This window comes from Callorhinchus milii, unplaced genomic scaffold, assembly GCF_018977255.1.
Source record: "Callorhinchus milii isolate IMCB2004 unplaced genomic scaffold, IMCB_Cmil_1.0 Scaffold21, whole genome shotgun sequence".
NCBI classification, from domain to species: Eukaryota; Metazoa; Chordata; class Chondrichthyes; order Chimaeriformes; family Callorhinchidae; genus Callorhinchus; species Callorhinchus milii.
Window position 1 is genome coordinate 857,008 of NW_024704762.1, and position 130,472 is coordinate 987,479.

The 130,472-nt window shown below is 44.8% G+C and overlaps 6 protein-coding genes across 8 annotated transcripts in view; 2 read left to right on the forward strand and 4 right to left on the reverse strand.

Annotated features, from left to right (window-relative positions):
* The window catches only part of LOC103188342 (heterogeneous nuclear ribonucleoprotein M), a 26,670-nt gene extending 24,857 nt beyond the window's left edge, over positions 1-1,813 (reverse strand). The window contains exons 1-2 of one of the 2 annotated variants that reach the window (XM_007908305.2): positions 1,736-1,813; positions 1-49 (exon numbers count right to left, since the gene is read on the reverse strand). The exon at positions 1-49 is cut by the window's left edge and continues 161 nt beyond it. The gene's annotated coding sequence lies outside the window, so the exon portion shown is untranslated. Of the gene's footprint in view, positions 104-1,735 lie in introns of those variants that run through there. The other variant, XM_042342614.1, reaches the window with a different exon arrangement.
* A 10,411-nt stretch (positions 1,814-12,224) lies between these two features.
* Positions 12,225-32,597, reverse strand: march2 (membrane-associated ring finger (C3HC4) 2). 2 transcript variants are annotated; one of them, XM_007908302.2, is made up of 5 exons: positions 32,536-32,597; positions 22,096-22,325; positions 20,266-20,461; positions 16,410-16,619; positions 12,225-14,327 (listed from the first exon to the last, which is right to left on the reverse strand). In XM_007908302.2, exons 2-5 carry the CDS (start codon positions 22,269-22,271, stop codon positions 14,175-14,177), a joined length of 735 nt encoding a protein of 244 aa, XP_007906493.1. In that variant the 5' UTR covers positions 22,272-22,325; positions 32,536-32,597; the 3' UTR covers positions 12,225-14,174. The 2 variants fall into 2 exon arrangements, with proteins under 2 accessions (XP_007906493.1, XP_007906494.1); XM_007908303.2 differs by lacking the exon at positions 32,536-32,597 and adding an exon at positions 32,468-32,523.
* Positions 32,598-32,873: 276 nt separating this feature from the next.
* On the forward strand, positions 32,874-42,368 carry LOC103188340 (ras-related protein Rab-11B). The gene is made up of 5 exons (XM_007908301.2): positions 32,874-33,061; positions 39,472-39,667; positions 39,827-40,020; positions 40,504-40,584; positions 40,959-42,368. The coding sequence occupies exons 1-5, from the start codon at positions 33,022-33,024 to the stop codon at positions 41,102-41,104; spliced, it is 657 nt and encodes a 218-aa protein (XP_007906492.1). The 5' UTR covers positions 32,874-33,021; the 3' UTR covers positions 41,105-42,368.
* A 10,171-nt stretch (positions 42,369-52,539) lies between these two features.
* Positions 52,540-80,616, reverse strand: lmnb2 (lamin B2). The gene is made up of 11 exons (XM_007908299.2): positions 80,098-80,616; positions 65,284-65,440; positions 64,788-64,913; positions 63,948-64,118; positions 62,577-62,702; positions 58,786-59,006; positions 57,432-57,657; positions 56,992-57,099; positions 56,147-56,263; positions 55,949-56,038; positions 52,540-54,739 (listed from the first exon to the last, which is right to left on the reverse strand). The coding sequence occupies exons 1-11, from the start codon at positions 80,445-80,447 to the stop codon at positions 54,698-54,700; spliced, it is 1,734 nt and encodes a 577-aa protein (XP_007906490.1). The 5' UTR covers positions 80,448-80,616; the 3' UTR covers positions 52,540-54,697.
* Positions 80,617-90,373: 9,757 nt separating this feature from the next.
* On the forward strand, positions 90,374-95,401 carry rpl36 (ribosomal protein L36). The gene is made up of 4 exons (XM_007908298.2): positions 90,374-90,430; positions 92,302-92,396; positions 92,594-92,728; positions 95,275-95,401. Exons 2-4 carry the CDS (start codon positions 92,304-92,306, stop codon positions 95,362-95,364), a joined length of 318 nt encoding a protein of 105 aa, XP_007906489.1. The 5' UTR covers positions 90,374-90,430; positions 92,302-92,303; the 3' UTR covers positions 95,365-95,401.
* A 2,859-nt stretch (positions 95,402-98,260) lies between these two features.
* On the reverse strand, positions 98,261-119,483 carry lonp1 (lon peptidase 1, mitochondrial). Its single transcript, XM_042342757.1, has 18 exons — positions 119,053-119,483; positions 117,763-117,851; positions 115,348-115,467; positions 114,234-114,480; positions 113,285-113,346; positions 112,807-112,936; positions 109,793-109,876; positions 108,035-108,255; positions 107,272-107,410; positions 106,071-106,249; positions 105,816-105,903; positions 105,533-105,655; positions 105,217-105,333; positions 104,550-104,690; positions 103,748-103,913; positions 102,509-102,717; positions 102,116-102,280; positions 98,261-98,665 (listed from the first exon to the last, which is right to left on the reverse strand). The coding sequence occupies exons 1-18, from the start codon at positions 119,155-119,157 to the stop codon at positions 98,516-98,518; spliced, it is 2,535 nt and encodes an 844-aa protein (XP_042198691.1). The 5' UTR covers positions 119,158-119,483; the 3' UTR covers positions 98,261-98,515.
* Positions 119,484-130,472: the final 10,989 nt, after the last annotated feature.

Here is a 130,472-nt window from a genome sequence, read left to right on the forward strand (position 1 = left end):
CTTCAGTTTGTCTACTTTGTCATGCTGAAGTGACATTCCATTTGTTTCACTAAAGAATAAAACGCAGATTTAGTGTTAATGGAACCCAACTCCCCTCCAATAATTTGCAGTTATACAGTGTCTCTGAGTGCTGCACAGACCCCCCCCCACACACACACAGACAGACACACAGACACAGACCCCCCCCCACACACACACAGACAGACACACAGACCCCCCCCACACACACACACACAGACAGTCTGACACAGACCCCCCCCCACACACACACACACAGACAGACACACAGACCCCCCCCCACACAGACAGTCTGACACAGACCCCCACACACACACAGACACACAGACCCCCCACACACACACACACACAGACAGTCTGACACAGACCCCCCCCCACACACACACACAGACAGTCTGACACAGACCCCACACACACACACAGACAGACACACAGACCCCCCACACACACACACACACACACAGACAGTCTGACACAGACCCCCCCCACCACACACACACACAGACAGTCTGACACAGACCCCCCCCACACACACACACACACAGACAGTCTGACACAGACCCCCCCCACACACACACACAGACAGTCTGACACAGACCCCCCCCACACACACACAGACAGACACACAGACCCCCTCCCACACACACACAGACAGTCTGACACCCCCCCCCCACACACACACACACACAGACAGACCGTCTGACACAGACAGACACACACACACACAGGTCTGTTCTATCAGATTTTGAGGGCAGGTACAGGAGTTTCAGAATGACCAAAAGCCCTTCAGTCCATCTAATCTCATCCCTCCAGAACAGCCCATCCCACCATAGCCCCCCCACCCCACAGCTGCATCATAATGTTCATGCAGTGCTATCCCATGTAGAACACAGTCTATATGGCACTATTTTTCCATTCCAAATGTACTACTGTACATTTTGTAATGTTAAACTACACTCATATGTCCAACAATTCACTCAGTCTATGTCTTTGGGGTTGAAAAATCTCACCAGTTCCTCTATTGTTAGGCTCAGATCTCAGGTATTGCAAACATACTAATTGATTTTACGGTTAAAATTCAGCATAGAAAGTATTTAATGCTTAAAGGAATCTCCCTTTCCAAGCTGGCCTTCATATGAATTCACAGAAATAGAGAATGATTGTGGCTGTATTCAGCTTTTTGTTTACAAAAAATACTTTTTTCAAATATGTTTCTGCTCCATAGTCCATTTAATAAGGGATTTAAATTACTAGAATTGGGGATTTCAAGTTTTCAGATTGTAGACTGCAGCTCCATGGTTTGTGCAATTAGCAAGTTTCATTCTGAAGTTATTCAGGAGATGCAGCAGCAGAAACTAGTAATAATAATAGTGATAATAATAATCCTTGTATTTGATATAGCGCTTTTCACGTCTTCTAGACGTCTCAAAGCACTTCACAGAATATACTGTACATTTGTGGGTGAAGCGCGACCCTGGTAACAACCACACACCAGTGGCAAATAACTACAATCTAACATTTTTGCATAACGTGTTCGTTAAGAATACTGTAATAATTCTCTCATTTGATACAGCGCCTGAAAAAACAACAGTTTGCACTTAAACAGCACCTTTCATGTTGGGAGGACGTCTCAAAGAAAACAGGTTGCGGAGGGATGCTTGCTGAAACAGGAGTTACTGACAGGATAACCGAAGCAGAAATCAAACAATGGCTTTACCGTAAAACAGTAAATCCTCAGTGCTCAGCGACCTCGCTGTAAAACAGGCCCATTTGACGACAGAGACCATTGGCCCAGTCGTCCCTCTGTCAGCAACGACACTATAACTTTCTAACCTCACAGAGTTTATGTTTCCTGTTTTGATAGATATTAACTGTAAACATCCTGGGGCTCGTTCAGGCCTGCAACCATCAGGTATCAGTGGGAGGAACCTGGGTTTTGCAACTTAGCCTGAAAACTCATCAAACAACCTACCTTTTTCCAGACATAAAAGGGATTCTTCACACACATAGAATTGTCTGAGTCTATACACAACCGTGACATGACAGTGAAACTTAATATAAAGAGTAATTGCAAAATCCTGTGTAGACTACTGAAGTAATCCTTTTTCTACAGACACACTGACTCACACTGGGTTACAGTTTGCACCCCCCAATTGTCCATTTTTGACAAGCGAGTCAGTGACTGTTGGCAAGTATCTGATCAAGAAGGGGAGGTCATCAGAGCTCACTCCTGGCCAAACACAGTATCCAGTCACTCCACTTTACAGTATGTCCTGGGAAGTGCTTTGGGACGTCCTCCCAATGTGAAAGGCGCAATACCAAAGGTAAGGATTATTATATCATAGTTACTACACTTCATAGAAAACTGGGGGGTGGGGTGGGGAGAGAAATCAGGATTGGGGAACCTCGGTTGTTTTGTTCCCCTTCCTAAACCAGAGGCCCTGGGATCAATTAATAATAATAATCCTGCGTTTGATACAACGGCTTATCACAATAAAACACTTCAAAGTGCTTCAGGGTTTACTATGAGGTGTAGTGACTGTGTATTTGTAGGCAAACATGGCAGCCAATTTGTATACAGCAATGTCCTACAAACAGCCATGAAGGGAATGACCAATTTTATCTGAAGGTCTGTTGGTCAGGGAAAAAAGGGATTCTTCACACACGCAGAATGGTCCAAGTCTATACAGTTCCATTCTCTTTTCAAAATCTTTCAATCAACTTGAATAGGCAGATGGGACCTTGGTTTAACGTCTCAGCCAAAGAACACCACCTCTGACAATGAGACACTCCCCCAGCGACACTAGAGTTTCAGCCAAAGTCTCAAAGTGGGGCTTGAACCCACAACTACAACTGAGCAAGCCATCACCCCCAATTGCAACTGAGGAATAACGCATGAGACATTGCGGGTGGAGAAACCGCTTGTACTAATAATCATAATAATAATGATTGAAGACAAAACACAAAATACTGCAGATGCTGGAAATCTGAAACCAAAAACAGACGTCGCTGGGAACACTCAGCAGGTCAGGCAGCATCTATGGAGAAAGGAAAGTGAGCCAATGTTTCGGGTCCACGACCCTTTGTCAGAGTCACGTCACAGCCACATTTTTTNCCTCAGTAACTGTCTTGACCCCATCCCCACTCCACTCCTTATCTCCCAGCTCCATTTTCTTGCCCCACACATCACTGACATCATAAACCTGTCCCTCTCCTCTGGCTCTGTCCCCATTCCATTAAAAACTGCCATCATCACGCCCACCCTGAAAAAACCCTCCCTTGATGCGTCGCAGCTATCAAGCTACCGGCCCATCTCCAACCTCCCCTTTCTCTCCAAGGTCTTGGAAAGAGTTGTCGCCTCCCAACTGCGCTCTTTCCTTTCCACCCATTCTCTTTTTGAACCCCTTCAGTCAGGTTTCCGTGCTGCTCATAGCACAGAAACTGCCCTGGTCAAGGTCACCAATGATATCCTGACCATCTGTGACCAGGGCTCCCTCTGTCTCCTCGTCCTCCTCGACCTATCGGCAGCATTCGATACGGTCGACCACGCTATCCTACTCCACCGCTTGTCCTCCCACCTCAACCTTCAAGGCACTGTCCTTGAATGGTTTAGCTCTTACCTTTCCCACCGTCTTCACTTCGTCTCAACGAATGGCTTCTCCTCCACCCCCCGTACTGTCTCATGTGGTGTCCCTCAGGGCTCTGTCCTCGGTCCCCTCCTCTTCACCCTCTATATGCTCCCCCTTGGTGACATCATCCGCAAACATGGGGTTAACTTCCACATGTATGCGGATGACACCCAACTCTACCTTTCCTCCTCTACTCTCAACTCCACGACCACCGATGTCCTGACAGCCTGCCTGTCCGACATCGAGTCCTGGACGAGAGACAACTTTCTTCAGCTCAACGTGCGAAAAACCGAGGCCCTCCTGATTGGCTCACGTCAGCGCCTCCGCACCTCAGGCGCTGACACCATCAGCATCCAAGGCTGCACTCTCCACCTCTCAAAGCCAGTCAGGAACCTCGGCGTTTTGTTCGACCCTGAGCTGTCCTTTCTCCCTCACATCCGCACCACAACTGGCACCGCCTTCCATCACCTCCGGAACATCGCCAGACTACGGCATTACCTCACCCCTCACGCTGCTGAAACCCTGGTTCACGCCTTTGTCACCTCAAGGCTGGACTATGGGAACTCTCTCCTCGCCGGCCTTCCCGCCACCTCCCTCCACACTGCAGGTCATTCAGAACTCTGCAGCTCGTGTACTGTCCCGCACCAGACACCGCGACCACATCACTCCCACCCTCGCTCGCCTCCACTGGCTCCCCATCCCCCAGAGGATTGATTTCAAGATCCTCATCCTCACCTACAAGGCCATTCACGGCCTTGCTCCCTCCTACCTCTCCAACCTACTATCCCCTACCTACCTGCCCGTACCCTCCGTTCCTCTGGCTCCGGTCTGCTCCACATCCCCCGCCCCAACCGCCCTACCATCGGTGGTCGGGCCTTCAGCCTCTCAGCCCCGAGGCTCTGGAACTCCATCCCCCAGTGCCTTCGCCGCTTCCTCCCTTTCCTCCTTCAAGGCCGGTCTCAAAACCTTTCTCTTTGACCGTGCCTTCAGCTCCCCTCTCGACTCTCTTCCTCCTCCTCGCTCCCTCCCTTCCCTCCCCTCACCCTGACCATTTCCCCCCTCCTCTCTCCCTCCCTTCCCTCCCCTCACCCTGACCATTTCCCCCCTGCTCGGGTCATGACCCAACTGTGCAGCGCCTTGGGACGTCCTCCTGACGTGAAAGGCGCTCTATAAATGGAATCTTGTTGTTGTTGTTGTTGTTGTCTTATAATAATTGTGGAGTCCTGCAGCTCAGCGGTTAGAGCACTTGTCTCAGAAGTGAGAGACATGGGTTTGATTCCCAACAGGACGAAATGTTGGGCAAGTTTCCTTACTCCACATGTCTCTGTTTTCCTAGCAGTAAGTAGGAACCCGGTCGTTAGTCGATTGGTGGATCACTTTTCCAGGGGTAATAATTTATTTAGAAGAAATTGATCACTTCAATCCACGACTGTTCGTGGGACGCTGCTGTGCGCAATTGGCTGCCGCATTTCACTCCCAATATATAGTCACTTTACAGTATATTATGTGAAGCGCTTTGAGATGTCTCGAAGATGTGATAAGGCACTATATCAAATGCAAGGATTATTTATTATTAATAATCATCATTCTTGCATTTGTGACATTCTTGCATATGGTGTCAACCATCTCAAAGTGCTTCACAGGATTTATTAAGTGTAGTTATTGTGTCTTTTTATAGGCGAATGCCTCACCAAAGACCCGTCAATGAGCCAGGTGTAATAATAATAATAATAATCCTTGCATTTGATATAGCGCTTTTCACGTCGAGAGGACGTCCCAAAGCGCTTCACAGAGCACACTGTAAAGTGAATTGACTGTATATTTGTGTAACCTGCTTTAGGCCCACAACCAGCACAGCGTGAATCCGTAAACTCTTGGGTATTATCACCTGAACCAAACTCCACACACCCATCCCTCCAATCCTCACCAGGCTCCACTAGCTCCCGATATCGGGGATCGACTTCAAGGTCCTCACTTCACAGATAATACAATACAAATTAAATGTAATACAAATTACATTTGTAAAGCGCCTTTCACGGCAAGAGGATGTCCCAAGGCGCTGAACAGTCAGGGATTTGGACCCGGATTGGGATCAGGGAGGATGGAGGGCAGGGAAGGTAGGAAGGTGGCCGAAGGCTCAGTCGAAGAGGAGGGTTTTGAGATGTGCTTTGAAGGAGGCAAGGAAGGGAGTGACTTGAAGGGAATGTGGGACAGAAGTCCATAGGGTGGGGGCAGAAAGGCTGAAGGCCTGACTGCCGATGGTGGAGCAGGCCAGAGTCTGCTGAGTGGCGGGAGCACACAGATTTATATGGGGTCAGCAGGTCACAGAGGAAGGGAGGGGCAAGGCTGTGGAGGGCCTTGAAGGCGAGGACAAGGATTTTAAACTCTATCCTCCAGTGGAGTCGGGCGAGGCTGATGGGGCACGGAGCCTGTGCATGAGAGGACATGAGCTGCAGAGTTCTGGATGATCTGCAGCTTGCGGAGGAGAGAGTTGGGGAAGCCAACAAACAGGGAGTTGGTGTAGCATATGATGAATGCGGGATGAGGGTTTCAGTGGCCTAAGGGTTGAGACAGTGGCAGAGCCGGGCAAAGTTGCGGAGGTGGGGGAAGGCAGAGCGGGTCATGGCACGGATGTCGGATAGAAAGGACAGTTGAGAGTCAAACAAGACCCCAAGATTCCGGACTGGCTCAGCGACGTGGATGTGCAACCATGGATGGTGATGCTGTCAGCGGCGGAGGTGAGGAGGCACTGACGGGAGCCAATCAGGAAGGCCTCGGTTTTGTTGACGTTCAACTGAAGAAAATTAGCTCTTATCCAGGACTCGATGTCCGACAGACATTTTATCAGCACAGCAGTGGTCCTGGAGTCAAGGGTGGAGGCAGAGAGATAAGAGTTGGGCGTCATCCGCATACATGTGGAAGTTGACCACATGTTGATCTCTAAGAGGAAAGAGCCCTGAGGAACACCGCATGTGATGGCGTGGGGCCTAGAGGAGAAGCCACTTGTGGAGATGAAGTGGAGACAGTGGGAGAGGTAGGATCTGAACCAGTCAAGGACAGAACCATGAAGGTTAAGGTGAGAGGAGAGGCGGTGGAGGAGGATAGAGTGGTCAACGGTATTGAATTCAGCAGAGAGGTCAAGGAGGATGAGGGGGCAGAGGGAGCCCTGGTCACAGATGGACATTATTATCTACTTCTCTCTTAAAAGTCTTAAAATCAGCTTCCACCAGCCTTTCAGGCAATGCATTCCAGATCCCAACAACTCGCTGTGTGAAAACATTTCTCCTCACCAACCCTCTGTTTCTTTTAACGACTATTTTAGATCAGTGTCCTTGGGTTACTGACCCACCCCCCAGTGGGAATAGTTTCTCCTTGTTCACCTATCGAATCCTCTCATAATTTTGAAAACTTCTAAGTCTCCTCTTAACCTTCTCTGCTCCAAGGAGAATAACCCTCACTTCTCTCGCCTCTCCTGATCACTGAAGTCCCTCATTCCTGGTACCATTCTGGTCAATCTCCTTTGCACCCTCTCCAATGCCTTGACATTCTTCCTAAAGTGTGGGGCCCAGAACTGAACACAGTCTCACAGTCTCTGAGGCCTCACCAGTGTTTTATATAAAGGTTCACCATAACTTCCTGACTTTTGTATTCTATGCCCCTATTTATAAAGCCTGGTATCCCGTTGCTTTTCTAAACAGCTTTATCTGCCTGTCCTGCCACCTTCAAAGATTTACTATATGACCCCCAGACTATATGAACTCTGTTCCTTCACCCCCTTTAAGATTATACCATCAGCTTATATTGCTTCTTCTCATTCTTCCTACCAAAATGCATTACTTCGCATTTCTCCACATTAAACTTCATCTGCCATGTGTCTGCCCATGTTACCAGTCTGTCTATGCCCTCTTGCCGTCTGCTACTCTCCTCCTCACTGTTTACCTCTTTTCCTAACTTAGTATCATCTGCAAACTTGGAAATTGTCCTCCCTATACCCCAGTCCAGGTCATTTATATAGATCATAAACAGCAGTGGCCCCAATACTGACTCCTGGGGGACACCACTGCACTTCCCTCCAGTCAGAAAAACAACCGTTCACCACCACTCTCTGCTCTCTGTCTCCCAGTTCTGTATCCGCTGCCACTGTCCCTTTAATACCGTGGGCTTCGATTTTGATTACAAGTCTCTTATGTGGCACTTTATCAAACGGCTTTTGGAAATCCATATAAACGACATCAACTGCACTGCCTTCATCCGTCACTTCATCAAAAAACTCATCAGGTTTGTTAGACACGATTTGCCTTTAACCACTCCATGTTGGCTGTCCATTATTAACCCATATTTTTCTAAGTGAAAATTTATTTTATCCTTGATTATAGTCTCTAGAAGTTTTCCCCACTAATGCCGTTAGGCTGACTGGCCTGTAGTTCCCATGTTTATCCTTCTGTCCCTTTTTGTACAGATTGTACAGATCCCCTCCATTTTGGTTTGGAGAAAGTCCAGCACCTCCTCGCAGTGACGAGAAATCCCTTCCCTGCACCTCCCATCTCCTCTTCTCATTCCCGTCTACTCAGCTCACTCAAACTTGCCTTCAGTCACTACACCTCTAATCTCCAGAACTCCCTGCCTCGATCCCTCCACTTCATCAGCTCTCAATCAGTCTTCAAAAAAACCTTAAAACAAACTTCTCTGCCCGTACCTAAGGTCACCTCCCACTTGCTCAGCATCCAACTCCACCACTTTACGGTGCACCGATCGAGGTGTTATCCTACGTAAAGGCTGCTATATCATTGTGAGAGCACCTCAGAACCAGGCTGAGACCAGCGCAGGGCCATGCTGCACTTTACTCCAAATCTTGTGAAGCATTTTGAGACCTTTTGTCGACAGATTGTTAAAATTAGAAGAACATGGACTCTGGAAGAACTAAACGCAGAAAGGATCATAAAACAAGGCGCGATATCAAATGCAGTGTGTGATGGCAGGCATTCAAATTATCTCCTTAAATGTTAAATCTATACGAAGGAAGCCAATTCTTAACTTGATTTCTCATCTGGAGGTTTGTGTGCCTTCAACTGAGCCAGCTGAATGTACAATTTAAAGTGTTAAAATGAAATTTAATATTGTGAGTCTCCTCTAATGCTTAAAACATCCACTGCTATTATTGTCCTGTATTTGGAAACCCAAGTTTCAATTTCAGGGAATTTCAATTTTACAAATATGATATATTTTGAAAAGCAAAGAAACATATGCCTTATTTCATACATTTTTAAAAATACAGAAATTAATTTGTAGCAAATTTAAATCAATGAATCATTAAATCAAGGATTAAAACTGAGGGCAGTAAAATTCCAATTGTCACGATTTTAAAAAGTGCCAAACAATCACAATCCTGACATTTGTTAACAGTTTGTCAGATCAGGACGGAAATTGGAGTAAAACTCCTACTTTTACATTTGCTAAGATACATAGAAGCAGAAGGATAGGATACATCACTTAAAGAGTTTAACAAAGGAATGTGATCTTGGATGATGTTTATTCAAGGTAATAAAGTTGAGATTTAGTACATTTATCTTATTTACATTGATAGAATGAAGACAGTGTACAATCAGCTTGGCATAGCAAACGTAAGAGCAATGACTAACAACATTTACAATTTATTACAACTGCACACAGGATAGTTAAAAAATTCTATGTTTTGATAGTGATGATGTTAATGTGTAATAATTAAGTACTGTTGGTACAAATTCACAAGGACTCACCACATACATCAATGAGGCGTTTAACACCTTAATGCATTTCCATGCAAAAACCTTTCCATCTTTGCAAATATGCTTTTGAAAATGAAATTATCATTTCAAATGAAAATGGAAGAACCACGTCAATCCAGCCATCATTAAAGCCCAAACCACACTAGTCTGAGGGCTTTTATTTGGGGTTCTTCAATGGACTCACCCTAACAAGACGTTACACCGCATTTTACTAAGATTTTAGCTTTAACCAACACCGGCACATTAATTTAAAAAAGGATAATCTTTTCATTATCATTCAATACTTGTAATGTATTTAGAGTGTCGGCTTTAACACTTCAGGATTTAGGGAGGATTTACAACCACCTTCTCCTCCTATTGCCACTTTCCTGATTCCTGGCAAAACACCACCACTCTAAATCAAACACACGTCAATCTAGCCATCATTAAAACCCCAACTGCACGAACCTGAGGGCTTAATATGTGAACAGGCATCCCCTTGGCACATTCACAAGTAACGGAGGACAAGAGTTTAGACAATGATTCCAGGTTAAAAACTTTGTGTCATAGGAGGTCATCAATACAAATGTATTATGTGAGAAATTTTGATGTGATGAGGCGCAGTATTAAATGCAAGTATTAATAATTACTGGGTGTGTGCTTCTTAAATGTACCCTTAAAACTTTCAAGTTGCATTTGATCGAAGACTTTTAGGTACTGATTATATCTACACAAAAGGATAGAAACACAATTGCAACAGCACAAATTGGAAGATGCGGCAATATTTTTAAGGTCATGCATGTTCCACCACCAGGGAGCACTGTGTAGTGGCAGGAAACCTGGGTGATTTTCCTTGGTTCACAAATAAGATACTACTCAGCAATGTTTTTAAACAATAAATAAAGAGAAGACGTTAACTGAAGGCTGAGAAGCACAATTTGAAAATAAAATGGCACAGTCTCTTTCTTTCCATTCTCCCAACAGAAAGTTCACTTCCTGGAAGTTAAGACCCTCTTGGTTTGTCCAGATCAGAGATTATGCAACAATCGTGGCTGCATCGCACATTCCCATATCATTCAGATTTATTGCACTAAAGTCAGTCATTAAATACTGTACAGACCAGCCAACGACTATCTAGGCACTGCACTGACACATTAAAGGGCCAGCAATTTGATTGAATAGCATCGGTTCAGAGTGCTGCCTTCCCCCATTGAGCATCAATACAAGGCCTAGCTTCCCGTTTCCACCTGCACCGTACAGCACCTGCTTGAAGCTAATGGGTGAACAGGGACAACATCTTTACTCAAGTCTCTGTCAATGTCACTTTCAACCAGCCCTGAAGAGACGCAAGGCAGCTACTCTGGCTCATTGCATATCCTTTAAAATCTGGGAGAGGCCATCAATGAGTACTGGTGGGAAGATGAAGCAACTTACCATAAAATTCAAGTGGCATATTGGACTTCAAAAGAAATGGTTCCTAATTCCAGTAAGAACAAACCTACGGATCAAATAAAAGGGGAGACTGCAGTTCCTACCAAGTTACAGTAAAATTAAACCACAAACAGAAACAGTTTGAAGGAATGTTTAACTAAGACACAAATCTACACCATTTAGTGTTTGTTCATTAAACAAAATGTCATATTGGTGAAGGACACATGCAACTAAGTGAGTTGTATCAGGAGGAAGCAGAATACCCTGTGACACAGGAGTCAGATAATGATACAGTTCAACTAACTTCACTGACACTTCCTGGAAGTGTGTGATTAAGGCTTGAGATAGAAAGTTTTAAGGACTGTTAGAAATTGCATTTTATTTTTTTTAAATGCACACAAGCCTCCTTTTTCATATTCTACACTTGATGTGACAGGCATCTTTCGATATCTAAAGACACTCCCAAGTGATCATGTTGTAAATGCTAACAAGTGCAAGATCAGCAGAATTCTCTGAGTGCTCAGGCAATGTGGTGAAATAAAACTACTGTGTTTTCCCCAGTAGCTCGTCTGAGACTGGTCATCACATTCACTGTCTAGTGGCTGAGCCAAGCATACAATAGCTGCTGCAGAGAATCCACATCGTGGATGAATTGTACCATTCCCAAGCAGAGTTTGCTTTGACTGAACAGAATTAAAACAGAATTACATTGTAGTGTAGCAATTTTTAAAATATAATAAAAGGTGTGTATTTATTTGAGCATTACAATAAAACAATTCAGCATTATTTTTTAGAAAAACAAAATAATAGTTTCTCAAAAGCTTCCAAAGCTTTATGATTGTCAAAGGATTAAATGTATTTACTTCATAAAATGAACCAAGCTTCTGAAATAGTAAACAGGAAAGAAAAAAGAACAGATTTTAAACTGTGCAGCAAAAATGTTTCAGTTTTAAGATCCGGCACCTACTCTCCTCCAGATTCCTCATGAATAGAAACACATTTGGCATTAATAGCTCATCTCCTTGCTCAAGCGAAGTTAAAGCATATTTAAGACTTTGTCTTTGGAGTGCCAAATACCACATCTCAGATGAATTGTCAGGAATTGAGAAACACTGGATTACAACAACTTGGATTTATAGAGCACCCTCCTAGCCGGACGGTGTCTCAGAGTGATTAAGAAGGTGAGGACAGGTTTCAGAAGAAATCAAATACGGATGTAGCATCACCGCATCTGTCATAGATAATTATTTGGGGAGGACAAGTTTGCAGCGCTTTGGGACAACCTCCCGATGTGAAAGGCGCTCTATAAATGTAATTTTGTTGTTATTGCAGCACTATGGGGAGAGAGTGGGGGAGTGGGATTGATTTGGTAGCTCTTTTCAAAGAGTTGGCACAGACAAGATGGACCGAATTACTTCCTTCTGCGCTGTACAATTCTATGATTCTATGATAAGTGGTCACCCACAGTCTGACCAAATAAGTGCTCGGATGGACAAACAGAGTCTTTGGTTGTTCCAAGGCCTTTAGCTGTTGTTGCCATTATTTTGATGAAGGAAGTTGGATGATTTTATAAAACATCTATTCACCCAGCTCTCAAACTTCCCTCAAAAAAAATCCACATTTTAAATTTGTTTTGCATCAACTAAATAATGAAAAATGGATTATAATAAAAGTGCAATACATGTAAAAACTGAAATAAAAGTGATAAATAAAATGTAAGCCCTTTGATATTGCCTCAGCGTAACTGTTCCAACCACACAGCCATCTGCTGCTTGGATTGGCGGGGGGAGGGGAGAAAGAGAGAGGAGAAACACAGACTGCTACTATCAAAGATGAGAAGTGAAGCAATTCTTTGAGTTTTTGTACCCTTGAAAACACATGGACCACAAGCAGACAAAGTGTAAGAATCAGCGATATGGTCACCAGCTTATTAATGTAGTGTTATACACTCTGACATCCCACTTGTGTTAAACACTCTGGTACTACCCTTGTTTGATTCAGTTCACAATGCTTTCCGTAAACAAATAGGTGAAAGGGCCAATTCTAGAATTGCTTGTGCCTCAGGGGTATTTTTCAAAGTTTAAGTGACTTAAGCATTACATATCATTGAATTGTTACTGCAGTTATACCTCAGTGTGCGAGAGTCTCTGGGCACTCCCACAGAGAGCAGAGAGCCACAGTTATAACTCACATCAAACCAAGACCAGAAAATTAAACCAATTGGCTTTCTGCGCAGGGAATCAAGAGTGTTGAGTGCACACACAGCACACATCAAATCCTGGGCCATCCACTGGATTTCCTGACAACCTGCAGAGGAACTGGACCACACCTGAGAACACCATCTACAAGCAATCTCCGGAGCAGGACATCAGCATGATTTATGCTGCCCCAACTCTCATTTATACAGCAGACTTGGTGGCAAATTAACCTCAAAATCACAGCAATTTAGCACCAGAGGTGCAGCATAAATACATCAAGAGTAACAATACTGATTTTGTACTGAAGTACAAATATTTTTCTTCTCTTCCAGATGATTAGAATTCTTACATTATTCACTTACAACATTGAAAACGGGATCTCAGACATTATATCCTTAAAACCAGGTTCCCCTAGATCTACACGATAGGATGGACCCATGGTGTACGTCACTAAAAGAAAAGTAATTTTAAAAGACATGAACTTTGACTGGTGCCAAGGAGAGGCAGTGATTAACAACAAGGGAATAAACTAACCAAAAGCATTGTCCTCACGGTTGGTTCCTGGTCCACAAGAGCAGTCATGAACAGTTGATTCTTTTTCTTATTATATAATTTTCGGTAAAGATTTCAGATCACATCTCTTCATCTTTACATTATTACAATTAAAAATACCCAACAGCTGATTACGGTGCATTGCAGAAGTGATGCGTTTGTGTCTAAGGCCAATTGCTATCGCATTATAAACTGGGTAACAATTAGATATACTCTGCTTAGTCTTTGCTGTTATTTGCACAGAACAGCGCAGAACCGATTGTCAAATTCGAAACTGCCTGCGATTCCATCTCATAGGCTGCAACGATATTCAAAAGTGCTGCAGGGTAACAGCTCGGCTGCAGGGGTGATATGAAATGACCAATCGCACCAGAATTGGAATTGCATTTGGGTGACGGCTGCACGTGCAGGTTTGGATGTAACACACTGTACCTCCTGAGGAAGATTGCCCAATGCACATTTCATTAAAGAAAAGAAAAAAATGTTTCCAACTAGCAATTTCTCTGCTGCTTCTGTACAGTGCTTTTCGGGGACAAGTGCAAAGTGTATGAATTATAAATGATTACACTCGTCTATGCCATGTAGTTCTTCATATCTACGTCTCACACAATGGTCTCACTGGAATTTTTCCTCAGCAGCTGGGATGACAGCAGGGAATGCGAAGTTGCATTTTTATGGTCCACAGTCATCAGTCGCACCTTCTGGTTGGTCCTTCGCCATTCTGAGTAGAGCTGGCAGTGATAGCGGAATGAAACCTTTGGGTAAAATAACATTAAACATACGTTACACTGACATGTAGCAGACATTCCCATTAACACACTCCACATTTCTAAATAGCCACTGACAATGTGTAACCTGGCCAAATTATCTCCTCCCTTCCAGTTTAGTGACACTAAAGTCCAGTGAAGCACTACTGCTGCCCTGCCTGCCTGAGATTATTGGCCACCTGAAACTGGGAACTGTAAGAGAGAGAGGAAGAGAGAAAGAGAGAGGAAGCAACTGCCACAAGTGAGGATGCCTATCAGACAAGACTTCTTACATAGGAATACCATTACAGGTCAAGGAGATGCTAAAGCCCCAAATCTTCCTCCGACTCATCCACTGTCTGACTATACAATCCTTTAGATCATGGTGGTCCAACCTTTTGGCTGCTACGGGCTGAATTCCCTGTTTGAGAACCAAATAGGGAATTCAGCCTACAGCAGCCGAAAGTGGGCCAGCTGGCGGTCTGCGGGCCACATCCGTTAGGAAGGCAAGCGGGGCTCTTACCAACCGTGCCCTCTCAACCACTCTCTCTCACACATACACACTCTCCCTCTCTCAATTACTCTCTCTCACTCTCCCACAGACACTCTCTCTATCCCCTCTGAAACTCTCTCTAAATGATCCTCTCTCAATTTCCCCCTCGTCTTTTTTCTTCCCTTCTCCCTCATATTCACTCCCTTCCCCTCACACTCTCTCTCGCCCCCTTTCCCACTCCCTTACAATCTCTTTCCTTCTCTCAATCATTCTCAGTCTCTCTCACTCCCCCTATCTTACATTTCTCTCTCACACATACATACTTTCACACACACATTCTCACTCCCCCTCTAACACCCTTCTCTCTCCCCCTCTTCAATCCCACGCTCTCTCAATCAGCTGAGCGGGTCACTATCTTCAGCAGCAGACTAAGTTGCTAAGGAAGTGGTTGGTAAGAGACGCACTTGCCTTCCTGACAGACTGCAGTAACGGCCAATGTTATTTACACTCCGTGCAGTGTCATCCCAACCGCCAGCTCCTGCTGCTGCCTGGAGAGGACGTTCACCAGGGAGGGAGGGAGTGGAAGTTGGAATGTTGGAAATGGTCGTGGCCGCATAAAATTACCCACCGGCCTGCATCTCGCCCACAGGCCACCAGTTTGACCACACTGCTTTAGATAATCAACAACCTGTTTCATATTAAACGCTCAACAACCCATCCCAAGATTGGCATCCTGTTCAACAGGAACAATATTGGCAGAACTGTAGCTATTCCTTGCTGATTTAATGAGCTCTGGCCACATCATGTTTGCCAGTAAAAAAAGAGCTCCATCAAGAAGCGCTATTCACTGAAGCAACGTGCAAATCATCCCATAACCGCCTAAAAAGCATAGCTAGAGAAATTATATTGCAATTAGTAAATTGAACATAAAGCCCACTGCAAATGGAGCTCGACAAGGAACATAATTCTGACAAACTTACAGGCATCACAGGCTGAACAAACTTTTCATGCTCATCTTTTAGTTATCAACGGCAAGTTCCCATCAGTGGGTCCCAATCAGTCTTAATCTGACAACTTCCGATTATGCACACTTATGTGAGGTCAGGAGATACCTGCTAATCACAATGGTCAGGCCCCAGTGTTCACAGCTGCCCTTAGATCAGTGGTCTCCAACCTTTTCAGATAGAGGATCTACTTTTCGATTTCCATAAGTGCAAAGATCTACACTTGCGGCTAGGCTGTGTGTTCGCATACACGCACCCACTGCGGGGGTCAAACCAGGACAGCGGGTTTGGGGGAAGTCAAAACAAGTCGCACAATCTGGGACTGTTTGGCGGTATGTACAGCATAAGTAAAACAAGATCGAACAGTTGGAGACACCTGCCATAAATGCTTGGAGTAAACCGAAGTTCTCGCAGTATAATTGCAGTTTGTGTATAGGTAACTATTGTTGTTTCTCCACTAGCTGAGAATACATTGTTTATTTGCTTCCTCGAGCAAAACACACCTTCCAAATCATTGTAAGTTAAACAGCTTGAAGAAAAAGTTAGTTCCATGTTGGAAAGAAAACTAATTCACATGTAGATGGTATTTCTTACCAGTGTCCATAGGACATAGATGGTAAAAAGTGCCACAGTAAGTGCAATAAGTCCAACAGCCTCCAGACGGCTGTTAAATTGTAGGTGATCCTGGGCCCCACGCAGGCACAGCCAGCCAGAGATCGCTGCTAAGGGAGTGATGAATAGAAAGCAAACCATATCACAAAATAATGTCCTCTTCTCATTCCTAGGTCCTGGATCTCTGATCCACTGAAAGACAAGAATGACTCATTACACATTGAAAGATTAATAATCTCAGTAAGATCACAGTAGAATAATGTATTGTAATATAATGTAGACTTCACAAAAATGTGTCACGTTTTGTAGTAAGGTTGAAGGTCTTTGGCAGCAAGCAAGCCTCTTTAGGTCCATCTAGATTTGTTTTAATTAGCATTTCCTACAATAGACTGGATACATCCTCACCCCAGTGACAGCTGGGCCACTAGCGAGTTCCATGCTCTAATCTCTTTGGCAGAAAGAATATGCTCCCCATGAAGGATACAGAGAGTGGAATATTCATTGGATATAAAGTCTTTTAATCAATCCACATTCCCCACATCCTGCTTCCCACTTCAGCCAGAAAGGCTTGATGTTCCAAACTGTGAAATGTTCCTCAACCACTATCAAAGGTACTCTCAGCTGATGAGATGTACAGTCAGTGCCCGGAAGCCGTATTCTTTCAACTACATCCTTCCTGATAAATCACCTTTAAAAGGAAGCACCTTTAAATGTCCTGGTATCTAAATATACACATGAATCATAGAATCGTAGAATTATACAGCACAGAGGGAAGCCATTGGAATGTCTGTGCGGGCTTTTTGAAAAGAGCTTCCAAATCAACTCCGCTCTCTCCCCATAGCCCTGCAAACTTGTTCTACCCAAATAATTATCTACTTCTCTCTTAAAAGTTGTTATCAAATCAGCTTCCACCAGCCTTTCAGGCAATGTTCCAGATCCCAACAACTCGCTGTGTGAAAACATTTCTCCTCCCCTCTGTTTTTTTTAAACAACTATTTTAAATCAGTGTCCTCGGGTTACCGACCCACCCGCCAGTGGGAATAGTTTCTCCTTGTTCACCCTATTGAAATCCCTCATAACTTTGAAAACTTTTATTAAGTCTCCTCTTAACCTTCTCTGCTCCAAGGAGAATAACCCTCACTTCTCTCGCCTCTCCTGATCACTGAAGTCCCTCATTCCTGGTACCATCCTGGTCAATCTCCTTTGCACCCTCTCCAATGCCTTGACATCCTTCCTAAAGTGTGGGGCCCAGAACTGAACCCAGTCTCTCGCTGAGGCCCATCCAGTGTTTTATAAAAGTTCATCATAACTTCCTGACTTTTGTATTCTATGCCCCTATTTATAAAGCCTGGTATCCCTTATGCTTTTTTTAACAGTTTTATCTGCCTGTCTGGCCATCTTCAAATATTTCCTTATATGACCCCCAGGTCTCTCTGTTCCTTCACCCCGTTTAAGATTGTACCATCAGCGTATATTGCCTCTCCTCATTCTTCCTTCCAAATTGCATCACTTCGCATTTCTCTGCATTAAACTTCATCTGCCACGTGTCTGCCCATGTTACCAGTCTGTCTATGTCCTCTTGCCGTCTGCTACTCTCCTCCTCACTGTTTACTACTTTTCCTAACTTAGATCATCTGCAAACTTGGAAATTGTCCTCCCTATACCCCAGTCCAGGTCATTTATATAGATCATAAACAGCAGTGGCCCCAATACCGACCCCTGGGGGTCACCACTGCACTTCCCTCCAGTCAGAAAAACAACCGCTCACCACCACTCTCTGCTCTGTCTCCCAGTTCTGTATCCGCTGCCACTGTCCCTTTAATACCGTGGGCTTCGATTTTGCTTACAAGTCTCTTATGTGGCACTTTATCAAACGCCTTTGAAAATCCATATAAACAACATCAACTGCACTGCCTTCATCCACCCTCTCCGTCACTTCATCAAGAAACTCCATCAGGTTTGTTAGACACGATTTGCCTTTAACCAATCTGTATTGGCTGTCCTTTAATAACCCATATCTTTCTAAGTGACAACATTTTTTCCTAGATTATAATCTCTAGCAGTTTACCCACTATTGACGTTGGGCTAACTGACCTGTAGTTCCCAGGTTTATACTTCTGCCTCTTTTTGTGCAGAGGAGTAACATGAGAGAGAAGGGAAGAGAGAGTATGAGAGGAAGTAAGGATTGGTTGGGTTCCTCGTGGCCTATGGACAGTTGGGCTGAATGGCCTGTTTCTGTGCTGCATATTCTATGTAAAACCTTGAAGTTCACTGTCTAATGGCCAAGCCAGAAACTGGAAAAATCATTTTGTATATTCCACATGTACAGAACAATTGGGTTTTAACCTGGCTCAAAGCTAACACTCATCTCTGAGTCACTAGGTCACACTCACACATCTTATTACACATCACAAGTTCAAAACCCATTTTGAATTTTGAACACAGTCTGTGCACTGAATTGTTGGGAGAATCGTTTCTCTGGATGAGATATTTAACCAAGGTCCCATCTGCTTGTTCAGGTGTCATTAAAGGATCTACGGCACTATTCAAAAAGAGAAGGGAGTTTCTCCCGTGTGCTCGCCAATAATAATAATAATAATCCCCATAAAATAAAATTTGTCATTCATTTCATGGCTGTTTGTTTTTGCATTGTTGTACGCAGATTGGCCGTCACTAGGGGGGTGCAATCCTGGTGCTCTTTCTGAATCCTGGCATTTGGGAATTTTAATGCCCCAAATCCCAAGATCCAACATCTTACCTAATCTGGGACACCTGTGGTCGCTCTCCCCAATAGCACCTCAGAGAGTGTCCGTCTGCGGGGATGTAGCCTGTGGGGTTTAATGACTCAGCCGCCTGCTCGCTCGCTTCTGGCAGAGCAGGGAGGCCCGAACTCCCCTTACCTGGGCTCAGCATTTACACAATCCCCAAATACCTGGGATTTTCTCTTCAATAAATCCTAAGATTTTGGGAGCATCATTAACATTTGGGATCGACAATACCAGGATTCCAACCCTAAGCTGCCACGTGCACTTTATAGTTAAAAAAAATTCTGAAGAGTTTTGAGACGTCCTGCTGACATGAAAAGACCTTAGTAGACTCCTAATAACACGATCCTGGCTTAACTTGTCACTGCCACTTAAGTCATCACGCTGTCAATATCCCGGCCACATTTATTGATGCATTTATATATATGCCTAACTCGCTGCTCCTGATAACTCGTCACTGAGCCCTTTTCCCTTGGAGTGACGAGTTATCAGGAGTTTACTGTTACATTAGAATACACAGCACAGAAACAGGCCATTCGGCCCAACTGGTCTATGCCAATGTTTATGCTCCTCCTGCTCTTCCTCAACTAAGCCTTGAAGCCTAACCTTCTATTCCTTTCTCCCTCATGTACCTCTCTAGCTTCCCCTTAAATACCTCTATGCTAGTTACCTTAACAACTCTTTGTGGTAGCATGTTCCACATTCCCACTACTATCTGTGTAAAGAAATTTCTTCTAATTTCCCTATTTAATCTATTTGTGACTATTTTATATTGATGGCCCCTGGTTTTGGTCTCCCCCACAACTAGAAACATCTTCCTTATGTCGACCCTATCAAAACCTTTCATCATTTTAAAGACCTCTATCAGGTCACCCCTTACCCTCCTCTTTTCAAGAATACATTAGAATATACAGCAGTCTAATGTTTAATAGATGCAAAGATTATTTTTATTATTATAATAAATCATCACTAAAGTGATGTATTTCATACAAGCAAATTTACCTAAACCAGCAAACTGATAAGATTCTCTCTCAGTGCCACAACACAGTGTACTATCAGGTGACTTCACCTACCTCTCTCAAAGGTCTAGGCCTTCGCTCAACTACAAACTCGGTGTGACACAGCTCACAATAGCTGGTGTTGGAAGACGAGAGCCAGCGCTCCAGGCAGGTTTTGTGCACTGCTCCAAGTGTCCCAGTGCAATCACACGGTGACAGCAAGCTCTCCAGGTTGTTACCCTCATGACATATCCGGCAAATTGGTCCATCACTACAAAGGGAATCAATGCATTAGGTGTTATTAAGACACGCCACTTAAAATAATAATAATAATCCTTGTCATTTGATATCGTGTTTTTCACGTCTTCTTGACGTCTCAAAGCGTTTCACAGAATATGCTGTAAAGTGAATTGACTGTATATTTGTGGACGAAATGCAGCAGCCAATTGCACACAGCAGCGTCCCACACAAACAGTCGTGGATTGAAAATGACAGTTTATTATCGTTTTGCTTTTTGGAGGGATTATTATCAGGTGTGTGGAGTAAGGAAACTTGCTCAAGGTTTCCCTGCCTGGAATTGAATCCAGGTGTCTCGCTTGCAAGGCGAGTGCTCTAACCACTGAGCTATACAGGATAACCAAAAAGTTGTAATAACATTACAATGTCTAACAAGTCTTAAAAATAAATTATGATTTTTTTTAGATAATAGGGTAAATATCACGACTTTTTGGTCACCCGGTATCTGAAATATATGCACACGTTTTTCCTGATAATACTATAGTGACTTATAAATGAGCAGGACCCTATTATGAACTTTAGAGCAATGAAACACTGAAACTTTCCCAATACCACTGGATGAGTAATTACTAACTAGCCATTACATATGGTACACAAGTAGCAGATAGCTACGCGAAGCTGTAATCTAATCTTAGATGCTGGGAAATGTATCTCGAACTTCACACTTGTTATCTGAAGCCTCCCAAGACACTGCGGTCTCAAAATTAATTTCCATCAATATAAATCATGTTTACAACGAGCAACACAAGAAATCAGCTCCAAGTTACTGAGGCAACATTCAAATACTGAGCAAAACACACAGAAATGTAAAATACCAAAGATTTTCCATTCTCTTTTCACCATAAAATAAAAAGTTAGCGATTTAAACCTCCCTTGCTGCAGAAAAATGTTTTCTGCATTCCTTCACAATTAATTATTGTGAGAGGCTATTGAATTTGTGAGAGGAATGGGACAATATAAGCTTTTACTTTAAAGATCATTTTAACAAGCTTAGCAAAATTAGCAAGAAAAAATTGCTTAAAATCTCATTTTGTTGCATTCCAAACTTCCCACCTGTTGTAACGTTTTGGTTGGAGATGAAAAGGTTAAGTGTAACCTGAGCTAATGTTATAGTAGTGAACCTTCACAAAAAACAGCAAGGCATTAATTTTCCCTCTTCTTCCATTTTGCACATTACTTCCTCCCAATTTTCAGGTCTTTAACCTAACCTTTGTCCTACAATCTATGGCATACATTAATGGTATAACATGCTGCTTTAGCCATTAAGATGTTTCACACTCTCCAGCCGCAGTTCAGCATCTCACTGTGATCCCTCAAAGGAGAAGCATGTTCACCATTACGCACAGTGCCATAACATGGAGTCTGCACTCACTCGGCTCTTGACTCACTGTGATGTCTGTAATCAATTAACTGTTTAAAATAGTTCACCAGACCCAAAATTGAATCCATTCATTTTTTCCCATTGAGAAAACAGGGTTCTGCAGACAAAAACAGTGCAGTTTGATTTGCAATATGAACTCAATACATTCCCCCCGCAGCACTCCTTGAAATGTCACAATTCAAAACCTGTTTCTTAATAATTTTGCAAAGTAGCTCACTCCAACTTACTTCTGAGTGCTTAGAGCCTTAATAACAGTTGAGAGCAAGCGGCCATTCTTTGCTGTAACTTGGGTGATGTACTGAGGCCGACCTACATCAGTTGATGCTACAGTCTTAGAAAAGGTTGCGCTGCCAGAACAGTCACAGAGAGACCCTGGAAGATGACAACAGCCACCCGTTGTCATGGCAACAAGGAGTTAGTGTCTCTCTAGAGACAGACTCCCACATTCACGGTGAGCCTGAAAAACAAAAAAATTAAATACATTAAAACTCATATGTTGCAGCAGTCGAGACCATAACAACAAAATTACATTTACACAGTGCCTTTTACGTCGGGAGGATATCCCAAGGCGCTGGACAATCTGTGTTTCGGACCCGAGCTGGGGGTTGGAATCGGGAAAGGTGGAGGGCAAGGGTGGAACGGAGGGTGATCGAAGGCACAGTCGAAGAGACGGGTCTTGAGTTGCGCCTTGAAGGAGGCAAAAGAGATGGCGTGGCAGAGGGACTGCGGGATGGAGTTCCAGGGGTGTGGGCAGAGTACCTGAACCTGTTTGCCAATGGTGGTGCGGGCGAGGGAGGTAAAGCAGGCCGGAGCCCGCTGAGCGGAAAGAGCGGGCAGGTTGGTAGGGGGGTAGGAGGTGGTAGGAGGAACAAGACCGTGGAGGGCTTTGAAGGTGAGGACCAGGATATTGAACTGTATCCTCTATATGAATGGGAAGCCAGTGGAGTCGGGCGAGGATGGTGGTGATAGGGTCATGGAGCCTGGTGCATATTAAATAACATTTAATATGACTTGTGCAAGTAAGTTACAGGCAAACTTGGATAAATCGTATGAAATCCAATTTAATCAATAATCCAATGTGCATGTGTCGACGGGTCAGGACTTTATTTCCCCCGATTCAATGCAGCTGGTGAGTGCTGTAGTGGCGTTACAAGTCAACTAATTTGCTTTATAAACTACGACTAGTGCAAAGAAATCTTAGTGGTTTTGGGTGGGAAACTGAATGGGACTTGTGGTGCAGGTTCGACTTTGGCAATTATTCAATTTATAAAGACTTGTGCGGATTTTACTGAAGTCCTTTTCACCTGGTTTTGTAAAATTTGGAGGCGGTTAGAAAATCTGTAAGCACTTACTGTACAGACTAAGAGCATTACTTCAATACAAGGATATAATTACGACCAGTGTACAATATTTTGGGAATGAAAGCAGATGTGGTCTAGGGATAAAGCATAAAAAGGGTTTTCTGCAAACTGCAGCTGTGGAATGTGCAATGCTCCAGCCTTCTATTTCCCATTTCACATGTAAAATTCACCCAGCCTGCAACAAAATGTGGTTGTCTCTCTTGCCCATTTTTGGAGTGTTTCTCATTCCGTATTCAGAAAAATGTACAGTGGAGTCCTGTAGCTCAGTGGTTAGAGCACTCGCCTCGCAAGTGAGAGACCTGGGTAGGTTACCCACAGGGCGAAATCTTGGGCAAGTTTCCTTACTCCACACGCCTGATAATAATCCCTCAAGGAAAAANCAATAATAATTTGGTCACTCAATCACGACTGTTTGTGGGACACTGCTGTTGGCTGTTGCGTTTCACCCACAAATATATAGTCAATTCACTTTACAATATATTCTGTGAAGCACTTTGAGACGTCTAGAAGACGTGAAAAGCGCTATATCAAATGTAAGAATTATTAATACACTGCTCCTAGCTCACAGCAGTTGGTTATCTATTGATAAAAGCTTTTAATAACTTCTGTCAAGCAGTTAGCCATCAAATAAATGAAAACAACCATATTGTACTGTAAATAGAATAATGAATTTGAGCTACAAAACAGAAAGCAATTACAGATTACTTCTTTTTTACCAAAACTGCATTCAGTGTCAGAACCTGTCATCGGTCCTGACGCAAATATCAGACCAAAGCCAGGCAGTCAGCAGTGGAGGCTTGCCTGGGTAGCTCCAATCTGTTCCATAAAATAGCAACCCGTAACTAGCTGTCCTTCATTCTCAAATGGTGCAGAACTAATCTCTCATCGTGTAGACTCTTAGGTACTCATATAGTCTAAGCTGACACTCCATTACAGTGCTGAGTGCGTGCTGCTTTGTTGGAGGCGACATCCTTTAAAGGAGACACTAAACCGAGGTCCCTTCTGCCTGTCCAGGAGGATGTTAAATCATAGAATCACATAATATTTCATTAATAGGCCATTCGATCCATCATGCCTGTGACTATATTGGAAGAACTACCTAATCAGTCCCACTCCCCATATCCTTGCCACTCTTTCCTTTTCAAGTACCTATCCAATTCCATTTTGAAAGTTTTATTAAATCTCTTTCCACCCCTATTTCAGGCAGTGCATTCTAGACTGTAATAACTGTGTAAAAAAATTCTCCTCATCTCCCCTCTGGTTCTTTTGTCAATTATCTTAAATATCCCATGGCACTATTTGAAAAGAGAAGGATGTTTCTCCCAGTGTCCGAGCTGATAATTCACCAAAATAAAAATTTGTCACTCACTTCAAGATTGTTTGTGGGAGACTGCTTGTGCGCAAATATACCCACAAAATATATACTTTCACATTACCATTTCTAACGAAAGTGACGTGACTGTATTCTACACAACTTTTGCCACAAAATATATAGTCACACCAAGCGTATCCTACGAACTGTTCTGAGATGGCTCAATGACCTAATAAGGCATTATATTAACAACAAATTGTATTTATATACAATGAAAAATTACATTTATATAGTGCCTTTCACGTCGGGAGGACATTCCAAGATGCTGGACAGTTAGGGATTTGGACCCGAGCGGGGGGTTGGGAATTAGGGAGGGTGGACGAAGGTATGGTCGAAGAGGAGGGTCTTGAGATGTGCCAAGGGAGGGTGCAAAGCAAAGGGAATGTGGGATTGAGTTCCAAAGCGTGAAGGCAGAGAGGCCGAAGGCCCAATCACCAATGGTGATCCATTCCCATTTTCAGGTCTCTACTGAAGACCTTTCTTTTCGACCGCGCCTTTGGTCACCGTCCCCCCCACCCTCCCCCCCACCCTCCCCCTGGGATCCGAAACTGTAAAGCACTCTGAGATGCTGTCCGGCGTGGAGGGCGCTATATAAATCCACGTTGTTGTTGTTGGTGGTGGGGGTGGTGGAACAAGCTGGGTGGGGGAACGTGGCACAGGCCAGAGCCTGCTGAGTGAAGGGAGCCGACGGGTTGATATGGCAGGTCACAACAACAACAACAAGATTCCATTTATAAAGCGCCTTTCACGTCAGGAGGACATCCCAAGGCGCTGCACAGTTGGGTCATGACCTGAGCATTGGGGAAATGGTCAGGGTGAGGGGAGGGAGCGAGGAGGGGGGAAATGGTCAGGGTGAGGGGAGGGATGGGAGGGAGCGAGAAGGGGGAAGAGAGTCGAGAGGGGAGCTGAAGGCACGGTCAAAGAGAAAGGTTTTGAGACCGGCTTTGAAGGAGGAAAGGGAGGAAGCGGCGAAGGCACTGGGGGATAGAGTTCCAGAGCCTCGGGGCTGAGAGGCTGAAGGCCCGACCACCGATGATAGGGCGATTGGGGCGGGGGAAGTGGAGCAGACCGGAGCCGGAGGAACGGAGGGTACGGGCAGGTAGGTAGGGGGATAGTAGGTTGGAGAGGTAGGAGGGAGCGAGGCCGTGAATGGCCTTGTAGGTGAGGGTGAGGATCTTGAAATCAATCCTCTGGGGGATGGGGAGCCAGTGGAGGCGAGCGAGGGCGAGGGTGAGGGCGAGGGTGAGGGTGGGAGTGATGTGGTCGCGGTGTCTGGTGCGGGACAGTACACGAGCTGCAGAGTTCTGAATGACCTGCAGTGTGGAGGGAGGTGGCGGGAAGGCCGGCGAGGAGAGAGTTCCCATAGTCCAGCCTTGAGGTGACAAAAGCGTGAACCAGGGTTTCAGCCGCGTGAGGGGTGAGGTAATGCCGTAGTCTGGCGATGTTCCGGAGGTGATGGAAGGCGGTGCCAGTTGTGGTGCGGATGTGAGGGAGAAAGGACAGCTCAGGGTCGAGGGGAACCCCGAGGTTCCTGACTGGCTTTGCGAGGTGGAGAGTGCAGCCTTGGATGCTGATGGTGTCGGCGCCTGAGGTGCGGAGGCGCTGACGCGAACCAATCAGGAGGGCCTCGGTTTTTCGCACGTTGAGCTGAAGAAAGTTGTCTCTCGTCCAGGACTCGATGTCGGACAGGCAGCTGTCAGGACATCGGTGGTCGTGGAGTTGAGAGTAGAGGAGGAAAGGTAGAGTTGGGTGTCATCCGCATACATGTGGAAGTTAACTCCATGTCTGCGGATGATGTCACCACAGGGGGAGCGTATAGAGGGTGAAGAGGAGGGGACCGAGGACAGAGCCCTGAGGGACTCCACATGAGACAGTACGGGGGGTGGAGGAGAAGCCATTTGTCGAGACAAAGTGAAGACGGTGAGAAAGGTACGACCTAAACCATTCAAGGACACAGAGGTAGGAAGGCCACGGAGGGGCTTTGAAGGTGAAGATGTGGATTTTGAACTCTATCCTCTGAGGGATGGGAAGCCAGTGGAGCTGGGCAAGGGTGGGGGTGATGGGGTCACGGAGCCTGGTGCGGGAGAGGACACAAGCTGTAGAGTTCTGGATGATCTGCGACTTGTGGAGAGAATAGTTGGGGAGGCCGACAAGCAGGGAGTCTGCGTAGTCAAGCCTAGATGCGACGAATTTGTGAATGAGGGTTTTGGCGGCCTGAGGGGTGAGGCAGTGGCGGAGCCAGGCAATGTTGTGGAGGTGGGGAAAGGCAGAGTAGGTCACGGCACGGATGTGGGGGAGAAAGGACAATTGAGGGTCAAATAAGGCACCTAGGTTCCTGACTAGCTCAGTGGGGTGGAGCGTGCATTCATGGATATAGCGCCTTTCACGTCAGGAAGATGTCCGAAGATGCTGGACCCTTGTAGGGTTGATATATTATTGTTATTATAATATGCTGTCCTAATCTATTGCTTTCCTTTCTCAAAACAGCCAAATAGTATAATTTTCATTTGTTCAGGAATACTGGCATTGTTCCCCGTGTCTATTCAATGATTAGAAAAAGATTGTTTTGCTTCCAAGTGACAAACATTGCACCAGATCAGCCTATCTCCATATTCTGGGACAATGTCAATATCAGGACAAATCTCCACTTACTATGTTTATGCCTATTGGAAACTGTGTCCTGGATATAGTCAGTTTCCTACAATTTGCACAATATATAGTATAATCTGATGCAGTCAGTTGGTTCAAGATGAGAATAACGATAAGAGCATCCATAAGAAACTGTATTCCATAATATACTTTTCTTTTAGTTTTTTTAAAATAAAACATCTCAGGTATAAAATCCCCACAACCGCTTTAGGGTAAATATTAGTCTATTCCACATTTCTCCATTCATACCCCCTTTTCATCATTTATAACTACATAGATGGCCTCCTATCATTAATTTATATTAATATTTCTAATAAAATAATCACAGATGTTCTGTAATCTAGTTAACCAGAGGCATATTTACACAACAACTCAAGCAAGAGATTATACTTTCCTCTCTGTCCCAGCCTCCAGGTGGGAGCTACTAAACTACCCAATTGTATACAACAGCAGCCAAATCCTCTGTTTGGCAAACATCAAAACTGTAGCCACAAGAAACAAGCTAGACATCAAAAAAATCCACCAAATTACCATATTTTTTTATACTGTACTCTTTATCTTTATACTCACAATTACACAAATAATTTAAAAAATCCATTAGGATTCAACTCAACACAATTCTACACCTTGAGATTTCATTCATGAACTAAATAGGTTGATGAATCATTAATGATAGTTTGAATTAATGCAGTCCCACCTGACTTTAAATCAATTTAACTCTATGTTGATGTAACTTACTTTCTTCCCCCATTAGTGGTTTCTTAAATCCCAAAAAGCCACTTTACCAATGTTAATGCTTCAAAAAGGTTGAGGGTTGGGGTGGACCAATTGAGATACTATTGCTGGTTCCAAGATTAGTGCTCAGCCAGATATAAAACCAGACTCAACAAATAATAATAATCCTTACATTTGATATAGCACTTTCATGTCAAGAAGCTGTTTCATAACGCTTCACAGGACTTATTGTGGTGTCACGACTGTATTTTGTAGACAAATAATCCATAGTCAAGTTGTAGTGCACTGAAGTTCGCTATCTGTAGCACGTTTTCAGTGGCCAGAAAAAATATTGTTAAACATGACACTTCTCTTTGCCATGCGGTCTTTAACGTCCACCTGAAGAGGAAGATGAGCAAGACCTCTGTTTAATATCTCACCTGAAGGATGGCAACTCGAACAATGCAGCACACCCCCAACACTACATTGGATCATTAACCTAGACTACATGAGTTCCAAGTCCTGAATTGACTTGGCATTATACGAGTTCTAATTTAGTAGACTCAATCTACAACTGTTTGTGGGACACTGCTGTGCGTAATTGGCTGCCACGTTTCGCCCACAAATACACAGTCAATTCACTTTACAGTACATTCTGTGAAGTGCTTTTAGACGTCTCGAAGATGTGAAAAGCGCTATATCAAATACAAGGATTATTATTATTTAATATTAGATTAACACATATGTTAACACATTTTAACGTTCTAATCATTTCAATATTATCGTAGATGCAGGATCCTTGCAGTTCACCTGCAGTAGGAAATGACTCTCAGAACAATTACTGAAACTCACTAATGCTGAAAACACACAGCAAATCTTCCATGATAGCAACAACTTTCTACCATTTGGGGTACAAGAAAACTTGAAATTCTTTGTAAGTGCAGATTAATTAAGATCTCACATTTAGTTCCCCTTCTGCCATGAACCAGTTTCGATCTAAAAACACTGGGCTTTTCGGAGGGAAGACAATACAAAATACAATACAAAATTACATTTGTATAGCGCTTTTCACATCAGGAGGATGTCCCAAGGCGCTGGACAATCAGGGTTTCGGACCCGAGCTGGGGATTGGAATCGGGCAAGGTGGAGGGTGGGTGGACGAGGGCAGTCGAAGGGCAGAGGAGGGTCTTGAGACGAGTTTTGAAGGAGGCAAGGGAGCGGGCAGGTTGGTTGGGGATTAGGAGCTCGCATAAGTAGGGGGGGAACAAGGCCACGGAGATCTTTGAAGGTGAGGACCAGGTTCTTGAACTATATCCTCTGTGTGATGGGAAGTGGAGTCAAACAAGGATGAGGGTGAAAGGGTCATGGAACCTGGTGCATATCTAATAACATTTAGCATGACTTGTGCAAGTAAGTTGCAGGCAAACTTGGGTAAATCGTATGGAATCCAATTCAATCAATAATCCAACTGTGCACACGTCAATGGGTCAGGACTTTATTGCCACGGATTCAATGCAGTCGAAGAGGAGGGTCTTGAGGCGTGCCTTGAAGGAGGCAAGGGAGGGAACAAGGCAAAGGGAATGTGGGATGGAGTTCCAAAGGGTGGAGGCGGAGAAGCTGAAGGCCCGACCGCCGACGGTGGGGTGGGCTGGGGATGTGGAGCAGGATGGAGCCTGCTGAGCGTTACATAATGAACATTATGTAGACTATTAATCAGCGGAATAAGTTAAAATACTTACAGGCAATAAATTAATAAAAAAATTGGGGACTAGATACTCTTCTAGCGACTAAAAATTACTCCTATGGTAACAATTATTTTTCTAACTATATGTTTTCCAATCTCTTGATAAATTCTATTATTTTCAAAATTTAACGTTCTCTTCTTAAGCCAGTATTTGAAGAACATGACTATATACTGTATTAAATAGTCCAGCTGAAGCCTCAATAGAATTGAAGCAACAAAATTGGGATTTTCTAGTTCTGACGAAATATCATAGACCTGAAATATTAACTCATTTTCCTGTCTCTATGGATGCTGCCTGACCTGCTGAGTTTTCCCAGCGACCCCTTTGTTGTACCGGATTTCCAGCATTTGCACTACTTTGCCTTTTGTGTTGGAATTTTCTTTTATTTGCCAACCAGCAACTAAATTTGGAATTGCAACTTATTTTCTATGCACTGACAAGACCCTTGGAATTCATAATAGCTTCAACAAATCATCTGAAAATATAGGGACACTCCTAACAGGTATTTGAACTTAACTCTTGGCCAGAACATCTTGTGTCATTTTACTTCTTGAAACTAGAGAATAGTGTACTATAATCTTTTCCTTGAGAAAAAAAATACCCATTGAACAGAGTGAATTCTTGAGGATCAGAGACAATATAAAAAATTGGAAAGTTTCCTGAGTGCCCCTATGAACGGTTCCTGAAAGCCCCATGATTGGCTCCTGATACAGGTGGAGTCCTGTAACATATTGATTAGTGCACTCGTCTAATGAACGAGAGAATCTGAGTTTGATTCCCTGACAGGGCGAAATGTTAGTCAAGTTTCCTACTTACCGCCAGAGACCTAGCAGTAAGAAGGAACCCAGTTGTTAGTCGATTGGCGAATGGTTTTCCAGGGATATTAATCCCGCCAAATAAATAAATGAAAATAATAATACAGGTGAATCCGCTTTAGCCAGACGCCAGTTAACCCGGGTAAATCAGATGAAATGCCCAGCCCTGATTCAACTGTATTCTTACCGTTTTTAAAGACACCTGTTAATTTAGATGAAAATCCGATTAAACTGGGCAAAATGCTGCGCTGGTCACTGCTGCATCTCCTCACTCTGGGTCACGAGTGTCTGCATCTCCGGGATAGAGATAGGAGGAGTCAAATCACAATTGATTGACAGCGGACTCCATCCATTCACAAGCTGGTCTGGGGGTGACAGTGGCTGAATCCAGTGGACAGGACAAATTAGCGGCGTCTCCGAGATGATTGACACCTCCCAAAGCCGTGCTAATTGGTCCCCTTCCTGTCTAATGGGAACAGCAACAGTAGAGGCGCTCAGCAAAGGAAATGTAATCCGATCCCCAATCCAGGTCCATCTGCCAGCACTGGGCATTGACATCAAACACTCAAACCTTCAATTACTGGCTAAATTTCACCATAACAACAACTTGCATTTATACAGCGCCCTTCACACGGGCAGTGTCTCAGAGCAGTCGGGGAGCCTGACATAACAGCAGATTACATTTGATGATGTTAGAAAACTTAATGCATATAAAAAAACTTGAAAAAGGGTTATCAGTCCCAACTCATCAGCCAACCATTGGGCCAATCTCCCTAGGACCAAGAAGTTGTCCAAGTTTCAAAACTATGTTGACTTTTCTAAGTTTAAAGTTGATTAACATGGAATCAGGAGTAAGCCACTCAGGCCATCAAGAATTCTCTATCAATCTATTAGATCTGGAAGACCTTTTATTGCACTTCCACACCTTTTCTCTTAATACCAGTACTTCCCAGATATCTATCTCGCTGCCTTTTAAACATCCTCAATTGTGCATCTAAGGTCTTCTAAAGTATCTAAAGTCTTCTAACCACGTCCCCTCCCGTCATTCACTCCGTTGCACTTTTTATTCCCAGAACAACAACAATATGCATTCTTATCGCACCTTCACCCAGGTAGGTCTCAGGTAAATCATAATCAGACATGAAAGGCAAAGTTTTCTGACTCAAAACAAATCTGGTTTCATCGGCCAAGATAAACCCATAACAACACTGTTTGCTACTCACAGTCAAGTTGCACAGGAACACAAGTACGCCATTTGCCTCCTTAGGCTTAAATATAATCTTCTGATGATTTGCCCACCCACCAGCTGAATAGCCCCCACCCGCCCCTATCCTAATATAACCAGTAATGTCCTCAACCTTTTCAGAATCAACCTCCCCCCCGCCCCCCAAAGGAGTCAGTCACCAGGCAAAACCAACATTTTAAATGAATGCAGGGAACACACCCGCCGGACTGACCAAACCGACCGCAATGATTGTCCATAACTTGTCTGTGTACAGTAAACACCAAGTCAGGGATCTCAAAAGCGTTTCACAAAATCAAAACGATTAGAAATGGTGACTATACACATACAGACACGTACACACCACTCACTCACACACACACACACACATGTGCAAACATAACATTCGCTCCATTTCTGATGGATCTCATTGTGTAGAGCTTCCGTGTAGAGATCGGGAGTTGTGAAAGCCTCGGGGGGGGGGAGGGGGGGGCAGCGCGGCTCCGGCAGACCCCGCCCGTCCTGTGAGGGCTGGGCGCCGGCCGAGTGTTTACGGTGCGGACAGGCTCCGGGGCCGAGTGACAGCTCACACGGGGTGGGTGGGGTGTTAATGCCGGAATTCTCCTCAAACTAACAGAAGACAGACGGCAGACGGGTGACGCACAGCAACGGCGGGGGGCACCGATTAACGACTAACCCCCACCGTCATTCACTCCGTTACCTCCAACCTGCCTCTTCCCAGGGCCCTGCTCTCTGTCCCCGCCCCGAGCGCCGGCCGCGGTCACTCACCGCACGGCCCATTGCCCCTCTCTGCCATCACCCGCCTCCTCTCGCGCTGCCAACAACCTCCACCCACGAGCGAAACGGGGTATTGCACCGGATGTGAGGGGCGGGTATAAAGAGTGTGACGGACACTCGCAGTGACCAATGGTCGGCCACCGTTTCCGCTGATTGACTGCAGCTGAAGCCAATGGACGCGGCGGGTTGAGAGGCAGGCTGGGATGACATCACCGGGAGAGGCAGCGCAGTGCGGGTGAGGGCGGGGCGGGCGCGCGGTAGCCATGGAGATAGACTGCTATGGGCTGTCTGTGTCCAGCGCCTTCCCGATTGGTGGAGGGAGCTGTCAGTCAGAGAGGCGAGCGGCGCCATGCCCGATTTCCGGCTGTTCGCTAGGGGTTGGGCTCGGGCCGAGGAGGAAGAGGTTTGGTCGCGGTTGTCGTTGGCGTTTTACCACAGACTTCGGTCCGGTATTAGCCACGTCTGTTGACGCCAAAAATGGGAACCAGGGACGATGAGTACGATTATCTCTTTAAAGGTGAGGAGACTGGCCTCGGGCAGCGTTATCAGGAGGAGAGTTAGTGGTGAGGGCTAGGCCGCAGCCTGCCGCTTGATTTGATGGAGCCCCGCCGAGTCTTTCACTGGATCCTGAGAAGTGAATACGGGACCCGGGTCGGGCGTGTCCGCCTCGCGAGTTCCACACGGCGCTGCCTGTGGTCGGTTGGGCCTGGGAAGAGCCTGGAGCAGAGCGGCTCGAGCCCCGCGCTCCCTGACCCACTTACAGCCTCACACCTAATCTCGGGAGCTATAATTCGCAGTGTTTGTTAAAGCGGCAAAATGTGCCTGAGATTTAAATCTGCAATAATACAGTGACATTGGGTAAACTTCTGAAGCAGCCTCTGCCAGCAGGTCTGCCTCTGCCATCTGCTTCCCATTCGATGGGAATCCTTTTCTCTGATGTGAATACGCTGAGTTCGATCTTCAGTATTTCTCTCCGTGACCACAATCATTGATTCTCAGGCAACTGCCAAATAAGATCCTTATAGCGATGAGATTAGGGACTTCATGGTGCCTAAAATTTGAGATTTTTTGCATCTCCCCATCTTCCCTCCCCATCATTTTACAGGACCCCTATTACCTGTCCCCTTGATCCTATGCTCACACAGATGCTATCCACCTAACCGCTGTTTCTGCCATGGTAGTCCCCATCTACATTCCTTCTAAAAAAAACTTGCTTTGCCCTCCCCCCTCCGAAACTGTGTTTATTGCTGATCTCCAACCTGTCCTCCTGGGTGTTGGAACTTGTTGCCTCTCTTCGTCTCATCACTCACTCCAATCTGGTTTTCACCCTGCCCACTGACCCGAGACACTACTGGTCAAAGTCACACGTGTGGAACTTTGGTGTTTTCTTTGATGCTCAACTCTGTTTTAAATCTTTCGTCTGACTATGACCAAGTCTGCTTTCCTCTATTGCCATACTATTGGCTGCCTTTGTCACTGTCACCCCAGCACATCTGAAACCCTCATCTACCCTTTTGTCATCTCCAGACTCCCACTTTTCCAATACTCTGCTCACTGGCCTCTCCAGCTCCATCTTCCACAAGGTCCGCTCCATTCAGAACTACATGCCTCAAGTTGTCTACTGCTCCATGAGCCTAGATCTTCTATCCTTGACTTGTTCTACTGACACCTGCTATGCCCACCCTCTGGAATTCTCTTCTGAAATTCTTCTCTACTTTCAAAACCTTTCTAAAGATCTTTCTCTTTGACTATTTCTCCTACCCTTAATATCTCCTCCCAGCTCAGTTATTCGTAGAGTATTTTGAGAGTTTCTCCCTACTTGAAAGGAGCTATAGATGTATAAACACTGGCCCGGGCCAGTTAGGCTGATTGACCTATTTCTGTGTTGTACTCTTAATGTAAATCAATACAAAAGTGCACATTGTTGGTGATATCCTCTTCTACTGGCACTATTCCCAAAATGGAATTGGATTGTGTTGTAACAAAGAAAGATTTAAGGGATATCAATGTTGAAATTCATCTGCCATGTGTCGCCCATTTTACCATTCTGTGTATGTCTTCCTGCAGTTGGCTCCTATCCTTCTCACTGTTTACTCCCCTACCCAACTTTGTGTCGTCTGCAAACTTGGAAATGGTACTTGCTATACCCAAGTCCAGGTCATTTATGTATATTAAGAAGAGCAGTGGTCCTAATAATAATAATAATCCTTGCATTTGATATAGCGCTTTTCACGTCGGGAGGACGTCCCAAAGCGCTTCACAGAACACACTGTAAAGTGAATTGACTGTATATTTGTGGGCGAACGCGGCAGCCAATTGCGCACAGCAATGTCCCGCAAACAGTCGTAGATTGAAAATGACCAATTTATTATTATTTTTGGTTTTGGAGCTTATTATTAGGCTCTGTGTGGAGTAAGGAAACTTGCCCAAGGTTTCGCCCTCTGCCTGGAATTGAACTCAGGTCTCTCACTTGCAAAGTGAGTGCTCTAACCACTGAGCCACAGGACTACTATACCGGGGAACGCCACTGTACACTTCCCTCCAGTTAGAAACAGCCACAGGACTCCTAATACTGGGGAACGCCACTGTACACTTCCCTCCAGTCAGAAAAGCAGCCGTTCACCATAACTCTCTGCTTTCTGTCTCCCAGTGAGTTCTGGATCCGCTGCCACTGTCCCTTTTATGCCATTGGCTTCTATCTTCCTTACAAGTCTTTCATGTGGCATTTTGTCAAATGCCTTTTGAAAGTCCACATAAACTACACCAACTGCACTACCTTCATCCACTCTCCAGTTCTCTGGCACCACTCCTGTGTCCAACGAAGATTGAAAAATTGTAGCCAAAGCCTCCGCTATTTGTACCCGTGTCTCCCGTACGACCCTGTCTGGACCGGGCGACGTATCTACCTTGAGCCCAGTCAACCTTTTCAGTACTTCCTCTCTGTTTACACTTATCCTGTTTTTTTCCTCTACCTTCTCCTCCGATACTGCGGCATTTGGTGCATCCACTTCTTTTGTGAATTAAACTGGATTGTATAACAGACATATCTACTAATTTTTCAGTTTCGTTTGTCAGCTGAGTTTGCTCATTTCTGACCCTTGTGGGTAATATTGCAACAAATATTCAGAGAATAAGATTATTTGTATCAGTTCTGTAGTTTCCAAGTTGTTTTCATGAAGAAGAAAGGCTTCATGGAAATATGAAGCTTGGGAGTGATTCGCTCAGAAGAATTTTAAAGAGTTGCCAAGTAGTTCAGGGTTGAGTGTTTTACTCCCTACCAGAAGAGCTTTCTGTCCAAGCTTGCTTTTTGTTTATGGAGGTGGATTGAAAAGCAGTACTGCATAAATGAGCCTTGCTCTGTGCATTTCTGGAGTGATGACAAAATCCTTGGATCCCAAATATTTTCAGAAAATTCATGATAAGAGTAGAACAATGTAACACCAACACCAGTTTTGGTGTTACATTGGTTAAAGTCAGTGCAACTTTTCCATGTTGTCACCAAGTGAGACATGGAACCTATTCTCAACAGTAGGGGTTGCATTCGGGTGGTGGGAGGGATGCTTCTAATTTGGAGCGAGGGAAACTAATGGCAAATTGGTTACAGGTATGGACCGATTTCTTTATAAAATGGCCATTTTGCATGCTGGCTAAGTGTATAGGTCTTCACCAGGTGCTGCCATAATGGACATTTTCTGTTGTTTCTAATGGGCATCAGCAGCCATGAGCCAACCTTTTGGCTTCCGGCGGACGGAATCCCTATTTGATAAATGTCCACGACCCGCATAAGCAATATTTTTGTGTTTCCCTTCCAGAAACATAACAACATTTATGGGTGGGCCAGCTGAAATGGAGGGAGTTGGGAGGCGGGTGCAGATGAAATTGGCCTGCAGACTGTCAGTTTCACCACCCTGATCTAAGGAGTGGGCAATGGGTTACCTTTTTGTACTGCTCCTCAGCCACACTGCCTCAATAATGAGATTAATACTTCTGAATTTTGCAATTTACTTGATCACAATTTGTTATGATTCAGTCTCAGTTTAGATTTAGTCATAAACTTTACTGCTTTTCCAGTATTTGCTCACACAAACTTCAGAAAATCTTGATTTGAAGGAAAATTGATGGCTTCTCATAATATTATACTGAGAATTGTTTTAGATACTTTATGAGTTTGTCACTGATTGATTGTGAGCTCTGGGCTATTATTTAAGACTCCAGGTGTAAGGAGAATTTATTATTAGCAATATTTGTAATAGTGAACTTTGAAGAACCATATTCTAATTGAATTGGCATGACACATTTATTCTTTGGGGTGATTGTCCCTATTGACTGGCGTCAGCATAATTTTGCAAAATAAGGCATTTCTTGAATGCCTGGCATGCCTGTGGTTATCTGTTCTAGTTCTCAACTAATAAGGCGTAAGTGGCTGTGCATCGTCTGCTATATTAACTCTTTCTTCTCCCCAGGTCACAATTTTGAAGGTAACATGACTAGAATCAAAATGTATGAATCCTCAAGTTACCATACTACAGTACCACTATAATCTTGCAAAGGTTTACATATTGCACTTTGAGTTACCAGCTAAGGGATACAAAAACAACCTTTAAAATTTGGAGATACTTGTGCAATGCTTTTGTCTAAATATTATCCAGATTTTGCTAAAAGACCAAAGTATTACAAATTCAAAGTTTGGTTGGTGTCTGAGACTTGCTTTTATTATCTACTTCAGAAAACGTTGACTAAGCAATCACTTAAACTACAAACCTGCTGAGGTAGAGGGAAACTGATTCCAGTGGTTAATTCCGATCTCTCGGCCCAGATTGTACCTTATTTGGTTAGCTGGCTCAGTTATGATCAACCACCAGTGTCAAGAATTCTTGTGATCCTAGACTGAGCTCTTGCAACAGTTCAGGAATATAGAGCTATGTGTAAAGTACCCATGTTCATTGGAAAGTAGAGCGGTTTCCATCAAAAAGCCATTCTGGCAAATGTGCCTAAAGTTAGGGTTCAAATGTAAAGGACATACATGATTTGAGAATGACGAAGGATGTTTTTGCTTGTAAAGGCAACAACAACAAAATTACATTTATAGAGCACCTTTCACGTCGGGAGGACTTCCCAAGGCAGCATGGATTTATTTTTTAGCGCAGGGTGTTACCGGGGATGTCAAGAAAGATTGGACAGGTCAGAGCTTTCATCTCTGGAAATGAGATGATTGAGAGGTATTTAAAATTATGAAAGGATTTGATAAAGTGGTGCTAATAGGCTGTTTCCACTTGTTGGTGAGTCAAAAATGAGGGCCTGTAAATATAGGATAGCTAGTAACAGATCTAAAAGGAAATTTATGAGGAACGTTTTCACACACAGGAATGGTGAAAAGGGGAAACTCGCTGCAGGGAGCCATGTTTGAAGTATGCATTGAAGAGGAACCTTGAAGTCTGTATGAGGGAGAAGGGAATAGAGGGGTTTGGAGAGGAGATTAGGAGGGTTGAGGCTCATTTGGAGCATAAACACTGATAGAGGAGTTGAGTGGCCTGTTTCTGTGCTGTAGTATTCATGTCTTTGACATGGACAGGATAACTTGGTTCAAGAGGCAAGTTGGTAAGATTGGAACCTATCGCAAATCTATTAAGTCTGGTTTGGGGAGGTGAGCAGTTTGCCTATGTTTTATGTAGAAAAAGCTCAGGGACTTGGTAACAGAGGGCCGTCCACTGGTCCAGGTCGATGCTCGTTTCCTGTTTAGCATCTTTATTATGGAAAATATTGCTTTGCCAAATATGAATTCTGACTGAAACTATCTGCATTTTTAACAAAACATGTGTGGATTTTGCAGTAAGGTTAGATTAAGCTTTTGCCAACCCAGTTTGTGAAATTTCCCACTACATCTCACATTGGGAACCGGAAAATCAACTCTATTGCTCATTTTGATGCTGTCAGAAACAATTAATGCTGAATTAATTGATTGACAGCTATGGATTAATTATCTTTGGTGGAGGAGTAGTTTGTACCTGTCGGGATGTTATGTGCTGCCCTGACCTAGGGTATTCCTTTCTCGGGAATATCAGGCCGGAGCTTTACTGTCCATGTTGGCTCTGTGCTCTCCTGTCACAGAGTGAAGGTGTAACTAGTTTCCATGTGTGGAAACCCATCACCAGGTTTGAGGATCCAAAGCCAAGTTTCCACACATGTATGACTCAATACAGTGACATTTCCCTGAGCCTGGAATGGAATACACTCTCTCTCTCTCTGGAGTGCCGCATCCTGCTAATCTAATTTGGGAAAATATTAGGTGCAGGTTGGCAAGGCTTGGAGATCCCAGAGTGTACATTGGGAGCTGTTTAACCAGCGAAACCACGAAGCCTGCCGTTGCTAACCCCAGCAAGTCTAGCAGGTTTTCTGCTGCTTATCAAACTGGTACCACCCTACCCGTTAGGCTTGCAGGGCGAACAGGAGCCGAGTGGGAGAGGAGCCCCCAGTGACCTTCTAGTACTGCTGACAGGTCAAGTTGGCTGTTCTATTATCAACAGGTAACTGCCCTGATAACTGTGGACCTCCCTGGCTCACAAACTGGCCCCCCACAGAGGAGTGAATTCCATTGTGTTGGTCACAGCTTAGCCCTGAGAAGACCTCTCCCTCCCCACTTCCACCCCCTGAGGATAAGCTTGAGTATCAAAATATTGTAACAGAAATTACAGGGAAATCGTCTGAAGAATTTGGTGTAGATTTTTAGTGGATTCTAACACCAGCAATTGAGTAAGTTGCAGAATGCTGCTACAGGATTTCAATTTTCTGCCTGTAAATGTAGCTCGAGTAAAATGTCCACTATGTGAATCCACAGCATGGATTGTATAACAGGTTTCTGGATGTTTTCCTTCCAATCGTTATTCATTGAGGCGAGGACACATGTTTTACCCTCTTTATTCCCTCCAGTTGTGCTGATCGGAGACTCTGGTGTGGGAAAGAGCAATCTTCTCTCAAGGTTCACCCGCAATGAGTTTAACCTGGAAAGTAAGAGCACCATCGGGGTGGAGTTTGCAACCAGAAGTATTCAGGTGGATGGAAAGACAATTAAAGCCCAGATCTGGGACACGGCAGGACAGGAGCGATACCGCGCCATCACTTCAGCGTAAGCATCACAGAAATTAATTTTAATTTCTAAATTTAATTTTAAAAAAGCCAACTGTCGCTCACGCTCATTTATACCCTCATTTATGAGAGATGAAACTACAACCTTTCAGCACATATGACAGGCAGTGTGGACTCCATTGTCTCTGTCTGTCCTCAGGTATTACCGAGGGGCTGTGGGTGCTCTGCTCGTGTATGATATTGCCAAACACCTGACGTACGAAAACGTAGAGCGGTGGCTGAAGGAGCTGCGGGACCACGCCGACAACAACATTGTCATCATGCTGGTCGGCAATAAGAGCGACCTCCGTCACCTGCGAGCAGTGCCCACCGATGAGGCCCGGGCATTTGCAGGTGGGTGAGGTGGTGGTCCCTGACCATTGGGAAAGGGGCAGTGTGATGACTGGCAGGGGGAGGGTTGGCCGTCGCTGGAGGGTTGTTGCGATGGCTGATGGAGGAAAGGGTAGACATTTGGAGGGAACCCAGTTGGCCAGGATCAATGGCAACTATCCAGTGGATTAGGATGGGAAGGATGTATCCATTTAATCAAATATCCTACGGTTCTCACTGAGCTTGTTGTCACTCGTGTGTGATAGCAGAGGGTACCTGGGACCTAGAATTCTCTTCTCCAGTTGAAGGATTAAAATTGGCAAAAATAATTCTGTTATAAGTTGTTTTTTTTGTCAGTCGGGATCACTGTTCTTCTAAGAATCCAAACCAAATCCAGTTCCATGCATCCCGCCTACGTGTGGATATTCCTGTCCTTGGAATTGTTGTTGTAAATTCACAGGGTCGGTATCAGTTGGTTGAAGTTTAATGATGTTTTATATTTTACAGAAAAAAACAATCTTTCGTTTATTGAAACGTCGGCTTTGGATTCAACTAATGTAGAGGAAGCGTTCAAAAATATTCTTACAGGTAAAGGAAAGAGCGATTCTCAGAGATCAACGTGGCCTCAGACCCAGGGCTGGGAATGTTTGTGCCTCAGGTTCCACACCTGAGGAGCTAGGCTGTGACCTGGGGAGGGGGTGCTGGAGTGAGGAAGGCACTTAATCACAGGGAAGGCTTCTTACTGGGTTGTTATGCAGTTCCCAGCAGTGATGGTGATGTGATGACATTGGCAGTGGCCAGAGAGGCCATTAGGTCTGAGCACTGACTAGTGAAAAGTTGCAATGTTTTCCTGCAATGCTTTAAACCGGCTGAAATCCTTAAGCCCTTTGAACGCAGATTCTAGTTTTCTGTGAAGTGTGAACGGTCTATCAGGCAGTCAGAAAACCTTTCTCTCTTTCCAGAAATTTACCGCATCGTTTCGCAGAAGCAGATCTCGGACCGATCGGCGCACGACGAGTCTCCTGGCAACAACGTGGTGGACATTAGCGTCCCCCCGACCACTGACGGTCAGAAATCCAGCAAACTGCAGTGTTGCCAGAACATGTGACCTGCCGGGCACGGCCCTGGGCCCCACATTCCCCCCAGTGCGCGCTCGCTCGCGTGTCGTGAATGCTTCTGTCGTGTCCTATGTGATTAGTGAAATTTGTTCCAATCTCCGACTCGTAACAGTAGATAACATTCCTTATGCATATGGACTTCCCCTGTGATTTGACTACTTTGCATGTGCATTCTCTCCCATTTCCTTCTTTGGACTGTAATTATGACATTTGAAACCAGTGAAGCAATACTTCTGTACATAACCGTCTTCATTCTTTTTAGAAAAAAAAACTCAGTCCCTTCAAAATCCTTGAACACAGTAAGTTTCAGCCTAGGTGCAGACTTTGTGCTTGTTTCAATCTGATGGTGGCTGTTTGAGTCACTGGAGATCGAGATGTGAATGTATCCCTTTTATGATGCTACTGAGGCCTTTATATCCTGCAACATGCTTAAAGTATTTATAAGCTGTAGCCTTTGGAGCTTTCAAAGGAAACCTCTTTTTCCTTTCTCTCTGACAACTGGTGTTGCGACCTCTATCTAATTTTATTTGCAAGTCGCCTATTTGTGCATCTTAATGTAGTTACGCAGATCAGCGTGCTGCTGTGTGTTGACATGGTTGAACTTTCAGTACATTACAGACCAACACATTCCCAGAGCATGTAAATATCTGCGCACAGTGAATTTCCTGTTCACGTGAGGCAAAGTGCTGAGGTTGGGGCTGGAGCAGAGCCTGCACCTTCTTGAGGAAGGGCAAGTTTCCAAAGTCAAACTCTCTCGGAATTATGGTCGTTGGGAGCACGGGTATTGGCTCTATTCAGACGCTGCCTGGATGGCTGAGCTGTGTGCAAAGCCCTGGAGTGAGCAGGAAAAGCTTGCAGCAGATGTTTGAAATCTTTCTCCTCCCCCTCCCCCAAAACATACTTGGAGCTTCAGGAAGGGACTAATTTGCCTACAGTTTAAAAGGATGTGGTTTCCCAACCAGCTCTTTCAGGCATTAGCGGGTTAATCCAATCAAGAAATGTATGGAATCGAACGTCTTCTGTATAACTCCCACCCACCCCACACACACACCCCCAACTGATAAAATTGCTGTTTCGCCTGTGACTGACACTGGGAAGATCACTCCATAATGTGAGTTGGAACATGCTCTGTTACTTCCTTGTCACTAATGGCTCCTCGTATTCCATTAAGTGCAATCCACTTTGTAAATATGTATTGTCACTTGATTGTGCATGTTATTATGTATGGTGGATAAACGTGTTGCCAAACAGATGGTTTTCTGTCTCGTCCTCTTGTTTATTACATGGGAGGAGTAGATTAGACTTAATTTGTTTAAGGAGAAATTTGACATAGCTTTTGGCCACTGATATGACCTATACAGGTTTCTACAGGATACAGGAAGTCAACAACACAACAAAATTACATTTATATAGAGCCTTTCATGTCGGGAGAACGGCCCAGGAAATAAACTTCCTCAATTGCTGATCTGCAGGTAATAGAAATCCAAGAGTAGAGGAGATTTAAAGTGCCAATGCATTGGGACGTCCTCCCGAAATTAAAGGCACAATACAAATGTAAATTGTAGTTGAGTTTCTTCCCCAGAGGTTCATGTGGTCAGACTTTGCAATGCAAGATTTTTTTTCGTTGATCAGCCAAGGGAAACCCATCGCAGGAGAATGCAATCCATGCAGTCTATGGAGTGACAGAGAGGGAGAGTGCACATCCTGCTTATCTACTTCCAAATAGTATTAGGTGGAGATTGGTAAGAGCTGAGGCTTGGGGTGCCTGGAGAGTACTACTGGAGTTGACTGCAGAACCCTAATCTTACCTTAACACCATCTCAATCCAATTCAGAATTCTTGTTTGACTGCACTCAGAGTATAACTGTTCTAGAAATGAAGTCTGCTACTAACTTGTGTTTGGCTTCATTACTCACTCCTGATTACCTCCAATAAACCCTGCTTTCATTTTCCCCAAGATCGAAACTGATAAATAAGAGAATGTAGATCATTGACATTTGAACAGGTGGCATTACAGCTAAAGCAACTGCCTCAGTGTGACTGCAGCAATATGCACTGTAGCTTTGTAGCACCAGTTAGATTTATTGTTGTTGGGGAGAACATAATTGATTTTTCAGCCTGAGCTGCTTAGCTCAGTTTCTTTGCTGTAGATATTTATTACTGTAGACCACAGCTGCAGGGAAGGGCTGCACTCAAGGTTTTGCCTTTATCACTGAAGCCAGAATCAATTGATGGGAACAGAGTAGTTTATCACGTCAGGTTTCACTGGGTAATTTGCACATGTGGGTGCTGGATTTCTTTCTGATCTTTTCCAGCTTGTTCAAGTTTTGTTATGTTTTCTAGATTTCATTTGAGTTATTTCTGTTGTTACTTTATTAAAAGGGCTAAGGGAGCATAAACAAAACATTGAACACTGCATTTTTTTTTGGAACTGTGTTGGGGAAGGCGTGAGAAAAACACGCTTTCCAAATGGTGAGCAACTGCCTTTCTAATCACCCTTTTCGTACTACAATACGTGGCTACAGCCTCTTGCTAACATTGATTATGCCGTGACTAATTTGTAAAACAGTTTCAATGTTGCAGGAACACCCAAACACACCCATCATATCCAGGAAGTGCATGAGAATATGCAGAAGCTTATGAAGTGGATGTGATGTGCATTTGTCCTCTCCGAGACTACAGATAATAATACACCCAGGAAACCAATTCATTGATAAACCCAATAAGGAAAATAACAGGTTAAATCTGAATTTAGCTGAAATAGACTAATATTTCACAGCTGTTTGTGGGACAGAGTGTATGTGATTGGACTTCACAGTAAATCCTATGAATTGTGGGACAAATTGGCAGCTGGGTGCAATGAAAATAGTCCACTGTACAGTAAATCCTGCAAAGCACTTTTGAGATGTCTTGACAATATAAGGCATATCATAGAATCATACAGCACAAAAAGAGGCCATTCGACCCATCGAGTTTGTGCAGCTCTTTGAAAAGAGCAATGTAATGTCAGTCCCACTCCCCAGCCCTTTCCCCATAACCCGCAGACCCGTCCTCAAATACCCGTCCACCGCGTTTTTAAAAGTAGTTATCAAATCGGCCTCCACCGCCCTTTCAGGCAATGCGTTCCAGATTCGAATAACTCGTGTGAAAAAAATTCTTCTCCCCTCCCCTCGACTTCTTTTAGAGACTTTTAAATCTGTGACCTCGAGTCACCGACACACCCACCAGTGGACACAGTTTCTCCCTTTCTAACCTATCAAATCCCCTCATGATTTTGAAGACCTCTATTAGGTCCTCGTAACCTCTGCTCCAATGAGAATAATCCTCACCTCTCCAGCCTTTCCTCATAATCAAGGTCCCTCATTCCTGGTACCATTCTTGTGATTCTCCTCTCCCTTTCCAATGCCTTAACATCCTTCCTATAGTGTGGTGCCCAGAACTGGGCGCAGCATTCTAACTGAGGCCTAACCAGTGTTATATATGGGTTAATCATAACCTCCTGACTTTTGTACTCTATGGCCCTATTTATAAAGCCTAGAATCCCATATGCCCTTTTTAGAACTTTATCTACAGGGTCAAGGATTCATTTACCTGCACCCCCAGGTCTTTCTGTTTCTTCACCCGCCTTAAGATTGTATTATCAGCCTATATTGCCTCCCCTCATTCTTCCAAAAGTGCATTACTTCGCATTTCTCCACATTGAAATTCATCTGCCATGTGTCGCCCATGTTACCATTCTGTCTATGTCTTAGGACCACTGCTCTTCTATAATATATCTAGGCTGATTGACCTATTTCTGTGTTGTACGCTTAATGTAAATCAATGCAAAAGTGCACATTGTTGGTGATATCCTCTTCTACTGGCACTATTCCCAAAATGGAATTGGATTGTGTTGTAACAAAGAAAGATTTAAGGGATATCAATGTTGAAATTCATCTGCCATGTGTCTGCCCATTTTACCATTCTGTCTATGTCTTCCTGCAGTTGTCTACTATCCTTCTCACTGTTTACTCCCCTACCCAACTTTGTGTCATCCGCAAACTTGGAAATGGTACTTGCTGTACCCAAATTCAGATCATTTGTGTATATTAAGAAGAGCAGTGGTCCTAATACCGATCCCTGGGGAACGCCACTGTACACTTCCCTCCAGTCAGAAAAGCAGCCGTTCACCACAACTCTCTGCTTTCTGTCTCCCAGTGAGTTCTGGATCCGCTGCCACTGTCCCTTTTATACCATGGGCTTCTATCTTCCTTACAAGTCTTTCATGTGGCACTTTGTCAACTGCCTTTTGAAAGTCCACATAAACTACACCAACTACCTTTATCCACCCTCTCCATTACCTCATCGAAAAATTCTATTAGATTTGTTAAAGACAAGATTTGCCTTTAATAAATCCGTGCGGCTGTCCCTAATTAACTCATATTCTTCTAAGTGAAGATTTATTCTGTCCTGGATTATATTCTCCAGGAGTTTCCCCACTACTGATGTTAGGCTGACTGGCCTGTAGTTCCCAGGTTTGTCCTTCTGTCCTCTTTTGTACAGGAGAGTCACATTGGCCCCTCTCCAGTCCTCGGGCACCACTCCTGTGTCCAACGAAGATTGAAAAATTGTAGCCAAAGCCTCCGCTATTTGTACCCGTACCTCCCATAGTAACCTCGGCTGCATCCCATCCGGACCGGGCGAGTTATCTACCTTCAGCGCAGTCAACCTTTTCAGTACTTCCTCTCTGTTTATACTTATCCTATCCATTTCCTCTGCCCTCTCCTCCGATACTGCGGCATTTGGTGCTTCCACTTCTTTTGTGAAGACAGATGCAAAGTACTCATTCAGTACATCAGCCATACCCTCTGCCTCCACAATAAGATTTCCACCTTCGTCCTTAATTAGCCCCACCCGACCTTTGATTAACCTTTTTTTCTTGATGTTTGTGACATATTTTAGGATTCCCTTTAATGTTAAATGCTAAAGTTTTCTCGTATAATCTTTTTGCCCCTCTTATTTCATAACATGTAGGAGCAGGAGTAGGCCATTCGGCCCTTCGAACTTGCCCTGCCATTCAATCATGGCTGATCTTATCTAACTCCAGCTAATACCATAACCCTGCCTTATCCCCATATCCCTTAATCCCTTTGGCAATAAGAAACATATCTATCTCAGTCTTGAATATGTTCAAGGACTGAGCGCCAACAGTCCTTTGGGATAGTGAGTTCCAGACATTCACTGCCCTTTGAGTGAAGAAGTTCTTCCTCAACTCAGTGCGAAAGGGCTGCCTCTGATTTTAAGGTTGTGACCCCTGGTTTTAGTTTCTCCAACCGGGGGAGACAATCTCCCACTAACTAATCTATCATGCCCTTTGATGATCGTATAGGTTTCTATAATTCTTCTGTAATCTAGAGAATATAGGCCCAAATTGGTCAGCCTATCCTCGTAACTCATCCCCTTCATCCCTGGTACTAACCCAGAAAATCTACGCTGCACCCCCTCCAAGGCAAGTACGTCCTTCCTTAAATAAGGAGACCAAAACTGCACACAGTATTCCAGGTGTGGTCTCACCAGGGCCCTATACAGTTGCAGCAAGACTTCCCTACTCTTATACTCTAATCCTTTCATAATGAATGCTAACATACCGTTCGCCTTCCTTGTCGCTTGCTGCACCTGCAGACTAACTTTCTGTGATTGGTGTACAAGGACACCCCAAGTCCCTCTGGACACTAACACATTCCAATCTCTCCCCTTCTAAAAAATAACCCACTCTACTGTTTTGCTACCCAGGTGGATGACTTCGCACTTCCCTACATTATACTTCATCTGCCACCTACCTGCCCAATCACCTATCTACGTCGCACTGCATTTTTTTAATGTCATCTTCAGTGTTGACACTTCCTCCTCGTTTTGTGTCATCTGCGAATTTAGATATATTAACTTCGATGTCCTCATTTAGATTGTTGAAGTAGATGGTAAATAGCTGAGGCCCAAAGACTGATCCTTGTGGCACTCCACTAGTCACATCCCGCCAATCTGACAAGGACCCGTTTATCCCTACTCTTTGTTTCCTACCCGTTAACCATTCCCCAATCCACGTTAATATGCTCCCCCCAATTCCATGGGCCCCTATCTTTTGGACTAACCTTTTATGCGGCACCTTATCGAATGCCTTCTGGAAGACCAAATAGACCACATCCACTGATTCACCCTTATCTAGTTTACTAGAAATGTCTTCAAAAAACTCTATGAGATTTGTCAAACATGACTTCCCTTTTGTAAAGCCGTGTTGACTTGGCCTAATTATATTGTGCCCTAAATCCTTAATCAATGATTCTAAAATTTTTCCTATCACTGATGTGAGACTAACTGCCTACAGTTCCCCATCTTTTCCTTTCCACCTTTTTTAAATAGTAGTATGACATTTGCGATCTTCCAATCCATGGGGACTGTTCCAGAATCCAAGGAATTTTGGAAGATCATCCACAAGGCCTCCACTATCTCATAAGCTCCTCTTTTAAAACCCTGGGATGCAAACCATCCGGACCAGGGGATTTGTCACTTTTTAGTGCTAACAGTTTCCCGAGTACCAATTCTCTACTAATGAAAATTTCCCTAAGTTGTTCCCTGTCCTTATCCCTTTGGTGCATCACTATTGTTGGTAGACTTGTTGTGTCTTCTCGGGTGAAGACAGATGCAAAGTACCCATTTAGGGACTCTGCCATATCCTTATCCCCCATTACAACTTCTCCCGTCTCTGACTGAAGTGGACTTACATTTACCCTCACAGCCTATTCCTCTTAATGTATTTGTAAAAACTTTTACAATCTGTGTATTTGTAAAAACTTTTTTTTCCTTTTTCAGTTCTCTTCTGTACTTCCAATATTCTATTTGGTTGTCTTCTGTGTCTTGGGTTTGACATTTGTCATACGCCTCCTTTTTCTGCTTCATTCTAGACACAATTACCTTTGTCATCCGGGGAGGTTTGGATGCCCTACTTTTCCCTTTTGTGGGAATGTATTTGTTCTGTCCCCGAGCTATCTCATTCTTGAAGACTTCCCACTGCTCCCTAGTTGCTTTACCTGCCAATCTTATTTTCCAATCCACCATGGCGAGGTCCCTTTTTAACTCACTGAAATTAGTCCTCTCCTGCACCAAACCCCTCTCCCCGATCACCCCAGTTTTTGCCAGACTGCACTGGCTGCCTGTCCCAGAGAGGATTGACTTCAAGATCCTCATCCTTGTATTCAAATCCCTCCACTCCTCTGCACCCCCCGACCTCTCTCCTCAAAATAGTACACGTTGCCTTCGTTTCTCCGAGTCTGGCCTCCTCCTCGTACCCTGAGTTCTCCGCTCCCCTCGGCGGCCGTGCCTTCAGCCACTATGCCCCGAGGCTCTGGAATTCCCTTCCTCACTCACTTCGCCTTGCTCCCTCTCTTCCTATTTTCAGATTTCTGTTGAATACCTTTCTCTTCGACCGCGCATTTGGTCACCCTCCCTACACACCTTCGACCCTCCCATTCCTCTCCAAGACCCTGGAATGAGTTATCTCGTCCCAGTTTCGCTCTTTCCTCTCCTGCCATCCACTCTTCAATCAATCATGTTTCCGTGCTGCCCTGTCAAAGTCACTAACAACATTCTGAACATCTACGACCAGGGCTCTTGCGGCCTCCTTTTCCTCCTCAACCTCTCTGCTGCTGTGTTGACACTCAATCCTGCTACACAACAATAACAACTTGCACTTATATAGCGCCCTCCACGTAGGGTAGCGTCTCAGAGCGCTTAACAGTGGTGAAGCCTGATTTTGAGCCGGGAGGGTGAGGTGGAAGTAGTCGTAAGCACTGTCAAAGAGGAAGATATTCAGGCGGGATTTGAAAGAGGGAGGAAGAGGGAGCAAGGCAGAAGGATTGAGGGAGAGTGTTCCAGAGGTTTGGGCTGTAGTGGCTCTGATGGTGGGGCGGAGGGTATGAGGGACGAGCAGGAGCCAGGGCCAGTCGGCAGGAGCTGTGGAGGAGATGCCAGGTGGTGGATTGGAGAGTGAGGAAGTTGGAGAGGTTGCGAGGTGCCAGGGAGTGAGGGATTTGAACACGAGTGTGAGGATCTTGAAGTCGATCTGTTTGGTGATGGGGTGCCAGTGGAGCCTGGGCCAGAACTGATGAGATAGGGGTACGGCGTTGGTCGGGGTCAGTATGCGGGCGATAGAGTCTGAATGAGATGATTGGAGCTGGGGAGACCAGTGAGGAGTGCGTTGGAGGTGGGAGGTGACAAACACATGCACAAGGGTTTTGGCTGCATTTGAGGTAAGGTACAGTCAGTGGCGGGGAACGTGGCGAGGTCAGGGACCGGATGCGGGGGAGGAAGGACAGCTGGGGGTCGAACCGGACGCCTAGATTGCGCACTGGTTCGGTGAGTGAAGGAGAGCCCAGGGAGGTTGAGGAGTTGAGATCCGCAGAAGTGAAGGCATTGACGGGAGCCAAGGAGTATGGCTTCCGTCTTGTCCACATTCAGCTACAGGAAGTTTACACTCATTCAGGCTCTGATGTCTGCCAGACACGCTGCTAGAACATCAGGGACTTAGATTTGGTGCTGGAGACAAAGAAGATTTGTGTGTCACCTACAAACATGTGGAAGTTTGCCCCGTGTCTGTGGATGACATCGCCCAGAAGGAGCATATAGATAAGGAAAAGAAGGGGCTAAGGATGGAGCTCTGGGGTACCCCACAGGTGAACAGGAGGAGAAACCATTTGCCGAGATGAAGTGGAGGCGGTTGGTTAAGTAGAATTCAAACCACGCGAGTGTGATTCCCACTGAGGCAGATGAGGGAGGCGAAGTGGTGGAGGAGTGTGATGTGGTGGACTGCATCGAACATGGGAGAGATCCAGGCAGAGGGAGTCTTAGTCACAGATAAGAGAGGAGACTATGACAAGCGCTGTCTCTGTGCTGTGGTCAGTCGGGGCGAAAACCAGACCAGGGGCTCGAGGGAGTGGAGGGAGAGGTGTGACCAAAGTTGATCTGCAACAATGCGTTACAGGACTTTGGCAAGGAAGGGCAGGTTGGAGATGGGAGATTAGAGGGATCAAGGGTGTGATTTTGAGGAGGTATGTTTCAGGGAGAGTGGAACAGAGCCTGAGGAGAGAGACTGGTTGACCGTGTCAGCTAGCAGGGGGGGGGGAGAGAAAGGGGAATTGAGTGACCAGCACCTGGGTGGGGAGGGGGTCGAGGCAGCAGGGGGTAAACTTCATCTGGGTGATTGTGGTTAAGAGGGAGAAGCGAGAAATGGGGACAAAGGAGTGTAAGGAGTGGGGAGTGGCAGGAGCTGTGGCGGAGGGAGAAGATGGTGTGGATAGTCTGGGTGGGGTGGAAGGTGACATGAGGGGGAGGACGATGCAGCCAAGCAGATGAGACCCTCATACACGCATTCATAACATCCAGGCTTGATTAGCAAACTCCCTGCTTGTTGGCCTCCCCAACTCTTCCCTCGATAGGCTGCAGATCCAGAACTCTGCAGCCCGTGTTCTCTCCCGCACCAGGCTCTGCAACCCTATCACCCCATCCTCGCCTGACTCCACTGGCTTCCCATCACACAGAGGAGCCCTGTTCAAGATTCTGGACCCCACTTTCAAAGCCCTCTATAGCCTTGCTCCCCTCTATCTCTGCGACCTCCAAAACCCCTACCAACCAGATTGTGGCCTGCTTCATGTCCCCTATCTCAACCGCCCCACCATTGGCAGGCAGGCCTTCAGCTACTCTGCCCCCCCACCCCACCAGAACTCCACCCCGCAGTCCCTTCACCTTGCCTCCTTCAAGACCCTCCTCTTTGTCTGTGCCTTCCCCCCTGCCCTCCACCCTCCCAACGTGAAAGACGCTAACAAATGCAATTTTCTTGATGTTGTATTCAGCCATTCAGCTTAGTGCAAGATATAGTTTCCTTGCAGTTTGAGTGTTTTGCTGTGACTGCCATCCTAGTTGATACAGAAATCGATAAAGCATTCAATAGATTCCGTTCTATTCAGAGGTTTCTTCCAGGAACAGAAATAATTTAGTGACTGCCAGCCTCCAATCATAGAATCAAAGAATTTTACAGCGCAGGAGGCCATTCGGCCCATCGTGTCTGTACCAGCTCTTTGAAAAGAGCTTCCAAATCAACCCCTCTCCCACGCTCTCCCCAGAGCCCTGCAAACGTATCCTCCCCAAATAATTATCTACTTCTCTCTTAAAAGCTTATCAAATTCGCTGGTGGGAGATGTAGCATTAAATCCATCATTTGGTGTCAAATCTCAAGGGCGCTTGCGAGAAACCCAACAACCTCATGACTAATTACAGCCTCCTGAATACAGTGAAGCAGGGTTCAAGGCACACACAATGCCCACTTTAGATCACTTTGAAGCCCAGCAGTTTAACATGGTTGCCGAGATCCCAGGAATAGGCCATTTGCCAAATTCTGAAAAGTTATTCTCTGAATCGCAAAAGAAAACTTTTTTTTTGCTTAGACATTGAAACTATTTTAGCATTAAATTGAGGCTAAACAGCCCAGTAGCTGTGTTGTGTTTTGTACAAGTCCAAAGTAGAATAAGGCACAATTTTCATAAAATGTAAAACCACATTTATTGAATGCTCATTAAAAAATTTCCAGTTACAAATGTATGTTTACAAATGATGGAAAGAAGACTTTGTATTTGGCATGCATTCCCAGTCTGAAACTGATAAAGTCTAGCTTAGTGGGTGAAGCAGACTTCACATTCTTAGACTCAAAACTCAATAGAAGAATCAAATGCAAATCCAGGTTTTTTAAAAACCCAAACTGCGAGCCTTATAGCACCAATATTTGATTATATCCTGCTATAAGGGCAGATTTTTCAGGAAAATAACCTTTGTTAGTTATTGAAATTGATTTAAAGAATCTTTTCTTTGGAGTGATCAGCCTTTCTTGGGTCAGAACCTATTTCTAGTAACAAGGGACAATACAGACTAAATTAATCTACCTAGAATGACTATTGTACCCTCTAAATACACAGCAATTTGGTCAGAGTTCAAGTAAGTGACGATGGAAGAAATGTTCCATTTTCACAGCAACCTCTGTTGACTGTTTACAGAAATTATTTCTATATAGGTACTTAAAAAGGAAATATTTGCAGGAATATGGGGAAAGAGCATGGGGATTGGGGCTGATTGGGTATCGGCTCTTCCAACAGCCGGCACAGGCACAATGGGCAAAATGGCCTCCTCCTGTGCTGTAATATTCTATGATTTAATGGAAGCTATGAAATTTGATCCACCTTAAAAAGTGAAAGTTGAGTTTTACAGAAAGACGAGCCAAGGCCAGTGAGATCTCTTCATTTTGGCTTTAACACCAATCACTTTTCTGCAACTTTGCAACTAAATACAGCGTGGGATGCCACGGTTGGTTTTCTTTCTTAAAAAATAAAGATTGTGAAACAAAAAGATGATTGAGAAGGGAAATTAATTTAATTTTTTTGAACCAACATTCAGAATTCAATTGAAATATACACAGAAATCAAACTCATAATTGTTTTGCAGATTTTCTTCCTTTAAAAAAAGACCCCTGCAGATTCAGGCTAAAATTGATGTTTGATTTTACAAGGAAAACACCAGAAAACCTTGCAGCCGAGCCTTTAAAAGTTCCACTCAAGTCACAGGAATGAATTGTGATTTCCCCGGTAAGTTAGACGTTATCATTTCAAGAAAAACAGTCAGTTTGCACATGATTTTTGTAATATATAAAAATCATCCGTTAATCTATTGGTTAAAATGAAAATCGATATAAAAGCAAATTAAAAATGATGTTTCTCAGGCACAAAGCCTTTCTCACCAGTTCTGCTCAATGGTTCATCACCCCTAGTTACACAAACACTTACAATTCTACATCATCCCAACTGCACAAACACAGAGCTACAGAAAGGACCATTTCACTCAAATAGAATCATTGCTTCCAAACGGTCTAGTCCTCCTTCATCACTGACTGGTCCTCAGCACAAAGCTCCACTTGGGGAAATAAAGAAAGGACCATCTGAGAAACAACATTTTAGAGTTTAAATGAAATACAAGTATAATTATTTTACTATATACGTATACATGATCACAAAGTAGGGTGGGAAAAACCTTAACATTGTTAAGACTGATTGGCATTCATTTTTTCTTAAGAAACTCCAACATACAGGTACACAGAGTGTAAACCAGAATCTCCCACATGATCGCTTTTCCAATACGTTGCCTCCCAATCCCCACCCAGGTCAGTGGTTGGAGGGAATCTCACTTTTTTTTTTTAAGTGTGTTATTGCTTAAGATTTTATATATAGAGACCTCATAGTAAAGCAATGCACTGGGTTAAAGGCAGCAGTTTGAAGAACACATTCCAATTCAGGATTAATTCCCCAACATTAGAGTTGCCCGGTCGGTGCTGCACACATTTGGTCACTTTACAATTATAGGCCAGGACTAATGGTCCATCAGATACCAGCTAAGGTCACTCTGAACAGACACCTCAGACATTCCTTCAGCCACTGGTAAATTGTACTATCCTTTTCAATTCAACTTTTAAGCCAAAATTCAGTCCTGTTGTTGTGAAACTTCTTTTGAACCCTCTCATTCTCTTCAGCAAAGGTCATTCTAACAAAGCCACTAAATAAAACTTCTACTAAAATCGCAGTCAAAGCACTAAACAGGCATCAGTGATTAGCAAAAATCATAACTTCCATAAGCCACCGTCCAAATATTTCATATACCAATCAGTAAAACACAATGGCCTCAGATTGTGCTGAGACTAGCACCCAAACAGGTAAAGCTAGACATTATGTTAACAGTACAATGCTGATCTCTACAACAGTTTCAATTATGCAGAGTAGTTAGAACAAATTAACAATCTTAATATTAGGGCTCTGTGTGCAGCAATCCACAGGAATTCATCTCAAACTTCCGGTGTAATTAGTTGATTTTCACGCAAATTTGGGTCTCCGTTTTAACAACCCCCCTAAACCCTTGCAGAGACTCAGGCTAGAATGCTGCAGTGTCACAGTACGCAGTGTTTAGAACAATTTCTGTAAATTAAAACAAAAAGACACCTGAGATTTCTGTTCAGCACAAACTCTCCCATTTGTAACTCAGGAGCTTTTGCCAAGAGCGCTTTAGTCCCAATAATGCTAGCTCTGTTTGGGCACTAGGTTTACACCAATTTGGTGGAGTTTTTACAACAACCCTTTGGGTTTGAAAAACTGCAGGATAACCAAATTCTGATTAACACAGCCCCACAGAGCATCACCACAGCTAAACCTGCTGTCTGTTGAATTCTAATCCCAATTGTCACAAGGGAGCCATACAAGTACAAAAAGCTCCCCCCGTGTGTGGTAATCCCCCCACTTCTAATTTCAGGTCTCAATATAGTTTGTCAAAAGGCGATTTTAAAGCCTTTTCAGAACTCAGGTTTATGAAATGAAAACTTTTTTTGTGTTTTTTTTTTAAAAAGTACCAAAATGGATCCAACTGTTAAAAAGAAAACAAAAAAATTGTACAAAAATATTTATCAGTGGCTCTGGATAAAATAAGGAACTCAGAATTAAATTTAAAAACATCCGGCAGGAGGTTGATCACATGACGGCGCATCCACGTGACGTTGTCCTCGGATCGCCCTGAAATACAAGGTTTTATTCTGTTACTAACAAGATCCTGCTGTCAGACACTGGCTTCAATTGCATCCAGAACAGTTTAGTTAATTTGCTAATTTCAGGTAGAGGTTGTGGGCTTTGGGGATCGTGGGCTGAGGATTACCCAGCCATTGGGGTTGTGTCTGGGGGACAGTGGGTGAAGAGAAGGGGGTGGGTTGACTGTATTCCTGGTCAAACAGCTGCCAACATCTTGTACATAGAAAGGTCACTTGACCTATTTACTTATCCCAGTGGATGGAAAAGACTGAAAGAAAATATCTCTCAAATGGGAGAAAAATTCAACACAGTAACATGAAGGTTAAGGTGGGAAAGACTAGAGGATGCAGTCATTTACAACATTCAGTTAATCCTGGTAACAGAAGTCTGAACCAGGCTCAGATAAATGGGATGGAAATAACAATACAGCACCTTATCACGTCTTTGAGAAGTCTCAAAGCGCTTCACACAATATAAAGTGAATTGACTATATTTTGTGGGCGAAACGCAGCAGCCAATTGCGCTCAACAGTGTCCCACAAACAGTCATGGATTGAAATGACCAATTTAATATTATTATTTTCTTTTTGAAGGAATTATTACCCGTGGAAAAGCAATCCCCCAATTGACTAACAACCGGGTTCCAACTTACTGCTAGCTAAACAGAGGAGTGTGGAGGAAGGAAACTTGCCCAACATTTCGCCCTGCCCGGGAATCAAACCCAGGTGTCACGCTTACGAGGGGAGTGCTCTAACCACTGAGCTACAGGATTCCACTGATGGCAGATACAATCAACTAACTGCCCACAGCACAAGAGCATCTTCATATTAACTCTGGCCAGACCCCAGTGTGCTCCATGTGGGAAATGATAGACACCACACCCTCGTGCACATATGTGCACCTGCTACGAGGGGTCATCCTGCCAAGCTCAGGGTCACTGGGGCACTGCAGGGACAGCTTAAGGTCTATTACCCAAGACAATGCATTAACTGATGCCAAGCTTTATAACATGGTTCTGCTTTTTTCAGAGGCACATTCAACAAATAGAACCAGAACATATAAACGTGCGTGGTGTGTGCGGAGTGGTGGTTGGGGGCGTGTCAGGAATAGATTAGTGTGATTACTCTAAACCCCCTCAGTATCTCTCCCAGAGATGTTCACAAAGATAGACACAAAGGCTAATGCAGTGCCACTGTACCTGCTGGTGAAAGAGATCTTCATCCCCAAACTCAGCCTCTTCCTCCACATCTTCCTGATAAATCTTCCGGAGACATCTTACTGCAATTTCCTTTGAGAAAACAAATATGCAAAGCATTTAATGAGCACAAACTACTCTCTTCTTACTGCACAAATACTGAGAATGTCAGACATGTGTACGACGGTGTTGAAGACGTACTTCTCCATCAGAGTTGACGAGGATGGTCTTGATATCTTCCCCAGTGCCCCAAACCTGGTTCTTCCACAGCAGGTCAGTGGGGGGGCTGTGAGCTTTGCCAGCATCAGCACTCCAGATCTGAACAGAGAAGAAAACAACTTTTAAGAGAATGGGCATTTTCAGATTTTCCTGAGAAAATAAAATGGATGTTCAAAAGCCCTCAGTAATGATCCACATGGTTAAGTTCTGACACTACTTAAAGGTTACAATAAACACTCCCAACTGCAAGCAAACTACTCGCCAACTTGTCTTGGCCAGCCAAGTCTGATGCATTCTGAAACCCATCATCATGCTTAAGATTATCCAAACCAAACACAGTTACATGTCTCCCATGTACACATGAAAATTCCTAGGTATTGGAATGGAATTCTCACTCTCCCTGGAATTTCACATCCTGCTTAACTAATTTCAGAGATTATTAGGTGCAGTTTGGCCAGAGTCAAGGCTTGAGCACCCAAAAATGTGCGTTGGGAGTAACTGCTGGAACGTAACCAGTTAAAACTGCATAGCTTGTCACTGATATCACTATCTGGCAAGCTTTCCTACTGCTTATCCAGCTTGGACCACTTGTTAGGGCTTTGACTTACAGGGTAAACCAGAGCTGACTCCCTGTCCCCAGTGACTGGTTGCCCTTCCAAAGCCTACCGATGAGCCAGGCTGGCTGGGCAGTGTCCTGGAGTGCAGATTGATCTGGAGGTTATTCCATTCCTGATGATAGATTTCAGTAATTTGCTCATGACTAGCAAGAAATTCAAGCTGTTGCAATGTTCAGGATAGACTCTCACATGAGCTGCACTCAGACATACCTTGACTTCCTGTCCAGCCTTCAGAGTGTACTTGGGAGTGAACTTGTACACAATTTCCTCTCCATCCCCAATCTGCCTCTTCAGTCTCCAGGATCCCAGTGGCTGATCCTGTAAGTGAGAGAGCAACAGTGGATTACACCCACTAAACTGCCATAACTCCCAGAGATATAGAGCAGGGAGCTCTGAGGGCCACCCTGTCAGAACTCATACAAACAATTGGTGAGGTACCAAAAGGCGGCCAGCGTCTGTGGAACTGTACATCTCACAGCTTCCTCCACCCACAGCCCCTGCCTCAGAGCCCTCTCTGCCCCCCACCACCCTGGGGCACTCCCTGACACAACTGTAAACTGGCAATTAGTTCGGGCTTTTCTCGTCTCCTCCCACAGAGATTCAGATGCTGTGGCAGAGGGTGTAGACGAACATTCAGAACACAGACTTGCCTTCTCAGAATTGTTCTTGAGGCCAACAAACTTCCCCTCCAGGTCAGTTGGCTCAATGCTGATCAATCCCTTGGTTGAATGGGTCTGTTGGATGTTACTGCTCCTGGTCTCTCTGCTCCCCTCCTGTCCCACTCGCTTTCTCTTTGTGCGGGAGGTGTGCACCGCTCGGCTGGATGTGGCACGAGACACAGTCACCCGTGAAGAGTGGCTGGGAGATAGCTTCAACCTGGTAACAAACAGTCATGGACTTCATTAACGAGCAGTAAACATGAAGCCTCATTGAACTGGATATGAGATGTTCACAAACCACACCAATAAATAAGTTTCAAACCAATCATATTCCAAGCACATTTAAAGCAGTAAACATAATTGCTCCCCATTCTGCAACACACAAGTTCAAAATCCTCCCTCCACTGACTCGCCCACCTCTGACCTTCTTCAATCCTACCAACCCAGTCCAGTCTCTCTCTCCCAAACCTCTCCCTCCCTTTCAAACATGACTCACTGACTTTGTGTTTGGCCAGCTTTCCCCTCCCCAACCCCTCGCTCCCAACCCCAGCTCAGCTGCCTATCTAGCACTGTGACATGTTTGAAACATTCTCCCAACGTAAAAGGTGCTTATAATAAAAGTATCGTGGAGTCCTGTAGCTCAGTGGTTAGAGCACTCGCTCTGCAAGTGAGAGACCTGAGTTCAATTCCCGGCAGAGGGCGAAACCTTGGGCAAGTTTCCTTACTCCACACAGAGCCTAATAATAATCCCTCCAAAACAAAACAATAATAAATTGGTAATTTTCAATCTACGACTGTTTGTGGGACATTGCTGTGCGCAATTGGCTGCCGCGTTCGCCCACAAATATACAGTCAATTCACTTTACAGTGTGTTCTGTGAAGCGCTTTGGGACGTCCTCCCGACGTGAAAAGCGCTATATCAAATGCAAGGATTCTTCTTATTATTATTAAATGTACAATAACTGCACTTTAACACCAACTTGTGAAACAGTGCTGCTCCAACCAGGGTCACCCGTTACATGCAGCCATTGTTACTGCTACCTGCATGAAGGCTGCCATACAAATGTAAGCTGTTGTTATTGTACGTGGCTGGTTGTAGGTGGAGAAACAACAACTTGCATTTACATAGCCCCTCACGCAGGGTAGTGTCCCAGAGCTCTTGCTTGACAATGGTGGAGCACGACCCCGAGCCGGGGGCAGTGACCATGGGCATCATCGAATAGGAAGGCGTTCAGGCGCTACCTGAAGATGGGGAAAGAAGGGGCAAGGCCGACGGATAGAGCAAGTTTTCCAGAGTTTAAATCGGATATTTTTCAACAATTACGAATCCCAAGTGTGAACCAACCTCTCCTCCTCTCCCTCCAGCAGCTTGCGGTAGGCGTTGATCTCCATATCAAGGGCCAATTTAACATCCAGGAGGTCCTCGTACTCTTCTAGCTGCTGCTCCATCCGGTCCCTCAACTCCGCCATCTCCCGGTCTCGGCCCTCTAGCATCTTGCGGTATTTATCCCGATCATTGGAAAGCATTTCCTCCAACTCCCTGACTCGAGCTTCTGAAGCGGTAGCCTGCAAGTGAGGGGAGTCATGTCAAACCTCTGGGCTTTCTTCTTCCACAATTCATTATATTTAGAACAGCAATTCTCCACCAGCAACAATACAGCATGTGGCAAAATATTGCAGATGCTTAAAATCTATACAATAAAGTCAAAATGTCTGTCTGTCTGCCCAAGAACGCAATTAACAATTGACGTAGAGACATGATTTATACCTCATCGGAAAGGTCTTGCATGGGGAAGTATCATGGGCATATTTTTTAAACAAGCTCATCACACACGTCTGGCAGTTTTGGTTAAGGTGTACACACACAGTGATTATGGAATGTTAAATGGCTTGTGAGTGGGTATCACTGAAATCTACATTCCACATTGGATCCTTTGGTTGCAAGCGTACAATGGGTACAATGTCTGAAATAAAATCGCTGGGAATACTCAGCAGGTCAGGCAGCAACTATGGAGAGAGGAAAGCGACTTCAAACGTTAACTTTCTCCATAGATGCTTCCTGACCTGCTCATTGTTCCCAGAGACTTCTGTTTTTATAACAGTACTGCACCTGAATGGTATGTTGGAGGGAGAAAAGACATACAAATGAATAAAATGACAGCAACACTTTCACTAAACATTATGTGCATGCTGCACTGTTTAGTGCCCAATTGCAGTAGGTAAGAGGCTTGGCTCTAAAGTTTCAAACATTAGAGCAGGTGCCCCACTAAGAGATCTCACTTAGATTGTGGAGCTTTAGGTGTTAAGGAATGTGCTATCATAGAATCATAGAATATTACGGCACAGAAGGAGGCCATTCAGCCCATCGAGTCTGTGCGGCTCTTTTAACAGAGCAACTAACTTTTATTAACCCCACTCACCAGCTTTCTCCCCATAACCCAGCAAACCTGTCTTCCCCAGATACCTATCCAGTTCTCTCTTAAAAGCTGTTATCGAATCGGACTTCACTGCCCTTTCAGGCAGATCATTCCAAATTCTAACAACTCGCTGAGTGAATAAATTTCTTCTAACCTCCCCTTTGCTTCTTTTGGTAGATATCTTAAGACTGTGACCGCGGGTCACAGACACACCTACCAGCGGAAACAGCTTTTCCTTATCTCGCCTGTCGAAACCTTTCATGATCTTGAAGACCTCTATCAGGTCCCCGTGTAACCTTCTCTGCTCTAATGGGAAAAGTCCTACCTCCTCCAGCCTCTCCTCATAGCTAAGGTTTCCCATTCCTGGTATCATTCTCGTGAATCTCCTCTGCACCCTTTCCAGTGCCTTAATGTCCTTCCTGAGGTAAGGTGCCCAGAACTGGACGCAGTACTCCAGCTGAGGACTAACCAGTGTTTTGTACAGATTAAGTATAACCTCCCTACTCTTATACTCTATGCCCCTACTAATGAAGCTCAGTACACCAAATGCCCTTTTTACTGCCCTATCTACCTGCTCTGCCACCTTCAATGAATCGCTTACTTGAACACCCAGATCTTTCTGTACGTTCACCCCCACTTAAGATTGAGCTACCAAGTCTGTATTGCCTCCTATCATTTTTCCTACCTAAGTGTATCACCTTGCACTTATCTACATTGAAATCCATCTGCCACATGTCAGCCCATTCCACCATTCTGTGTATGTCTGCCTGCACTCCGTCACAATCTTCTTCACTATTTACTACCCTACCTAACTTCCTCACCTACAAGGCCATTCACGGCCTTGCTCCCTCCTACCTCTCCGACCTACTATGTGGAGTCCTGTAGCTCAGTGGTTAGAGCACTCGCTTTGCAAGTGAGAGACCTGAGTTCAATTCCAGGCAGGGCGAAACCTTGGGCAAGTTTCCTTACTCCACACGCCTAATAATAATCCCTCCAAAACAAAACAATAATTAAATTGGTCATTTTCAATCTATGACTGTTTGTGGGACATTGCTGTGCGCAATTGGCTGCCGCGTTCGCCCACAAATATACAGTCAACTCACTTTACAGTATATTCTGTGAAGCGCTTTGGGACGTCCTCCCGACGTGAAAAGCGCTATATCAAATGCAAGGATTATTATTATTATTATTATTATTACTATCCCCCTACCTACCTGCCCGTACCCTCGGTTCCTCTGGCTCCGGTCTGCTTCACATCCCCCACCCCAACCGCCCTACCATCGGTGGCCAGGCCTTCAGCCTCTCAGCCCCGAGGCTCTGGAACTCCATCCCCCAGTGCCTTCGCCGCTTCCTCCCTTTCCTCCATCAAGGCCGGTCTCAAGACCTTTCTCTTTGACTGTGCCTTCAGCTCCCCTCTTGACTCTCTACCCCCTCCTCGCTCCCTCCCTTCCCTCCCCTCACCCTGACCATTTCCCCCCTGCTCGGGTCCTGACCCAACTGTACAGGGCCTTGGGACGTCCTCCCGACGTGAAAGGCGCTCAATAAATGGAATCTTGTTGTTGTTGCTATCATCTGCAAACTTGGAAATAGTGCTCTCTCTGCCCAAGTCCAGATCATTAATATATATTAGAAAGAGCAGTGGTCCCAATACCGATCCCAACCTTGGGGGACACCGCTGCAAACCTCCTTCCACTGCGAGAAACACCCATTAACCACCACCCTCTGCATTCTGTCACTCAGTCAGTTCCTAATCCAAACGGCTACTGTCCCCTTAATACCGTGGGCCTCCAGTTTTTTTATTAACCTCTTATGTGGTACTGTGTCAAAAGCCTTTTTAAAATCCACATAAATAATGTCCACTGCATTTCCCTCATCAACCCTCGCAGTCACCTCTTCAAAAATTCTATTAGATTTGTTAGGCAAGATTTGCCTTTAACAAATCCATGTTGGCTGTCTCTAATTACCTCGTGTTTCTCTAAGTAGAGATTTATTCTGTCCCAGATTACGGTCTCCAGTAGCTTTCCTATTACCGAAGTTAGGCTGACTGGTCTGTAATTTCCAGGTTTGTCTTTCTGCCCCTTTTTGTAGAGTGGGGTAACATTAGCTACTCTCCAGTCTCTTGGCACCACTCCTGCGTCCAATGACGATTGAAATACAATGGCCAAAGCCTCCGCTATTTGAACCCGTATCTCCCACAGCAACCTTGGGTGAAACCCATCTGGTCCTGGTGACTTATCAGAAGTAGTTTATTTGCTTGGAAGCTCTACCAGTAATTATTTAATCTCCTGAGAACACAATGCTGTAAATTGCATGTCGTCTCTTGGAAGCACTAAAAAATGGCCACATCTCCTTCCGGCATTTATTTCAATACACAAATCTCCTGATAACTACCTGACTTGCTAAAAATGTGAAACCCTGCCCATATTCTCATCTACTCCAAATGTTTTAGGTTGAATGAAGTATAATTCAATCCATGGCTGTTTGTGGGACGCTGCTGTGCACAACTGACTGCCATGCCTCACCCACAAAATATACAGTCACTTCACTTTACAGTATATTCTGTGAAGCGCTTTGAGACGGCTCGAAGATGTGATAAAATGAATTATCAAATGCAAGGATTATTATATTATAATAATGAATGGGCTCTTCTTGAATGGAACAAAACCATCTGCACAATTATACCCAACACCTTACCAGCAACAGCCCTAATGTTGTTTACCTGCTTCTGCAGGGTTGAGAGCTGATAGCTGAGACTCTCAATCCTAACGCGTGCCTCCTGCAGCTCCTCCCGGGCAGTGCCAACAGCCTTGTCGTTTCTATCAGATGCGATCTTGGCATTTTCCAGCTGTAAAACACAAACTTTTTTTTAAGGTCGGCCAGGTGTCGGACACATGCAGACACCCATGTCAACAACAACAAAATTACATTTGTATAGCGCCTTTCACGTCGGGAGGACGTCCCAAACCAACCACGGTTTCATGCACCCCACCTAGACATGGAAATTCCACAGGTATTTATTGTATTGGAATGCTCACTCTCTCCCTCATTTGACATCCAATAAGCACTGGTGTGAGTCCTCACTAGGTAAGTGGCAGGTAACAGGAACTCCCTGGGAGCTTCCTAATAAGCAACACAGCTCAGCTGAATGAGAGAACTGCTACTATCACCATGCCCACAGCTCACATACACATCCCTTTCCATGGAGCGATGATTCCACCAGTTGAAAGTGCGGAGTTTAAGCAGCAGCTACTCTGCAAACCAATCAAGGTGGATTCCAGGCACTAGACCATGTACAAATGTGGGCTCAAAAACTCACCATGTAACACCTTCCAGCTGCTGTCACTCCAAGTTTCAGAGTTTCCTCATAAGCTATTTTATAGACATGTGCCTTCAGCGTGGTGGGGCCCAGCTGCAGGCCAGGGTGGGGCCTGTAAGCTATGTTGATATTCTCACGATCCAATGATGTGTACCCAGGCTTACTCAGTACCAACTGCTCAATCCAGGTCCTCATGTCATGCATGTTTGGCAAATAGGCATGCCCGCTGTGAAGTAAACTCCACCTCCGGGGATCTCAGTGTCAGGTCAGTGTAGGCCAGAGCCCTCCCTCCCTCCCTGCAGCCGCTTCCCATTTTTGCCACAAATCTACCTCATTGCTTGTCTTGGACTTTGCAAATGGGCTGAAGGAAGCCTTGCTGCTGCATCTCCAGGGGCTCAGAAGCACATAAGTCTGCTCTGCATTGGGACCTTGTCATTCTTGACAAGGGATGAGCCTGACCAGAGTGCCCTTCGCCACTTCTCTGCGCAATCCTTCAGGTCAGTGTCTAGACAAATGTTGGGTGTCCACCACAACCCCCAGGTACTGACCGATAAGAATCAACAATTGGGACTAACGCCCTGCATTCAATACCCTTGATATCTTCTCTTGAGCCAAGTGCAAAGCAAGCTGAAGACTGAAACTAAAACTAGTCAAAACTTTAAACATGCGCTTAAGCAAGAGTTAAGATGTTAACTTTACAAACCTAACCTCTGTGCTAGTATCAGTCTGACCAATAGTTCAGCAAAGCAAAGCAGTCACTGCAGCAGTGGTTACCTTGGCCTGGAAGGTCTGTTCCAAATCGTCCTTGTACTGTTTGACCTGCTCCTCGTGCTGCTTCCTCAGGTCTTGCAGAGCTTCTGTCAGTTTGGAATCATAGTCGATCTGCCGGCCGGTGTCCACTTCCACCACACGCCGCTCGTGCCGTTTCCTAGTCTCACGGACTTCCTGCAAAACACCAAATGTTCCTAGATGAGGAATTATACCATGAGAGTCCATCCTCAGACTTATAAAGTGCAGAGGAAAGGCACTGGACAGGATCCATTACTTTCAATATAAATCTCCAAACAACAACAACTTGCATTCATACAGCAGCCTTCACGTGGGGTAACATCTTGGAGCGCTTCAACTCTAGCGGCATAGTGTGGAACAGCCATGGAGAGCAGACAATGAAACGAGAGATAGCAGCTTTACACTAAAAGGGTTGGTTATACACCATTACAGAATTATTTACTAATAAAGCTTCTGTCCTCAAAAAAATTAACCCTAACCCTACAGTGAACAGAAGAAAATGGTATAGTTTAAATACAAATACTAAGAATTTTTTTTAAAAAGTGAAAAAACAAAGCTTAAATTATATGAAAATTCCTTACGAGTTACTGAGATAACTGTTCCCTCATTGTACACCGCTATAGAAATATTAATATTTCGTATTTCTACTGGAAAATCAGATTTTCAAAACATTTTTCTCATTGTGGGATTGAACATGCAGCTATCAGAGCTGGTGCGAACTCAATGGCCTCCTCCTGTGTTGAACATTTCTACAATTCTATAATTGTACCAACATCAGTTAGTAGCTGAAGAGATTCTCTGTAGTGAAATAACACAACTACACACCTCTTCAAACACATTTTTCCTGAAAGTCAGCTCCTCGGTCAGACTTTGACACTGGTTTTCAAGGTCAACTCGCAGCAAAGTTTCTTTCTCCAGCTGCTTTTTGGCAGCAGCTAGCGAACTTTCAGCCTAGAAATGAGATTTAAAAATATTAAATTGGAGTCACTCATCTGCTCAAAACTCCTAGTCAATCTATTTCAGGGTGGTCCAACTAGCAGCTGATTTCTTCCGACCCCCTCAATTTCAACTGGCCACCCGCTCCCTCCATAACCCGTGAATGTTATGTTTCTAGAAGGGAAACACAAGAATATTGTTTATGTAACCCATGGAAGTTTCTCAAATCAAGCATCCGACCCTCAGCAGAAAAAGGTTGGACCCCCTGATCTATTTCGTCAGAAAGAGTCCACACATTTCAGAATCAAACGTATATTTCAGAGTAAAACAAAAGACAAATGTCACTGTTGTGCTGCCCGTTAGTTTCCCGTCTGAGCAGTTGTACCTTAGCAAGCTGTGCTCGCAGATCAGCAACCTGTGCCTCCAGGCTTCGCTTTTCAGCGAGTGCGGTGTTGAGTGCAGCCTCATTTTTATGATACGTTGCTTCAAATTCTTTCAACCGAGTCTGAGTTGTAATCAAGTCACTCTCTTTCTTCTTGTAACTGTAAAAGTAAGAAAGGCAGATCTCACAATACCATTCTGACAGACAATATCTAAGCACTTTTTAAAAATTGGCTCCAATTGATTAGATCACAGAAAACTGAAACCGCCAAGTAGATTCAAATACTTGGAACCTTGAGCCTATTCTGCCATTCTATGTCAGCTCTGGTAAAGCGTCATGGACCCGAAACGTTGATCCACTTTCCTTTCTCCGTAGATGCTGCCTGACCTGCTGAGTGTTCACAGCTATCTCTGTTTTAGTTCCTGTATTAAACATTCTGGTCACGCTTTGGGACACGACCCCGCTTAAAGGGTGCAATTAAATTAAAGGCAAGTTATTGTTTATTCAACTTGAAACTTAAAAAGACTGATCTAAAATGCTTCCAGTCTAGCCTGATGCATCACACCAGAAATTCAGAAAAGCTGCATAAGGGACTAAAAAAGTACAATTTTAAAAAATTAAATTCACAACTCCTAAATAATAATAATAATAATAATCCTTGCATTTGATATAGCGCTTTTTCACGTCGGGAGGACGTCCCAAAGCGCTTCACAGAACACACTGTAAAGTGAATTGACTGTATATTTGTGGGCGAACGCGGCAGCCAATTGCGCACAGCAATGTCCCACAAACAGTCCTAGATTGAAAATGACCCATTTATTATTGCTTTTGGTTTTGGAGGATTATTATTAGGCTCTGTGTGGAGTAAGGAAACTTGCCCAAGGTTTTGCCCTCTGCCTGGAATTGAACTCAGGTCTCTCGCTTGCAAAGCGAGTGCTCTAACCACTGAGCTACAGGACTTAAGCACTACCTCTTCTAATCATAGAATTATACAGCACAGAAGGAGGCCATTCTGCCCGTCATGCCTGTGCCTATCTTTGAAAAGAGCTATCCAATTCAATTCCACTCCACCGCTCCTCCCCATAGCTCTGCAAACTTGTTCTCCCCAAATAATTATCTACTTCTCTCTTAAAAGTTATTGAATCAGCTTCCACCAGCCTTTCAGGCAATGCATTCCAGATCCCAACAACTCGCTGTGTGAAAACATTTCTCCTCCCCTCTGTTTTTTTTAACAACTATTTTAAATCGGTGTCCTTGGGTTACCGACCCACCTGCCAGTGGAGATAGTTTCTCCTTGTTCACCCTATCGAATCCCCTCATAATTTGAAAAACTTCTAATAGGTCTCCTCTTAACCTTCTCTGCTCCAAGAAGAATAATCCTAGCTTCTCTAGCCTCTCCTGATAAGTCAAGTTGAGTTGATTCCATGTCCATCAAAGGCGTGGAAACAAGGGACAACTTAATGCAGAATTCTACGGTGTTGCAGGTATATTGACCCATTCACCCAAAATACAGATTCTTCCACAATATAGTCAAATCCAGTTTACAATATATTCTGTGAAGCATTTTGAGACATCGAACACATGATAAGACGCTAGATCATATGCAAGAATTCTTATTAGTAAAATTATATTATACACATATTTTGGTGTTACATATAAGTTATATATATATAATATGCCTGCAAGCACTGCTGGAAGGGGTCAGCTATATACATAGATATATATATATTAGATATGTGTGTAGCTGACCCCTTCCAGCAGTGCTTGCAGGCCTCTAATAAATCATTGCTATCCAAAATCTCTAATTATCAGTTGACTCTGGCTATTAGTGCTGGTGTGAACCTCATTTGAAAATGACTCTCCGTTATCATTGTAATTTGCTGAGATCCTGTTTAAAGCCCTCTTCCTGTCCAGGATGGGGGTTGGGGGGGCTTTGGGAAAAGTGCATTTTTATTGCTGGCTTGACAGGTTTATTATGGCAAGCAAAGATTGTATTCATTTTGAAATCCCAAGTCCTAACGAGTCTAACCTACATTGTTTAAAGTGCTGCACTAATAATAGTAATAATAATCCTTGCATTTGGTATAGTGCCTTTTGATGTCAGAAGGATATATCAAAGTGCTTCATAGGAATTACTGTGAAAATGGAGTGACTGTATATTTGTAAGCACTAGCTGGTAAAAACATTAATGCTGGATTTAATGAAATTGCAGGGTTTTTATTCTGACTCTCGTATAGGGGAGGATCATCAACTTAACTAGACTTGTAGCTCAGTGGTTAGAGCACTCGTCTCACAAGCAACAACAACAACAAGATTCCATTTATAGAGCACATTTCACGACAGGAGGACGTCCCAAGGCGCTGTACAGTTGGGTCAGGACCCGAGCAGGGTGAGGGGAGGGAGCGAGAAGAGGGTAGAGAGTCGAGAGGAGAGCTGAAGGCACGGTCAAAGAGAAAGGTCTTGAGACCGGCCTTGAAGGAGGAGAGGGAGGAAGCGGCGAAGGCACTGGGGGTAGAGTTCCAAAGCCTCGGGGCTGAGAGGCTGAAGGCCCGGCCACCGATGGTAGGGCGGTTGGGGTGGGGGATGTGGAGCAGACCGGAGCCAGAGGAACGGAGGGTACGGGCAGGTAAGTAGGGGGATAGTAGGTCGGAGAGGTAGGAGGGAGTGAGGCCGTGAATGGCCTTGTAGGTGAGGATGAGGATCTTGAAATCAATCCTCTGGGGGATGGGGAGCCAGTGGAGGCGAGCGAGGGTGAGGGCGAGGGTGGGAGTGATGTGGTCGCGGTGTCTGGTGCGGGACAGTACACGAGCTGCAGAGTTCTGAATGACCTGCAGTGTGGAGGGAGGGCCGGGAAGGCCAGCGAGGAGAGAGTTCCCATAGTCCAGCCTTGAGGTGACAAAGGCGTGGATCTGGGTTCGATTACCGACAGGGCAAAACGTTGGGCAAGTTTCCTTACTCCACACGCCTAATAGTAATCCTGCAAATAAAATTTTTTAAAAATTGGTCACTTTGATCTACGACACTTTGTAGGAATCTGCTGTGCGCAATTGGCTGCCACATTTCGCTCACAAATATACAGTCAATTCACTTTACAGTATATCCTGTGAAGCGCTTTGAGACGTTTAGAAGATGTGAAAAAGCGCTATATCAAATGCAAGGATTATTATTGTTATAAAGTCCCTCATTCCTGGTACCATCCTGGTCAATCTCCTTTGCACCCTCTCCAATGCCTTGACATCCTTCCTAAAGTGTGGGGCCCAGAACTGAACAGAGTGTATAGCTGAGGCCTCACCAGTGTTTTATATAAAGGTTCATCATAACTTCCTGACTTTTGTATTCTATGCCCCTATTTATAAAGCCTGGAATCCCGGATGCTTTTTTTAAAACAGCTTTATCTGCCTGCTTGCCATCTTCAAACATTTACCTTATGAATCCCCAGGTCTCTCTGTTCCTTCACCCCCTTTACGACTGTACCATCCAGTTCCAGTAGATGGCACAACAGCACAATTTACAGAATTGAGGCAGTAACGCTAGTGATGATCACTCGATTACGAGCGGTAGCAATCTGTATTGTTGCAGTAACTATATTTAAAAAGACCCACCTGAAGTACTGTACCAAAAAAGGCAAATATGGGCTGTAGCAAAGATTGCCTGAAAAACTGTTCTCAAACAGCAGGAGGTGTTTTGCTCACAAAATATAGTCAATTCACTTTATAGTATATTCTGTGAAGCGCTTTGAGACATAAGGTGCTATATCAAATGCAAGGATTATTATTGTTATATTATAGGAGGTGGTTTATCGTCGGAAAGCTACTGAGGTGCGTAATAGCTTTAACACCCAGGTAACCGGTTTGAGAGCTGTTCGAATGGAATATTCCTTTTTACAATTTAGTATTGTCAAATCTGAAACGGAAAATCCAGATGTAACAGTAACAGAACAGGCTTTAAATGGGACATCACTAAGAGAGGTAGATGAGCAATGGGATCCAGGGGTCCTTAAATATCTAAACAACACTAGATAATGGACCTCTGTTGAAGGGAACCGAAACAAGGGAATAATCTTTAAATCAGAGCCAAGTCAGTTAAGAAGCGAGCCCAGAAAAAAAACTTCACACAGAATTATGAAAATGTACAATACAGAAGGTTGAGAGGCAGAATTAATCAGGATCCCTCAATTGAGATAGATACTTGTGAGGTACGGGTATGCAGGAAAGCGATGTAAATGGGTTCTATTCCGTTGTAATTGTTCAAACAGTTTGGATGGACTGAATTGCCTTATCCTGTTTTAATGCATCAGGTCTACACCCACCATTTCCCCATTTACTAAGCTGATCGCAATCATTTCAGTTTGGGCAGCAGCCATATAGAGGCGAGGCACTTTCCCACCGGAAGAGGGAGGTGAAACCAAAACAAGAATGATATCCTTACTCCACTTAAGTTTTGCAAATTTAACAGAGCACTTTTGTTTGCTCTATGTGCTAAGCCTTATGAGCAATCCCTAGTTTCCCCATCAAAAACTGAAAACAACAACAAGATTCCATTTATAGAGCGCCTTTCACGTCGGGAGGACGTCCCAAGGCGCTGTACAGTTGGGTCAGGACCTGAGCATTGGGGGGAAATAGTCAGGGTGAGGGGAGGGAAGGGAGGGAACGAGGAGGGGGGAAACGGTCAGGGTGAGGGGAGGGAAGGGAGGAAGCGAGGAGGGGGGAAATGGTCAGGGTGAGGGGAGGGAAGGGAGGGAGCGAGGAGGGGGTAGAGAGTCGAGAGGGGAGCTGAAGGCACGGTCAAAGAGAAAGGTCTTGAGACCGGCCTTGAAGGAGGAAAGGGAGGAGGCAAAGCGAAGGCCCTGGGGGATAGAGTTCCAGAGCCAAGGGGTCAAGACTAATTAATCAATTAATTAATCAATCAAGATTCATCAGTTATCTATTGCAACAGTTTCCACAGTGTACCTTCAACAAAATAATAATCCTTGTATTTGATCTAACACCTTTCACATCAGGAGGATGTCCCAAAGTGTTTCACAGGATTTACTATATTGTATTTTACAAGCAAACACAGCAGTCAGTTTTGACACAGGAACATTCTACAAACAACCATGGAGTGAATGTGAATTTTATTTCAGGGATAGTTGCCCAGGATACCGGGAGAAAGAAGGTGCTTTCTCTTTTTAAATAATCTCATGGGATCTTATAGGTTCACCTTAAGAGGTAAGACAGGATCTAATTTTAAAATTTCATCTGAAGAACAGTACCTTCAATACAGCATTGCATTGGTGTCAGCTGTGATTTGAACTCACAACCTTCTGAATCAACAACAAGCATCAAGTTAAAATAATTAGCTCAGGTTTCTTCTCTTTTTCAAAAAAAACAAAAAAATTGATAAACTTTTTTTTGCAAATACCAGAAAAATATCACTGAAAAGTGCAAGCTTTAAAGTTTAGCTTTTTTCTTTCACTTTTATTTTACAAAAAACTCAACACACTCTCTGATCTGGGGTGGGGGAGAGATAAAGAGAGATGAGCTGTATTGGTTTGTATTCAAGGATTACACATTAATTCATCCGTTGCCGTGTACCATTCAACAATAAGACGAAAACAGCAGACCCTGACGGATAGCTTTATCCAAATCAGGAATGATGGTGAAGTGTAAACAACTGCAGTATAAGGACTAGGAACTCGCTGGTTTGAATCCTAGTCCATAACAAATTTGCTGGTATCAGCCAGAGCTGCACAGGGAGGTTATATCAGGGCACTGGGGGGCAACCTGCATTTGTGGGGTTAGACCCAGCAAGGGTTGGCTGCGGACCAGGCCAATGTGTGTCTGCCTGGCTAGCACACTCTTCTCCCAATCAGAAGAATTCAAGCTCCACATCAGGAACCCACATAGTCTATGCTGACATTCCAATGAAATGCTGAGGGAGCACTGCATTGTCTTTGGAGATGCCATACTTGAGATGAGACATTAAACCAAGTCTGCCTACCTAGATAGATGTTAAAGATCCCATAACACTATTCGAAGAGAGAAGACAGTTTATTCTGTTTTCCTGGCCAACAATCCCCACCACAAAAAAATTGGACACTCACTCCTTGGCTGTTTGTGGGACACTGTTGTGTGCAAATTAGCTGCCACATTTCACACAAAATTAGTCACACCAGTTTACAATATATCCAGATTACAATATTTGAGATGTGTCAACGACTTGATGAGAAGCTATCTCAAATGCAAGGATTATTGTGAATGGGGAAAAAAAAATTAAAAATTGGATGAACTCATTTTAGCCAATGCAGACTCGATGGGCCAAATGGGCTTCTCTGCACTCCAAATTTCTAGGATTCTACTGAATGCTTGGTGAAGCTATGGGAAAACTCCCTATCTTACTGCCACATAAACAATTCTCCCTATGCACATGATTCGGATTATCCCAGGCTTTAGCTCCATTGTTGAGGAAAATCCATTCATTTTTCTTATCTGGGAAATTCCTCTCCCTAGACAGTGATGCATCCCTCTATTCACATTACTTTGACAGATTTTCCAAATGTCTCATCGCTAATGGAGGACAAATGGATTTGTAGACTGAATTCTAGAGTAATTCAGCCTACATTCCTCAACTAATCATAATAATAATCCATGCATTTGATAATAATCATCATATCATCCAATTGTCTCAAAGTTCACCCACACAGGATTAACTGTAAAGTGCAGTGACCATGTATTTGCAGACAAACACGGGAGCCAATGGGACACAACAATAACCTACAAATAACCATGAAGTAAATGATCTATTGTATTTGAAGTATTAGGGGTCAGGGCACTGGAAGAAACTTCTTTTTTCAATTAGTGTCACTGAATACCTGAACAGGCAGACTGAGCCTCGATAGAATAGCTCATCCTGAATTTAGGGTAGTCTTCACTTATAATAATAAACCTTGTATTTCATATAGCGCTTTTTCACGTCTTCTAGACGTCTCAAAGAGCTTCACAGAGTATACTGGCGAAATCGGCAGCCAATTGCGCACAGCAGTGTCCCACAAACAGTCGTGGATTGAAGTAACCAATTTTATTGCATTTTTTTCTTAAGGGATTATAATTAGGCGTGTGGAGTAAGGAAACTTGCCCAAGGTTTCGTCCTGCCGGGAATCAAACCCAGGTCTCTCGCATAGGCAGTTATTGACTCAAAACATTTTCTTTTAGGTCAGAAAGAATGTCTTCAGTAAGGTCAAAAAAATACCACTTGACAGACAATCCTTCCAATGGCAAGCTGGTTAAACTCTAGCAGTACCCCTTATGCCAAGACTTGGCTTTATCCAACTTGCACCCATACTCTCAGGTAATTCATAGGCAGGATGCATCCTACTACGGAGAGTGCACATTCCATTACTATACAGTGGAATTTCCTTATGCATGGAAGGAATGTGCCATTTGGTTCTGACACTCGGAGGTGACGAGGGGTGGGTTTCCGCATGCATCAAAACACCTGGCCAAGCAAACAAAAACCCATCCAGACAACTGTGGCAGGCTGACTACTCACAGACAAAATGAAGGAAAAATAAGTCATTCTTATCTCCTGTGCTACATAGGGTTCCGGAGTCCCTCCTTTGCATGACCAGCACATTTCTTTCTGTAAACTCTCCATCACATATAGCATTTTGCCAATGATTATCTGCACAGCTGTAGGCAGGGCCAATGCCAAATGAGACCACTTCCCCTTAGGACAATCTTTTCATAGCATCCTACTACATATATGACAGCCAGAAATGTACAATGTGCAAAATCTTTTTCAAGCACCCCAGTTTAAATGCTGCAGGATGCACTGTAAACCAAAATGGAAATAAAACATGTTTGAAACTCACTGCTTCTGATAAGTGAATGTTCAAAGAAAAAAAATAAACAGGAGCTATTTAACACTATTCACTCAAAAGAATACTATATATAGGTGATCAATAGTAGTATGAATTACTGAAAAGTCAGAAGAATTTGCTGATATGAAAGGTTTGGTATAAAATCCAAGTTCCCAAGGGGATGTGTGTGCTCAATGCGCCTGTTAGTCACAAGTGTGGATGGTACATGCACTCAGCTGGATACTGCTGCCCAATATACTCAACCTGCCTCAGCAGTCTCTTTAGCAAGGAAACAAAGACTTCTCTCAAAAGCTTGATCTCTCCTTTGCCACCTGAAAAGTCAATTACTTAGTATCACAAGATCTGAAAATGACCTTTTACCTTTCTGTGTTCCGGCTGTCCATGAAAGCTGCGGGAAGGTCAGTGGTTACTGCCAGGTGTTTGAAGGGGCTTATTGACCAAAATACGAGATGACCATGGCATTACCATTGACTAGGATCTACAGACAGTGAAAATCTCAGTATGCTTGCCCTATCTTGTTTGGGTAAAGATGCACTGGCTTGTGTCAGCAAACTGTATGGTGCTGAGTGCCAGAGGACTCTTCCAAGACTTTGGGGAATTCGCTGAATGGTACTGCACAATGATTTTCTGAATGTCCATTGCCCCTTATGGGAGATAGCGCATTCGCCTCACAAGCAAGAGTACCTTGGTTCGATTCCTAGCAGGGCGAAATGTTGGAAGTAAGAGGCGTGTGGAGTTTCCTTACTAGTAGTAAGTCGACTGGCAGATCGCTTTTCTGGGGATAATAATCCCTGAAAAAAAATAATAATTTGGTCACTCAATCCATGCTGTGCGCAATTGGTTGCCTCATTTCATCCACAAATGTACAGTCAATTCACTTTACAATATATCCTGTGAAGCACTTTGAGACGTTTAGAAGATGCGAAAAGCACTATATCAAATGCAGGTATTATAGGTTTTCTATGATTGCGTTCATTTCTAAACACCCAACAAACACATTCTGTGTGTCAGCCTGGCTCAGTTGGCAGCAAATGGGAGTTTTTCCCACCCGTGTCCCAGCCACCAGAAAAAAAACTCTTCACTTATGGATGTTTGTATGAACTTTCCGCAAACTGGCAACTATTGTTTGCCTACAATGGGCACTGGTCACTACACTACCCTGTGAAGCACTTTTGGAGATGTTTGGATTATAGGTTCTATATAAAATGCAAGGATTATTATTTTCTCCTGGGTTTTATTTTTCAAAATGATTTCTCCCATTGCCTGCACTGACATAGGATAAATGTGCCACTGAATGGTACAAATAGTTCAACTGATTTAAAATTAAGATTTCAGCCACCTGGCTTTTTCTTGAAAAGTCATTGTGTGAAGGATTATTACTCTGTAAACATTCACCATGATCAATTAAAGGTGAATATTTACCCTAAACAAAGCTCTCCGACTAATAGATGAAGCGGTTGGGGGTGAAAACAGACAGCTTAGTGTCAATAGTCAGTAAAACTAGTTTCTTTTACACATTCATGTACTTGGCATCAGGAAGGGCTCCAAAGTGGAAAGATAAATTCTAAACAAAACAGTCTGTAGCGATTTGAATCCTGCTTGGAGCCGCCCTTCCTAATTCAAACCATCCAATCTGAGCGCATTCACAGCCTGTCCTATCCAAGTGAACGGCAGGAGGTGGAGGCAACTAATTGGCCACTCTGCCGCCCATCAGCAAGCAATCAGTTGCTCAAAATCTGGTACAAAAACTGTAGCAAATAAATCTGCCACAGGGCTCAACCGTATTCGTTGTTCAGCAACTAAAGATGAAACTTGGTGTCCTGCTAACATCCTAAAATCTGACTCCCACCCCCTGCCCGCAAAGTACTTAAACATTAACGGAAATGTGAAGTTAAATTCAGATTCACCACTTCCTGCAAATAGCGTGCTGGCACCAGCTTTATACCGACACAGTCACAGAGCAACCAAGCAAAGGCACTGCGTTGAATGCCGACATGAATCATCCTAACAGTCAGATGCAACTATTCACATAATTTCATCGTAACCTCAATCCTTTTTTCTTTGTACCTTTTATAGGCAACAACGTGCATTTACAATGTTAAACCACCGGTGATAAGAGCAGTTCTGAAAGGAATACCATGCACTTCTGGTAAACTATAACGTGGCCAATTTATTCACAAGTCAATCTATACTTCATCACTCTCACTTCTAAGATTTAACATTCATGTCATTGTAACCTTGATGTATTCCAATCAACCTTTTCCTCCCAGGTCTATCCTCACCCATTAGCTATTGTTCTCACCACAGAGCAGACCAGTCCACTTCAGACAAAGAACCATCCCACAGAACAGCTAATCAAAATGGACAATAGAGCGCTGCCTCCGTAACCTTTCACTTACCTAGAGCTTAAACAGGTTCCACTCGTGCATAAGAACACATGTACAATGTCAATATTGAAAAGAAATTCACCAAGGTCTCCAAAAATCGTTGCACAGAACTAAAGATGAAAATTGATATAATAATCCTTGCATTCAATATAGCACCTGTAAAGTCAAATGTCTCAAAGTGAATTGCTAACAGGGAGCTGTTATCAAGTTATCTGTAAGCAAATGTGGGAGGCAGCCAATTTGCATAAGGCAAGGTCCCACAACAACAATGAAGTGCATGACAATGGCCAGGCCACAAATTGTGTCATGCGATCGTTAACATCCACCTGAACAGGCAGGTGGCAAATCCACCTGGTTTGCCATCTCATTCAAAATACAGCACCTCTGACAACGCAGTACTCTCAGTATTGTGCTGGTGTCAACCTAAATGGAGCTGAAAACCCAGACACTAGGCTTTAATGCACAACCTTCTGGACAAAGACAAGCACCCTATCAACTGAACCAGCTACGAGAATCCCAAAATGTCTGATTTTATTATTTAGCTTATACACTTATTATAAACATATGGACTAAATAAAATTGGTTTTACCAGGATAAACTACCACATGAATCAGACCTATAATTCAGCAATAGCTAGAAAATAAACACATTGCCACATGTGAAATCAAACCAACATTGGCTTGGACAATGCTACACAGCACACTGAGAACATTCTTTCTTCAGCTCTAAGCACACAGATCTGCCATTTTAAGGACACAATGTGGCTGAGAAACTCCCTCCAAATAGAGAATCACAGCCACAACTTTTAAGGGAAAAGAGACTCAATCCACAACTGTTTGTGGGACACTGCGCCCACAAAATATACAGATATTTCTGTTTACAGTATATCCTGTCAAGCGCTTTGAGATGCCTCAAAGACGTAAGGCGCTATGGAAGGATTATTATATTATTTTATTAATATATTAATAAATTATTATTATATTATTATTATAAATCTGTAAAGTGAATTGTGGGCGAGACGCGGCAACCAATTGCATACAGCGGAGGCCCACAAACAGTCGTGGATTGAGTGTCCAAATTATTTTGAAGGAATTATTACCTAGAAAAGCAATCCACCAATCGACTAACAACCGGTTTCCTACATACCACTAGGTAAACAGAGGCATGTGGAGTAAGGAAACTTGTCCAACGTTTCGCTCTGCCGGGAATCGAACCCAGGACCTCTCGCTTGCGAGGTGAGTACTCTAACTACTGACTCCCAACAGAAATCCTTATGTACATAGACATGAGTGAGAACAGGATCATGCATCCAACAAGCATCATCAGGTACACATAAACCTGGGACCTTTGTGATACTTGGTGATTGTAACATGTAGTGTTGCCCCAATGAGTGACCACTTACGTTCATTCTCATTCAGCACCACAACATTCCAGAAATAATCAGTCCTAATCTCTGCAAACCGCTCTTACATTAGGCTCACAACCAAACACAAGAACTGGTTCAAGATTAGAATCAGCTTAATTTTTTCTGCAAGGACAACAAGAGCAGTAAACGTAGCAAACACTACCATATGTAAACAATCTAGACTTATTTTAAACAACAACTTGGATTTATATAGCGCCCACCGCGCCGGACGGCGTCTCAGAGCGCTTTACAGTGACGGATCCTGGGACCCAGCCGGGGGGGGAGGGGGAGGAAGGGGACCAAAGCTGCGGTCGAAAAGAAAGGTCTTCAGCAGAGAAAACAGACTTAATGCATCTCACTCCTAAAGCTAGATATTAATTATGATCTGTATCACTTTGCTTTAAATACATGTGTACCTTCTAACATTTCCTTAATATTAACAGGTTGACTGCTTAGTTACTCGATGTTAAGATTGTATCCCCAATAAAAATAATCTTTGTATTTGATAAATCATCTCATTATATCAAAGGTCTCAAAGTACTTCCAGGTAATTCCTGAACAGTGTAGTGACTGTAATGGAGCTGAAATGGATGGATTTGTCAGGTTGACCTCTGAACCCCAGGAGAGAAAAGAACACCCACAATCTCTATATTGGCACAGCAATATACTGCAAAAGCCCATTGAAAAGTAGCTAGAGTATAAAGACCGCGCCTATTTTTCGTTTATGTTTCAAACAAATTCAGGAGTTATGTTATTTTGAGTCAATATTTTGGTTGCAAAGATATTTCTGAATACCACTGTATTTGTGTTTCGCCCACAAAATATACCATCAATTCACTTTACAATATATTCTGTGAAGCACTTTGAGATGTCTCAAAGACGTGAAAAGGCGCTATATCAAATGCAAGTATTATTATTACTACATTGAAGTGCTATGTTTTAGCATATTGTAAATTACTGAAAAATAGGTCACATATCAAGAGCTGTGAAGGACCCAATCTATAACAGGATAATCAAGCAATTCAAATATTAAGCAATAAAAATCCAATCCAATGCTAAGACATAAATACCCCTCCAAAAAACACTGTGCTCTCCAAGGGAAATTCCCTGTGAGCTCTAATCGCTGGTTTGGCTTTTAATAAAACACCTCCGAATAATATACTCCCATCGAGTTTTGTGATAGGCCAACGATGGCAGACAAAGGAAGCGATTGCTTACAATCAAATGAACCAGATGCCAACTGATCTGCTATGGATAACAATTTACAGCGTGTTTCACACCAAGAGGACACCCCAAAGGACTCCACAGCTGACTAGGAGAATTTCTAGGAACACAGGAACCCTTCGAGCCTCTTCCACCAAAATAGAGATCATGTTGATCTTTCTTTTTGGTCAGCTGGGTGGGTGTCTGACGCACACGGAAACCCATCACAAGTTTAAGAGTATCCAAACCAAACTGAGAATTCCATGCTAGGACCACCATTAGGGTTTTGGCTTGCAAGGTTAACAGGACCACATTGGGATGACTCCCTGCCCCCAGTGACTGGTCTGCCCTTCCAGGTCCTGTCGAGGGCTAGCTGATCTGTCATCAAAAAAGCTAATGCAGTATTGGCCTTTATTTAAAAGGGTTGGAATACAAAAGCAAGTAATTGATGCTTCAGTGTACATATGCTTGGTGATTCCCTGGAATACTGCAGACCTGCCTTGCTCAGGAACCAGACTACCAAGACTATCACGGAGGGCTGGCTTGATTTCAACATTCCATTGCCAAGTATGTCACCTTGGAGCTGGTTCAGCTCCAAGAAGACCCCACATAATGGCTGATCTCTACTCCAACTCCGTTTACCCACCTTTTCTCCATATCCCTTGATATCCTTAACTTACAAATATGTATCAATCTTAGTCTTGAAAATTCTATTGATCCAGCATCCACAGCCTTTTGGGGGAAGAATTCCAGATTTCCGACCCCTTGTGCTCTAATTTTAAGATTCTGCCCCTTGTTTTGGACTCCCCCACTTGAGGAAATAGTTTCTCAGTATCTATCCTGCCGAATCACTTTATCATTTTAAAGACTTCATTTGACCATCCTTCAACCTTCTGAACTCCAGGGAATACCAACCAGGTGTATCCAAGCTATCCTCAAAAGTTAACACTTTCATCCATAGTATAATTCTGGTTCATCTGTGCAGTATGCCTCCAATGTATCCTTCCTGAGGTGTAGTGCCCAAAACTGAATGTGCTACATAGCACCTTGGAGTATCCTCCCAATGTGAAATGCGCTGTACAAATTTAATTTGTAATGCACTCCAGGTGGGGTCTGACCAAGCATATGTACACTGAAGCATCAATTCCTTGCTTTTGTATTCCAACCCTTTTAAATAAAGGGCAATACTGCATTAGCTTTTTTGATTGCTTTCTGTAACTTTGCACTAGTTTCAGTGATTTGCGTATTTGGACACCTGAATCTCTTTGCTTCTCCACAGGTCTTTCATTATTAAGAAAACACTGTCATCTGATTTGTCTTTCTCGGATCCAAATTAGATAACTCCACATTGAACTCTATCTGCCATAGTCCTGCCCACTCAATTAATCTGTCTATATCCCTTTGTAACTTAGTGTTGTCCGCACACTTGGATATTCAGCTCTCTATCCCTTTATCTCAATTATTGACATATCTGGTGAAAAGCTGAGGTCCCAGTGTAGAATCTCGGGACCACCCTCTTGTCACACCGACCAATCTGGGAATGTTGCCTTTATCCCTACTCGGTCTCCTATTTCCCTACAATTCTGGGCACTTCCATTTTTGTTGATAATCTTTTGTGAGAAACGTTAAAAAGCCCTTATAAATAATCCGCCCTTATCCACCGTGTTAGTGACCTACTCCAAAAGTAACCTACATTAGTCAGACATGATCTGGACCCTTCACGATTGCACGCCAACTCTCTTTCGACTGCTCATACTTGTCCGAGCACTCACTCACTGTTCTGCAGTTATAACAATACCAAAAAGCAAAACTTTAGGGACTGTGGAGGGAAGTGACAGCAAAGAGATTCCACACACACAAAAAAAGCGTCGCCTCAGTTGTAACCGCGTGTGGAGTGACAACCGCGATTCACAAACGCACGTGGGGAGAGGTGACGGGAGGGGAGAGGGGAGAGGGGGCTTTACCCTTTGCTCAGCTCCTCCAGCTCAGCCTTGGTTTTGCCGAGCTCGATCTGCAGCTTGGCCTTGTCCCGCGCGGTCTCGTCCAGCAGCTTCCTGGTGTCCGCCAGCTCCGTCTCGTACATAGACTTGATGCCGGTCAGCTCGCGGGTGGTCACCTCCTCCTTCTCGGAGATCTTGAGCTGCAGGACGCTGTTCTCGGCCTCCAGCGAGCGCACCTTGTCGATGTAGACGGCCAGACGGTCGTTCAGGTTCGTCAGCTCCTCTTTCTCCTGCAGGCGGCTGATGCGGGTCGGGCTGAGGGGCGTGTGGGCCGCGCTGGCCCGACTCTTCTGGGAGACCGGAGTGGCTGCCATGGCTACAAGCGGCAAGAATCTATCTCCTCACAAAAAGGCCGCTCTGCTCAATCGACTCGACACTCAGGCGCGATCTCTCCGCGTTAAGCCGCCGCGGTGTCCCTGAGCTCCCGGCCACGAGAAACCGCCGCCTTGGGATTGAATGAGAAGAAAATGGCGCCGGTGCCCGCCAGTCTCCAACCGCCACCGATGGCGCCTCCCGCGTGGCCCGCCGGGACCTGTAGTCCGCCCCCCGACACCTCACACCCGCCCCGCCGCTCCCACACCTGCCTCCTTCCTCGCCTCCCGCCGCCGCTGGACTACAGCGTCAGGAGCGTGACTCAGAGTCGCTTTTCCTCCACTGTGTGTCGGGGCGGATCCGCCTCGGAGACCAGCGCGAGAAACCGCAAACTACAATTCCCGGCGAGCACTGCGTCAACCGAGCAACCTAACGTGCTTAGGACGCTGATTGGTTGGCGTCCGCCAGGCTTAACGCCCGGGCTTGTCCGACGTCACTGCCAGCAGGTTAGGTTGAGGAGGCGGAGCCTGAGGCGCGAAATTTGAATCTTAGCGCCAATGCGCGGCCCCTCGCTGGCGGGCGGCCAAGGGCGCGGCTGCTGGGCCGGGAGTCCTCACAGGAGGGTAATGCTGTACAGTGGGCGTCATCGCGGGCAGCCAACCCAGGCTCGGAGATCATCATTTTTAAAAAATGCATCTGGAAGGGATTTGCTCAGGGATTTGCCTTATCTGCACCGAATGGGCTGTAAAATTTCAGTTCTCCTGTTTTGAGAACAGGGTGACCAAAAAAAGCTTGATATCTACTTTACTACTAAACACAATCATTTCTTTTAAGACTTATTAGACATTGTAACGGTATGACTTGTAAATGCAAAGATTATTATTTATCACAACTTTTTGTCACCCTTTTATATCCCAGCGTCTTGGAACGTCCTCCTGACGTGAAAGGTGCTTTACAAATGTAATTTGTTGTTTATTCTATAACACAAGCAATTAAAGTACACATAGTCTACAGCTCTTAACTTAAACAAATTATTCATTATATTTTCTTGAACACTTCAACATTTGCCCACAAATACAGTGACTCCACAGTAAATATCATGAAGCACTTTGAGACATCCTCCTGATGTGGAAAGTATTTTTCGGGGATCAGCCGGGTGCTTTGACACATTTGGAAAACCATCACCATGCTTAAGAGTATCCAAACTATGCATCCCATCTACACATGGAAATTCCAGAGATAGATTGTTGGAATGGAATATGCTCTCTCCCTGGAGGGACACATCTTACTTATCTAATTCCAGAAAATATTTGGCACAGGTTGGCGAGAGCCAAGGCTTGGGAACCCCAGAGCTGTGTGTTGGGGAAACTGCTGGATCTAACCAGCTAAAACTGCATAGCTTGCCAGTGAGAGCGCTACCTGCAAGCTTTTTCACTTCTTGTCCAACTAGGACCACCCTACCTGTTAGAGCTTTAGCTTGCAGGGTTAACAGGAGCTGAGTGGGAGGATTCTCTGCCCCCAATGACTGGTCTGCCTTTCCAAGTCCTGCTGATAAGCTGTTACAGCAGTGCCCTAGAATACTGTCGACCCACTGGGCTCAGGAACTACAGGGGGCTGGCTTCAATGCAATATTCCGTTGCCAAACACATCATCTTAGAGCCATTTTCTAGGAGGATAGTCACTGGTTGGCCGTTTATCATCCAAAAAACACCGCAGCTTTGAGGTGGATGGTAGGTACCAGGGACTCCCTGTGAGATTACTGCTGGGCAACACAGCTCAGCACGAAATGTGTGAGAGCATTGCCACCATCTTCCTGTCCGCAGCTTGGGCACACATCCCTTCCCATTGAGCGATGGTTCCATTAGTTGGAGATGCAGAGTTTAAGTAGCAGCTGTTTACCTCTGTGGAGGCCAATCAAGGTGGATTCTAGGTGCTGAATGTACGAACGTGAGTTTACAAACTCTGACTCCAGTTAACACCTTCCAGCAGCTTTTTCTGCAAGCCTCAGATTTTCCTTATCAGCTACCTGGCATGATATCAAATGTCAGTATTATTATTAATGTGGTTTCCAAAGACTGACAATCGGGTTCCTATTTACTGTTAGGTGTGGAGTAAGGAAATTTGCCTAAAGAATCAAACCTGGGTCCTCTCACTTGCGAGGCAAGTGCGCCAAGTCCAGAACTCCATTTGTGAAATTCTATACTGTTGCTTTGGCTGAGATCAGACAAGTCAACCCAGAAACCTGGGAGCTATTCTCGAGAGTCACTCTTGGCAGTGGATTTACCAGTTGAGGGAGTTTATTTTTTNAATATTTACATATTCTTTAAACATTAGTAACAGCTTTGATACAATTCTGGATAACCTTGGATAGTATTCTTAGAGAAAATGACAAACATGATCATGTTTTTTTCAAATGCATTTGCTAAAAATCTATTTTGAATGAGCGAACCACTGAGATTTGAGATTATAAATCAAACAATGCACATCCACCCAATAGGACTGGAGCAGATTTTACTGGAAGATAATGATCATAATTGTTCAGTGGAGCAGGTGTCAAATGGAGGATTCCTCATTGCAACTGGTTAGACTAATCATCTAGTTCTTTGTGCAGAGCTTTAACAGTTGGTAATAATTGCATACTAGAGAATGTACTGCCACTTAAGTCTCAATTACCCATGTGATTTTCAGAATATGTTGCCAGCCACTATTTTATCTGACTGGAGACGAGTGTTTTTTTTAGGAATCTCTGTGGATTCCTATTGCTTGTTAACAACAAAAGCCACTAAAACAATTGGGTTAGCTAGTAAACATTTCCCCCAAGTGCAATACCAGCCACGCTGCAATCATAATAATTCTTGTGTTTGATTCTCAAGTTGGGAGGATATCTCAAAGCTCTTAACAGGATTTACTCTAAACTGTAAACTATAGTGACTGTGTGTTTTGACTAACACATGGAGAAAACTGATATCAAATCCCTTGTGAGTTGCTTATTCTACAGAAAAGTTTGTCTGAATTTAAATTTTCTGCTGGCAGATTTTCCCTCCACAGCTGTAAAAATGTTGTTACCCAAATATTCTGTATGTAAATTACAAGGGAGGCCGATCCCACTGGCAGATTGGTGACTGAGGATGATTAATAACGCCACTAAGTTCCTGCGTGTATGTCACTGTGAATGGTGGATCTTTCCAAACTCTTATTTAGGGATAAACATTAAGAAAGTTGCTCTTGATGGCTTAGTTGTGTTGGCAAGAAATTTAAATGAGATTCACAACTGAGCTTGACTCTTTACCGCTCTCTCACCCAGACACTCACCTTCCAGTTTGGTGGGTCGGGGGGGAGCTCCAACTGATGAGGAGCGAGAACCGTGGTTAATTGTGGAGTCCTGTAACTGAGTGGTTAGAGTACTCGCTTCACAACCGAGAGGACCTGAGTTTGATTCCTTGGGCAGGACAAAACATTAGGCAAATTTCCTTACTGCACACACCTCTGTTTACCTAGCAGTAAGTAGGAACCCGGTTGTTAGTCAATTGTGGATTGCTTTCCGGGGGTTATAATCCTTTCAAAAAAATTGGGCACTCAATCAACCACTATTTGTAGAACAGTGCTGCGCACAATTGGCTGCCGCATTTTGCCCACAAAATATACAGTCTATTCACTGTACAGTATATTCTGTGAAGCGCTTTGAGACATCTCAAAGACGTGATAAGGCATTATATCAAATGAATGGATTATTATTCATTTTCCACTCTCCAATCCCTGAGTACTGAGACCAGCTATCTGAAGGAACTGGTGCTGCCTTCACCTACTGTAAAGGATAGCAAAGATACTATGACAAAGAAACCTTTGTTGAGTAATAAATATGAGGTTCCCTGTAAAGGAAACTGTCTAAAATGTTAAGAATGTTTGTTTAAAGTGATAGCGTAACACGCCTTAATATCTGGTTCTGTCTTTGTGGGAAGCAGATGAGTAATCAATGTACTGTACAATGTCCAACCACAATTTCAACATCTTTTGTTTGAAACAAACCAATAATTTTGAAGAAATTTCTGATTTAATTGCAAACTATGTTGTATTTTTTACTACATACGATTTCTATCTTTAAATATTTCTGAACTAACATTTGATCATCGAAGATCATCTCGATTCTGGTCAAAAACAATAGCTGTACTTTTTAAAGTATTATAATGATCTCATCCCAATGAAATGAATGTGGGAGCACACGCCTTACTGTTGTTCTTTTACGTTTTTATTTGTTTTGTTCAAATATTACTTGGGCAAATAAAGAGGATGTGTTTTTTGTATTAGTTAGTGAAGCTTTTATTCAAATCCTTCCAATAAACCACAAAAGTAGATACAGCCCATTGTGTGACACATCTGTATCTGTATCCCAGCACCCACAGACCCAACACCCACAGATCCAACACCCACAGACCCAACCCCAACACCCACAGACCCAACACCCACAGACCCAACCCCAAAACCCACAGACCCAACACCCATAGACCCAAACCCCAACACCCACAGACCCAACACCATTACTCACATACCCGAACACCAACAGCCCCAGATCCAGCATGGGTCAGCATTCAACAAAAGGAGGATACCTCAAAGCACTTTGCACAGCTAACTGGGAGCCGAGGCAGGGGGAGGGGGAAAAATTACTGAAAGCCTAGTTAAAAAGATGTGCCTTAAAGTGGCCAATACATATTAAGGCTGCCTTTAAGGTGGAGAGGGAAGGGATGAGTTAGAAGGACTGTGGGATGGAGTCCCAGAGATCAGGGGCAGAATGGCTGAAAGTTCACCGATGGTGGATGGGTCGGGCGGGGGATATTCAAGCCAGTGTTTGCTGAGCATAGGGAGAGGCGGGTGGGTAGTAGGGTTACAGGAGGTCACAGAGTTAGGTTGGGGAGAGGCTATGGAGAGCTTTGAAAGTGAGGATCAGTATCTTGAACCAGAATTCATCCAGAACTCTGAAACCCATGTCCTCTCCCACACCAAGCTCCATGACCCTACCACTCCAATCCTTGCCCAACTCCACTGGCTTCCCATCACACAGAGAATACAGTTCAAGATTTTGGTCCTCACCTTCACCATGGCCTCGCTCCCCTCTACCTCTGCTACCTCCTAACTCCCTATCATCCTGCTCGCTCCCTCCACTCTGCGGGCTCCGGTCTACTTCATGTTCCCCGCTTCGCTCGCCCCAGCATTGGGGCCCGGGCCTTCAACCACTCTGCTCCCACGCTCTGGAACTCCATCCCACAGTCCCTCCGCCTCACCCCCTCCCTTGCCTCCTTCAAGACCCGTCTCAAGACACTCCTTTTCAACCGTGTCTTTGATTACACCCCTGCCCTCCACCCTCCCCGACCCCAACCTCCAGCTTGGGTCCGAAACAATGATTGTCCAGCACCTTAGTAAGTCCTCCCGATGTGAAAGGCGCTGTGTAAATGTAATTCTGTTGTTGTTGAACTAGATCCGCTGGAGCATGGGGAGCCAGTGGAGCCGAGCGAGGGTGGGGCTGATAGGCTCACAGAGCATGGTGGGGGAGAGGACACGAGCCGTAGAATTCTGGGTGGGAGAAACTCGGGAGTTAGGCAAACAGGGAGTTGGAATAGTTGAGCCTGGAGAAGAAAAGGAAATGAGGGGGCAGGAAATGTCAGTTGGTGGAAGGGACAAGCCCTGACAACAGCAGCTCTGACACCCTCAATCCCTAGAACAATGTAATAAACACAGCAATGTTGTGTAGTATTTACAGGACATGTTGCAGCAGTGTGTTTTATTAGCACAGAGGCCAGGTGCAACATAATCTCACATTTCAACATTGATGTGGAATAATCATTTCCAGTGAAAAGCAAAGGCACTCCCAGAGACAGGAATGCTCTTTATGTTAGACTGGGGAGAGATTTTAAGAGCCAGTGGTTCGAGAAAAGCAACTCAGACAGTAACTTGCAGATGTTTTTCTGATACAACATTTGAGAAGAAAACATAACGGATAGCGTCCCAGAGCACTTGAAGAAAACATAAATATCCTGAACCCCCCCCCCGCCTCCCTCCCTCTGCTTCACCACTTCCACCCCCACCCCCACCTTCTAAACACTACACACACACCCTTCCCAACACACACATCCTCCCCTGCATACACACCCTCACCTACACACACACACCCTCACCTACACACACACCTTCCCTTACACACACCACCTCCCCTACACAAATACCTTCCCTATACAAATCCCCTATACAAATATTTCCGCAATTTTCTATTGGCCATGAACATAAGAAAGGATTGCCATGAATTAGAGTCTATTTTAGTCCATTCCCAAAAATTAGCAATCATTTTTGTTACATCTTTATAATTGGAAATAGCTTGAAGGAGGAATGAAATGGACACAACTGCAAATACCCTTAAACCATTTTATGTAAAATAGTTTACTTTTTCTTGTTTGCAGATATGGTCCTGCCTTACAAATTTATGAACAATTTAAGTTACAGCAAGGATAGTGCATGTGGTTCAGATTCATGGTGATATTTGCTGCAGCAACAATTGCAATCAACAATGTCTTCACTCACCTTTTATAAAAGTTATGATAAACCTTCATAAAACACTGGTGAGGCCTCAGCTACAGACTCTGTTCAGTTCTGGGCTCCACACTTTAGGAAGGATGTCAAGGCATTGGAGAGGGTGCAAAGGAGATTGACCAGGATGGTACCAGGAATGAGGGACTTCAGTGATCAGGAGAGGCGAGAGAAGTGAGGGTTATTCTCCTTGGAGCAGAGAAGGTTAAGAGGAGACTTAATAGAAGTTTTCTAAATTATGAGGGGATTCGATAGGGTGAACAAGGAGAAACTATTTCCACTGGTGGGTGGGTCGGTAACCTGAGGACACCGATTATCACCGCAATTATTGGATCTGATTTAACTGGCTATCATATTTCTACCTCAACAGCCCCATCTGGTGGATTATCCAAAAGCATTTATCTTTATTGTAAAACATTCTTGGAGAGGGTGCTGAGGAGATTACCAAAATAGTACCAGGAATGAGGGGCTTTAGTTTTGTGGAGAGACTAGAGAAGCTGAGATTGTTCTCCTAAGAGCAAAGAAGGTTAAGGGGAGATATAATAGAGGTGTTCAAGATTATGAGGGATTTTGATAGTGTAGATAGGGCGAAGCTGTTTCCACTGGCAGGTTCTTCCTATCTACAAGAATATAGATTTAAGATAATTGCCAAAAGAACCAGAGGGGAGATGAGGAGACATTGTTTTACACAAAGAGTTGTTGCGGTCTGGAATGCACGGCCTGAACGGGTGGGGGACACAGATTCAATAACAACTTTCAAAAGGGAATTGGAGAGGTACCTAAAAAGGAAAAGTTTGCAAAGATATGGGGAAAGAGCGGGGGAGTGGGGCTGATTGGGCAGCTCTTCCAAAGAGCGTGCACAGGCACCATGGGCTGAATGGCCTCCTTCTGTGCTATATTCTATGATTCAAAGCTTCCTACCTTCTCTGAGCTCTATCTCAGAGTACAGCAGAGAAAGAGAGAATGTTTGTGACTTTGTTAATGATGGGGAGGAGTATATTTAAGTGGAGGGTTTTCTATCTATTTTGATGATGTATTTCCTTCTCGAGCCCTGAAGCTGCCCTTCACCTCAAAATATCATTGAAAATACTGATTGCGAGGACATTTTTCTTTACTCAGACACACAGTCACTACACTTTACAGTGTATCCTGTAAATAAGGATGAAATCAAATGGACTGAAGGGTCTTTATCACAAGGCACTGACCTTGTGATCCCGTGTTGTTCAGATTGTGCAATAGCACTTTGAGCAACTTTTTCAGCAAGATCACTCTCCTCCAAGCCAGGAGGAACTCTGCTCCCCCCGAACCTCGCGACCCCCTCTCTAAAGACGTGAGTACAGCCTGGTGTAATGGACAGCACCTTCAATCTGTTTGTGTGTGTGTGTGTCAGCCTGGGACAGTGGGTATCACCCTCAATCACTGTGCGTGTGTGTCTGCGTGCGTGCGCGTGTGTGTTTGTCAGCCTGGTGCAGGGGTTATTGTCAGATGTATTGGCAATGCAACAGTTAACCGCAGTAGACACAGAGAAAAGCCATGCCTGTTGGCCATAGCATTCATACAAGGCACCCAGAGGAAGTTACGGAGGCTCAAGGAAAAAGATGAAGAGGTCCTTGGCAAAAAGCCGGCATTGTAGCAATCAGTTCATGAGGTTCTCAGGTTTCTGCAGAAAACAAGTTTAGGATAGTTTTAGGATATAAGGATCAGAATTTTGAGTAATCACTGGGAGATGAAGCGAGAATGTAGGAGACTGTAGGAGCAGAGGGGAGCAGAACAGTCAGAGAATCCTGATGCTATCCTTACATTTGTTTATCCTGATCATGTTGCTTGCAATAAATTTTGATTTCAACACTACGTTTTGAGTACACCTGTTGTTCAGGATCGAATGTGTAAGTCCTTCGGAAGGAAGGGTGGATGAGGTTGACAGGTATCGCCCTCAATTACTACGCTTTGTGTGTATGTGTCTGTGTGTCAGCCTGGCTCAGCCTCACACCCTCAATCACTGTTGCAGACAAATTTCCCTGCAATTTTGGGGAAATATTTCAGCAATTTTCTATTGGCCCTAAACATAACATAATTGGACTGGCCAATAAGGTGAAACAGCCTATCAATGTTACCTTATTGAATCCTTCATAATCACTTGTTTCTTTCTTGTATAGTATCTCTTTCAAACTGTTTCTGATCCTACCCTCCGGCATTAATTCAACAGACATCAATAACAACAACAAAATTACATTTACAGAGTGCCTTTCATGTCAGGAGGACGTCCCAAAGCGCTAGGACATCTTAAGACATCTTGAGTTTATGCAATGTTTTATGAAACTTGACTTCCTCGACCGCATCCCAACCCCTCTCCTTACCTCCCAGCTCCACTTCCTTGCCCCTCTACTCAGACATCATAAACCTCTCCCTGTCCATTGGCTCCGTTCCCAGCCCTTTAAGAATGGCAGTCATTACTCCTATCCTTAAAAACCCTAACCCTAACCTTAACCCTAACCCTTGCAAATGCAAGGATTAAAGTAGACACAGAGGGTCTGTTTCCCCTGGTAGGAGAATCTATAACCAGGGGTCAGTCTTAAAATTAAGGGTCAGCCTTTTAGACAGAGTTGAGGAAACATTTCTTCACTCAGAGGGTAGTGAATTTATGGAGTTCACTCCCCCAGAAGGCTGTAGATGTCAGTCCTTGAACATCTTCAAGGCTGAGACTGATAGATTTAAAAAAAAAGAGGGATTAGGGGATATGGGGATAGAGCAGGTAATTAGAGTTGGGTCTGAAGATCAGCCATGATCTTATCGAATGGCGGGGCAGGGCTCGAGGGGCCGAATGGCCGACTCCTGCTCCTAATTCTTATGTTCTTCTTATTATGTATATGGTCAACAAACAAATCTCCTCCTCCAGCTGTGACCTCAGGTCCACTGATGTTCTGTCCTCACACAATAAAGAATGACCCTTTAGGTGAGGTTTTTACGGGATGACGAGCCTGCGGTGCAGTCAAACATAAATAATAATCCTTGCATTTGCTGAAGCTCCTTTCACCTCAGGCCAACTTCCTGGGATGTCCTGCAAAGTGTAGTGACTGTGTATTTGTAGACAATCTTCAAGTGAGGAAGAATGGTAATCTTTGCATTTGATACAGCGCCTCATCACGTCTTCGAGACGTCTGAAAGCGCTTCACAGGATACACTGTAAAGCGAATTGACTGTATTTTGTGGGTGAAACACGAAACATCTTAAAGCACAATTGAGAAACACGTTAACGTTGACCCAATGGGGGAGTGCGGCTCCGCGGCGGCAGCCCCGTCCCCTCCAACATGGCGCCCGGCACGTGACCAGCGCGGCCTCGGCGGAAGCCCTGGTGTCCCAGCATTCCGCGCGGCCGGGTCCTTCCGGTCTGACCGCCATTGGAGAGAAGCGGGTAAGAGGCGACCGTCGCGCAATCCGTCGGGTATCGCCGGCATCTCGCGGGCGGGAGGCTCTCACTGCCCGGCAACAGGAGCGGCGCCGTCCCGCCCACCGCGCGGGGGGATCATTTCCTGGGTTTTGTGTCAGCTTTCGGGGATATTTAGCAGTTGCTGCTGCGGCGGGGCCTGTGCGGCGGGGGGGCCTGGAGCCCCTCCTCACCCCGGGCTCTGGGTCAACGTCACCCGAGGCACTGAATTCGGAATAGCAGCCGAGCCTCCCGGGGGGACAAACAGGAGCTGGTGCTGCTTCCCTCCTTAAAAAAAGAAGAGCGAGGACCAGCGGCTCGAGCTCGCTCTTCACCCGGTCACTGAGGCCCAGCCCCGGGGTGTCCCGGCCCATAGCACAGTGCGTCTTAGTGTAGTACAGTGTATTGGGAAAGGGTGGGGTCTCCATGGGAAAGGGTGGGGGTCTCCAGGAATTGCCAGGACTGTACAGGCTTCCAAAGGAAGTGTTTGCTGTGGGAGTGGGGGCGGGGTATGTGGGGTCACTGGGAGCTGAGTTGTCTGGGTAGGTCCGCTTCCTGAGCCAGGCTGGTCCAGGGCACTGCTGACTGGCGGAGCGGCCAGCCTGGCTCATCAGGGGCAGCGGGGATTCTTACAAATTGTCTCCTCTTAACCCTGCGAACCAAAGCCCTAATGGCTAGGATGGTTCTAGCTGGAGAAGCAACCTGGATGGGTGGGGGGGCAACTTGAAGCTTTTGAGACAGTACTGTCAACAGCAAGCTATATAATTTTATCTGATTAGAACCCAGCAACACTCCACTGCACATTCTGCGGTCCCCAAGCTTTGTCTAACACTCAGATTTGGGTAAGCAAGAGAAAGTGAGCATTCAGTTTCAGTCGGAGGAGAATCCATGTGTTGGATTCTCCTCTGGTGTACATATACTGGTATACATATATGGATATTCTTAAGCATGTGACTGACCAAAAAAGACAAATGTTTAAACAGACTTTAGATGTATTTGTTTGGAAACTATGGATACTTGTTATGGGACATTGGCAGTTTGTATTAACATTTTAAGGACCAATATAGTGTATGTGTGATACTTTTTGCAGCCTCAACACAGAGGCTGTTCTGCTTGGCTTCTGTCAGTGCAGTTTCACCTCAGGCGCATGTTCACAGATTTATACTCCACTGTGGAGCTGGTGCAGAACCTCAGTGTCGTGTTTGATTCAAATCCCACATCTCAGCTTTCCCTCACCTCCAAAACATTGTCTGCCTCCACCTCTGCCTCTCATCTCAAGCTAACGGGACTCTAATCCACTCATATATCATGTCCAGACTTCACTACACCTCACTGCTCACTGGACTCCCCAGCTCTTCCCTAACAAGTTGCAGACTATCTAGAATTCTGCCGCCCATATCCTCTGCACACCAGGCTCTGTGAGCCTAACATCCCCCCATCCTCACTTGGCTCCACTGGATCGAGTTCAAAATCCACATTCTCGCATTTAAATCTCAACAGTCTCACCCACACTACCTTTGTGACCTCCTTGAACTACAACCCCAGCTGCTCCCTTTGCTCCCGCCCCAGCTTCATGTCTCCTGCCTTATCTGTCCCACCATCAGCGGTCAGGCTTTCAGCTATTCTGCCTCCGCTCTCTGGAACTCACCCTTCCTGCCCTCATTTCAAGCCTGTCTCAAAATGAACATCTTTCCCCCCCTGCACCTACCTTGGCTTTCACCCCCAACTCGGGCACCTATGCAGCAATATGAAGTGCTTAGAGACGTCTTCCTGCTGTGAAAGGAGCGGTATAAATATAAATTGTATTGTTCAGGAAGATGCTGAGTTTCCATTCTTAGTGCTCTGTGTTCTCTCTATAGAAATGGCAATCAGGTATCCTATGGCCGTTGGCCTTCATAAAGGTCATCCTGTCACCAAGAATGTAACAAAGCCAAGACACAGCCGCAGGAGGGGGGTGAGTAACCAGCATTCTGGTCTCTGGTCTTATTCAAGGAGCTGCACATTTTAAAAATACAAAGAGTATTGTACCATCTTTAGCATGTGTAATAAATGAGGGTTTCGGAAATCATTACAACAGCCCTAATACTTCGCAGTCACTCAAAAAAGTCTGCTTTCTCTTCACTTACTGATGGTTTGTATTTGCTTCCTCAGCAACTGACCAAGCACAGCAAGTTTGTGCGAGATCTGATCCGTGAGGTGTGTGGATTCGCCCCATATGAACGCCGTGCAATGGAATTGTTGAAAGTTTCCAAAGATAAGCGCGCTCTGAAGTTCATCAAGAAGAGGGTACGTGTCTAACAAACACCGATTTTTCATACAGTTCAACACCTTAACTACTCAGTGTTATTCAGATTTGGGTTTAGCAGTGAGGTGAGGTTTGGCTTTAGCAGTGAGGTGGTAGTTTTACTCAGTGAGATTGTGAAGGAGTCACTTTAGAATCATAGAAACGTGCAGGACAGAATGAGGCCATTCAGCCCATGGAGTCTGCACCGACTCTCAGAGAAGGTGTTCATTCAATCCCACTGTCCTATCCCCACATCCCTTTCACCCCTCTATTCCTCATCTGCCTGTCTGCTTCCCTCTTGAAACTCACAATGGATTCTTAACATCTTACATTAGGAGTCCTGTAGCTCAGTGGTTAGAACACTGGTCAAGAAGCGCATATTGGTACGAAAATTATAGCATTGCGCTGAGGAGGGCCTTTACTGTCACATGTTGGTGGAGTCCTGTAGCTCAGTGGTTAGAGCACTCGCTTTGCAAGTGAGAGACCTGAGTTCAATTCCTTGGGCAAGTTTCCTTACTCCACACAGAGCCTAATAATAATCGTTACAAAACAAAACAATAATAAATTGGTCATTTTCAATCTACGACTGTTTGTGGGACATTGCTGTGCGCAATTGGCTGCCGCGTTTGCCCACAAATATACAGTCAATTCACTTTACAGTATGTTCTGTGAAGCGCTTTGGGACATCCTCCCGACGTGAAAAGCGCTATATCAAATGCAAGGATTATTATTATTTATTCAACATCCCCACAACTTTGGGAAATATTTGGCCTAAGCTCTGCTTTTGCTTTTCCTGTCAGTCATGTCACGAGTGACAGTAGAGATATTTCCGTAGACTTCTGAAGCCCCTCCCATCTTAACAATCATTAATAAATGCAGGAATTCTGAGAACTTCCAAGCTCGCAACAGGGATATTGTAATGGGGGGAGGCCACAAAGTGTGCGCCACCATGTTATCAGGTGCTGCTACCTCACCTCATGCCACTTCTCCATTTCAATATTTTTGCTTCCAAGGCGTCTTCCTATCTTTCTTAAAGCCCTCAATCTCATATCTGCCTTTCTGGGATGAATTTCTAAATTCTTGTTGCTCCGAGAAATTCAACAACAACAAATTACATTTGTATATCGTCTTTCACGTCAGGAGGACATCCCAAGGTGCTGGGCAAATTCATCCTTGGCTCTTGCCCTTATTTTAAAGTCATATTGTCTAGTAACTGATTTGACTCCCCAGGGAAAATGTTGCTCAATATTTAGTCAACTCCCTTGAAATTCTTAAACCCCTCAATCCAATCACTCCTACATTTGAAGGCAATCTGCTCAGTTGTGCTAATTACAACTATTTACACTGTATATACTTCTTGCTGTGAATCCCAGAAATCTATTTGCTTTGCTGTTGGCTCTTCACCTAAAACTTTTACTCTGAGTGCTTTTGTTTTCTAGTAATACATTATTATTATTATTATTACATGAGATTCTCCAGTACAACCATTCTCCATATTTAGTGTGAAATCAAAAACCTGTTATAAGACCAATATGTAGAAACTGCCAACAAGAGAACTGCTGCTCAGCCTAGTTATGTTCAATGAGCCAAGGTTGGTCAGGGTGTCATTGTGGGAGAGCAGATCGGGGTAACCCTTGATTGGAAAAAAAAGCTAATTATGATGCTTTGAGGAATGAACTGGCCGAGGTAGAAATTGGCAAAGATGTTGAACAACAATGGAAGATAAAGCGTGAAATACAAAAGGTGCCGAAGATATATATTCCATTAAGAAATAAGGGAAGCTTAGCTAATAATGGGATGCCATGGATGAATAAGGAGGTGAAAACAAAACTGCAGCTAAAGAAAAAAACATTTGAAAAATACAGAGTAGCCAACAGAGAGGAAATACAGCAAACTTAATACAAGACAGCTCAATACAGCAAAGAGGTTAAACAGATAATTGGAAAGACAAAGAGGAGAATGGAAGGGAGTAAGGAATGGTTGAAGACTTGTGTGGAATTTAAACACTGGCACGGATTGTTTGGGCTGAGCGGCCTGTTTCCGTGCTCCCTCCTATACATTCTTTGTAAATCTTAAGAGTGTTGTATATGGTGAACAACTGCCCTGATTTCTGGGAACTTGCCCATGGCACAGCCTCAGCCAAAGGCCGCCCTTTTACACAGACCCTCACCTGTCATGTTTTTATCCAGCTCCGAGAGGGTTGGGATTTTTGGAAGCAATAAAACAAGCAGATCATGTGGAATTCTGTCAGCTGCAGTAACGGTGAATCAAATATGCTTCAATATTTCAAGTCAACCTCAAGTTTCAAAATGGATTGGAGTGTGATACGATCAGCACTAGAGGTTGCGAATAGCTTCTGCAGGATGTGCTGAGCGGGGGCAAAATGGGGGACTGTGATGTGGTGGAGGCTGCTAGTTCAAACTGAAGATACACAAACTAAATGTTACTTCACTGATCACCCAAGTACAGACCAAGCTTCACTGTGTCCGGGTTAGTGACTTTGGGTGATAAATCTCCATGTCCCTAATTGGTGCCGTTCTCTCCCCAGGTTGGTACTCACATTCGTGCCAAGAGAAAGCGAGAAGAACTCAGCAACATCCTGGCTGCAATGAGAAAAGCAGCTGCAAAGAAGGATTAAATTGTATAAAATTACAAATAAAAGTTTTTCAGAATTATTGCTGTTGTCTGTAATTTCCAGCTGTAGATGTGACTTTCTGGTTAAAGAGACTCCTCAAAGTATTGGCTCTGCTCTACAGCCCATCTGTCAGCACAAACAATGAAGATGCATTAACTATGATGAAAGTGATGAATTAAGGACACTTTGACGACTCTCCCTGCAGTTGTTTGGGTTGAGAAAGCTTACCCTCGTCTGTGAGAAAGGCTGTGAGTGATGCTGCTGCTTTCAGTCTCTCAGGATGTCCTGCTGGGAAAGGACTGGATAAATGTACATTTGTATTGCTGCTGGTGAGAAAGTCACACCACCATACACAGCTGATAATAGGTTAGCGAGAATTGCAGAGTGAAACAGAACCGGGCCATTCAGCTCAACTAAAATTGGCAAATTGTGTCAGTGTTTAAACTCTTACCTCCTCCATGTATCAGCTGATGTTACGAGCAAAAAAATAATTTGGTCACTCAATCTACGACTCTTCATCCGACACTGCTATCTTGCAATTGGCTAACGCATTTCGCCCACAAAACACAGTAACGACACTTTACAATATATTCTGTGCTTTGAGACGTCTTGACATGATAAGGTGCTACAGCAAATGCAAGTATGATCTGAATCAGGAGTAAGACTGGTGTAAGAACTGGGTTAGGATGAAAAAGAGCCCGAGTACTTCACTTTCAATTAACTCATTTGAAAGAACCAAGTGACAATTGTGCAATCCCCAAACTGCCACTCGGAAACAAGCTCTGCCAAGGGAAAATGTTACCAGTGGAGTTCCACAGGGATCTGTTTTAGACCTTTTTTCTTAATATTTTTATAAATGATCTGGAACTAGGAGTCACAAGTAGAGTGGCTAAGTTTGTAGATGACACCAAGCTAATGAAGGTGATAGGTTGTGAAGGTGAATAGGTTAGAGGAGGATTTGAACATACTTGGGAATTGGGCAGATCGGTGGCAAATTAAATTCAATGTGGAGGAATGTAAAGTACTTCACATGGGGACAAAAAATCCTGGAAGGGGTTATTATTTGAACAGAAGGAAAATAATATGTATGGAAAATGAAAAGGACCTGGGGATCCTGATTGACAATAGATTGAAGCTCTCCCAACAATGCTCTGTGGCTGTGAGTAAAGCAAACCAGATGTTGGGATGTATCAAAAGATCAACAGCAGTCGAAACAGTGGGGTAATCCTGCCACTGTATATATCATTGGTGAGACCATCTTAGAGACTACAGTTCTGGTCGCCACAGTACAAAAAGGATATTGGAGAAATCGGGAAGATACAGAGGAGGGCAACCAGAATGATTGAGGGAATAAAGGGATTGGACTATGAGGAGTGACTAAGTAAATTGGGCATGATCCCCCTGGAAAAGAGAAGATTGAGAGGCGACATGATTGCTGCCTTTAAGATTCTAAAGGGGCAAAACACTATAGATCATAATAGACTGTTTCAACTTGTCCAGAATAGTAGAACCAGAGGACACGGCCTGCGCTTGAAGGGGGTAAATTCAGAATTAATCTACACAAACACTGTTTCAGTGAACACTACTTCTGTGAAACAGGCTCCCTAGGGAAATGGTTGAAGCAGGAAGTATTGATTCTTTCAAATACAGGATAGTTTTCTGTTAGGAAATAACATTATGGGATATAGTACATACAACAACAAGAAGATTCCATTTATAGAGCGCCTTCACGTCGGGAGGATGTCCCAAGGCACTGGACAGTTGGGTCAGGACCCGAGCCTTGGGGGGAAATGGTGAGGGGAAGGAAGGAGCGAGGAAGGGGTAGAGAGTCGAGAGGGGAGCTGAAGGCACGGTCAAAGAGAAAGGTCTTCAGACCGACCTTGAAGGAGGAAAGGGGGGAGGCGGCGAAGGCACTGGGGGATGGAGTTCCAGAGCCTCGGGGCTGAGAGGCTGAAGGTCCGACCACCGCTGGTAGGGCGGTTGGGGCGGGGGATGTGGAGCAGACTGGAGCCAGAGGAACGGAGGGTACGGGCAGGTAGGTAGGGGGACAGTAGGTCGGAGAGGTAGGAGGGAGCGAGGCCGTGAATGGCCTTGTAGGTGAGGGTGAGAATCTTGAATTCGATCCTCTGGGGGATGGGGAGCAGTGGAGGCGAGCGAGGGTGGGAGTGATGTGGGCGCGAAGCCTGGTGCGGGATAGTACATGAGCTGCAGAGTTCTGGATGACCTGCAGTGTGGAAGGAGGTGCCGGGAAGGCCGGCGAGGAGAGAGTTCCCATAGTCCAGCCTTGAGGTGATAAAGGCGTGGACCAGAGTTTCAGCCGTGTGAGGTAGTGCCGTAGTCTGGCGATGTTCCGGAGATGATGGAAGGCGGTGCCAGTTGTGTTCGAATATGAGGAAGAAAGGACAGCTCAGGGTCGAACAGAACCCCGAGGTTCTTGACCGGCTTTGAGAGGTGGAGAGTGCGGCCTTGGATGCTGATGCTGTCAGTGCCTGAGGTGCGGAGGCGCTGATGGAGCCAATCAGGAGGGCCTCAGTTTTGCACACGTTGAGCTGAAGAAAGTCGTCTCTCGTCCAGGACTCGATGTCGGACAGACAGCTGTCAGGACATCAGGGGTCGTGGAGTTGAGGGTAGAGGAGGAAAGGTAGAGTTGGGTGTCATCCGCATACATGTGGAAGTTAACCCCATGTCTGCGGATGATGTCACCACAGGGGGAGCATATAGAGTTGTTCAGCCAGAAAGGTGGAAGGTGAACTAGATGAACCTTGGTCTTTTATCATCAAGCATTTCTTATGATCTAAGGAGGAAGAGGTAAGATGGCCGGGTTAGACATCCACATAGTACAGCATTGACAGCTTTTTGGTTTGGAAATACTTCATTTACATCCTGATAATCAGCAAAATACCTTCCTGATAGTTTATTTCAGATTTTTTTAAAAATCAACACTGCATTATCAAAATGGAGTTTTGAATAATGACTGTTCGGGGCCAGGATTGATTACACACAGCGACTGGACACGGCCCGTTCATTCCAGGGTCTGGTGCCTCCCACCACTGCTCCCGAAAGACTGGCAAGCTCCACGTCTCGTCTGCTTCCACATACAGCACCTCACGGGGTGGCTGGGCCCAGGTGAGGTCGCTAATCTGCACTGAACATTTCATTGGTTTGGAAATACAATGTGGTAGATATCCCGATAATGTTCAGCAAAATGCACCTCCAAACCCTCTGTAATAAAGTCTGGCAGATCATAAAAGTCTTTCTTGTTTTCCATCGGTAAAATGATACATGTAACTGCTGCTCGCTTTGCCTGAAAAAGGGGAAATTGGACATTGATCAAGTCTCTTCAGAAACAAACCTTAAAAAGCAGGAGTACTAAGTCAGTCTACCAATCCCCATTCTAAAGGTAAGATGGAAGTCACTGGGAACACTCAGCAGGTCAGACAGCATCTATGAAGAGGAAAATGAGTTAACATTTCAGGTCGATGTGACTAAAGATCATCAACCTGAAACATTAACTCACTTTCCTCTCTCCAAAGATGCTGCCTGACCTGTTGAGTGTTCCCAGCCACTTCTGTTTTTATTTTACATTTCCAGCATCTGCAGCATTTTGCCAAGTCTATTGGTGCTGATACTGGGTTGCATGGAGACTGGTAATCCAAACCCATTTTAATCGCCCCAACTTCATGTGCATGTGCAAGGCTAAATACTGAGTGTCCCAGATTGTTGCTTTGCTTCCAGAACAATTAACTGGATTCTGCTATGAGGGGCACAATTTCTAAGTTTGCAGGGAATGTCGCTAAAAGTGAAGAGGATTGTAAGCAACTTCAGGAGGTCATGCAGATTAGCTGATTGGGCAGAGAAACTGCAAATTAAATTTTATGCCGACAATTGTGAGGTTATACAGTGTGAGGTAGTAAAGGGGTGACTATTTGGGATCCTAGGGGAGGTCACAGATGCTCAGGGTTGATTCGATAGAAAAATCACATGTGCACATGAGGGGTATAAAAGGGAGAGGATGGAGTTTATACTGGACAGCTTTTGAGCTTGACTAACATTTCAAATTCTGAAAAACTCCGACCTTCAGGGATTAACATGAGGATTGAAATCGGGTAAGGTTGTTCGATTTGTTTGTCCTTGGGGACCCAAGAGTTGAGGCTCAGTGGTTTAAGTAATATAGTTTTGATCATAATCCTTGCATTTGATATAGTCCTTGATTAGATATTATCATGTCTTCGAGACATCTCAAAGTCTCAAAGCAGAATATACTGTAAAGTGAATTGACTATTTTGTGGGCAAAATTCGACAGCCAATTGCATACAGCAGTGTCGTGGATTGAGTGATCAAATTATTATAATCTATTTATTTTTTGAAAGGATTATTACCCCTGGAAAGCAATCTGCCAATCGATTAACCGGATTTGACTAACCTAGGTTTGTGGTTTTTGCAACGATTGCTCCGAAAGCGGGAATATGATTATATTTAATTGTAGAAGTTGATTAAACACAAAAGTTTTTATTGAAAACTATGTATGAGGGTAGTCCGTGAGACCGCTCTGACCAAGCACATATCTTCGACAAAATGGAGGTGTAATTCTCACCCAGAGACGGGAGTTCCATGACAACAACAACAACAACAAGATTCCATTTATAAAGCGCCTTTCACGTCAGGAGGACGTCCCAAGGCGCTGCACAGTTGGTTCATGACCCGAGCAGGGGGGAAATGGTCAGGGTGAGGGGAGGGAAGGGAGGGAGCGAGGAGGGGGGAAATGGTCAGGGTGAGGGGAGGGAAAGGAGGGAGCGAGGAGGGGGAAGAGAGTCGAGAGGGGAGCTGAAGGCACGGTCAAAGAGAAAGGTTTTGAGACCGGCCTTGAAGGAGGAAAGGGAGGAAGCGGCGAAGGCACTGGGGGATGGAGTTCCAGAGCCTGGGGGCTGAGAGGCTGAAGGCCCGACCACCGATGGTAGGGCGGTTGGGGCGGGGGATGTGGAGCAGACCGGAGCCAGAGGAACGGAGGGTACGGGCAGGTAGGTAGGGGGATAGTAGGTTGGAGAGGTAGGAGGGAGCGAGGCCGTGAATGGCCTTGTAGGTGAGGATGAGGATCTTGAAATCAATCCTCTGGGGGATGGGGAGCCAGTGGAGGCGAGCGAGGGTGGGAGTGATGTGGTCCCGAAGCCTGGTGCGGGACAGTACACGAGCTGCAGAGTTCTGAATGACCTGCAGCTTGTGGAGGGAGGTGGCGGGAAGGCCGGCGAGGAGAGAGTTCCCATAGTCCAGCCTTGAGGTGACAAAGGCGTGAACCAGGGTTTCAGCAGCGTGAGGGGTGAGGTAATGCCGTAGTCTGGCGATGTTCCCTCCACAGTTTGAGAGGAATAAGAAGAACAAGCACAGGGTGTGCACCCAACGCATACAGGGCGTGCACCCAACGCATACAGGGCGTGCACCCAATGCATACAGGGCGTGCACCCAACGCATACAGGGCGTGCACCCAACGCATACTGGGTGTGCACCCAACACATACTGGGCGTATTCCCAACACATACTGGGCGTATACCCAACATATACAGAGTGGCCAAAAAGTTGTGATATCATTGGAATGTCCAATAAATTAAAGAAATTTTGATATTTGTGTTTTTTTGATAATCGGGTAGTTACCACGACTTTTTGGTCACCCTATATATGTTGGGTAGTAAAATTTTAAAAGGGGCGGAGCAAAGGGACTTGGGGGTTAATGTGCATAATTCCTTAAAAGTGAGAAGGCAGGTGGACAAAGCTGTTAAGAAAACTAATGAAATCTTAAGTTATAAATAGGGATATAGAATATAGAAGCAAAGAGGTAATGCTAAAACTTTTTTATTTGTTAGTTAAATCTCAGTTAGAATATTGTGTCCAGTATTGGCCACTCCATTAGGAAAGATGTCAAGGTTATAGAGGGGGTGCAGAGGAGATTTAGTAGGATAATAGTGGGGATGAAGAGTTTGACCAATGAGCAGAGATTGGAGCCTGATTGAGGTCTTTAAAAATATGAGGGGTTTTGATAGTCAATAGGGAGACATTATTTCCACTGGTTGGTGAGTCAGTAACTAGAGGACATTGATTTAAGATAGTTAGTAAATGGGGAAATGGGGAAGTTATAATAATAATCCTTGCATTTGATATAGCGCCTTATCACGTTATTGAGACGTCTCAAAGCGCTTCAACTGTAAATTAACTGTAAAGTTAATTGACTGTGTGTTTTGTGGGTGAAATGCAGTAGCCAATTCTGCATAGCAGTGACCCACGAACAGTCGTGGATTGAGTGATTGAGTTTTTTTGGGGGGGAGAGATCATTACTCCCAGAAAGTGATCCACCAATTGACTAAAAAGCGGATTCATACTTACTGCTAGGTAAACAGAGGCATGTGGAGTAAGGAAACTTGCCTAAGGCTTCCCCTGCCCGGGAATTGGACTTGGGTTATCTTGCTGCGAGGCAAGTGCTCTAACCACTGAGCTACAGGATTCCATTTGGGGTCTTGAGGTCATGGCTTGATCTCAGGCACAGAGAAATCTTTTACAAATCCATCGTACCCAGTGGTGGAGGGAAGCAGTCCCAGAGGTCCATGGGGAGGGAGGGCTATTCTGCCTAAAGGAGCCTTATGATGTAGAATGCCTTGCCTGGAATGATGGTTAAGGCAGAATCCACATCAGCTTTTAAATGGGAACAACAGACAGCTTTAGATGTGGGGGAAAGGACAGGTAAGTGGGACAGATATCAGTAACTTACTGCGATCGTCTTCTCCTTAATACCACCAACAGGTAGGATCTTGCCTATCAGCGATAGCTCCCCGGTCATGGCGAGGTTTTGGCGTGTGGGCCGGTTCATTGCGAGTGAGAGTAGAGCTGTCACGATGGTGCAGCCAGCACTGGGACCATCCTTCTGCGTGGCTCCCTGTTCAAACAGAATTTGAAGTTCACAGCTCAGTGATGAGAATCTGCACTTTATACAGTCAGTCTTTTAAGAATATTTACTATGCCCTTTGTTCCCCTGGGTGGCAGTGAGCTCCAATCTACATAGGGAAATACAGTACAACCAAACCTGTAATAACAGGACGGCCCAAGTCCGATCTTGTGGCTAGAACAGGGAAAATAGGCTGAGTTTCATCTCCCTGACATTTACCTCAGGTACGTGGAGGTGAATGTGAGACCTGGTCAGGAAGTCGTTGCTGGTATCCTTCTCGTGGAGGAATGCTTTGGAAAATGTATAAGCAATTTTCGCGCTTTCCTTCATCACATCCCCGAGCTGCCCTGTCAACTCCAGAGAACCTTCCTTATCCTCCTGGGTTCTTGGGCGCCGAAGAGAAGTCTCAATGAAGAGAGTAGAACCACCTGTTGAAGAGGATTAGAAAAAACTTAACCATTTATTTGCTGATCCAGGAGAGTCCAAAACTTCCTGTTGCATCACCCTGTGTCTGTCTGTGCATATCTGTCGTGTGTGTGTGTGTGTGTGTGTGTGTGTGTGTGTGTGTGTGTGTGTGTGTGTGTGTGTGTGTGTGTGTGTGTGTGTGTGTGGTGGGCGGGTGGTGGAGACTCTCACTCTCACAAAGAATGTGTTCTTCATAACGACTAAGTAGCCTTTTCAGCTATTGAGTCACCGCCTAGAATTAGTATTGAGAGTCCACTCATCTCATTATAGCAACTCGATAGCTCAAAGAGTTTTTGTCAAAATGAAGTTTTGTTTAATAATAATAATCCTTGCATTTGATATAGCGCTTTTCACGTCGGGAGGACGTCCCAAAGCGCTTCACAGAACACACTGTAAAGTGAATTGACTGTATATTTGTGGGCGAACGCGGCAGCCAATTGCGCACAGCAATGTCCCACAAACAGTCGTAGATTGAAAATGACCAATTTATTATTGTTTCTGTTTTTTTTGAGGGATTATTATTAGGCTCTGTGTGGAGTAAGGAAACTTGCCCAAGGTTTCGCCCTCTGCCGGGAATTGAACTCGGGTCTCTTGCTTGCAAAGCGAGTGCTCTAACCACTGAGCTACAGGACTCCACGTCTGAAGTATGATGACAGACAGAGGCAGCTGACTTGCCAACAGTTGGTGTGAATTACATTGCAGAGTCACTGATATGAGGTTAGTTGGTTTGACTACTAAACGCACGACAACAAGAATTATTCTGAAATAAAAACAGAAGTTGCTGGGAACATGCAGCAAGTCAGGTAGCATCTCTGGAGAGAGGAAAGTTAACATTTCAGTCATCGACCTGAGACATTAACTCACTTTCCTCTCCGCAGATGCTGCCTGACCTGCTGAGTGTTCCCACAGCTTCTGTTTTTATTTCAGATTTCCAGCATCTGCAGTATTTTGCCTCTTAGTTATTATAACAATTAATTTGAGTCTGTGTCTTACCCATAGCTGTCCAGGCCAAACCCATCACAACTCCTGGAGGAGTCACGTCATACATCCGCTCAACTGTGAAGATGGGCTTTCCTACAAAGTCCTGCAGGTTGTCGGGTGTTGCTATTACTGTGCTCTGCTCTCCATTTACAATTTTATACGCAGATTTCCGAAGCACCTGGATAACAAGAACAAATCACACTTTTATAGCACAATTCACGTAGGAAAAAGACAGCCCAGGGAGCTTGAGAATAGGGTTTTTTGTCCCGGGCTGGGTGTTGAGGTCAGGAGTAGTGGAGGGCATGGTCGAAGTGGAATGTCTTTAGACGGGACTTGAAGAAGGCAAGGGGTGAGGCGGAGGGAATGCGGGGTTGGGTTCCAGAGGGTGGGGGCAGAGATGCTGAATGCCCCACCTCCAATGGTGGGGCAGGAAGTGCGGGGGACCTGAAATAGGCCGGTGTCTGCCGAGCTGAGGTAGAGGTAGGGGGGAACAAGACTGTGGAGGGCCTTGAAGGTAAGATCGAGGGTTTTGTATTCAATTCTCTGAGGAATGGGGAGCCAGTGAAGCCTGGCAAGAACCGGTGTGATAGGTTCGCAGAGCCTGTTGCGGGAGAGGACACGAGCTGCAGAGTTTTGAATAATCTACAGCTTGTGGAGGGAAGAGTTGGGAAGTCTAGTGAGTAGGGAGTGATAAAGAAATACATCACTCACAGCAGCGCTGACATGGGCGCTACTGACGCAAACTGACCCAGAGTTTAATGTAAATCAATGAATCCATGCGGACGCAGAAGTATAAAAACTGACAAGCCAGTACCTTTTCCACCTGCTTTTGTAGGTTGCGAACGCCACTTTCCCTGCAGTACTGTTTGATCAGCACATTCAGTGCTTCAGATGTGATCTGAACCCTTTCGTTGTCCAGACCACAAGAATTCATTGCTTGAGGAACCAGATAGCGCTGCAACAAGAGAGAATCCAATGTTACACCGTGTACCAGAGCTCTGAGCTACCAGACACCTCATCAAAACCAGACAGGGGCAGGGTAGCATCAACAGTACCAGATTACAGCAAACAATAATAACATAATCCTTGCATTTGATATAGTGCCTTATCCCATCTTTGAGACATCTCATAGCGCTTCACAGGATATACTGCAAAGTGAAGTGACTGTGTATTTTGTGGCCAAAATATTATCCCTGGAAAAGTAATCCACCAATCGACAAACAACTGGGTTCCTACTTACTGCTAGGTAAACATAGGCTTGCGGAGTAAGGAAACTTCCCTAACATATCGCCTGCTGGGAATTGAACCCAGGTCTCTCGCTTGTGAGGCGACTGCTCTAACCACTGACCGACAGGACTCCATGTTACATTAAAGTTCTATAATATAGATCACATGCACATCTGAACAGAGTTCTCAGGACGAGCCTGGTTTTCCAGACAAATTAAAACAGACTAATTTGTTAATAAACTCCTGGGTCTCACCTCAGCAATCGCAAGCTTCTCCTGTGCCACATAGCCAGAAATGCTGATCATTTCCATTCGATCCCGGAGAGGCTCTGGAATAGTATCAGTCACATTGGCAGTGCAAATAAACAGCACCTGACAAGAACAACAAAGATATGTGTAATAATCGCATGCGTGTGTGTGCATATGAATGAAACTGCATGTACATGTCCAGGACTGTAAGCGTACACTCGTATGTGTAGTCTGCCTGCTGGCGGGTAGGCGGCTTATCTGTGGGTCGGGGGTCCCTGTGTGTATGAAGAGGAGTTGCAGCCAGCCCCAGCGTTGTCCTCACCTTTGACAGATCGACAGGAACATCCAGGTAGTGGTCCAGGAAGTTGAAGTTCTGCTCAGGGTCGAGCAACTCGAGCAGCGCGGAGGAGGGGTCCCCTTGATACCCTCGCCCGATCTTATCGATCTGTAATAAACAAACGTGCATTGTCGAGAAAGTAAACATTTTATCAACAACAAATTAAACAAATGTTTCCAAAAAAAACTGGATCCAGCATGAGGATTGGTACAAGCCCATGAGCGGTTATCAAGTGCAGGGAATCTCGAACTATTTCAGACACTGTTACCTCATCAATCAGGACCAGCGGGTTCTCTGTTTTTGTTTTCTTCAGACACTGAATTATTTTCCCAGGCATTGCTCCCACATACGTCCTCCTACACAAGCAATCAAGCAAGCAGTCAGGAAAGAGCCTTACCCTTGACACAGCTAGAGAGAAACACAATAGCGCTGAAGGCGATGGTTGTAGCTGAGAGTAACTTGCCAGAATAAGACTGTGTGTTTTGCTGATGTTATAGTACCTGTTATAGAGGTGCTGTATTACCTGTGACCCTTGATTTCTGCCACGTCTGTCATTCCACCCACACTGAACCGGAAGTACTCTCGGTTTAGTGCTCTTGCTATGGAGCGAGCAATACTGGTTTTGCCGACTCCTGGCGGGCCGTAGAAGCACAGGATCTTACCCTGGGTCGTGCCTCGGAGCTGGCTCACGGCAATAAATTCCTGTAACCAGTAAGTGCTGCACATTACACCACCACACTGCACACAGTACCACCAGCATGGTCAGTAAGGTTCAGAATAAGGCTCACATATACAGACCCAGTCAGTGCTGAGCCAGGGGGTGAACAAACACCTGTCTCCTGGCAGTCAGGCGAATTTTAACACAAAATGAAACACTAAAGCTTTGTACTCCTCAGAATAAGGGGCCAGTTAGTTGTATAACTGATACCCACCGACGCACACGCAATTTCAGATGAGGAGTTAAACTGAGGTCCCGCCAACCTGTTCAGTTGGACGTTAAAGATCTAATGGCTCTATTTGAAAAGGAAATTTCTCCTGGTGTGTGCGTCAACCAACATCCAGAGAAACAATTCATTCACTTGAGTGTCCTTGGGACTTTGCTGCCCACAAAGTAGCTGCTGCATTTGCTTACTACCACTTTACTGAAAATTCGGTGAACTACTTTTGAGATGTTTTCGTGTGATAAATAGTCCTTTATTTATAATAATAATTTGACATGACTTAAGTATTTAAATCTCTCTTCCTTCTTTGACACCTCAGTACAGGGAACCAATTCCCTTGCTCCCATATCAGAATCATTAGGCCACCATGGGGTTAGTTTCACAAGCTCCCACAGCCCAGCAACATAATAATAATAATAATAATCCTTGCATTTGATATAGCGCTTTTCACGTCGGGAGGACGTCCCAAAGCGCTTCACAGAATACACTGTAAAGTGAATTGACTATATATTTGTGGGCGAACGCGGCAGCCAATTGCGCACAGCAATGTCCCACAAACAGTCGTCGATTGAAAATGACCAATTTATTATTGTTTGAGGTTTTGGAGGGATTATTATTAGGCTCTGTGTGGAGTAAGGAAACTTGCCCGAGGTTTCGCCCTCTGCCTGGAATTGAACTCAGGTCTCTCACTTGCAAAGCGAGTGCTCTAACCACTGAGCTACAGGACTCCACCAACATGTGACAGTAAAGGCCCTCCTCAGCGCAATGCTATAATTTTCGTACCAATATGCGCTTCTTGACCTCCTCCATGCCGTAGTGATCCTCCTCCAGCACCTGCTCGGCTCGGCTCAAGTCCAGATTTTCCTTACTATATCTGCCCCAGGGGATTGTTGTCAGCCAGTCCAGGTAATTGCGGGTTACACTGCAGCACAGAAAGAGGGAAGAAGTTACTGAGTGTCAGCAGCTACACAACCCACAGCCAATAAAACGTACCTTCACATAGCAGCGATTAGTAACCAAACTAGTCGCTTTGAAGCAAGAATGGTTCATATAAAAACTACAACAGTAAATATGAAATCCAGCTCTGGTCAGTGCCACTGCAGACTCTGCTTTACCAGCAGACTTTGGCCTTTGGATTCAGCAGATCCATTCTGCAGCAATTAAAACTCACGTCAACATTTAGTCTGTTTCTAGAATGAGCTCCCAGTACCAGCCTGGCAGAAAGCCATCACTGATGCACAACGTAGCTCAGTGAAGCTTGACACTCTCTTGTGAACCACACAGTTATTGCTACTGCAGCAGGATTGCTCTCACTGGTCATTCAGTGGCCGGCAGCACTGCACTAACCACACAAGTCAATAACTTTTCTTAGTTTCAAAATGGATTCTGCACAAGTTTTGCATTTACACAAGGGGCTGCTTTTACCTCAGGCCAAAGGGCTATGGCAGGAGTGTGAAATCCAATCCAATCCATCTCCTCAGCTCACAACCTCTTCCCAACCACAAACCCACTGAGTGTATGATGACCAGTAACTGCCCTCCCTTACTTGAACTCAGAGGAGTGATTGTCGAGCAAGCCAAGCTTGTTCAGTTCCTCATCAATGACCTCCATAACGTGCTGTGGGACCACCAGCTCTTTCAGCCGCTCCCGGAACCTCTCCTCAATGGCGTCCTTGTCTTCCTTCTCCAGACCAAGCTCTTTCTTTATGATCTTCAGCTGCTCTTGGAGGAGATACTTGCGGTGAGTCTGTTTAATCTTCTCTTCTACCTGAGAACAATCAGAGTGTTCACACTGCAGTACTGGAGCTACCAGCATGTTACACATCAAGTCAAGTAGAAATGAGAACACAGGGTTAGTAATTCAGTCTGGCAGTGACAGCTGATTACAACTGCAGATGTAACAATAATAATAATCACCCTTGCATTTAATATAGCACCTTATCTCGAGATGCCTCAAAGCGCTTCACTTTTCTGACTGAAGGGAAGTGTACAGTGGTGTCCCCCAGGGGTCAGTATTGGGACCACTGCTCTTTTTAATCTATATAATCTCTTTAATCTATATAAATAGACAGACTGGTAAAATGGGCAGAGATGTGGCAAATGAAGTTTAATGTGGAGAAATGCGAAGTTATGCATTTTGGGAGGAAGAATGAGGAGAGGCAATAATAATAATAATAATCCTTGCATTTGATATAGCGCTTTTCACGTCGGGAGGACGTCCCAAAGCGCTTCACAGAACACACTGTAAAGTGAATTGACTGTATATTTGTGGGCGAACGCGGCAGCCAATTGCGCACAGCAATGTCCCACAAACAGTCGTGGATTGAAAATGACCAATTTATTATTGTTTTGTTTTGGAGGATTATTATTAGGCTCTGTGTGGAGTAAGGAAACTTGGCCAAGGTTTCACCCTCTGCCTGGAATTGAACTCAGGTCTCTCACTTGCAAAGCGAGTGCTCTAACCACTGAGCTACAGGACTCCACAATGTAAGCTGACGTTACAATCTTAAAGGGAGTGAAGGGACAGAGAGACCTGGGGGTCATATAGTAAATGTTTGAAGGTGGCCGGACAGGCAGATAGTTAAAAAAGCATCCGGGATACCAGGCTTTATAAATAGGGACATAGAATACAAAAGTCAGGAAGTTATGATGAACCTTTATATAAAACACTGGTGAGGCCTCAGAGACTGTTCAGTTCTGGGCCCCACACTTTAGGAAGGATGTCAAGGCATTGGAGAGGTTGCAAAGCAGATTGACCAGGATGGTACCAGGAATGAGGGACTTCAGTTATCAGGAGAGGTGAGGCGATTTTTTTCCCCACACAGCGAGTTCTTTGAATCTGGAATGCAATGCCTGAAAGGCTGGTGGAAGACGATTCGACAACAACTTTTAAGAGAGAAGTAGATAATTATTTGGGAGGACAAGTTTGCAGGGCTATGGGGAGAGAGCGGGGGAGTGGGATTCATTTGGAAGCTCTTTTCAAAGAGCCGGCACAGATACGATGGGCCGAATGACCTCTTTCTGTGCTGTATAATTCTATGAATCTACGTATCGTAAAGTGGGGAGACTGTGTCATGTCATGTCCCACAAACAGCCATGGAGTAAGTGTCCTGACTGTAGGACATTACTGGTGACCAGTTAAGGAGATCTGAGCCAGATTCTGAACCTACTGCCCACTTTTTTTGGGGGGTGGGGTGGGGCAGGAAGGGAAAAACAGGTCTTCATCTTCACCAGCACAATGAATTCCTCTCGATGACTTGTGACTGGGTTAAAGGGAAACCTTAAAGGAATCGAACAATGCTCACCTCTCGCCCCAGGCGCTGCTGCAGTTTGCTGAGCTCAAACTCTTTCTTCAGGAGAGAGAGGGCCTTGTACAGGCGCTTTGGAATCTAGAGGATAAACACAAAGGGACATTATCTGTTGCTGCCTTAACATTAAAGGATAAACCCAAATACCAGGCACCATGGATCTGATGCTAATTACTACCACTGGACACGGTCATTTCCTTGCTCTCCTGAAAGGGGCAGTTGCCCAGGCAGGGATCCAGTACTTTGCCAAGTTCATAGAATCATAGAATCGTACGGCCCATCGAGTTTGTGCGGCTCTTTGAATAGAGCAATTAATGTCAGTCCCACTCCCCGGCCCTTTCCCCATAACCCGCAGACCCGTCCTCCTCAAATACCCGTCTACCGTGTTTTTAAAAGTAGTTATTGAATCGGCCTCGACCGCCCTTTCAGGCAATGTGTTCCAGATTCGAATAACTCGTGTGAAAAAAATTCTTCTCCCCTCCCCTCGACTTCTTTTAGAGACTAGTTTAAATCTGTAACCTCGAGTCACCGACACACCCACCAGTGGGAACAGTTTTTCCCTTTCTAACCTATCAAATTCCCTCATGATTTTGAAGACCTTTATTAGGTCCTCGTAACCTTCTCTGCTCCAATGAGAATAATCCCGGCCTCTCCAGCCTTTCCTCATAATCAAGGTCCCTCATTCCTGGTACCATCCTCGTAAATCTCCTCTGTACCCTTTCCAATGCCTTAACATCCTTCCTATAGTGTGGTGCCCAGAACTGGGCGCAGTATTCTAACTGAGGCCTAACCAGTGTTTTATATGGGTTAATCATAACCTCCTGACTCTTGTACTCTATGTCCCTATTTGTAAAGCCCAGTATCCCATATGCCCTTTTTACAGCTGTATCTACCTGTCCTGACACCTTCAAGGATTCATTTACCTGCATCCCCAGGTCTCTCTATTCCTTCACCCGCCTTAAGATTGTATTATCAGCCTATATTGCTCCCCTCATTCTTTCTTCCAAAATGCATTACTTCGCATTTCTCCACATTGACACTCATCTGCCATGTGTCGCCCATTTTACCATTCTGTGTATGTCTTCCTGCAGTTGGCTCCTATCCTTCTCACTGTTTACTCCCCTACCCAACTTTGTGTCGTCCGCAAACTTGGAAATGGTACTTGCTGTACCCAAGTCCAGATCATTTACGTATATTAAGAAGAGCAGTGTTCCTAATACTGATCCCTGGGGGACACCACTGTACACTTCCCTCCAGTCAGAAAAGCAGCCGTTCACCACAACTCTCTGCTTTCTGTCTCCCGGCCAGTTCTCGATCCGCTGCCACTGTCCCTTTTATACCATGGGCTTCTATCTTTCTTACGAGTGTTTCATGTCGCGCTTTGTCAAATGTCTCTTGAAAGTCCACATAAACTACACCAACTACCTTTATCCACCCTCTCCGTTACCTCATCGAAAAATTCTATTAGATTTGTTAGACAAGATTTGCCTTTAACAAATCCATGTTGGCTGTCCCTAATTAACCCATATTCTTCTAAGTGAAGATTATTCTGTCCCGGATTAGTCTCCAGGAGTTTCCCCATTACTGATGTTAGGTTGACTGGCCTGTAATTCCCAGGTTTGTCCTTCTGTCCCCTTTAGTACAGTTGCGGTACTTCAGCCAGACAACCATGCTGGCACGGCATTCACCCGCAGGTCATCATCATAATAAAAATATAATAATATAACAATAGTAATAATCCTTATTGTGATGTAGCACCTTATTATGTCTTTGAGACGTTTCAAAGCGCTTCACAGAATATACTGTAATTGATTGTATATTTTGTGGGTGAAATGCGGCAGTCAATTGCGCAAGCAGCGTGCATCCCACAAACAGTTGTGAATTGAAGGACCAAATTATTATTATTTTTTTGAAGGGATTAATACCCCGGAAAAGTGATTAGCCAATCGACTAACAACCAGGTTCCTATTTACTGCTAAGTAAACAGAGGCGTGTGGAGTAAGGAAACCTGCCCAACGTTTCGCCTTGGCTGGGAATTGACCCCTGGTTCTCTTGCAAGGTGAATGCTCTCACAACTGACCTACAGGATTCTACGAGAGAGAAAGAGAGATGGAGTCAGATGTAAAGAGAGGATCCTAGTTTGCTTCTGTCAAATGAGCGCCTTATGTAATGTCTCAAAATTCTTCACACAATGTATAGTAACTGTTGTAATGCCAGCATCGGCCCACAAACAGCACTGAGATGCATGGATAATTAATCTGTGCCTTCTGACTTTGGATGAGGAAAGTACAGAGCAACTTTTATGTCCATCTGAACCATTGGATCCAGCAGCACAGAGTCAGATTTATTGTGGGACGAGTCACTGGCCCACACTGGATACTTCGGGAGAGTGTACTAGACTCTGATCCAATGAGTGTGGTCTGGTGAGATTACTACTCTATATGGCTCACCTACAAGGCCATTCACGGCCTTGCTCCCTCCTACCTCTCCAACCTACTATCCCCCTACCTACCTGCCCGTACCCTCCGTTCCTCTGGCTCTGGTCTGCTCCACGTCCCCCGCCCCAACCGCCCTACCATCGGTGGTCGGGCCTTCACCCTCTCAGCCCCCAGGCTCTGGAACTCCATCCCCCAGTGCCTTCGCCTTGTTTCCTCCCTTTCCTCCTTCAAGGCCGGTCTCAAAACCTTTCTCTTTGACTGTGCCTTCAGCTCCCCTCTCGACTCTCTTCCCCCTCCTCGCTCCCTCCCTTCCCTCCCCTGACCATTTCCCCCTCCTTGCTCCCTCCCTTCCCTCCCCTCACCCTGACCATTTCCCCCTCCTCGCTCCCTCCCTCCCCTCACCCTGACCATTTCCCCCCTGCTCGGGTCATGACCCAACTGTGCAGCGCCTTGGGACGTCCTCCTGACGTGAAAGGCGCTTTATAAATGGAATCTTGTTGTTGTTGTTGTTTGGCTTGTGGAGAATTGTCAAGAGGAAGCTGAGGTACGTTTCCTACTAGGGCAGCCTCTTACATTGGTTTCTTCCAGCACATCTTGCAGCTCGTGCGATTCTGCCCCAGTCAGCGCTGCCCCCATGTCACTCAAGTAAATGGGATTGTCCACCACCCTCTGTCCCGCCTGCATCATCTGCAGCACCGACTCCCTGGCAAAGACATACAGCGTACATCAGCAGTTGAAGATTGACAATAGGTTCTAACATTATTAAGATTCCACAGGCAATTATTGTTCCAATAACTGGGACTGGGAGGCTCTAGCCTCTAGATAATAATAATCCTTGCATTTGATATAGCGCCTTAACACATTTTCGAGACGTCTCAAAGCGCTTCACAGAATATACTGCAAAGTGAATTGACTATATTTTTGTGGGCGAAAAGCGGCAGCCAATTGCGCACAACAGTGTCCCACAAACAGTCGTGGATTGAGAGACCAAATTATTATTAATACTACTTTTTTGAAAGGATTATTCTAATAATAATGAATAATCAATCACCTGTAGAGCGGATTCAGAGCAATGATGTCCCGGATGGTTTTGACAATTTCCGCTGTAAGTGCCTGATGAGAAAACACAAACCCTGTTTAGCAGCTGTCAGTGCATCAAATCATCACCCGAAATAAAAGGTTTTAAATCCATCAATTACATATTTTAAATTCACATTTTAAATAAAACTCCAATCGAAAATTGTAAAAGTTTGCAAGTTGGTTCACATTAAAACATTCAGGTTCTCAGCAGCTCCCTTCAGTCCTGGATGTGTGCAGAGATGGCAAAGTTCTTTCCATACAAACAGAAGAGCTGTGTGTAGTTCAGTGCATAATAGTGGAGCTGATTTTCTTTAAAGAAAATTAACAACAATTTGCATTTACATGTGCTGTGATAGTTGTGCTGTGCAGGAATTCAAATAAATAATTATAATCCTTGGCATTTGATACAGCGCATTACCATGTCAGCGAAATGTCCCACAGTGCTTCACAGGATTTACTGTGAAATCTAGTGACTATGTATTCTTAGGCCTAACACAGCAGCCCAATTACGCACAGCAATATTCCACAAACAGCTGTGACCAATGTTATTTGGGGGATTCACCAGTTATTTCGCCAGTTCTGACCCGAAACGTTGACTCACTTTCCTTTCTCCATAGATGCTGCCTGACCTGCTGAGATTTCCCAGCTCTCTCTGTTTTTGTTTCAGATTCCAGCATCTGCAGTATTTTGTGTTTTGTTTATTTGGGGGATTGTTGGCCAGGGCTAATTGGGCTGCTGTGTTAGGCCTAATAATAATCATTAGACAATAAATCCTGTAAGCACCGTGAGACGTTTCGCTGACATGGTAATGCGCTGTATCAAATTTTTTTCTTTCTCTTTCATGCCTTGCTGTGCATTTTCAATTATTTATTTCAGATTCTCAGACTTTGCGCTTTTCAAATCCCTCCTTTCACATTTACCTTCACCTCCTCTGTGATCTGGAATTCCTCGTGAACCACATTATCCACCTCCACCATCAGCACTTCGCCTGTTGGACCTGTGATCGTCTCCACACTCATCTGCAACTCCGAGACTCCCGTGTCTGATCCCTTTTCCTCCTGTTTCTGGACACGCTTTAGTTTCCTGCGTGCTTTGTGCTTGTTCTCCTCTGATTCAACTGGCAATGGCTCATCGGGCTCCACTTCTAGCTGCCGGTTTAAGCGGATCCTAGAGTCAAGTGGAAATTCAACACCATGAAAGTTCACCTACGCTCAATGACTGAAAACAAACCTCCTTTCTTAACCTTACGCTATGTGACAGAGAAACTTACAGAATTAATCAATTGAGAGTTATGTTAAGAGGACGAAGCAGTGATTCAAAGTACTTTGAAACTGGGAGTCCTGGCTGCGGGAATGGTGGCGAAAGCACAGTCGACAAGATAGGTTTTAAGGCAGGTTTTGAAGGTGAAAAGGGAAGAGGCAAAATGGGATGGACTCTGTGAGATGGAATACCAGAGACCAGGGGCAGATTGGCCGAAAGCTCACCCATCTGCCCAGTGTCTCCTAAACAAAGGTAGCAGCTGAGGCAGTAGTATCGCAGGCGGTTGCAGAGGCTGGGTGGGTGAGGCTGTGGAGACACACTGAAAGTAAGGACAAGAGTCTAAAATTCTTGGGGGGGGGGGGTTTGAGGGATGACGGAGTGAGTGAGGATGAGGGACACTGGCTCCTGGAGCCTGTTGTCGTTCATCAGAAGAATTTAAAACTTCTGGATGGTCTGCAACTTGTGTAGAGAGTCCAGTGAGCAGGGCATTAGCGGCTGGTGATGATAAAAGCTTGGATAAGAGTGTCAGCAGCCTGCGTGGCGGGGGGGGGGGAGGCAATGGCAGACACATGTGATGAGAGAGGAAGCAGAGGAGTGAATGCCTGGAGGTTTGACGAACTTGCAGATTGTCAATAAGACACAGAAATTCCGCACCAGTTCCATGAAGTGAAGCACTCACTGCCCAGCCTCCCCTCTCCCTCCTCCCCATTGCCTGGTCCCATCCTCCCCCCTGCCCAGCCCCACCCTCCCCCCTGCCAAGTGACACCCTCTTACCTTCTGTGGCCCATTACGATCATGCGCAGTTTGTCGCCGAGATCCTGCATCTCATGGATCTGAATGAAGGTTCCCGTGTGGTGCACCTCCTCCAGGCTTTCAACAGTTTCAGACTCATTGCTGCAAATTTGGAAGAAAAAAAAATCTTCACAGAGCAATTCAAAGGACCCTCACGTCTGTATCCTGCACCACTTCAGACTTGCACGGCAAATTTTAAGCAGAAACTACACAAGAATTAAGCAACTAAGCAAATCTTTTTGATTGGTTTCTGAGACACTGAGGGTAACAGTATAATGCATCAGAATTAATTGAATAAACTGCCAGTTGGAGATTAGCTCTGAAACCTCAAATCTGTCTCAGACTGATGGGAATAAAGCACTAAAAAAACTCTAATAATAATCATCATCCTTGCATTTGGTATAGCACCTTCACAGGAGCATGTCCCAAAGCGCTTCACAGGATTTACTCGAAAGTGTAGCAACTGTATTTTTGTAGGCAAACACGGCAGCCCAACGGTACACAGCAATGTCCTACAAACAGCCACAAAACAAGTAACCAATTTTATTTGGGCAATTGTTGGCCAGGATACTGGGAGAAACTCACTTCTCTGTTCAAAAACTTGCATTTGGCACCTTGGTTTAACATCTCATCTGAAGGACACCTCAGACAATGCAACACACTTCCACCTAAAGTGACACTTCCTTTATAGGAATGTCACCTTAGATTATGCGAATTCAAGTCCCAACATGGAGCCTTCTGACTCCAAGATGAAAGTCATATGAACTGAGCCAGGCCTGACATACAAGTTGTGAGCCACAAAGACACTGGACAAACCACTCAGTCCATAACAAGCAGCTGTGCCAGTAAAGGGGTGAGGGAGGGAGGAGGAGAAAGAACTGCACTGGCACAGTAAGAGTAGCTTTTAAAGAAGCCAATTAAAGGAATGGGCAGCATCCCAAAGGGTTTTCTAACAAGCTCTAGGACTCCATTATAAGAAGAGCCTCTGAGACATAATATACTTAAACCCCAGCCGGACTAATGGGATGAGAGTGGGAGGGGAAGAGATGCAGTCCAGCTGGCTGGGGTTTAAGCATATTATTTGGAGTCCTGTTAGCTCAATGGTTAGAAGCCTCGCAAGCGAGAGGACCTGGGTTCGATTCTTGGCAGGGCGAAATGTTGGGAAAGTTTCCTTACTCCACACGCCTCTGTTTACCTAAACAGTGAGTAGGAACCCGGTTGTTAGTTGATTGGCGGATCGCTTTTCTAGGGGCAATAATCCTTCAAAAAATATAAAATAAATTGGGTCACTCAATCCATGACTTTGGGACGCTGCTGTGCGCAATTGGCTGCCACATTTCACCCACAAAATAAGCAGTCAGTTCACTTTACAGTATATTTTGTGAAGCGCTTTGAAACGCCTGGAAGATGCGATAAGGCACTGTATCAAGAATTATACTATTTATGTCTCTTCTGATATTGGAGTCCTGGAGCTTGTTAGAAGTGTTTCTGGCTAAGTGAATATGCTGTTTTCTGCTCATGGGATTCAAAGAATCTGAGTAAAGTCACTGTCCATGGCCACTGGGAAGGGCAGTAAGGCTGCTCAGCACCTGTTGGCGCATTAGAACAATTAAGAATGGCCAGAGTCGATAAGCAAGTTTGCAGAAAACTGTGGATCATGGACATTTTCTAAAAAATGTTTAGGTTTTGGGCCTGTTCTAGCTGAGTTCACATTTGGGCTCGGGAGTGGGAGTGCGAGGGGGGCTGTTTACTGTATTTGGATTTCAGAAGGTAACTTCTAAGGAGCAAATATCACAGAATATCAATAAAGGCAAGAAAGATTGTAATGGAGAATGCAAGACTATTTCCACTCACATGGCTAATCATGGCTTTCGAAATGGCAAGATTATTACTGTAAATTGCTGCTCAGAAACTACCCATGCTTATAAAATGTCTGACTTCCAGGTCATCCGCAAGCAAGAAGGGATGGTAACCTGACAACACAAAAATTGACCTTTTTTAGTGGGCTGAAAGCTGGCTGCCAAAGCCAACTGCGAGTCCACAGGGCAAACAATTTATAAGCAAACCAATGCCATAAAGGGGTAATAATGTATTAGTGCATAATCAACCTTCTAAAACGCTGTAACACACTAGTGTAATCAACAAAAACTGTAATTTGTATAGCGCCTACATATGGATAACTTTAAAGCATTCCGTAGGGACAGGGTGGGAACCAGAGCGTGAAGGGAAGGCAGAAGTAACCGAGTATGGTCAAATAGATAAGTTTTTAAAAGGGGTTTGAAAATAGAGAATGAAGGTCAGGACAGAGAGTTCAGGGAGGAGTTTCATACAGCAGGAGATAATCCAACGCAGCCCAACAAAAGTTTTACACAATCTTAGAGAACCTAAATGTCTTACTTGTCATCTTTCTTAAGAAATACGCCAGCATATGGCTGAGCCAGACGCACCTTTCGTCTAAGGAGTTCAATTAATTTTTTATTCTTCACCTACAAAGAAAATAAACATCCACTTTAATTCTGGGAGCACACACATTTTAAATTTTGAGTACCCCGAAATACATTGGAAACCCATTGAGGTGAATTAAATTGAAAGAACAAGAACGATTAGATTAAAGCGTTATTGAATAGACATAGAATAGAATCAATTAAAATAATTTAATTGAATAGAGTCAATTAAATTAAAATACAGCAAAGGAGCGCCATTCAGCCTATCCGGGTGTTAGCTCCTTCACTGGAGATAAATACTTTGCCTTTTACATCTACCGCTTCAAATGTTTATCCAATTCCATTTTAAAATGTTATTGTCTCAGTTTCAATATTCACTTAATGTACTTAATATTGTAATAATCCACTGCATGAAAAACATTTAGTTTTCCCAAATTCCACAAGTGACAGTTCTAAAGTTATGTTTGCTATTTACCCAGTCACCAACCAGATGTAATCATCTTAGACTATTTATCCCCTCAAACCTCTCAGAACTGTTTATTTGATCCCCTCCTACCCATCTCCCAGTGAAAAAAACTCAATTTATAATTTAATTTGCTCATTTACATCAGGGAAATGTAAATTCTTCTCTGATAAAACCTGTAAACCCAAACTGAGCAGCAAACACATCCACCATGACTCGACCTCTCAGTGGACTGGTTACCAGGGGGACCGCGCGCGGTGTGAAGGCTCCTGTGGAGACTGAGAATTCCCTCTACATATTCTATCAATATATCCTTCAAAATGTTCAAGTTTCAATTGATAACCTGCGGGTTAAGCAAATCCTGTTGTGCGCCCCTCCCCCCTCTCCTCCTCCCCCACCCCCTCCTCCTCCCCCCACCCCCACCGCCACCCCTCTCCTCCTCCCCCCATCCCACCCCTCCCTCCCTCCCCCCACCCCCTCCCTCCCCCCCCCCACCCCCTCCCCCACCCCCTCCCTCCCCCCACCCCCACCCCCTCCAAAAGTAATCTAATCAGAATCTCAACATGAGACAAACATACATCTGATGCAACTATTCGAGGACATTGCTCTGCATTGCCTCCCACATGTACACACTGAGGCCGACATCCCCATCAGTTGTTCCAAATTGCCAAACGTTTGACAAATACACTTTTGACGGCATTTAAATTGTTTTGTGCACTGAACTGACCGGACACCGGGAGACTCCAAGTGTAACGGACAAGACGCCAGACCGTGTCCTACCTCAATGATCTTAATGAACCGCGGGAAAACCGGGTTCCTGGTCACTGCGATAAGAGGGACATTGGGAAAAACATCCGGGACGATCATGGGGGACAGAGCGGTCATGGTGGGGGCTATGGCGTCTCCGCCTCCTCCTTCATCTCCAGCGCCGCCTTCCACCCCATCTTCTCCGGAATAAGACGAGCCGCCGCCGTCCCTGTCGCTGAAACCCTGGAAGCCGCGAGCCTGCTGTCCGGCGGCGGAGAGGCCGAGGCCGGAGCCGTTGCTGGCGGCAATCCCGGGGCTGGTCAGGGCCCGGACCCCGCTCACTGCCCCGGTAACCGTCCTGCGCCGACTGCAGCCCCGGACACCCTCAGCGACCACATAATGGAAGCGTCTGATCGAGGAGCCGTCGGCCGCTCCTCCGTTAGGGACCGAGTGCCCACGGAAAGCCCAGTGCCGGGCCGGGCAGTGCCGGGCCGGGCAGAGCCGCGCCGGGCAGAGCCGCGCCGCCTGTCCGCCGAGGCCGCGGCACACGGAGCCGAAGCGCACGTAGGCCGCCATGACTGCGGCACCTGCTGACCGCCCGCTCCCAGAGTGCCCCGCGCCCTGGCCCCGCCTCCTGGCCCCGCCCCCACCGGTTGCCCGGGGCGACGGTGATCCCAATCTGATTCATTCATAAAAGTTGACACGTGTCACACGCTGTGTGTGTGTCTGTCTGTCTGTCTGTCTGTCCGCACGCGGTGGCGAGAGCAACGCTGCAGGACAGACAGACACACACACAGACAGACAGACACACACACAGACAGACACACAGACAGACAGACACACAGACAGCGTGTGGCACGTGTCAAGTGCAGCGACTGTATATTTTGTGGGTGAGGCGCGGCAGCTGTTTGCGCACAGCAGCGCCCCCCACAAGCAGTCGTGGGTTGAGGGATCAAATTTTCTGGGGGGAAAGATTATTACTCCCTCCCCAGCAAAGCAATCTTTATATTTGTATTTCACGTCAGGAGCACGTCCCAAGGTGCTGGACAGTCGGTTTTGGACCCGAGTTGGGTTGGGTGGGAGGTTGGGATCAGGGATGGTGGAGAGCAGAGAGGGTAGGAGGGTGGACGAAGCTGCGGTCGAGGAGGGTCTTGAGGCATGCCTTGAAGGAGGCAAGGGAGGGAGCGAGGCAAAGTGAATGTGGGATGGAGTTCCAGAGGGCGGTGGCAGAGAGGCATGGAGCAGGTTGGAGCCTGCTGAGCGAAGGGAGCGAACAGGTTGATAAGGGGTCAGCGGGTCAGAGAGGTAGGAGGGAGCAAGGCCGTGGAGGGCCTTGAAGGTGAGGACGAGGCTTTTGAACTCGGTCCTCTGAAGGATGGGGAGCCAGCGGAGCCGGGCGAGGGTGGGTGTGTGGGGTCACAGAGCCTGGTGCGCAAGAGGACATGAGCTGCAGAGTTCTGGACAACCTGCAGCTTGTGGAGGCAAGATTTAGGAAGGCTGACAAGTAGGGAGTTGGCATAGTCGAGCCAAGATGTAATGAAGGCTTGTATGAGGCTTTCAGTGGGATGAGGGGTGTGGCAGTGGCGAAGTCGGGCAATATTGCAGGGGTGGGGGAAGGCAACAACAACAACAAAATTACATTTATATAGCACCTTTCACGTTGGGAGGACATCCCAAGGCGTTGGACAATCAGTGTTTCGGTCCTGAGCTGAGGGTTGGGAGATGGGCAGAATGTCATTTGTTGGAGGGGGTTCGTAAAGGGAGTGGCAAGAGAGGAAGGAATGAAGATGGGAAGCAACAATTCTTTCACGGACCTTGGAACGGAAGGGGAGGTTGGAGATGGGGCGGTAGTTTGTGAGCAGGGATGGGTCCAGGGAAGGTTGTTTTAGGATAGGGGTGATAACAGCCTCAGGTAATCACCAGGACAAGTGGGTGGCCATGAACATGGGTGGCAGAGTGGATGTGGAGGGATAGGTTGGGAGAGGAGAGAGGAAAAGTCAGTGGAGATAGAGCAAGAGGGGATGAAGTGCAGGTTGAAGTTGCCTAGAATGAGGAGGCATTCAGAACAGAGGCAGAGGGAAGCTAGAAGGGTGGAGATGTCAGTGATGCAGGGAGAGGGTTTTGGGGGATGATAAATCAGAGAAATTTTGAAAGAATGATTAGAGGGACGGTAGAGGGTAAGATCCTTGAAGAAGGGGAATGAGCCGGAGGAGTAGGGGGATAGATCAAATGAGGACCTGGAGATGAGGGCCACACTCCCGCCAGTGGTTAGAATGTGGGGTATGGTGGAGGGTATAACCAAGTAGTGTGGCTTCAATCAGGGGGAAGGTGTCACCTGGCATGATCCAGATTTCAGTAAGGGCCAGGATATCGATATTTTCATCAATGATTATGTTGTTGATGGCGAGGGCCTTGTTGGAAAGGGAACGGACACTTTGTAGGCCAATGCTGAGGGGACGCAGTTGGCAGAAGAATGTGTGAGACGGGAGGGGGTGTTGGGAGGATTGGCAGGGAGGGTGGAAATGTGGATGAGGCAGAAGAGGTTGGGCTCCGGGGTCTGGGTCCAGCAGGGGTTGCTGTGATAATGGGGAATGGGGCAGTCAGTGTGGCTGCTGCTGGACAGCCAAGTGCCATGGTGAGTCCAACGGAGGATTCCCAGGCTGCAGCAGCGGGAGGTTGTTGGACGGTCAAGGGAGGGATAGGAGGCGAGGAGGATGGAGAGAGAGGAGAATAGAGCGCTAGAGTTGCAGGGTAGGGAACATTTTGGTGGAAAAGCAGCTCGGGTCGGAATGACCTTCTGTGCTGTGTTTCTAAATCGGACAGAATTCCACAAATGTCTGCCACCTTTAAGACAGACACCTCCCTTAAAGGTTCAGGCGGGACCATAAAATATGAGCCTTTCCCATGATTAATTTACGGTGGGATGAACTACTGTCAGGAAAGCTATGCCTCCGGTCCTCCAGTGTTAGGATCGCTGTTTAGCGCGACCGATCAGGGAAATTTGAATCACCCTCAAATAAGAACAGAAACTGAAATAAAGATCTCGCTGGAGAAATTGGTCACTAGGCTTAGGCTGGGCTTGGCCAGGTGAGAGAGGCAATCTGGTCACCTGACTTGCTTGGATGGTCGTAAGAAAAGGAATCAGGTCCGTGTCATCGTTTGACAATTTGGGTTCGAGATTTGTGTGTGGGGAAAAGGGTTGTCTGGGTCCATTTGAGGAACGCAATTCAGTTTAAATTCAGCTTAGTGGGGATGAGTGGGGTCTAACCCTGTTATATAATAATAATAATAATAATCCTTGCATTTGATATAGCGCTTCTCACGTCGGGAGGACGTCCCAAAGCGCTTCACAGAACATACTGCAAAGTGAATTGACTGTATATTTGTGGGCGAACGCGGCAGCCAATTGCGCACAGCAATGTCCCACAAACAGTCGTAGATTGAAAATGACCAATTTATTATTGTTTTCGGTTTTGGAGGGATTATTATTAGGCTCTGTGTGGAGTAAGGAAACTTGCCCAAGGTTTCGCCCTCTGCCTGGAATTGAACTCAGGTCTCTCACTTGCAAAGCGAGTGCTCGAACCACTGAGCTGCAGGACTCCACAGTCCTGTTCACCTAATTTGTTCACCAAATTAAAAAATTGGTGAACTACTACAGTTTAACTGCATATCTGGCCATCAAGGGGAGGGCCTGATTAACATTACGATAAATCAGGTCATAGCTTAGGGCAACGAGGTCTGATGGGGCCCAAGATATGATTGATGCCTTTACTTCCTGGCTGCACCTCTCTTCCCGTTGGTCTCAACTATGAGGCAGAGCAGAGTGACAGTAGGAGGGGCAGAGCTGGAGTTCTGACTCATACCTCCAGGAGGGCAGACAAGGTAAGGGGTACCTGACCTCTTGGAGAGCTGGATCCAGTCTAGCAGCAATAATAATATTATTCCTTGCATTTAATATAGCGCCTTATCACGTTTTCAAGGTGTCTCAAAGCACTTCACAGAATATACTGTAAAGTGAGTTGCCTTTTGTCACCCTCCGACCCCTACTCGCTAGCCCACTTGCTCATACTTACACATAACACAGACAGGGGTTCATGCTTTGGCCAGCACTAGCATGCCACATTATGCACCATAAACTCTTCTAAATCTAGCAACTATTCTGTCCCCGGAACTCCAAACCCTACACCAGTGCCAGCCACCCTGCCCCCAACACACCCTGCCCTTACAACAGTGACCCTGACCCATTTTCTTTTGGTCAGCTGGGTGTCTGACACATGAAAGGTCTCAGTTGTCTTATCTAAGATGGAGCACAGACTTGAGCCATTTGCAAAGGTTCTGTATTGGCTCTGTGAGGTGTAGAGTGGATCAATGAAGTGTGATGCTGTGAGTGCCTGAGGTATGGAGGCGCTAATGGGAGCCAAACAGGAAGGCCTCAGTCTTGTTGATATTCAACTAGAGAAAGTTAGCTCTCATCCAGGACTTGATGTTTGACAGGCAAACCATATCCTTAGGGGACAGAGCTATCTCTGAGCTTTGAGATTCCGTAAACCTGCTTTACACCTTAACTATATTAGGATCCTGGCCACTTTTACTTTGCTGTTTGGAATAATACTAATCCTTGCATTCAAGATAAGGTCATTGAGACATCTCAAAATGCTTCTCAAGATTGTACTGTGAACTGTAGGTGATTGTGGCAGCAACAAGGTTCCACATACAGTCATGAAGTGAATGATCAACTTTATTTTGGGGATTGATGGCCAGGTCACCGGGAGAAAGAAACTCCCTTCTCTTTTTGAATGATGTCATAGGATCATTAACATTCATATGACCTGGCGGATGGAACTTCAGTTTAATGTCCAGTCTGAAGGATGGCAACAACAAAAATTACATTTGTACAGCGCTTTTCACGTCAGGAGGACAAGAAGATTACATTTGTATAGCGCCTTTCATGTCGGGAGGACGTCCCAAGGCACTGGACGATCTCTGGAGGGCTCTGAAGATGTGGACCAGGATCTTGAACTGTATCCTGTGTGATGGGAAGCCAGTGAAGTCGGGCGAGAATGGGCTGATAGGGTCATGGAGCCTGGTGCGGGAGAGTTAATAATATAATAATAATAATAATCCTTGCATTTGATATAGCGCTTTTCACGTCGGGAGGACGTCCCAAAGCGCTTTACAGAACACACTGTAAAGTGAATTGACTGTATATTTGTGGGCGAACGCGGCAGCCAATTGCGCACAGCAATGTCCCACAAACAGTCGTAGATTGAAAATGACCAATTTATTATTGTTTTTGGTTTTGGAGGGATTATTATTAGGCTCTGTGTGGAGTAAGGAAACTTGGCCAAGGTTTCGCCCTCTGCCTGGAATTGAACTCAGGTCTCTCACTTGCAAAGCGAGTGCTTTAACCACTGAGCTACAGGACCCGATGTCTTTCAGACATTCTGTCAGGACAGCAGTGGTCCTGCAGTCGAGGGTGGAGGCAGAATGATAGAGTTGGGTGTCATCCGCATACACGTGGAAATTGATCCCATGTCTGAGGATTATGTCACCAAGAGGGAGCATGTAGATATCGAAAAGGATGGGACCAAGAATAGAGCCCTGAGGAACTCTGCACAAGACATTGTGGGGACTAGAGAAGCCATTTGTGGAGATGAAGTGGAGACGGTGTGAGAAGTAGGATCTGAACCATTCAAGGACAGACCCAGGAAGGTAAGGTGAGAGGAGAGGCGGTGAAGGAGGATAGAGTGGTCAATGGTATCAAAGGCAGTAGAGAGGTCAAGGAGGACGAGGAGGTGGAGGACTGGTTGTAGGAACTTTGCACAAGATGGTGCAGGGGCTAGCGGAGAAGTCGTTTGTGGAGGTGAAGTGGAGACGGTGTGAATGGTTTGAACTGAACCATTCAAGGACAGAACCATGAAGGTTGAAGTGGTGGACGAGGATAGAGTGGTCAATGCAATTGTAATTTGAAATCCCCGTGGTTCAGCTTTTCAGCACTTTGAAACGCTACCCTGGAGGGCGCTCTATAAGTGCAAGTTGTTGTTTCACCAACCGGGTTTTAATTCAGAGCTACATCTTATACTGTTGATAAATCTATCAGTCATGTGAGTCACCTCTGTCTAGTGCAGAATATCCAATCCAGACACCCTGCTAAGTGCGTTACCTAAATCGCCCAGGTTATCCCCTGCCTTGTGTAGCATCTAACTCGCTCCCCAGGTTTGCTATAACTAACTGCGGATTTAGGGATTTTTAAAAAAAAACTAGGCAAATCACTGTTTCTCAAGTCTCAAGTATTTGTTTTTAAATCAATACTAGCTTGTACCCGTTGCAGCTTCACTTGCAACCAAAGGATCCAATATGGAATGTAGATTGATAGACACACAGATAGACATTTTGTCTTTATCTATTCTCAGCTGCGAGGACTCCTGTGGGAGAACTCTTTTTGGGAGGACTCAGTGGGAGGATTCCTTTAATGTATTTTCTCCCAGTCTCTCTCACTATCTCAGTCTCTTTCTGTCTGTCCCACATGACTCTAGCTCCCAAGTCAACCAGAAAAAAGTGCCATAAATTGGTTGCAGAATATATGCTTTCCTCTGTCGTCAAGTAGTTGCAGAATACGATGTATACCTCATATTTTGGGGCTTAATTAGGAACACAGAAACAGGAGTAGGCCATTCAGCCCTTCATGCCTGTTCCGCCACTTAATTAGATCATGGCTGATCTGTACCTCAACTAATCCTTTCAATTCCAATTTCCCGCCTTTTTCTTAACATTCTGGTGAACCTGGGGTCTGAACTCCAGATGGGGTCCGACTATACAGCTCTATATTAAAGCATTTTTTACTTATTTTTTATTTTTTTAGTTCATATTTTTCGTTCATTAACGGTAGAAGATTCCCACCCAAAAAAATATGCCTATGACACTGCCAGATGCTATACTTTTCCAATGAGGTATAAATCATGTCTCTTCGTTAATTGATTATTGCGTGATTATTGGATACACCGACAGACACTTCATCTTTATTAGTATAGAAGATCAACTGATACTCTTAATTCTTAATGTAGCAACATGGCATTCAGACATGCAACGTCAGGGGCATTTGATGCTGCTTGAAGGATTCGTTAAGATGTCTGTTGGTTTTTGCTTTCAAATTGGTATCCATGTCTTCCCAAGGCCTAGAGCAGCGTTTAGGGTGCACAGTCTGTGGTAGCCTCCTTCTGTAAGTTGAATGGCGGGGTCTACGACTAATCCTCTTTTGTTGCTTTCCCTGACACCTAGTTTGATCATTGTCCTTCTTCCACATCGTTTGTGGGGGCAACTATGTCTGGAACAATACCTTGATTTGGTCATGGTTGTTTTCACTGGTTGATTCCTATCACACCAATTCGAGATTTGTTAATGAACATTTGCCCCCGTTGAGGTCACTTTTTATTGAGTAGGACCACCATTGTTGAATGAACCAGCATTATTGGTATTAATTGTGATGTAACTTGACACTACTGAATTACAGCATCACCCATATTTGGTATTGATTATGATACAAGTTGACACTGCCTTATAAGATATTGTTCTGTCCTTCATCTTGTGTACCCTCTAAACATACCACTGATTGACTAGTTTCCTTGACATGGCTTTCATGCCATATATGGTCAAATGAATCATGTGGCTATCAATTTCCACTGCATCCAAAGACCTACTTTTGTGGTCCTGTAAAACGATTTTGATGCAATGTCGACGAATTTGTGCACTTTCTGCATTTCATATCACATTTTAATTGTGAGAAAACCCCATGAGAAATGTTTATGAAATAGAATCAGTTGGTGGAATCAACATTTCTAACTGACATTTATAGAATCATATAATTTTACAGCGCCAGACCATTTGGCCCATCATGCCTGTGCTGGCTCTTTGAAAGAGCTATCCAAATAAATCTCACTTCCCTGCACTCTCCAATAGCCTTGCAAATTTGTCCCCAAATATCTATCCACTTCTCTTCAAAGCTATTATTGAATCTGCTTCCACCCTTTCTGATGATTCTGATGTTCTGATGATTCGTCTGTCTTTTCAGACACTTTATCATTATCACTTCTTTGACTGGTAATCAGTTCCACCCTCTTCAGCATAACCTCTCTCGATAAACAATAATAATCCTTGCATTTGATATAGCGCTTTATCACGTCTTTGAGATGTCTCAAAGCGCTTCACAGAATATACTTTAAATTGAATTGACTTAAATATTTTGTTGGCGAAATCCCACCATACAACATGGTACTTTAGTTTCATCAATGTCCACATCGCAAGGGAATCTAGAACCCATACAACTTTAGCAATAATTAGTAGTTTACTTTTAAATATAAGTGGTTCTGGTACCTCTGTTCTCAGGTTCCCAACTCCATACTTTGGCTGTATGGAATAGTTGATTCTATTCTGGCTGTGCTTTTAGTGGTCAGAGTGGTTAGTTCTAATCTGGCCAACATCTAGGCTACAAGGAGTGGTTAGTTCCATTTCAGCTGTTCCTTTATTTCCAACAAGGAGAGGTTGAAGAATGGCGATGTTCTTAGAGATTAATACTAGGATCTGCCAAGCTACCTTGGAGCTGCCTTTCTTAGGTCATGCTTTCAGCCACTACGCCCCAAAACTCTGGAACACTCTCCCTCAATCCCTCCGCCTTGTCCCCTCCCCTCTTTCAAGTCCCGCCTGAAGACTTTCCTATTCGATTGTGGTTACAGCCACCTCACCCCGGTTCAGAGTCAGGCTCCGTCACTGTGAAGCGCTCTGAGGCGCTATCCTGCATGGGCGGCGCCATATAAGTGCAAGTTGTTGTACTAGACTGGTCAACGGGATTCATAGAATTATACAGCATAGAAGGAGGCCATTCGGCCCATCATATCTGTGCTGGCTTTTTGAAAAGAGCTTCCAATTCAATCCCACTCCCCCACTCTGTCCCCAAAGCCCTACAGATTTGTCCTCCCCAAATAATTATCTACTCCACCACGCTTTCAGGCAATGCATTCCGGATGTGAACAACTCGCTGTGTAAAAAAAATGTCTCCTCACCTCCCCTCTATTTCTTTTAATAATTATTTTAAATCAGTGTCCTCGGGTTACCGACCCACCCCCCAGTGGAAATAGTTTCTCTTTGTTCACCCAATCGGATCCCCTCATAATTTTGAAAACTTCTATTAAGTCAACTCTTAACCTTCTCTGCTCCAAGGGAATAACCCTCACTTCTCTCGCCTCTCCTGATCACTGAAGTCCCTCATTCCTGGTACCATCCTGGTAAATTCCCTTTGCACCCTCTCCAATGCCTTGACATCCTTCCTGAAGTGTGGGGCCCAGAACTGAACCCCGTCTCGAGCTGAGGTCTAATCAGTGTTTTAGAAAGGTTTATCATAACTTCCTGACTTTTGTATTCTATGCCCCTATTTATAAAGCCTGGTATCCCTTATGCTTTTTTAACAGCTTTATCTGCCTGTCCTGCCACCTTCAAAGATTTACTTATATGAATCCCCAGGTCTCTCTGTTCCTTCTTCACCCCCTTTAAGATTGTACATCAGCTTATATTGCCTCTCCTCATTCCGTTCTCATGAAAAAAAATCTAAAAGATTTGTTAAGCATGACTTCCCTTTTGTAAAGCCATGTTAACTCTGTCTAATCATATTGTGATCCTCTAAGTATCCCACTATGACATCCTTAATTAAAGATTCTAGAATTTTCCCTACCACCGATGTCAGACTAACTGGTCTATAGTTCCCCATCTTTTCTCTCCCACCCTTCTTAAATAGTGGTGTGACGTTTGCGATCTTCCAATCAATGGGAACTGCCAAAGAATTTTGGCAGACACCAGGCCTCCAGTATCTCATGAGCTACCTCTTTTAAAACCCTAGGATGCAAACCATCAAGTCCAGGGGACTTGTCACTTTTTAATGCCAACAATTTCCCTAGCATCAATCCTTTGCTAATGTAAATTTCCCCAAGTTTCTCCCTATCATTAGCCCCTTGGTTAACTAATCCCTCCAAAAAACAAAAACAATAATAAAAATTGGTCATTTTCAATCCATGACTGTTTGTGGGACATTGCTGTGCGCAATTGGCTACCGCGTTCACCCACAAATATACAGTCAATTCACTTTACAGTATATTTTGTGAAGCGCTTTGGGACATCCTCCCGACATAAAAAGCGCTATATCAAATGCAAGGATTATTATTATTATTATTGGTTCATCTCTATTTCTGGTAAACTTCTTGTGTCTTCTAACGTGAAGACAGAAGCAAAGTATTTATTTAGGGACTCTGCCATTTCCTTATCCCCCATTATGATTCCTCCTGTCTCTGCCTGTAATGGACCCATATTTACCTTTGCTAGCCTATTCCTCTTAATGTATTTATAAAAACTCTTACAATCTGTCTTACTGTTCCTAGCTAGCTTGCCCTCATAATCCATTTTCTCACTCTTAATGAGCTTTTTGGTTTTTCTTTGTTGGTCCCTAAAACACTCCCAGTCTGCAGGTCTGCTACTCTTTTTGGCAGTTTTATAGGCCTTTTTTAGTTTTATGTTTTCTCTAACTGTTCTAGTTAGCTACGGGTGAACTGCTTTCCCTGTGGTACTCTTATTCCTCAAGGGAATATGTGACCACTGAGAATTTTGCACTATATCTTTAAACATTTGCCACTGTTGTCATATCCATTAATCTAATTCCCCAGTCTATTTTAGCTAATTCTTCCCTCATACCTGCAAAGTTAGCTTTATTTAAATTTAATTCCCTTGCTTCAGATTTGACTACATCGCACTCTAACTTAATACTAAATACTCAATACTACCAACTAATCCTTTCAATTCCAATTTCCCGCTTTCTCTCCATATACCTTGATACCCTGACCTACCAAAAATCTACCAACCTCACTCTGGAAGGTATGGATGGATCCAGGATCCACGGCCTTTTGGGGGAGAGAATTCCAGATTTCTATCACTCTTTGAGTGAAACAATGCTTCCTGATTTCACTCTTAAATGGCTTGGTTCTAATATTAAGACTATGCCCCCTTGTTTTGGATTTCCCCACCAGAGGAAATAGCTTCTCTGTAGCTACTCTATCAAATCCCTTTATCATCTTAAATACCTCAATCAAATCACCTCTCAACCGTCTAAACTCAAGGGAATATAATCCAAGTTTACGCAGCCTTTCCTCTTAATCTAACTCTTTTACTGTCCCCAGTAATGGTCTGCCCCTTCAAGTCATACAGGTGAGCCTGGGTTGGCTGAGCTGTCATCAACAGTGGCTGCAGTACTGTAGACTCACCTGGCAGGCACATCTATTTCCCAAAGCCTGAGGATCTGGATTAAGCATTTGATGTTCAGTAAGCAAGGTACTTGGCATTCAACTTGGACTCTAAAGATCAAGGTGGCTAGCATATCACAAGCTACTATAAGTTACTGAAGTTGACATTCTCTGCCT

Coding starts and splice junctions, on each gene's coding strand:
- LOC103188340 (XM_007908301.2), top strand. CDS start 33,022: ATGGGAACCAGGGACGATGAGTACGATTATCTCTTTAAAG. Junction 33,062..39,471: donor GTACGATTATCTCTTTAAAG/GTGAGGAGACTG, acceptor TATTCCCTCCAG/TTGTGCTGATCGGAGACTCT. Junction 40,585..40,958: donor GTTCAAAAATATTCTTACAG/GTAAAGGAAAGA, acceptor CTCTCTTTCCAG/AAATTTACCGCATCGTTTCG.
- rpl36 (XM_007908298.2), top strand. CDS start 92,304: ATGGCAATCAGGTATCCTATGGCCGTTGGCCTTCATAAAGGTCATCCT. Junction 92,397..92,593: donor GACACAGCCGCAGGAGGGGG/GTGAGTAACCAG, acceptor TTGCTTCCTCAG/CAACTGACCAAGCACAGCAA. Junction 92,729..95,274: donor TGAAGTTCATCAAGAAGAGG/GTACGTGTCTAA, acceptor TTCTCTCCCCAG/GTTGGTACTCACATTCGTGC.
- lmnb2 (XM_007908299.2), bottom strand. CDS start 80,447: ATGGCAGCCACTCCGGTCTCCCAGAAGAGTCGGGCCAGCGCGGCCCAC. Junction 59,007..62,576: donor TCTCAACCCTGCAGAAGCAG/GTAAACAACATT, acceptor CCTCACTTGCAG/GCTACCGCTTCAGAAGCTCG. Junction 57,658..58,785: donor CTGGAGGGAGAGGAGGAGAG/GTTGGTTCACAC, acceptor GTTTGTTACCAG/GTTGAAGCTATCTCCCAGCC.
- lonp1 (XM_042342757.1), bottom strand. CDS start 119,157: ATGACCGCTCTGTCCCCCATGATCGTCCCGGATGTTTTTCCCAATGTC. Junction 113,347..114,233: donor AGATCACAGAGGAGGTGAAG/GTAAATGTGAAA, acceptor TTTTCTCATCAG/GCACTTACAGCGGAAATTGT. Junction 109,877..112,806: donor ATGTGCTGGAAGAAACCAAT/GTAAGAGGCTGC, acceptor TTTATCCTCTAG/ATTCCAAAGCGCCTGTACAA.
- march2 (XM_007908302.2), bottom strand. CDS start 22,271: ATGACAACGGGTGGCTGTTGTCATCTTCCAGGGTCTCTCTGTGACTGT. Junction 20,462..22,095: donor AAGGCTCTAAGCACTCAGAA/GTAAGTTGGAGT, acceptor TTCCCTTTGTAG/TGATGGACCAATTTGCCGGA. Junction 14,328..16,409: donor TCTATGTCCTATGGACACTG/GTAAGAAATACC, acceptor TTTTACCCAAAG/GTTTCATTCCGCTATCACTG.